Source organism: Globicephala melas, chromosome 16, assembly GCF_963455315.2.
Source record: "Globicephala melas chromosome 16, mGloMel1.2, whole genome shotgun sequence".
In the NCBI taxonomy this organism is placed as follows: Eukaryota; Metazoa; Chordata; class Mammalia; order Artiodactyla; family Delphinidae; genus Globicephala; species Globicephala melas.
In genome coordinates this window covers 76,994,426-77,102,576 of record NC_083329.1, presented here as the reverse complement: position 1 = coordinate 77,102,576, position 108,151 = coordinate 76,994,426, and the positions used below count along the sequence as shown (strand labels likewise).

Below are 108,151 nucleotides of genomic sequence, written 5' to 3'. Positions count from 1 at the left end.
AGATTAGGATTAACTCAAAAGAAAGTTGTTTCCTAAACCACTGACATTTTTTCCCCCGCTAGCAGTTACAGCAGTTTTTATGAGGTTGCTGGTATATAGTCAGCCTGACCGTCAAATGTAAACGCTAAACTTGCAAAATTACTATAGAGACTTACTCATCACTTCTGATTCAGTCAGCGCTAGTCACACCTAGCTCGTCTCGTCAGATTTAGCAGATAAATGTCAGGTTTATCAAAAGATGTACTCAAGGGCTCCCCTGGTGGCGCAGTGGTTGAGAGTCCGCCTGCCGATGCAGGGGACACAGGTTCATGCCGCGGTCCGGGAGGCTCCCACATGCCGCGGAGCGGCTGGTCCCGTGAGCCATGGCCGCTGAGCCTGCGTGTCCGGAGCCTGTGCTCCGCAACGGGAGAGGCCACAACGGTGAGAGGCCCGCGTACTGCAAAAAAAAAAAAAAAAAAAAAAAGAACCAGTTCCTAACATCCCCGACTTGAAATCCAGAAAATGATGAAAATTTTCTCATGGAAACACTGTTGGTGATCAGACTCTGTAGAATGGACAGTTCTGTGCTTCACAAATTCCTGGATTAACAGCTTTTTGTGGACTGACTTGGGGACACTAGTCCCTACTGGCACTGCTTCTGTGGGACATGTTTCCAAAATTCCAAACTTCAGATTTCAGTTTCAAAACTGACTTTAGGCAGAATTTATCCTCATAGATTTCTTGAACATGGCTCTTGTTCATAAGTGTCAGCTGAACTTATCTTTGAGTTGGATCAAAAACGTTAAGACACAGAATTCAGGTGGATTAGCTATGGGGAGAGCTAAGCGTGCTCCTTATCTTTTTTTTTTTTTTTTGGCTACATTGGGTCTTCGTTGCGGTGCGCGGGCTTCTCATTGCGGTGGCTTCTCTTGCTGCAGAGCACGGGCCCTAGGGCATGTGGGCTTCAGCAGTTGCAGCGTGTGGGCTCAGTAGTTGTGGCTCGCGGGCTCTAGAGTGCAGGCTTAGTAGTTGTGGCGCATGGGCTTAGTTGCTCCGCAGCATGTGGGATCTTCCCGGACCAAGGATTGAACCCATGTCGCCTGCAATGGCAGGTGGATTCTTAACCACTGCGCCACCAGGGAAGTTCTGTCCTTTATATCAGGAATTACAGGAAAACTGAGACCACAGAACACCACCCACTCATCTCTCCATTTGGCGGCATTAGTTTGAAAGCCCTGATGGCTAATAATTTCCATCACTGGCTATGAAAGCTTAAATTTCTATTGTAATTGCATAGGGGACGTGCCAGGGTAGAAGGGATTTTTTTTTAATATGGGATTTGATAAAAATATGTTGTTTTAATTTCACTCTACCATTATTTGCTCATATTGACATCTGTATCTGTTGGCATTTACCTTATGAAAAGTTTTAATTATTAAGAGTATGATATTAGCAGAGAGAGATTTAACCAAACATTGTTTTTAATTAAAGTTCATTCGGATTCTAGACCTTGACCAAATGGAGGATGACTTTTATTTGTGTTACATACAGAAATACCAAAAGTAAATCTCAGCTAAAGTAGTACTATAATTCAATTGTGAAATAACCCAAAATAACTTTGTTTAAAGTTAATTTTTAACAAATAAATATTATAAAAGCATAAATATGCTGATATTGGGTTGGCCAAAAAGTGCCTTTAGTTTTTAAGTAAAAATAAAGGACACATTTTTCATTTTCACCAAAAACTTTATTGAACAACGTATTCACCCTTTTGTTTTACTACCTTCTGCCACTTTTTAGGCAACTTCATAATTCCATCTTCCCCAAACTTTTTATCTTTTTGAGCAAAGAACTGTTCCAGGTGCCTTTTACAGTCTTCCAGGGGATTGAAGTTTTTTCCATTAAGAGAATTTTGTAAAGACCTAAATAAATGGGGCTTCCCTGGTGGCGCAGTGGTTAAGAATCCGCCTGCCATTGCAGGGGACACCGGTTTGATCCTTGGTCCGGGAAGATCCCACATGCCGCGGAGCAACTAAGCCTGTGCGCCACAACTACTGAGCCTGCACTCTAGAGCCCGCGAGCCACAACTACTGAGCCCACATGCTGCAACTACTGAAGCCCACATGTTCTAGGGCCCATGCTCCACAGCAAGAGAAGCCACCGCAATGAGAAGCCCATGCACCACAACAAAGAGTAGCCCCTGCTCACCGCAACTAAAGAAAGCCCACATGCAGCAATGAAGACCCAACGCAGCCAAAAATAAATAAATAACTATATGAATTAAAAAAAAAAAGACCTAAATAAATGGAAATCTGAAGGTGCAATGTCTGGTGAATACAGTGGATGAATCAGAACTTCCCAGCCAAGCTGGAACAGTTTTTTCCTGGTCATCAAAGAAACGTGGTCTTGCGTTATCCTGATGGAAGAGTATGCATTTTCTGTTGACTAATTCTGGACGCTTTTCGTCGAGTGCTGCTTTCATTTGGTCTAATTGGGAGCAGTACTTGTTGGAATTAATCATTTGGCTTTCCGGAAGGAGCTCAATCCCACCATATACACAACATCACCTTCTTTGGATGAAGACCGGCCTTTGGTGTGGTTGGTGGTGGTCATTTTGCTTGCCCCACGATCTCTTCCATTCCACATTGTTGTACAGTATCCACTTTTCATTGCCCGTCACAATTTGTTTTAAAAACGGAATGTTCTCATTACTTTAAGTAGAGAATCTCATGTGGAAATACAGTCAAGAAGGTTTTTTTCACTTATGTGGAACCCAAACATCAAAGCGATTGACATAACCGAGCTGGTGCAAATGATTTTCAGCGCTTGATTTGGTTTATTTTGAGTATGTCGGCTATCTCCCGCGTGGTATAATGTTGATTGTTCTCAATTAATGTCTCGATTTGATTGCAATCAACTTCAATTGGTCTACCTGACTGTGGAGCATCGTCCAGCGAGAAATCTCCAGCACGAAACTTCTCAAACCACTTTTGACATGTTCGATCAGTCACAGCACCTTTTCCCTACACTGCACAAATCTTTTTGTGCATTTCCATGCATTTTTACTTTTCTTGAAATAGTAAAGTATATGCTGAAAACGTTGCTTTTTTCCTTCCATCTTCAATATTAAAATGGCTACACAAAAATTCACCAATTTTGATAATTCTTTTTTAAATGCACGCTGCTATGACAGCTGTCACATACAATCTTAACAAAATTGTTTCGAATGAAGTTAAAGACAGCTAAGTGCTACTAGAGCCATCTTACGGAAAAAACCGAACGAACCTTTTGGCCAACCCAATACTTTACAAAGGCAAAAGTGGAAAGAAAGGAAATTATTTAAGTTCATTAATACTTAAGAGCTTTGGGCTTCCCTGGTGGCGCAGTGGTTAAGAATCCGCCTGCCAATGCAGGGGACACAGGTTTGAGCCCTGGTCCGGGAAGATCCCACATGCTGCAGAGCAACTAAGTCCGTGCGCTATAACTACTGAGCCTGCGCTCTAGAGCCTGCGAGCCACAACTACTGAGCTCACATGCCACAACTACTGAAGCCTGCACGTCTAGAGCCCGTGCTCCACAAGAGAAGCCACTGCAATGAGAAGCCTGCACACTGCAACAAAGAGTAGCCCCCACTTGCCACAACTAGAAAGCCCGCGCACAGCAACGAAGACCCAGTGCGGCGAAAAACAAATAAATTTATATTTAAAAAAATACTTAAGAGCTTTGCTTATTATACTCTCTGTAGGGATCCATGTTGAATTGACCACATTATAAACTAAACTGCTTCTGATGAGGTCCTTTTGCTATTAGAAGGATGAAATCTCTTTAGCTAAGTTCCGAGATACACTCTTTTAAACAAAACTCCCATCTGCAATGTTATGATGTTATGTGATGAGGCTCTATGTAATAAGCATTTTATTTGGTTGCAATAGAAAATTTCTACTTGCAAGGGAATGGAAAGCAAAGCTGTTTTAGACACCACACACCCCCAGGACATATACGCACAGAGGAAGACTCAAGTAGATGTAGACAAAAATAAAGCACAGGGCTTCCCTGGTGGCGCAGTGGTTGAGAATCCACCTGACGATGCAGGGGACACGGGTTCGTGCCTCGGTCCGGGAAGATCCCACATGCCGCGGAGCGGCTGGGCCCGTGAGCCATGGCCGCTGAGCCTGCGCCTCTGGAGCCTGTGCTCCGCAACGGGAGAGGCCACAACAGTGAGAGGCCCGCATACCGCAAAAATAAATACATAAATAAAGCACAGGGTTATTTAAAATTATAAGATTTAAAATTGTTAGGGCTTCAATTGTATGCCAGGATTGCCCATCAATATTTCAGATAACTTGTATGAACAAGTCTTCCATTTTTGTGACACTAAATAATTAGTAATATAGAGGAATTCCCTGGTGGTCCAGTTGTCAGGACTCCGTGCTTCCACTTCAGGGGCCCTGGGTTCAAGCCCTGGTTGGGGAACTAAGATCCTGCAAGCCACCTGGTGAGGCAAAAATGAAAAAAAAAAAAATAGTACAGGAAATACATGGTAATAGACAAAAGATGTTGCGCCTCTGTTTTTTTCTGAATAGTAGTTTTAATGTGGTGCTGCCCTCTGCTGGAGGATGAGATCTGTTCCCATCCTTTCAGGCTTGTTTAAGACCAGCCTAGAACCAACCTTCCATTGATTATTGGTTTTACGTTAGAACCCTTAGAAGTAGCCCCACTAAAAGATAGGAACAGTGCAGTTATTTTACAAATTGACAAATATTAGAAGTGGAATGGGACCTGCATGATTGAGATGAGGGTTCTATTCCCCTGAAGGTCCCCATCATAACAGTTCCTCACTCTGGGGATTCTTCCTAAACACTCAGAAGGACTTTTCTTCTGTGGAGATTTAAGATTAGCTGTCTGGGGATAGTTAGTCTCTTTGGCTTTCAATTTAATGATGCTCCGTCTTTAACATCATGAGAACAGTGGCTTCTATGCAAAAAGACAAAGGAATCGATCTCCCTCAGTTACAGCGAACTTCAACCAGAAGTACTAGACTTTCCTCTTCCTCTGTGATACATGATAGAAAAACACATTATTTTAAATACAGTCCTAATAACTGGTCTAGCAAATTTTCTTTCTTTTTTCAGATGAATGAATATGTTTCATTTAGTTTTGAGCCATGACTATCCTCCTTATAACATTTTTCCACATCTGCCCTCTCTGTTCTAGAATTTTCCTCTCCTTCAGGTCCATGTTTCTGCTCTGTTGCTTGTTTTAGGGCCATTTCCTCACTCCTTGAATCAGATTTCTTCTGTATGCCTGTGGCCTTCTCTCTCCCAGCTACGGGCTGACATCAGCTTCCTTTTTTCACTTAGACATGCAGAAACAATTTGTTGGATTGTCTATCGTATTTAGTGACACTTTGGCCCTAAGAACGTTGAAACCGTTTTCTGCCCTTGTAACTGAAACATACGGAGCTGCGTGCACCCAAGGAACTGACTGAGAACCAGTTTCCCTCTTTGTTCTATGATTTCCTTCCTGGGAATTCCGACTCCACCTACTGAACCATGTGCACTTGGGTATAAATGGATGAGAGGGTATGTCTTGCTTCCCTCATGTTTAGAGGGTCACGGCCGTGACGCTGATCCAAGTGCCGGGCGAGTGGGGGGCCACACCTGGGGGTCCAGATCACCCAGAGGAAGCCCCACAGCAGAGGAGGAGAGGCTGTTCTCTCTCTCCCCGTGGCGATGTTCGGCCGAGGATGCCTCCTGGAAATCACTCCACAGCTGAATCGAAGAGATCAAAGTAGTCAACGGTGCAACTCGAAATGAAACGATTGAGTTTATCCACCCTTTTGGAAACGTAGAGGGTAGCTTCTCAGGGCTTCCTGAGCTGAGCCATGCTCTCCTGTTTGATGTGACCGCCAGTGACCATTTTCCTTTGAGGCAGACCCTTGGAAGCTCCATGGGGGACACTTCTTCAGCTATGCTTTTGAACGACTGAATTTTTGTGATCCTTTCTATATCTTCGTGCTGTACTTTTTAAGCTGCCTTCATTTTGATGTCCTGCATGATTTTGTGTTTTCTTTATAAATAGAAATTATTTGAAACTGTAGTAATGGGTGCTACAAAATTAAATTGATGTCAACCATGTCTCTAATTGGTGCTTTTATGCAGATTCTAACACAGTTGTTGATTCATGTGTTCTCTTGGTCAGTCATCAGTCGGAAACCTAGTGACTTTCTAAAATGCGTCCCGGAGATGCAAAGATAAACAACACCTTCCTACCCTCCAGGAACCTTAGACGAGGGAGAGTCATCGTACACGATGAGAGATGTTCCTGGAGAAAATGCCACACCCGTCCAGGAATGGGCAGAACAAAGTGAGAATCACTGACGTAGAAAGAAAGACAAGTAAATAAGCAGTCTGACGAAGTGCTTCAGATGCCGTGATATCTATATGTGAAGGGCGGTTTCATGGTTACTTTCCGCCCCTCCTAACTTTATCTCTCTGGTCCAGGCTTGTCCTCTGAGCTGCCAGACACCCACAACTACTAGCTTCACATCTCCACGCATGCGGATGTTTCCCAGGTACCTCAAACCCAACCCGTCCTAAAGGGAACCCATGACTCTTCCGTCCAAACTTGTTCCTCACCGGAGTTCCCTGTCGTACCATCCACCTTGTTTCTAAGTCATCATCAAATCCCCCTCTCCATCCCTCTCTCTTCCACCTCCCAAATATCTCTTAAATCTCTTCCCTCCCTTCCATCGTCATGACCGTCCTCACCCAAGCAGCCACCCTTTCTCACCCGATGACGGTCTCCCAAGTGGCCTCCATACGGTGGACGGATCCTGTCATCCCCACATTAACGCCTTTGATGGGTTCCCATTGAACATTAAGTCCCAAATTGGCAGCGTGGCCTCCAAGGCCCTGTGACTTGCCTGTGTGGCATGTCGTCGTGCTCCACTCGCCCACAGCTCCTGATGCTTCAGCCACACTGAACCGTGAGGTCCCCTTCCCACCCAAGACTTCACTGCGAGCTGCCTCATCTGCCCCGTCCACACCCTGGCCACACTCAGACCTGGACACACCAGCCTTCCCTAGCTCAGCCACCTCAGCCCCCAGGTCTCACGTCAACACCACTTTCTCAGGGAAAGGGCACCTGACTTCCAGACTTGGTTGCCTTCCTATTATTCACCCCGTAGCACTCATCCCAACAGTAATAACTTGATTACTGATCTCACCCCTGCCCGACTGCACACCCCAGAGGACAAGGGTATTGTTCGCTGTTCACTCTGTCTCATCAGCACCCTCTGATCCAGAAGCAATTGGAAATATGCTGAAATAATGAAATGGAACTAATGAATTAATACTCTAAAAAAGCAAGAACTTCTTTTTTTTCTACAATATCGTGGTCCTTGAGGAGGAAAAATGCTTATAAATATAAATACAAAATGAGGGCGTTTACATACCAAACCATGAATGCTTCTCGGACATGGGGAGCTTTTATTTTAATGAGGTTCAACCTGTTTCATTCATTTTCTGGGCTTCAAAGATCAAAGCAAAAATGTTCCAGGGTTAGATGGTAGTGAATCTTGCACAACGTTGTGAATATACTAAAAAGCACCTGAATTGTACACCTTAAAATGCTTAACGGGGTGAATTTTATGTTATGTGAATTGTATCCCAATTGGGGAAAAAAAAAACCCCACAAAAAAACACATAAAAAATAACCAAAGCAAGGGAGGGAGACGCAAGAGGGAAGAGATATGGGGGTATATATATGTATGTATAGCTGATTCACTTTGTTATAAAGCAGAAACTAACACACCATTGTAAAGCAATTATACTCCAATAAAAACGTTAAAAAAAAAAAACCAAAGCTGCTCCCACAGGGGAGAGTAAGGCAGAAAGAGCAGCTCCCAGCTCAGAGCCAGGCGTCTGTGGCTGAGGGGAGTGGGGTGAAGGTGGAGGGCTAAGTGAGGAAGAGGCTGGTCTTGAAGCCCGTGAGGACTTCTCAGTGAGTCCAACCAAACAATGCGCCTTCCGTCTCCTTGGTGACAGCTATGATGATGAGAGCGCTCTGGACCCCTGCTGTCCTCTGGGGAGCTGAAGATCCCGCTCCTCAGACAGTCTGTGGAGCTAGGGACCCTGCTCCAAATACCACCATCCATCTAACCTCTTTGCCCTGCCGCCCTCTCCCGGGACAGCACAGACCAAAACACCGAAGAGGCCAAAGTGATCAGGGCAGTAGCTGTTGGACTGGGCCGAGTTACAGAAAATCGTCATACGTTTGCTGTGGACTCAGTAAATAACAACATGGGAGAACCAACCGGACCAGGTAGATGAAGAGAAAGAAATGGCAAAAATTGGTTCTTCCTCTACATGTATGTCTCTGAGACAAGCCAGATCAAAAAAAGGGTCATTTTTCTGGAGTGACCGATTCGGACAGATTTTCCCTCTTTTAGATGCTTTGTTTCTAGTTTTAATGTTAAAAAGACATTAATAGAGGACTTCCCTGGCGGTCCAGTGGTTAAGACTCCAAGCTTCCACTGCAGGGGGTGCGGGTTCGATCCCTGGTGGGGGAACTGAGACCCTGTGTGTGGTGTGGCCAAAAAAATAAAAAAGACACTAATAGAAGAAATCACATTAGTTCGGTCAACAGACATTTACTGAGCGTTTACTGTGGTCAGGCCCTCAGCTCACTTCTGAGAATGTAATGACAGCTCTTGGCAGTCCCCAGCCTCAAGGGACCAACAAGTCCAGGAATGAAGACAGACAAGAAGACAGGCAGCTGTCCTGTTAGGAAGCTGAAGGTTGTCTTTTATACCTAGAATAGAGAATTTCTAGTTGTTTCAGTCAGTTTCTTTTTGGAGAAACAAATGGTAAGTTCCATCAAGGGAATTTAATAAAGGAACTAATTACAAGAGTTAAAGGAAACCAGTGAGGAGCTAACAGATGTAGGCATCTTTAGGTCTAAAGGAGGAGGGTGAGGAAGAGGTCAGTGGGAACATGGCTTGGTAGCTCATTTCTGTTTTTTGGGGGGTTTTTTGGCCATGCCACGTGGCTTGCAGGATCTTAGGCCCCAACGAGGGATCGAACCCGCGCCTTCCACAGTGAAAGCGCAGAGTCCTAACCACTGGATTGCCAGGGAATTCCCTGGTAGCTCATTTCTTTCTAGCACTGATTATCTGGTTGTAACACAGTTTATTTAACCACTCACCTACTGAGGGACATCTTGTTTGCTTCCAAGCTTTGGCAGTTATAAGTACAGTTATATTATACTGCTGTATAAACATTTATGTGCAGCTTTTTGTGTAGACATAAGTTTTCAGCCTCTTTGAGCAAATACCAGGAAGTGCAATTGCTGGATCATATGGTAAGACTTTAGTTTTGTAAGAAACTTCCCAGCTGTCTTCCAAAGAGGCTCTACCATTTTGCATTCCCACCAGCAATATATGAGCATTCCTGTTGCTCCACACCCTCACCAGCATTTGGTGGTGTTAGTGTTCCAGATTTTGGCCGTTCTAATAGGTATGTAGTGTTATTTCATTGTTGTTTTAATTTGCTTTGTCCTGATGACACATGATGTAGTGCATCTTTTCGTACGCTTATTTGCCATCTGCATGTCCTCTTCTGTGAGGTATTTGCTCAAGTCTTTTGCCTGTTTCAAAATCAGGTTGTTCATTTTCTTATTGTTGAGTTTTAATAGTTCCTTGTATATTTTGGTGTCTATTGAGGTCTTTGATCCATTTTTAAATTGGGTAGTTTTTTGTTGTTAAGCTTTAAAAGTTCTTTATATATTAATATTTTGGACAATAGTCTTTTATCAGAGGTATCCTTTGCCAACAATTTTTTCTCCCAGTCTAGGGCTTATCCTCTCATTCTCTTGACACTGTCTTTTGCAAGAAGAAGTCCTTAATTTTATTGAAGTCCAGATTATCAATTATTTATTTCATGAATCGTGTCTTTGGTGTATCTAAAAAGGCATCACCATACCCAAGGTCATCTAGGTTTTCTCCAGTATTATCTTCTAGGAGTTTTATCAAAGTTTTGCATTTAACATTTAGGTCTAAGATCCATTTTGAGCTATTTTTTGTGAAGGGCATAAGGTTTGTATTTAGATTCATTTTTTTACATGTGGATGTCCAATTGTTCCAGCACCATTTGCTGAAAACACTATCTTTACTCCACTTTATTCCCTTTGCTCTTTTGTCAAAGACCAGTTGACTGTATTTATATGGCTCTATTTCTGGGCTCTCTATTCTGTTCCATTGATCTATTTGTCTATTCTTTCACCAATACCATGGTATTCTTGATAACTGTAGCTTGAAGTCTTGAATTTGGGTAGTGTCAGTCCTTCAATTTTGTTCTCTCCTTCAATATTGTGTTGGCTATTCTGGGTCTTTTATCTCTCCATATAAACTTTAGAATCAGTTTGTCAATATCCATAAAATAGCTTGCTGGAATTTTGATTGGGATTGCATTGAATCTATAGATCAAGTAGAGAAAAACTGACATCTTGATAATATTGTCTTCCTTTCCGTAAACATGGAATATCTCTCCATTTATTTAGTTCTTTGATTTCATTCACCAGAGTTTTGTAGTTTTCCTCATATATATTTTGTTAGATTTATACCTAAGTATTTCATTTTCGGGAGTGCTAATATAAATGATATTGTGGTTTTAATTTCAAATTCCACGTGTTCATTGTTAGTATATTAGAAAGCAATAACTTTTGTACATTAATCTTACATCTGCAGCCTTGAAATAATCACTTATTAGTTCCAGGAAATTTTTTTGCCAGTTCTTTCAAATTTTCCACATAGATGATCATGTCATCTGTGAACAAAGACAGTTTTATGTCTTCCTTCCAAACCTGTATACCTTTTGTGTGTGTGTGTGTGGTACGCGGGCCTCTCACCGTTGTGGCCTCTCCCGTTGCGGAGCACAGGCTTCGGACGCGCAGGCTCAGCAGCCATGGCTCACGGGCCCAGCCGCTCTGCGGCATGTGGGATCTTCCCGGACCGGGGCACGAACCCGTGTCCCCTGCATCGGCAGGCGGACTCCCAACCACTGCGCCACCAGGGAAGCCCCGCCGTATACCTTTTATTTCCCTTTCTTTCCTCATTGTGTAAGCAAGGACTTCCAGAACAATGTTAAAGGGAAGGTTACATAGTTTTTCAAAATTCCATTAGAGGTTATGTGAGCAGAAGTGTTTAAAGAGCACTTACCTGAACTAGTGTATCGTCGAGCTAGGATTAAGTTCCTTGTCTCTCTCAACGCCAAAGCTCAAGATCTTACACATAAAGATCTATATCATCTCCAGGTATCTCATGGTTTGCTGTTTTTCCTGCTTCTCCCATCTCCAAATAAACAAAAGTACTAACATGCCTCACCTCACACAACCCTAAGGTTTAACCAGTTGGCTGTTTAACCTGGAAACCATTGTTATTAAAACAAACCATTTTATTAAAATAAACAACTCTACTTATGGCTCAAGTACAAAAGATTATAAAATTTACCCTCACTTTCCTAAAGTTCCTTGCACTTTAAAAGTGCAATATTATAGCTAAATTATAGAAGAAAAATGAATATAACTACTAAGGTGGGAGGAGATTTTGAGTGATTGTTGCCCTTTCTGCATGGCCCGTAAGCCCAGCTAACTTGAGCAAGGCCGTGGCTGGACCGTGTGACACCTTTGTACAAGTTAGAAAAAGGTGGTCTACACCCTACCACTATTCCTTTGCACCTGAAGATGGAGCACTTTATCGGTTTGGTGAGTAAAGTAGAAACTGGGTTTCAGCTACCATGTCTTCCTTCAGCTAATTGCCCTTGTGCATTTTATGAACATATGCAATGACTCTGTGACTTTGCATTATGCTCCAGCCAGCCAAGAAAAGAATGGAGAAAAGCAGCTGCTCTTCTGGGTAATTACCTTGACTACTTCCCAATTTGCTCCCAACCTTTGGGCATTCATTATTCCCACACTTCTGTTCCTGCATTGAAGCTTCCATATCTCCTCGTGGTCCCTATTTGAATTCCCCTAGATTTCCTTCCTGGCTTCTTGACTTTGACTTTCCATGTGTTTCCTGGTCCTGTTTACTCCTTTGGTTTTTCTGTTCCTCTCTCATCTCCGGTGAGAGGTTTCTCAGTACAGCTTCTCAGGCCTCACCTCCAATACCCCTTTCCCATCAGAGTAGCCTGGATCTTCTTCTATAGTAGAGTAGGGACAGAGAATTTGAATGAATTCTCAAAAAGTGCTTGGAGTCATATCTAGCAAAATTACATAGCATTTAACCTTTGACATAAAAATGCCACTTCTAGGAATCCCACAGAGGCAGTGTGGCAAATATACAAGGACATGTACACAAAGTTATGTGCTGAAGCATTACTTATGATAGATAAACAATCCAAATGTCCACAGGTTAAGTAAACTATGGTATGTTGACACCATGGAGTAATATGAAGCTATGAAAAGAAATGAGGAATGTCTCTGTAGTATACTAGTGCAGAGAGATCTTCAAGCTATATGTGAAGTAAAAGCCAAATGCAAAACTATTCATGGAGTGCCACCTCTTGTCTAAGGGGCGAAAATGAATAGAGATAGAGGTAACCATCGAGCTATGCTACCTGTAGAAAGAGGGAGGGAACAGCATGGAGAGGACAGGGGTGGAAGTTAGATTTCCTTGAATGTATCTTGTCTGTAAATTTGGCTTTGAAACCATGTACTATATTTCACAAAATTATAAACCAAAATGAAATAAATGAAAAGCAAGGCCCAGGAGCTGAAAGCAAGATGAAACCAATGAGTCTAATGGTGTATTGAGATGGTGGCTTCCTCACAGAGATACATTATTTCAAATTACTTTTTTAAAAAAATTGTGTTTAACACATAACATAAAATTTACCATCTTAACCATCTTTAAGTGTAAGGTTCAGTAGTATTAAGTACATTCATACTATTGTGCACCAGATCTCCAGAACTTTCAAAACTGAAACTCTCTACCCATTAAACAACTTCCCATTTCCTCTTTCCCCCAGCCAGTGGCAACTACCATTCTACTGTCTGTTTCTGTGAATTTGATTACTTTAGATGCCTCATATGAGTAGAATCACACAGTATTTGTCTTTTCGTGACTGGGTTATTTCACTTAGCATAATATCCTCAAGATTCATCCGTGTTGTAGCATGTGACAGAATTTCCTCCCTTTTTTAAGGTTGAATATATGACATTTGGTTTACCTTCATCTGTCAATGGGCATTTGGGTTGCTTCCACCTCTGGCTATTGTGGATAATGCTGCTATGAACATGGGTATGAAAATATCTCTTTGAGATCCTGCTTTTAGTTCTTCTGGACATATACCCAGAGGTGAGATTGCTGGATCATAGGGTAATTCTATTTTTAAGTTTTTGTTTTTGCGGTACGCGGGCCTCTCACTGTTGTGGCCTCTCCCACTGCGGAGCACAGGCTCTGGACGCGCAGGCTCGGCGGCCATGGCCCACAGGCCTAGCCGCTCCACGGCATGTGGGATCTTCCCGGACTGGGGCACGAACCCGTGTCCCCTGCATCGGCAGGCGGACTCTCAACCACTGCGCCACCAGGGAAGCCCTATTTTTAAGTTTTTGAGGAAACTTCATACTGGTTTTCATAGCGGGTGCACAACTTTGTATTCCCAACAGTGCAAAAGAATTATGATTTTCCACATCCTTGCCAACACTTATTATTATTTTTTGATAACAGCCATCCTAATGAGTGTGAGGTGTATCTCGTGGTTTTGGTTTGCATTTCTCTAATTACTAGTGATGTTGAGCACCTTTTCTTATGCTTGTTGGTCATTTGTATATCATCTTTGGAGAAATGTCTATTAAAGTCCTATGCACATTTTTGAATTGGGTTATTTGTCTTTTTGCCGTTGAGTTGTAGGGGTTCTTTATATATTCTGGATATTAACCCCTTATCAGGTATATAATTTACAAATATTTTCTCACATTCCACAAGTTGCCTTTTCACTCTGTTGGTTGTGTCCTTTATGCACAGAATTTTTAGGTTTGATGTAGTCCTATTTGTCTATTTTTAAATTTATTATCGATGCTTTTGGTGTCATATTTAAGAAATCATGGCCAAAATCCAATGTCATGAGGTTTTCTGCCTATTTTCTTCCAGGAATTTTATAGTTTTAGGTTTTTGTTTATTTCTTCAATCCATTTTGAGTTAATTTTTGTATATGGTATGGTAAGGATCCAAATTCATTCTTTTGCATGTGGACATCCAATTTTCCCAGTGTCGTTCGTTGAAGAGACTGTGTTTCCCCCGTTGAGTGGTCTTGGCACCCTTGTTGAAGATCATTTGACCATATACACGAAGGTTCATTTCAAGGTTCTCTATTCTGTTCTGTTGGTCTGTGTGTCTGTCTTTATGCCCGTACTACCCTGTTTTGCTTACTAACTTTGTAATATGTTTTGAAATTGGGAAGCGTGAGGCCTCCAACTTTTATGTTCTTTTATGTTCAAGGCTGTTTTGGTTTTTCAGGTTCCCTTAAGATTTCATATAACTTTTTGGATTCTTTTTTTCCATTTCTGAAAAAATGCTGTTGGGATTTTGATAATGATTGCAGTGAATCTATAGATCACTTTGGGTAGTATTGTCAAATTACTTTAAAACACAAAAATTTGATTATATATATCTTATGAGATATAGCCTCAGGAGAGAAAAAGATGGCAAATAAACCTTAGTTTGGTTATGTAATCATATTGTTATGATAATATTTATCTTTTTATCCTGAAACTACTATATATGACAGGATAAAGCAAATAAGTAATTTTGTTAGAAACTAAGATTTTCATAAGAAAAATGAGGTATAAATATAAAATAAAAAAGCTAAATGAAAACATTGTAATCCTAAATTGAGTGAAATCAGTATAAACTCAGATATTAAAAACAAAAATCAAAAAACTTTTTTCCTAGCTCTATCCATTGAGGAAGTCTAGAAACCAACCCAGTTGCCATGAACACTCCTTTCCAAAATTGTAGTCTCTCTATACCATTTCCCACTAAAACTTTCCTTGGAGAAACTGCTAAGTCCAAGTTTGGCAGGAAATGAAAATGATATCTTGGGATATTTTGTCATACCAGGAAGCAAGGAAACTAAGGTTACTATGTTGTGTCAAAAGAAGACAGATGTCAGCTCAAAGGGGTCCCGTTTGGTTATAGATGGGATAATTTAAGTATCAGGAAAAAAAGAAACACATCAAATATATTAATATTCATGAATTCATAATGACATTTTAAAAAACCAACTCATTGGTTACCTTTTGTGGAGGCTAGGAAAGCAGCTTATTATTAAGAAAACTCTTAAGTAAAGGGAAGGAATCAAGCTTTTGGCCTGCCTTTCTGGCATAAACTTCACCTTGGGGTCACCAAATAGGAAACAATATTTCCTTATAGAAGAACTCTAACTCATAAATGCAGGAAGAATGTTGGAATTGATGTATCACCACTTTTCAATTTTTAGTGAAATAATGGCTCTAGGCAGTGAACATGAATAGCAGCTGCTAAAACCATTTGATCAAAAACTGATGGGAACTTTGTAACAGATAAATGGATCAGCTGAGAACAGCGGAAACCACTGACCAGTCTTGATATCATACAAAGAAAAACAACCAGTGTTGCGTAGTTGCAGTGTCATCGCCAGTGAGGTTTATCCAAGGAGTGATTATTGCTAATAGAAAAAGAACCAGACCTTCAGTTTCTCCTGTTGACTTGCGATTGGAAATACATACCACCTATGAAGTCTTCTGGCCAAAAAAACTGAACCTGGGTCTTATTAACCTTACAGTCTAACAACCAGTTTTGAAGTTTTATAGATTAAATGAAGTCTGAGATTTACTTCAAAGTGGGCCGGGGTGGGGAGACAGTAGGTGAGGAGTAGATGAACCAAGATAGGGCATGTTGATAAGATATGTCCATTTTGGAGCTGGACCGTGAGTGGATGGGAATTCATCACACTATCTCTTATGTGTATGTTTTGAAATTTCCAAAATAAAAAATTAAGTATTTGGACTTAATAACATTTTTCTGTTTGGAAAAACCACCTGGATTTCTTACTTGCTTCAACCTGTCACAGAAATTCTTCCCTTGAGGTTTCGCTTGTCAGTTTATTTTATAATGAGCTGTGTAAATACAAGCTGGAAGGAGATTAGCTATGTGCATGGCGGGTTGGTTAAATATTGAGAGAGCGAGGCTGAGGGAGGCCTTTTAATGGTTTTATGAGTTGCAGCAACTTTGCAGGAACAAAGATCACAATGAACATTAACAGTTACTAACAGCACTCTTTTGCACTTCTAAAAATCCATATATGTGATTACTGAATGTCTAACTCCTACTGGATTTAAGCTCCAGGAAAGCTATATTTTTTACCTGTCGTGTCTCTAGAGCCTAACACGTTGCCCAATTTATATATATATATAAACTTCTAAAGGATTCTATTTTGTTTTGACTTTTAGATAATTTCAGATATATTTTCATGTCAAATAACAATACAACATTTTCTAGTTAACATACCATAATGTGCCAAGCCATTCAAGAAAAGTATTTTAAAAATGGGACAGCATCTCATTCTTTGAGCCACTGGGATAAATAAATTAATCCACACTACTCTGAAGATTTCTCCCATCTCCAAGATTCTTTTATTTTATGACAGAGCCATAGTTCTAGAAGCTTGTTTCTCACACCTGAAAAGACTAGATTTGGGACATGATCCTGTAGAACGTAAGAGGTAAGCCTGATCAGTCTGAACACAGGGTGTCTGGAGGGTGAGAAAAGAGTTTGAGTCCTTATAGGTGATACTAGTATTGGTGTGTGGGAGACATTAGTTCAAAGCATGACGATTCAAAGAGGAAATGAGTCCACTGAGAATGGGGAAGATAGAGGAGGAAGATGACGCCAACCATGAAAACTTCCCTGGGAAGTAGACATACGCATGAGTGCTGTGATTTTGTAAAGAATGCACTCCTAAAGACTGCATGATTTAAAACCTGCATAGTTCAAGACTAATTTTTCCATGGGAATAAATGGAACAGAGTATGTGTTCTCAGAGTTCATAAGTCTATAACTTTTGTGGCAAATTTTTACTTTAATATCGCTTTTATTTATCATTATTATTGCTAAAGGTTCTAGAGTTCTGGCTCCTAAGTTCATAGTGAAAAAGAAGTAATTATTTAAAGTTCTTTACAATGTTTTATCACATCTAACTTGTATTTCAGACTTATTGATTTGGGAGCATATTTTCCCATCAATGGCACCACCATTTAATGAATGGAAGGCCAACATTTTAAAAAATTACTATTATTATAATAACAAAAATAACACAGCAACACAACAATAAGCAAAATCACTACCAGAGGTGTTTCCTAGCTTGAAACAACATAGTTCACATTGTTGACAAAATATGGCAGGAATTTGTTTAGTCAACTAATCCTGCCAAGTAGCAAGTGTATATACAGTTTCAATTCGTAAGTCTAAAATCATGTGATTTGTTTTTTACTAGTTTTTTGAAAATTGGGGCAATATATATTACTTCACATTTTAATTTTTTTAATTGAAGTATAGTTGATTTACAATGTGTTAGTTTCAGATTTACATCAAAGTGATTTGTTGTTATATATATATATTCTTTTTCATATTCTTTTCCATTGTAGGTTACTACAGAATATTGAATATAGTTCCCTGTACTATACAGTAGCTCCTTGTTGTATATCTATTTTATATATAGTAGTGTGTGTATATTTAATATTTTTATATCACACTATTTCTAAATTTGTACTTTGTGAATGTGGCTTCTTGGGTAAGGAAAGAGGACAATAAAGATAGATGGAGGGGCTTCCCTGGTGGCGCAGTGGTTGGGAGTCCGCCTGCCGATGCAGGGGACATGGGTTCGTGCCCCGGTCCGGGAGGATCCCACATGCCGCGGAGCAGCTGGGCCCGTGAGCCATGGCCGCTGAGCCTGCGCGTCCGGAGCCTGTGCTCCTCAACGGGAGAGGCCACGACAGTGAGAGGCCCAGGTACCAAAAAAAAAAAAGATAGATGGAAAAGAAATTGATCCAACCAGAAATGATCCCTTCATCTCTGGAAGTCTAAGGCAATTATCTACAAATAATTAGTAACATCTCGTCTTGCAAACATTTTAGTGAGTTATAAACAATATTTTTTTAAAATGAAAAATTAGAGGGCTTCCCTGGTGGCGCAGTGGTTGGGAGTCCGCCTGCCGATGCAGGGGACACGGGTTCGTGCCCCGGTCCGGGAGGATCCTGCGTGCCGCGGAGCGCCTGGGCCCGTGAGCCGTGGCCGGCTGGGCCTGCGCGTCCGGAGCCTGTGCTCCGCGGCAGGAGAGGCCACAGCAGTGAGACGTCCGAGTACCGCAAAAAAAAAAAAAAAAAAAAAAAATGCTTCATGCATAACAAGAGTATCGTTTTGTGAAATTTTTGTTTCCATGATTTTAAGTACATATGTAACAAGTCACAATGTAAATGTATTTATTTTTAGTTTTAGTTTTTTGGCCGCACCGCATGGCTTGTGGGATATTAGTTCCCTGACCAGGGATCAAACCTGGGCCCTTGCGGTGAAAGCACGGAGTCCTAACCACTGGACTAAATTTAGGACTAAACCACTGGACTAAATACATTTAGGTTCCCTAAATGTATTTATTTCTTATTGTGGTTTACTTGATAAAAGTCTAAAAGGCACCACTGTAGTATCTTCTCTTTTAAAAAACAAACAAAAACAAAACAAGACAATCAAAATATTCCCTTACCCCACTGCTTCCCTAGCCTCTGCACTTCTTTGCTCCTCTTCACAGCGACATTCCTTGAGATATTTATAGTCATTAGTCCCACTACTACTTTACCTCACGTCTCAACGCACTTCAGAGTCAGTCCCCAATGACCTCCATGTTGCTAAATCTATTGGTTATTTCTGTGTTCCTTGACCTCTTAACACCACAACTGGTTGTTCTACTCTCTTGAAACACTTCCTTTCTTTGGTTGCTAAGACACATTTTCAGCAGGTCTCCATGGTCGCCTCTTCCCAGCCTCTTTTATTGTTTTGTTTTGTTTTTTAATCTCCCTAGGGCTCTGTCCTAGGTCAACTCCTCCATCTATCTACTCGCCCAGGTGACCTCATCCAATTCCATGACTTCATGTCATATAATTTCCCCCTCTTTTATTATGCTTAGCCATGCTGGTGGCCTCTCTGTGCCTGAACACACTAAATGTATTCTCAAGAGCCTTAGAGAATTTGCATTAGCTGTTCCCTCAGCTGAGAATGCTCTCCCCCAAGATCTTCATGTAGCTGCCTCCTTTCTTTTCTTTTCTTTTTTTAAATTGAAGTATGGTTGATTTACAATGTTGTGTTAGTTTCAGGTGTACAGCAAAGTGATTCATATACGTATCCTTTTTCAGATTCTTTTCCATTATAGGTTATTATAAGATGTTCAATATAGTTCCCTGTGCTATACAGTAGGACCTTGTTGTTTATCTATTTTATATATAGTACTGTGTATCTGTTAATCCCAAACTCCTAATTTATCCCTCCCCCCTTTTCCCCTTTGGTAACCATAAATTTTTTTTCTATGTCTGTGAGTCTGTTTCTGTTTTGTAAATAAGTTCATTTGTATTATTTTTGTTAGATTCCACATAGAAGTGATATATTTGTCTTTCTCTGACTTACTTCACTTAGTATGATAATCTCTAGGTCCATCCATATTGCTGCAAATGGCATTATTTCCTTCTTTTTTATGGCTGAGTAATCCATTGTATATATGAACCAGATCTTCTTTATCCATTCATCTGTCAGTGGACAGTTAGGTTGTCTCCATGTCTTGGCTATTGTAAATAGTGCTGCTATGAACTTTGGGGTGCATGTATCTTTTCAAATCAGAGTTTTTGTCTTTTCCAGATACATGCCCAGGAGTGAGATTGCTTGATCATATGGTAACTCTATTTTTAGTTTTTAAGAAACCTCCATACTGTTTTCCATAGTGGCTGCACCAATTCACATTGCCATCAACAGCGTAGGAGGGTTCCCTTTTCTCCATACCCTCTCCAGCATTTGTTACTCATGGACTTTTTGATGATGGCCATTCTGACTGGTGTGAGGTGATACCTCATTGTAGTTTTGATTTGCATTTCTCTTAGAGATGTTGAACATCTTTTCATGTGCCTGTTGGCCATCTGTATGTCTTCTTTAGAGAAATGTCTATTTCGGTCTTCTGCCCATTTTTTGATTGGGTTGTTGGGTTTTTTGTTTTTTTGATATTGAGCTGTTTATATATTTTGGAAATTAAGCCCTTGTCGGTGGCATTGTTTGCAAATATTTCTCCCACGCCATAAGCTGTCTTTTCCTTTTGGTTAGCTGTCTCCTTTCTTTCATTCACTACCAACTTAAACTTTACCTCTTTGGAGAAGTTTTCCTAGGCATGCAACTAATGTAGACACCCAAGTGCTCCCAATTATACATCATCCTATCTTTTTTTTTTTTTTTTTTTCAGTACGCGGGCCCCTCTCACTGTTGTGGCCTCTCCCGTTGCGGAGCACAGGCTCCAGACGCGCAGGCTCAGCGGCCATGGCTCACAGGCCCAGCTGCTCCGCGGCATGTGGGATCCTCCCAGACCGGGGCACGAACCCGTGTCCCCTGCATCGGCAGGCGGACTCTCAACTACTGCGCCACCAGGGAAGCGCCATCATCCTATCTTATTAATCTTCTCCGGAATGTATCACCATCTGTGTCCCCCACTGGATTAAGCACGATTGAAACAAGAACAGTCAAAACTCTCTGTCCGGGCTTCCCTGGTGGCGTAGTGGTTGAGAGTCCGCCTGCTGATGCAGGGGACGCAGGTTCGTGCCCCGGTCCGGGAAGATCCCACGTGCCGCGGAGCGGCTGGGCGTGTGAGCCATGGCCGCTGAGCCTGCGCGAATGGAGCCTGTGCTCTGCAACGGGAGAGGCCACAACAGTGAGAGGCCCGCGTACCGCAAAGAAACAAACAAACAAAAAAACTCCCTGTCCTCATGGAGTTTGTAGTCTGGTGGATGAAGTAATATAAAATAAAAAGGTAAATAATGTAGCATATTAGAATGTGGTAAATGCTAGAGAGAAATAAAGCAAGAAAGAGTGATAGGGATTGTGTGTGTGTGTGTGTGTGTTTTGGGAGGGTGTTTGTAATTTTAAATACGGTGGTCAGGAAGGGCCTCACTAAGAATCGACATTACTCACTGTCATTACTCAATTTTAAGGAGGTAAAGGAAACATCACATGCAAAAGTTCTGAGCTGGGAGTGTGACAGGCAGGCGGTAAGAACACCACAAAGGCCAGTACGGTTGTTACAGAACAAGGGAGGAGGAATGTAGTAGGAAATGAAGTCAGAGCGTGTGGAGGTGGAGGCGGGTCATGAAGTGTAAGGACTTGGATCTTTACTCAAAGAACGAGCAAAAGCTAGTGGAAGGTTTGAGCAAAGTAACATTGTTTAGGCTGTGTTTCCCCATGATCTCTCTGACTGTTGTGTTGAGAACAGACTGCAGGGGGAAGGGTAAAAGCAGGGAGATCTGGGCTTCCCTGGTGGCGCAGTGGTTGGGAGTCCGCCTGCCGATGCAGGGGACACGGGTTCGTGCCCTGGTCCGGGAAGATCCCACATGCCGCGGAGCGGCTGGGCCCGTGAGCCATGGCCGCTGAACCTGCGCGTCTGGAGCCTGTGCTCCGCGATGGGAGGGGCCACAGCAATAAGAGGCCCGCGTACCACAAAAAAAAAAAGCAGGGAAATCAATGAAGAGGCTATTGTAATAATCCAAGGAAGAGGAGTGGGACTTCCGTATATTTATATCGCTTCTCTGCGTCTAGAGGGCCCGGCTCGGTACGGCAAATGTTACAAAGCCCTTTGTATACTTATCACTGTGCCTTGTCATGGCGGACATCGAGTACATACTTGTTGATTCTGAAAGATATAAAAAACATACGGAGCTCATTGAACAAAACCGGACCAACGAAGGGGTTTTTCTAAGATAAATTCTCTGGATGTGTGGATCTTTTAATCCAGAATTACTGCACCAATACAGGATTTCTGGCCCTTTTGCACAGTCCTATTTATACCTAAATTCTACTTACCAAAGAAGTGGAGCATTGATGTGTATTTATTTCAGCTTACTTTGTATGGGGGAGGTAACCAACCCAGGCAAAGTTGTGAAGACATTCAGTTGCTCCTCACTTTATCAATAACCTATCATTTCAACCTAATATTTACAGAATGTCTACTTCATGCAAAGCATTACACTAGGCATTGGGGAATATTCACGACATCCTCTTCTCAATTTAAATTCGAGTTGGATAGATAAAACAACACACAGAAAGGTAAGTACAAATCCCAGGCAGTGTATGTTAAGGGTTAAATACAGCTATTGAAGTTGGATCCCAAAGAGTGAAGCAAACTTGGAAAATGAATAGGAGAGCAAAGTAATAGGGAATCAGAATGTGAGTTCGATGGTATTGGGTGTGTAATGAATTTCTCAATTTAAATAAAAAATAATAAAACCCAAAGCTACAGAGGAGAAAGCCCAGAGTAGGGACACCAAAACATGTCTCTCAAAGGAAACGTGGATAAAAATCAAGTAGAGACAAGTAGGAAGATAAGAACTTTGTGATCCCTAACAGAAAACAAACTGTACCAGCTGTTCAAGGTAGCTTACATAACTTTATTTGTATTTCTCGCTGACGTTTTTTACAGCCAACAGGTCAAACTGGCAGTCATTATGGGCACTTGCCTGAAAAGTTGGTTATTTCTGAACATCTACCGTGCTCAGAATTGTGCTCTATACTGCTGACATTTCCCTCGGGGTAGTATATAACTTAGAAAACAACAACACACAAAATTGGCAGATAAGCTGCAGTGGCTGAAGTCCAAGTTAGACTCACTAGATAGGGGCTCCGGGCTGGACTCAGTCCAGCGATACTGAACCCATTTCCCCCCGCATTTTATTTACACCCAAAGGTGTGGCAAACAAAACACCGGGATGCCTCCAAGTCAGCTTCTCTTTTATTGCACTGTATGTACTATTTGGACTCTAACCCATGGCAGACAAGGAAGCAGACCTTGAGAAACAGCTGGCACTGACCCCGCTGAGCCGGGCGACCAGGGAAGGTCACAGACGGCCCCTCTGGCCGCGTGGGCCCCTCTCGGCCATCACCGGATCGAGGCGGGGCCTGTGCGAAGTCCACACCGGCCCTGGAGGCCGGGGACACGCGGGCCGAGGGAGCAGAAGGTCTCTCCTTCTCTCTTCCCCATTTCCCGGCCCCCCAACCCCGGCGGCGGGGCAGAGGCGGCCAGATCCACCCGGGAATTTTGGAAGCACACACTCTGCCCCCTCCCTCTCTGCTCGTCTCGCAGCAAGCCACTGGCGGTCCGAGTCCCCGAGGCCGTGCAGGGCGCCCCGCCGGGGGAGCGGCCAGCAGCGGACCAGCCACTAGCCCAGCGGAGCCGCCAGCGCGCCCCGCACGCAGACGCAAGGCCGACGGCGACGCCAGGGGCGCGCGAACCAGAAAATGGCGGCGGACTGACTCCTCTCGCTTCCCGTTCTCGCCCACGCACGCCCGGCCGGGAACCCGGACAACGCGCCGCGGCCGCAGAACAGCCTCCTACGCCGAGCGCTACGCCAGTCCCGGGGTGAGTCGGCTGGCGGTCGCGGCGGTGGGCTCGTCGGCCGAGGAGGGGATGCGGTGTTTCTGGCCCCGTGTCAGAGTCAGACGGGCGGGACCGGCTCCGGTAACCCTGTCGCGCGGGTCTTCACCGCGGAGGGTCGGGCTGGGCGGCTGGCAGTGCCCTGCGCGCTGCGACCCGGGAACGAGGGATGGTCGGGAGTCGCAGCCCTCGGGCAAACCGGCGCTGTCCCCGGAGGAAGCCCCGCTGTCGACCACCGCCTCGTCCGGTGCTGTCTTGGCTCGTGCGACCTCCTCGCCCGGGAGCGAGCGCCGCCTTCGCGCAGTGGAATCCGGGGACGTTTCTTTCTTGGTGTTTTAAATGACGGGTTCTTTAAATTTAATGACAGACCTCCGTGGCCCTCCCGGGCTCTGAACATCCTCTTTTGAGATGCAGAGTCATTTACTGCAGTGTGAAACGGTAGGAAACGTTTGTCCTCAGAATTGCAACAGCATCGTGATGGCTTCTTGGGAAGCGAACGAAGAGTTAATAACACCAGGACCCATGCCTGTGGATGTTTCTGGGAATGATTGGTTTCACGCGGGCCTGTGGCTTAAATTGGGTCACTCTCTACTAACGATGTAAATTATGAATGTGGCTGTGGCATCTCTGTATCCTTTGTTTTTGCTCTTGTTGATGCTTCCCGAGTTTGATGGAGCAAAAGTTTTGAGGTTTTGACTAATGTGTAAGTTAATAGATGGGGTTACATTTATAAACCAAGAGGGTTGCAGGGTTTTTGTTTTCCCAGCTTTATTGGGGTATATGTGACAAATAGAAATTGTATACATTTAGAGCATAAAACTTGATGTTTTGATTACACCCACTTATTTTCTTAATAGATCTTAGATCAGACATTAGGGGGACCAAAAATAAAATTAGGCAGACCAGGCTGAGTACTCTGATTAGGGTGTCACAAGCTGAAGTTCAGGTGTTATCCAGTTTGGGCTCTATTCTCTGGGGAAGAATCAACTTCCGGGATACTTTAGTTTGTTTTCCAGGTTTGTTTCCTTCTTGCAGTTTCCGTGTATGCCCACCCGCACTCCATCGAAATGCCACCAAGAATGTGTTGAATCCTTCTCAAGCTTCAAATCTCTGATTTCTTCTGCTACTGCATCTCTCAGGCTTCTTTGTTTATTAAGCGCTCATGTAATTACATTGGGCCCACCAGTTAATCCAGGACAATCGCCCTATCTTGACATCAGCTGATGTTAATTACACCTGCAAAATCCCTCTTGTGAGCCCATCTGACATTGTTCAAAATAGAGTAATGCCTGTCAAAGGCCACTATCATGTCTCTTTGAGACACCCAAGGACTGAAAAATTACTGAAGACAAAAAGTTACAGATTCTCAGAAGAACCACATCCTATAGAAACACAGCAAGCCAGAATACAACTGTGGGCCAAAATAGATGTGAACCCACCCGCTCTTTCCTGCACTTTGCCCTTTGAAACCCGTTAAAAGACTCAGACCGCCACCCTTCAGGGCCGATGCCACTCTATGTGTCTGGCCCCTTTCCTCCCTTGGAAAGTGAATAAAAACTTTCTTTTCTTCCCTTGTTAATACTTCTGTGAATTCTTTCACAACCTGCATCTGCTCAGCTAACACCTCTTGCTGTAACTTAACCACTCAGTTTATGTTACATCCAGGGTTGGAGATGCAGTTTTTTCTTAATAGAGAAAAAGTAATACATGTGATCAGTGCGTATTGCCCTTTGGTATAATGACAGAATCGGAGGAAGTAAAATGTAGGAAGCTTGAGTTTCATTTCTCTTTTGGTTCTGCTTAGTCTTCAAGTCTTCCCTGGAGCTGTTATATGTAGTACTGATGGGTACTTTTACCTTTAAAGCTTTTATCTTTTTTTTAGCCACATGGAAGTTAATATTTGAGGCATTGGATTTTTTTTTCCTTTTGACTTGTTTAATTTGGAGGAGGAAGAGCAATCCCTTCTACTAATAACAATAGATAAAACTTATAAAGCACGTACTATTCCATTGCTTTATTAATTCATTTAATCTGCAGAACAAACCTGTGAGGTGAATACTGTTATTCTCATTATACAGATGAGAAAAGTTAAATGAATATCTCAGATAGCTGTACAGGAGTATTTGCTATTATTTGATATAGTATTTTTTTTTTTTTTTTTGGTGGTACACGGGCCTATCACTGTTGTGGCCTCTCCCGTTGCGGAGCGAAAGCTCTGGACTCACAGGCTCAGTGGCCATGACTTACGGGCCCAGCCGCTCTGCGGCATGTGGGATTTTCCCGGACCGGGGCACGAACCTGTGTCCCCTGCATCGGCAGGCGGACTCTCAACCACTGCGCCACCAGGGAAGCCCTGATATAGTATTTTAATAACAAATTTTTGTTTCTGTGTTTTTTGGCTGTGCCGCCTGGCTTGCGGGATCCCTGTACCCCGACCAGGGATTGAACACAGACCACAGCAGTGAAACCACTAGGCCACCAGGGAACTCGCAGTAATAAGTATTTTTAATAAATTTTCCAAATTAGAAGTTTTCTAATGATGTAGTTTTAAAATCAATATTTCCTGTACTCATAATCCAAAATTATTTAGTAAAGTACATTAGATAAGAACTGGAGTCAGATCTTTGTTATAGCATCCTGTTATTTGGTAAATATCAGTAAAATAATTTATGTACTTAAAAATAGTTATAAGAAGGGGCTTCCCTGGTGGCGCAGTGGTTGAGAGTCCGCCTGCCGATGCAGGGGACACGGGTTCGTGCTCCGGTCCGGGAAGATCCCGCATGCCGCGGAGCGGCTGGGCCCGTGAGCCATGGCCGCTGAGCCTGCGCGTCCGGAGCCTGTGCTCCGCAACGGGAGAGGCCACAACAGTAAGAGGCCCGCGTACCGCAAAAAAAAAAAAAAAAAAATAGTTATAAGAAAAATGGTGCTTATTTTCCTTTCCCTCTATTTTGATTTTACACAGGTCAGGTGCCTCAGTTTCAATCTGGGAATTCTTTAAATGAAACTTGTTTAAACTCTTAGACCATACCCAAAAGAGAGACCCCAGTCAACAGTAAGGTGGAAAAGAATGATGTCCTTAAACAGTCTACAGAATGTCGTCTGTAACCCGGTAAGTAATTTCTATAAAACCACTTTTTGCCTATGCCAGGGTTGAGAGCAAGTCCAACTGGATAGTAATTATCCACTGCTGGGGGATAGGGGCAGAAGTAAAATTCAGTAAACATAAAGCACCTGCTATGTGGTGGGACTGCAGTGGGCCCTGACTGAAAACCAGATCCAGCCCTTGGAGCTCCACAGATGTTTAAGTTCCCTAGTCAGCCCTCCTCGGTACCCAAGGTTCTGCATCTGAGGATTCAGCCAACCGCCCATCAGGTGGTGTGTGTTTATTGAAAAAAATCTGAGTATAAGTGGATGCAAACCTGCACAGTTCAAACCTGTGTTGTTCAAGGGTCAACTGTATAAGACGATAAGACGTGTTATGAACGGAGAACTTGGGAGGACAGTGGAGGGAAGGCTCAGACCATCCTAAGACATAATTTTCAGGGGAAAGTGGATTTCTTTGTCTACACATTTTAATTTTCTTTTTAAATTAGACCTGTTCACGAGAAGTTAATTTCTCAGCTTTTCCCTCTGCCTTTCAAATCCTGCTTGGTAGTTGAGCAGGGGAATGTCAAAAGCCAGTGGTGAGATGGAGAATGAGGAAAACTAATGGTCACGTCCCAGCCTCAGGCTGGTCCAGGAACCCCTGAATATAATTGCTGGAAATTTCAGTATACGTCCTGGGAAGTAATGAACTTGTTCAGTTTCATGTGGTGTGAGAATCTTTAGAAATGTCTAGTTTCCATGTGTCTGAAGCTGAATCCTGAATTTAGGTCTGAGACAAAGTTGCTGCCATTTTTTGTTTTTTCTTGTAAACCCTTTATAGGAGATTCTTGGTAAGGCTTCAAGTAAGGCTTTAAACCAGTCTTATTAGTGTAAGTGGATTCAATTTTTTGTTATTTACTTGTAGCTGTAGCTCTTTCTTTCCCCCCTAAGGTTTACTGTCATTGTGCAGGAATGAGGTTTAGAAGAAATAGCCTTCAATCGTAGTATGTTTAAAAAGGAAGACTTGATGAATTTGAAGTCAGCTAGACATTTAAAATAATTTTGGGCATCTTAAGAGTTAAAAACATCTCAAAGTTGTAGACTGACTTTCTGCGAAGATTTAAAAAAAAAAAAACAACGCTGCCTGCCAAGGGGGACTGAAGTAATGTTGGTGCAAGCCAGGAGGCTTGGATGGTCGGGTTAATGCCCTTCAGCTCTGCCCTTCATCACAGAGATGTCTTATTTGAATGTTATTTAGAAAATAATTTTATAGCTTAAAATTCCTGCATGTCTTGGTATTAGAGTGTAATGATGATTCCTGTAATTTCTGGGGTTAGCACCCTCGACTACAGAGTTGAAACAAAAATCAGCTGACGTTTCATTTCCTGAGGACAGGGGCCTGCAGAAGTAGTGCTGCTTTCGAGCAGCAGCTGCATTCAGGGCTCCCGGTGGCCTTGTGCTGTTCTGAGGATAGGTCGTGATAACTTTCCAAAGTAAATATTTCGTTGCATTCTGGTTACTTTGTTAGTGATCAGTTCAACAACAGGGAAGTGTTTATTGAGTTTCTGCTATACTCTTTATTAAGCCTTGTGAAGACAGGAAACTGCCATCTTTCTGTTTTTATTTCTTAATGTTTCCAAAGTTTTGGTCCACATTTATTGCCTCTTATACCGTAAAATGTTAAATTTTAGTTCGTATAACCCTGCATACTATTCATTAATATCAGTAAAAAACTTAGCTTTAGGGCACTTTTTTATTTTGAGAGCATGAAGTACAGAATGTGTCAATGATAAAGCTGAAGCCTCTTGCAAAATGATTTTTTAAATGAAATGCATAAAATCTTTTTGAATAACATAGTATGCTCTATTTACTTGTGTGATGTCGAAAGTGTAACTATTTTTTTAAAAAAGTGTAACTATTGTAACAATATATTCCAAAAACAAGCTGGATTACTTTGAGGATGTTGAATAGCATTCACAATGACTTTGTTTTAGTTTGGTTTGGGGCAGCTGCCAACCAGGTAAAACAGTGTTATTAAAATTAATTCAATAAAAATGACTTAAAATATATTTTAAAAATTGTGGTAGACAAATTCTGTCCATATAGATATATATATATTTTTTTGTGGTACGCGGGCCTCTCACTGTTGTGGCCTCTCCTGTTGCGGAGCACAGGCTCCGGACACGCAGGCTCAGCGGCCATGGCTCATGGGCCCAGCCGCTCCGCGGCATGTGGGATCCTCCCAGACCGGGGCATGAACCCATGTCCCCTGCATCGGCAGGCAGACTCTCAACCACTGCGCCACCAGGGAAGCCCTCTGTCCATATTAACTCTTGGAAAAGATAAATTGTATAACTGGCCTGTGTAATTTTTTCCTACTTAGTATATTTCATTGACTAGTTCAGTTGATAGAATTCCAAGACTTAAAAAAGTCCGGCTCACTTTTCTTTTCCTTTTTTTAAAAAAATTAATTTATTTTATTTTATTTTTGGCTGCGTTGGGTCTTTGTTGCTGCACGTGGGCTTTCTCCAGTTGTGGCAAGCGAGGGCTACTCTTCGTTGCAGAGCACGGGCTTCTCATTGTGGTGGCTTCTCTTGTTGAGGAGCACGGGCTCTAGGTGCATGGGCTTCAGTAGTTGTGACACGTGGGCTCAGTAGTTGTGGCTCATGGGCTCTAGAGCACAGGCTCAGTAGTTGTGGTGCACAGGGTTAGTTGCTCCGCGGCATGTGGGATCTTCCTGGACCAGGGCTCGAACCTGTGTCCCCTGCATTGGCAGGTGGATTCTTAACCACTGCACCACCAGAGGAGCCCGGCTCAGTTTTCTTTCCGCTCAAATTGAGTGAATAATTTGGAAGACGGTATCTTCATACCAGAAATGCTCTCAGTGAAATCTCTTGTTTGGCAACTCAATATCTGCTTAAGTATTTTATTATTGCTGTTTATAGAGTTAAAACGTGATTAAGTGTTAGTTGAGAAGTTATTTAGAAATTAAACCGATTGGTTGTCACTCCTAATTAACAAAACACTTATTAACATTAATCCCACCTGGCCCTGAAAAGCTCATCTGTTCCAATTTCCTTCAGAACCTTACTTCCACACTGATCCTTTTTTCCTTAGTATTCTAAGTACTTCCGTTTCTACCTTGCAATTTAACCTTACAAAACAAAACAATAAAATCTTTTCTTTTTAACCTCTGAAGGTCCTTCCCCGTCTTTGTTCCCTTGTTCTTCTTTTGCTGACTTACCTTTTTTGTTTTTTTAATATTTTATTTATTTTTTATTTTTAATTTTGGCTGTGTTGGGTCTTAGTTGCAGCACGCGGGATCTTTCGTTGTGGTGCGCGGGCTTCTCTCTAGTTGTGACTAGAGTTGTGTGGGTTTTCTCTCTCTAGTTGTGGGGCGCAGGCTCCAGAGCGTGTGGGCCTTGTAGTTTGTGGCACTCGGGCTTAGTTGCCCCACGGCACGTGGGACCTTAGCTCCCCCACCAGGGATCGAACCCGCGTGCCCTGCCTCAGGAGCCGGATTCTTTACCACTGGACCACCAGGGAAGTCCCTGACCTCCATCTTGAGAGAGTCGATTTCTGCTGCCTTAATTTCCTCACCATGGCTCTGCCCTCTGATTTTTTTTTTCTGAATCCTAATTCTTTTTTTTTATTCTAATTTTATATTGGAGTACGGTTGATTTACAATGTTCTTTTAGTTTTAGGTATACAGCACAGTGAATGAGTTTTACATATACACATATCTATTCTTTTTCAGATTCTTTTCCCACATAGGTTATTACAGAATATTGAGTAGAGTTCCCTGTGCTCTACAGTAGGTCCTTGTTGATTATCTATTTTATATATAATAGTGTGTATCTATTAATCCCAAGCGCCTAATTTATCCCTCCCTGCCCTCTGATTTTTTACTCTCTTAATTTCTTTATCAATCTTGTCTTCAGTGTCTGTCTTTATTTCTCTGATGTCTTTACTGACCAGAATATGAATACAGTTTGCATACAGTCTGCGTACAGTTCTGCCCTCTCACCCAGGGTGAATCTCCAGCCCTCTTAGATGCCCTGCCAGCCCTTGAAGACTGTGAGTTCAAAATGAAACTCCCATCGTCCTTCCCAAACCAGCTTCCGTTTTGTGGTTTTCCATTTCGCTCAGTGTCCTTCCACGCTGTCAGGCCCCTAACAGTTTGAAGATAATCTGTCTTTAAAATTTTAAATTCATTGATGTCATCAAACTCAGTGGCTTTTCCTTTTTTATTATTATTTTAAAAGTATAAAGAAAATATGTGTAAATCATTTTTAAAAATTCAAGCAGTATTTAAGGGTTTCATTAAAACATGAATTTTGGGCTTCCCTGGTGGCGCAGTGGTTAAGAATCCGCCTGCCAATGCAGGGGACACGGGTTCAAGCCCTGGTCTGGGAAGATCCCACATGCTGCGGAGCAGCTAAGCCCATACGCCACAACTACTGAGCCTGTGCTCTAGAGCCCGTGTGCCACAGCTACTGAAGCCCATGTGCCTAGAGCCCGTGCTCTGCAACAAGAGAAGCCATCGCAATGAGAAGACCGTGCACTGCAACTAAGAGTAGCCCCAGCTCACTGCAACTAGAGAAAGCCCGTGCACAGCAACAAAAGACGCAACACAGCCTAAATAAATAAATAAATAATAAAATAAATAAATTTATTTAAAAAAAAAAACATGAATTTTCCTTCTACCTGGTGCTCAGTTGCCCTCCCTAAAGGCAATCATTTCCTCCCAGATTTTTGTATATCCTTCCTGAGAATATGTGTGTTGTGTGTGCATGTGTTGCGTGTGTCACCTTTTGTATACCCTGTTTCTTTACATGCATGTATCATACCATATAAACTGCTATACCTTGCTTTTTTCATTTAACACATTTTGCAGATACCAGCATGTTTAGAGTTTACTCACTTATTTTTAATGGCTGCATAATTTGTCCACTGTATGGAGGTACTGTAGCTTATTTAACCAGTCCCCTGTTAAAGAGCTATTTCCTTTCATGATTGTATCCAGTGCTGTGCTGTACATCCTTGTAGATGCATCTTTCTGCACATGTGCTAGTATTTTACAGGATAAATCTGTAGCAGTGGAATCACTGGATCAGAGGGTATGATATCCATTTTAGTATCATTTGGGGGGCAGCCGGGGGGATCTTCCTTATTTTTCCATGTTAAAGACATTGACAGTCCTCCCGTTTTTGAAATCAACTTCCTTGATACACCTGCCCTCTCTGATAGATCCTTCTCTCTTCTTTCTCTTCTCACCCCCTGCATCGAGGTCTCCCACACACCCTCAGTTTTGATGATCCACCAGCATAGAGTCATACCCATGGCTGTGATATATCCCAGTGAAAGGACGTAAAGCAAAATCACAAAGGGAAAAGGCACATGGGGCGAAGTGCAGGGGGAAACAGCGCAGGATTTCAAGGGTATTCGGCCAGTGGAGTCACACACGATGGGCTTAATCTCCCAGCAACTAGTTGTGACAGCACGTGTGAAATGTTCTTTACCAGGGAAGCTCATTAGGGACTCACTGCCCAGGGTTTTTATTGAGGGCTTGATGCGTAGATAGCGTCTGCCTAGCACATACCCAAACTCCAGACTCTAAACAGGAAAGCAGGTTTTTAGCATAAACCATAGTGTTTGCACAAACAGTTTAGGTGGGTAACCCACCCTTCTCACCTAGGGTGGTGGGTGCTCCCTCCAAATCCAAGTTCCTAGACAGCAGCTGTGGGCCAGCCTTGGACGGAGGCCTTTCAAAGATAGCAGCCAGGTGTGCTGTGTTAACTCTTTCTGCACACCCCCTAATCTGACAGCCTTTGAGGCTTTGCTCCTGACTTTTCCTCTCTCTCAGTTTATCTAGTAGCTCTCATTGTACTTAGTAATCATCTCTACTCTGACTTCTGAGTCTTGGCCATTCACTTAATGTTGGTCCTGAGTGTTCCGCTCCTTTCAGTATGTTCCCTCTTAGATGTCCTGCCAGCCCTTTACACTAAAAGTATTCCAAGCCAAACTCAGCATCTTCCCTCTGAAATCTTTCTTCCCCAGTGTTACCATTGTAGGTGGTGGCCCGGGATAGACAGCTTCCTTTGAAATAGCTCGTGTTTATCTCCTGCCTCCCCTTCCCCCTCAGTGTCTGCCGCCATCAGCCTGGATTATGTCCTTATCTCCTTGTGCTAGGCTTCCCGGAAGGAGTCAGTCTCACAAATAATCCCCTGCCCTCCAGTGAATTTTACCCCCACTGGATTGTTGTTCCCAACCCCCGCTTTCCTTATGTCCTTCCAAAATCTGACCCTAACTCTGTCTGTCTTTAATTGCTCCCTTACTATTTACTGGCTCCCAGATACGTTTTGTCTTTTCCTGCCTCTCTGCTTTTGTAAACGGACATTTCTACCTGAACTGGCTTCCTTCTCCTCTCTGCCTAACCATATTCTTCCCAGCTCAAATCATACCTCGTTATAAACTTTGGCCACCTCAGTTATTATTTTTTATACATTTTTCTGAAGCATTTATTCGACACTTACTGCCCCATTTCTGTGGATGTTGAATTGGTCAGGGTTTGTGGTTGTAAACATGGAAGCCAACCCCTAATTTAAGCAGAAAAGAAATTTATTAAGTGATATCTATCAGCAGGCAGGACTGAAGAACCAGGCTTGTCAACTACAGCATCACAGACAACAGCCAAAATCAGGCTGCAGGGCTGTTCTAAGAGACGTCTGTCGCCACCACTGAACAAACGTGGTACTTCTTGCACTGGCGACACCACCGGTGCCACTGCTGCCTCTGACCCTAGATGTAGCTGCTGCCCCCTGGCCAGAGTGAATACTGCATGATTCTGGCTGCTGCTTGTCACGAGTCCTAACTCAGAGTCTGAGCTGGGGGTACTGATGGACAGATTTTCATCGTATGCTCTCGCCACAGTTCAGATGAGGTCTCATGTTTATAAGGTAGAGGATTTTCCACCTGTGGAAGGAGATTCCAATTTGAACCGCTAAACAGTGTCACATTTCCTCTCTAATCTTTCCATAGGTATCTGACTTCTTCCCAACTGTATCAGCTCCTCCCGGATGGACGGGACTCATACTTCTTTCCAGCTGCAGGCTACCTTAACATGACCCTGGTGTAGAGCAGACATTTAATGAATGACATAAAAAAGGCAAAGCAATATGAATCAGCTAGGATGTTTGGGCAGGTAACACCAAACCTAACTAGGGCTTAAGCTTATGGTATTGTCTCTAGTGTGTTCAGATCTGTACTTTATTGTTTTACATCAATTATTTTTGAAACAACAAAGCCTCAAAGCTTGGAGTTGCCTAGAAAACCACCCTTCTCCCTTTCCTCAGGAGCAATGTTTGTGAGTAAGTGAGCGGGCTGTCGGGCATTTGTTTCCTTCACATGGTCCAAAAAAGTTGAGTATTGTTGATATAAGTTAGGGTACTTTCCTAAGTAGACAGCGTTAATATGGACAACTGAAACAGCAAATGGCCCAAGTTTGCAGCGCAGTTGTTTCTCAGACTGGAACAACTCATTAACAGTTGTAACAATCTATTAGCAGTGATGGGAATAGATGGTTGGTCTCAAAAAGCTCTTTGCACTTTGCTGTACAGCAGACATGGGGACAGCATTGTAAATCAACTATACTTAAATTAAAAAGAAAAACTCTCACCCTAAAGTTAAATATATAATAAAAAAAATCTGTGGTTATAAACATTATAAGTACTTATTATATAAATCTGGAAAATATACAACTATATGAAGAAGAAAATTAAAATGTCATCCCTCAAGAAAAGTGCTGTAATATTTTTGGCTTATCTCTTTTTTTTTAACATCTTTATGGAGTATAATTGCCTTACAATGGTGTTAGTTTCTGCTTTTTAACAAAGTGAATCAGCTATACATATGTTCCCATATCTCTTCCTTCTTGCGTCTCCCTCCCTCCCACCCTCCCTATCCCACCCCTCTAGGTGGTCACAAAGCACCGAGCTGATCTCCGTATGCTATGCGGCTGCCTCCCACTAGCTATTTATTTTACGTTTTGTAGTGTATATATGTCCATGACACTCTCTCACTTTGTCACAGCTTACCCTTCCCCCTCCCCATATCCTCAAGTCCATGCTCTAGTAGGTCTGTGTCTTTATTCCCGTCTTGCCCCTAGGTTCTTCATGACCTTTTTTTTTTTTTTCTTAGATTCCATATATATGTGTTACCATATGGTATTTGTTTTTCTCTTTCTGACTTACTTCACTCTGTATGACAGACTCTAGGTCCATCCACCTCACTACAAATAACTCAATTTCGTTTCCTTTTATGGCTGAGTAATATTCCATTGTATATATGTGCCACATCTTCTTTATCCATTCATCTCTTGATGGACACTTAGGTTGCTTCCATGTCCTGGCGATTGTAAATAGAGCTGCAGTGAACATTTTGGTACATGACTTTTTGAATTATAGTTTTCTCAGGCCCAGTAGTGGGATTGCTGGGTCGTATGGTAGTTCTATTTTTAGTTTTTTAAGGAACCTCCATACTGTTCTCCATAGTGGCTGTATCAATTTACATTCCCACCAACAGTGCAAGAGTGTTCCCTTTTCTGCACACCCTCTCCAGCATTTATTTTTTCTAGATTTTTTGATGATGGCCATTCTGACCAGTGTGAGATGATATCTCATTGTAGTTTTGATTTGCATTTCTCTAATGATTAATGATGTTGAGCATTCTTTCATGTGTTTGTTGGCAATCTGTATATCTTCTTTGGAGAAATGTCTGTTTAGGTCTTCTGCCCATTTTTGGATTGGGTTGTTTGTTTTTTTGATATTGAGCTGCATGAGCTGCTTGTAAATTTTGAAGATTAATCCTTTGTCAGTTGCTTCATTTGCAAATATTTTCTCCCATTCTGATGGCTCTTTTGGTCTTGTTTATGGTTTCCTTTGCTGTGCAAAAGCTTTTAAGTTTCATTAGGTCCCATTTGTTTATTTTTGTTTTTATTTCCATTTCTCTAGGAGGTGGGTCAAAAAGGATCTTGCTGTGATTTATATCATAGAGTGTTCTGCCTATGTTTTCCTCTAAGAGTTTGATAGTGTCTGGCCTTACATTTAGGTCTTTAATCCATTTTGAGTTTATTTTTGTGTATGGTGTTACAGAGTGTTCTAATCTCATACTTTTACATGTACCTGTCCGGTTTTCCCAGCATCACTTATTGAAGAGGCTGTCTTTTCTCCACCGTATATTCTTGCCTCCTTTATCAAAGATAAGGTGACCATATGTGCGTGGGTTTATCTCTGGGCTTTCTGTTCTGTTCCATTGATCTATATTTCTGTTTTTGTGCCAGTACCATACCGTCTTGATTACTGTAGCTTTGTAGTATAGTCTGAAGTCAGGGAGCCTGATTCCTCCAGCTCCATTTTTTGTTCTCCAGATTGCTTTGGCTATTCAGGGTCTTTTGTGTTTCCATACAAATGGTGAAATTTTTTGTTCCAGTTCTGTGAAAAATGCCACTGGTAGTTTGATAGGGATTGCATTAAATCTGTAGATTGCTTTGGGTAGTATAGTCATTTTCACAATGTTGATTCTTCCAATCCAAGAACATGGTATATCTCTGCATCTATTTGTATCACCTTTAATTTCTTTCATCAGTGTCTTATAATTTTCTGCATACAGGTCTTTTGTCTCCCTAGGTAGTTTTATTCCTAGATATTTTATTCTTTTTGTTGCAGTAGTAAATGGGAGTGTTTTCTTAATTTCACTTTCAGAGTTTTCATCATTCGTGTATAGGAATGCCAGAGATTTATGTGCATTAATTTTGAATCCTGCTACTTTACTGAATTCATTGATTAGCTCTAGTAGTTTTCTGGTAGCATCTTTAGGATTCTTTATGTATAGTATCATGTCATCTGCAAACAGTGACAGCTTTACTTTTTCTTTTCCAATTTGCATTCCTTTTATTTCTTTTTCTTCTCTGATTGCTGTGGCTAAAACTTCCAAAACTATGTTGAATAATAGTGGTGCGAGTGGGCGACCTTGTCTTGTTCCTGATCTTAGTGGAAATGGTTTCAGTTTTTCACCATTGAGGATGATGTTGGCTGTGGGTTTGTCATATATGGCCTTTATTATGTTGAGGAAAGTTCCCTCTGTGCCTACTTTCTGCAGGGTTTTTATCATAAATGGGTGTTGAATTTTGTCGAAAGCTTTCTCTGCATCTATTGAGATGATCATATGGTTTTTCTCCTTCAATTTGTTAATATGGTGTATCACATTGATTGATTTGCGTATATTGAAGAATCCTTGCATTCCTGGAATAAACCCCACTTGATCATGGTGTGTGATACTTTTAATGTACTGTTGGATTCTGTTTGCTAGTATTTTGTTGAGGATTTTTGCATCTATGTTCATCAGTGATACTGGCCTGCAGTTTTCTTTCTTTGTGACATCTTTGTCTGGTTTGGTATCAGGGTGATGGTGGCCTTGTAGAATGAGTTTGGGAGTGTTCCTCCCTCTGCTATATTTTGGAAGAGTTTGAGAAGGATAGGTGTTAGCTCTTCTCTAAATGGTTGATAGAATTCGCCTGTGAAGCCATCTGGTCCTGGGCTTTTGTTTGTTGGAAGATTTTTTTTTTTTTTTTTTTGCGGTATGCGGGCCTCTCACTGTTGTGGCCTCTCCTGTTGCGGAGCACAGGCTCCAGACGCGCAGGCTCAGTGGCCATGGCTCACGGGCCCAGCCGCTCTGCGGCACGTGGGATCTTCCCGGACCGGGGCACGAACCCGTGTTCCCTGCATCGGCAGGCTGACTCTCAACCACTGCACCACCAGGGAAGCCCATGTTTGTTGGAAGATTTTTAATCACAGTTTCAATTTCAGTGCTTGTGATTGGTCTGTTCATATTTTCTATTTCTTCCTGGTTCAGGCTCGGCAGGTTGTGCATTTCTAAGAATTTGTCCATTTCTTCCTGGTTGTATCCTACTGTCCATTTTATTGGCATACAGTTGCTTGTAGTAATCTCTCATGATCCTTTTCATTTCTGCAGTGTCAGTTGTTACTTCTTTTTCATTTCTAATTCTATTGATTTGAGTCTTCTCCCTTTTTTTCTTGATGAGTCTGGCTAATGGTTTATCAATTTTGTTTATCTTCTCAAAGAACCAGCTTTTAGTTTTATTGATCTTTGCTATCGTTTCCTTCATTTCTTTTTCATTTATTTCTGATCTGATCTTTATGATTTCTTTCCTTCTGCTAACTTTGGGAGTTTTTTTTTCTTCTTTCTCTAATTGCTTTAGATGCAAGGTTAGGTTGTTTATTTGAGATGTTTCCTGTTTCTTAAGGTAGGATTGTATCACTGTAAACTTCCCTCTTAGAAATGCTTTTGCTGCATCCCATAGGTTTTGGGTCGTCGTGTCTCCATTGTCATTTGTTTCTAGGTATTTTTTGATTTCCTCTTTGATTTCTTCAGTGATCACTTCGTTATTAAGTAGTGTATTGTTTAGCCTCCATGTGTTTGTATTTTTTACAGATCTTTTCCTGTAATTGATATCTAGTTTCATAGCGTTGTGTTCGGAAAAGATACTTGATATGATTTCAATTTTCTTAATTTTACCAGGGCTTGATTTGTGACCCAAGATAATGATCTATTGTGGAGAATGTTGCATCAGCACTTGAGAAGAATGTGTATTCTGTTGTTTTTGGATGGAATGTCCTATAAATATCAATTAAGTCCATCTTGTCTAATGTATCATTTAAAACTTGTGTTTCTTTATTTATTTTCATTTTGGATGATCTGTCCATTGGTGAAAGTGGGGTGTTAAAGTCCCCTACTATGATTGTGTTACTGTCGATTTCCCCTTTTATGGCTGTTAGTATTTGCTTTATGCATTGAGGTGCTCCTTTGTTGGGTGCATAAATATTTACAATTGTTATATCTTCTTCTTGGATCGATCCCTTGATCATTATGTAGTGTCCTTCTTTGTCTCTTCTAATAGTCTTTATTTTAAAGTCTATTTTGTCTGATACAAGAATTGCTACTCCGGCTTTCTTTTGATTTCCATTTGCATAGAATATCTTTTTCCATCCCCTCACTTTCAGTCTGTATGTGTCCCTAGGTCTGAAGTGGGTCTCTTGTAGACAGCATATATATGGGTCTTGTTTTTGTATCCATTCAGCCAGTCTGTGTCTTTTGGTGGGAGCATTTAATCCATTTACATTTAAGGTAATTATCGATATGTATGTTCCTGTTCCCATTTTCTAAATTGTTTTGGGTTCGTTATTGTAGGTCTTTTCCTTCTCTTGTGTTTCTTGCCTAGAGAAGTTCCTTTAGCATTTGTTGTAAAGCTGGTTTGGTGGTGCTGAACTCTCTCAGCTTTTGCTTGTCTGTAAAGGTTTTAATTTCTCCATCAAATCTGAATGAGATCCTTGCTGGGTAGAGTAATCTTGGTTGCAGGTTTTTCTCCTTCATCACTTTAAATATGTCCTGCCAGTCCCTTCTGGCTTACAGAGTTTCTGCTGAAAGATCAGCTGTTAACCTTATGGGGATTCCCTTATGAGTTATTTGTTGTTTTTCCCTTGCAGCTTTTAATATGTTTTCTTTGTATTTAATTTTTAACAGTTTGATTAATATGTGTCTTGGCGTATTTCTCCTTGGATTTATCCTGTATGGGACTCTCTGTGCTTCCTGGACTTGATTAACTATTTCCTTTTCCATATTAGGGAAGTTTTCAACTATAATCTCTTCAAATATTTTCTCAGTCCCTTTCTTTTTCTCTTCTTCTTCTGGGACCCCTATAATTTGAATGTTGGTGTGTTTAAGGTTGTCCCAGAGGTCTCTTGAGACTGTCCTCAGTTCTAATTCTTTTTTCTTTATTCTGCTCTGTGGTAGTTATTTCCACTATTTTATCTTCCAGGTCACTTATGCTTTCTTCTGCCTCAGTTATTCTGCTAGTGATCCCTTCTAGAGAATTTTTAATTTCATTTATTGTGTTGTTCATCATTGTTTGTTTGCTCTTTAGTTCTTCTAGGTCCTTGTTAAATGTTTCTTGTATTTTTTCTATTCTATTTCCAAGATTTTGGATCATCTTTACTGTCATTATTCTGAATTCTTTTTCAGGTAGACTGCCTATTTCCTCTTCATTTGTTTGGTCTGGTGGGTTTTTATCTTGCTCCTTCATCTGCTGTGTGTTTTTTTGTCTTCTCATTTTGCTTATCTTACTGTGTTTGGGGTCTCCTTTTCACAGGCTGCAGGTTCGTAGTTCCTGTTGTTTTTAGTGTCTGTCCCAAGTGGCTAAGGTTGGTTCAGTGGGTTGTGTAGGCTTCCTGGTGGAGGGGACTAGTGCCTGTGTTCTGGTGGATGAGGCTGGATGTTGTCTTTCTGGTGGGCAGGACCACGTCTGGTTTTGTGTTTTTGGGTGTCTGTGGCCTTATTATGATTTTAGGCAGCCTCTCTGCTAATGGGTGGGGTTGTGTTCCTGTCTTGCTAGTTGTTTGGCATAGGGTGTCCAGCACTGTAGCTTGCTGGTCGTTGAGTGAAGCTGGGTTTTGGCGTTGAGATGGAGATCTCTGGGAGATTTTCGCCGTTTGATACGACGTGGAGCTGGGAGGTCTCTTGTGGACCAGAGTCCTGAAGTTGGCTCTCCCACCTCAGAGGCACAGCACTGACTCCTGGCAGCAGCACCAAGAGCCTTTCATCCACACGGCTCAGAATAAAAGGGAGAAAAAATAGAAAGAAAGAGGATAAAATAAAATAAAGTTATTAAACTAAAAAATATTAAGAAAAAAAATTTTAAGTAAAAAACAAAAACAACAACAAAAAAATGGATGGATAGAATCCTAGCACAAATGGTGAAAGCAAAAGCTATACAGAGAAAATCTCACACAGAAGCATACACATACACACTCACAAAAAGAGGAAAAGGGGAAAAAATAATACATCTTTGCTCCCAAAGTCCATCTCCTCAGTTTGGGATGATTCATTGTCTATTCAGGTATTCCACAGATGCAGGGCACATCAGGTTGATTGTGGAGATTTAATCCGCTGCTCCTGAGGCTGCTAGGAGAAATTTCCCTTTCTCTTGTTTGTTCGCACAGCTCCAGGGGTTCAGCTTTGGATTTGGCCCCGCCTCTGCGTGTAGGTTGCCTGAGGGCGTTTGTTCTTCGCTCACACAGGACAGGGTTAAAGGAGCAGCTGCTTTGGGGGCTCTGGCTCACTCAGGCCAGGAGGAGGGAGGGGTGCGGATGTGGGGTGAGCCTGCGGTGGCAGAGGCCAGCGTGATGTTGCACCAGCCTGAGGCGCACCGTGCGTTCTCCCAGGGAAGTTGTCCCTGGATCCCGGGACCCTGGCAGTGGCGGGCTGCACAGGCTCCCCGGAGCGCAGGTGTGGAGAGTGACCTGTGCTCGCACACGGGCTTCTTGGTGGCGGCAGCAGCAGCCTTAGCGTCTCATGCCCGTCTCTGGGGTCCATGCTTTTAGCCGCGGCTCGCGCCCGTCTCTGGAGCTCCTTTAAGCAGCGCTCTGAATCCCCTCTCCTGGCGCACCAGGAAACAAAGAGGGAAGAAAAAGTCTCTTGCCCCTTCGGCATCTCCAGACCTTTTCCCGGACTCCCTCCCGGCTAGCTGTGGCGCACTAGCCCCCTTCGGGCTGTGTTCACGCAGCCAACCCCAGTCCTCTCCCTGGGATCTGACCTCCGAAGCCCGAGCCTCAGCTCCCAGCCCCCGCCCACCCCGGCGGGTGAGCAGACAAGCCTCTTGCACTGGTGAGTGCTGGTCAGCACTGATCCTGTGTGCGGGAATCTCTCTGCTTTGCCCTCCGCACCCATGTTGCTGCGCTCTCCTCCATGGCACCGACGCTTCCCCCCCTCCACCGCCCGCAGTCTCCGCCCCCGGAGGGGCTCCTAGTGTGTGGAAACCTTTCTTCCTTCACAGCTCCCTCCCACTGGTGCAGATCCTATCCCTATTCTTTTGTCTCTTTTTTCATTTTTCTTTTGCCCTCCCTGGGGAGTTTCTTACCTTTTGGGAGGTCTGAGGTCTTCTGCCAGCGTTAAGTAGGTGTTCTGTAGGAGTTGTTCCACATGTAGATGTATTTCTGATGTATCTGTGGGGAGGAAGGTAATCTCTGTGTCTTACTGTTCCGCCATCTTGAAGCTCCCTTTTGGCTTATTTCTTTACAGTGTTTTCTTTTTCCCTTTTAATATTTATTATTAACTTGGTTAAGACCGTACTGTATGGGGTTTTGTAGGCCACTTTCTCACTGATAATTATATCACTGACATTTTTGTGTTATTAAATAATCTGCATAAATACAAGTTGAACATATAAAAAAATCTCAAGTCACAAAAACTGTTCTCATTTTATTAAGAGATTTAGAAAATGGAACATGCTATTTATTCTTGGGCTGTGGCCAAGAGGAGTAATTGCTTCCACATTCTCTATACATGAAAACCATCCACTCTGAGGTGCAGCTGTAGCCATGCTCTATACATCTGTTATGCTTTTCGTTTTCTGGTCTGATAAGCTTGTTCATCTCCCCCATGCTGCTTTCAGCAGTTGCCGTGACACCAGGTGACAGCTGGATTTGGTGATTTCTTGTCTTATTGCTTAAGGCAGCAACGCTCCATTCAGCAGCGGCTTAGTTGCTGCTCCTTTGCACATGTGAGGCCTGCCAGAGCCCAGCTTCCGGGCTGGTGAGAGCTCCTTCATTCACCAAGTGATTATTGATCATCCCTTGACCTCTGTCCTGGGGGTGTAAAGGTGACGACCCAGTCCGGCCCCATGCAGCTCGCAGTGTAGGCATTTGTTTGCAAGTGAACAGAGTACAGAGTGCTGTGATTGACCCTCAGAGGGCGGCTAACTCAGTTGGCCCAGGGAGTCTGAGCAAGGCTCCACAGAGGAGATTGTGCTTGAGCTGAGATCTTCAGCCGATGAGCCACTGACTTACAACTACTTTTATACGGCCTCTCTTGTTTTCTTTCTTTCTTCTTGACAATCAGAGCTACCCTGGATCAATTTTAGCATAGATGTAACCCAGGTGAGCTTGGTGTAAGGTATGCTGGTGTCTGGCCTGCTTGGTGTGGTCAGAGGCTCCCAGGGGGAAGAGGGAGGTGGTTGTGGCGCAGGAGATGCATCCACATAGCCAGTGGCCCGGGAGGATGGCGGATCCCCTGGGGGAGGGTGGAGCATCGGGGGGAGGGGAGTGACAAGATCTGATCATGTCAGGCCCCAGACAAAGAGGCTGGCTTCCAGCTGATTGGGGGGAGGGGGAGACCCGAATCCTGTGTGGGACCACCAGTCGGGGCATGGAGGTGCTGTGTCGTGAGAGATCCACAGGCACCCACAGCATGTCCTTCAGATCAAGCAGTTCTCTGGTTCCTGGCAGTACCCTGTGGGGTGCAGCTTGGAAGCCCAGCAGGGAAGGCGAGGCATGCAATCCCAGTTGCAGCAGAGCGGCTGCATTTGGAGCACCCTCTGCAGGCAGTAAGTGCTTACCATTATCTCTGTCAGCACTGGCCTAGGGCCTGGCCTCTTCTGGATCCTGCTGTTGGGATCAGTGGAACTTTAGGAAGGACGGAGGGGTGGGGTGTGGCATGTCACAGAACCCCCAGCCACATAAAAAGTACTGGGAATAATATGTGTCTTTTCCTAAAGAACTCGGAGTGGTGTGCAGGTGTTGCGAGCCTCCTAGCCGTGTTGTTCCGGTGTAGCTGTTTGAATGGTGGGGAGGAAGGACCTGGAAAATGCTAGTGTCTGAGCAGACTTGTGTGCAGCCTTTTTTTTTTTTTTAAATTAATTTTTATTGGAGTATAGTTGCTTTACAATGTTGTGTTAGTTTCTGCTCTACAGCAAAGTGAATCAGATATATATATACATATATCCCCTCCTTTTTGGATTTCCTTCCCATTTAGGTCACCACAGAGCACTGACTAGAATTCCCTGTGCTATACAGTAGGTTCTCATTGGTTATCTATTTTATGCATAGTAGTGTATATGTGTCAATCCCCTCGTCCCAATTCATCCCACCCCCCCTTTCCCGCTGTTACCCATATGTCCTCTACGTCTGTGCCTCTATTTCTGCTTTGCAGATGAGTTCATCTGTATCGTTTTTCTAGATTCCACATATAAGCGATACTATACAACATTTGTTTTTCTCTTTCTGACTTACTTCACTCTGTATGACAGTCTCTAGGTCTAGCCACGTCTCTGCAAATGGCACAGTTTTGTTCCTTTTTATGGCTGAGTAATATTTATGTGCAGCCTTTAAGAATGTAGTCTTTTGATTCTGTAAATGAACATTTGTTAAAATTATTTTTTTCCTAGATAATCCCCTATGTTGGGACCATTTCTGAGCAGCTGGAGCCTGGAACTTTGATTGTACTACGTGGGCATGTTCCTAGTGACTCAGACAGGTAAAGTCATTCTGTTAGATGAGAAGAGAACAAGAATAAACTCGTTGTGATTGTGGGACAACAAAAAATCATGAGGGAGAGACCATTTGGATACTCGGAGGCCTGATTTTGCTTTCATAGCAGCCCCGGCCAAGGTGCTGAGGAAATTGGAATGAAAAACTGAAATACAGGTTATTTGGACTTTTTGTTGCTGTAAGTCTGATTGTAGTATAAAGAATTAGAGATACGGTTAATGAAGGGAACTGTGGTCAGATGACAGGGACACAGTCTAGTTACAGTGTAACATTCCCACACCATCTCTTAAGGCCTGTTCTGGGTGGTTTTATCTAATGCTTGCTTTGGGTAGAGTCTGGACGAGGCTGTATCAGCTAGAGTTGGGCTCGGCTCTGTGTGGTGGATGCCTGAACAACAGTGGTTTAAATAAGATGTGAACGTGACATCTAAAGGGGACAGTCTGGAGGGCTGAGGGCGCACGCCAGCAAGCTGTTGGAGGAGTGGGCCTCTTCACGCACTCACCCTGCCATGCCAGGGTGAGGTCCTCTTTCTCGTGGTTCCTGGAAGCTAGGACTCTGGTCCTCACGTTGTGTTTGGGTAGCTGCCTGGGACTGTGTGCTATTTGGGGGGAAGGGGTGGGGGGTGGACAGAAGGCAGATGCCAACTGACTTTAGAGACCGTTTCCAGGAATCTTCCTTGCACACTTCACTTCTACCCCATCGGCAGAGCTTGGGGCACCTGGGCGAATGCACCTGCGGGGAGACTGGGCAATGTGGGTGCTTGTGGTGGACCGCCACCAAAAGCATGTGAGTGAACAGAAGATCCGTCAGCTGTCACTCGGCCTGGGTTTCTGCGCTGCCGGGCCTGCGAGGCCGCCTTCCTCCCTGAGTCCTCACGCAGCCTGTGTTTCCTCCCCTCCTCAGGTTCCAGGTGGACTTACAGTGTGGCAGCAGCGTGAAACCTCGAGCGGACGTGGCCTTTCATTTCAATCCACGGTTCAGAAGGGCCAACTGCATTGTTTGCAACACTCTGAAAAATGAGAAGTGGGGCTGGGAAGAGATCACCTATGACATGCCTTTCAATAAAGAAAAATCTTTTGAGATCGTGATCATGGTGCTGAAAGACAAATTCCAGGCAGGTTTTGGAGAACAGGGGTTAGATCCTCATTCATGAGAATAAGCACGAGGGAAGCTTTTCACATGAGTGAACTCACCCTTGCGTGTCCTAAATCCAGAGGAAGAGTTTGCCTTTATCATGTTCCTCTAGAGGAGGGCCCGGCGGGGACCTTGCTGTGAGGCGGGCACAGCCAGCATCCCTGCCGGGGTCGCCATGCTGGCAGAGGGCGAGGCCAGCGCAGCGGGATTTTGTTAGATCGTTGCTCCTCGCAGGGCTGAGCTTCCTTCTGACCTGGCACAGCCTTACACTCAGGATGGGAAAGTAAACCCCAGGCAGCAGGACCCGCAGGGTGGGAGAGTCTGAACTGACAGATGGGATCCTGGCGTGGGAGTCGGGGTTTGTAAAGTTGCATCCTGCCGCAGCCTAGTCCCGTAGGATCTTGAGATTCTAGACCCAGAGGAGCTCATAGCAACCCCGCTGCGTGTCGTCAGTGCTCCCGCTGCTTCCTCGGGTGTGTGTGGTCCTGGAGGCGCCTCCACCTCCTGGCCCACGAGCCTGTGGAGGACTTGACGGCTCAGGTGGAGACTCCCCACCCGAGGTGCAGACCCCTCTGACTCTCAGAGCCTGCTCCCACCAGCACTTCTCCCCTAAACCTCCTCTCTCCCCTCATCCCTCCTCTGGCCATTGGAGTACTTGGGTCTGGATCGTTCTTTTTAATGCTTGTCCGTGCTCTTGAGCTTTGGTTTTTTTCCTGTGTTTCTTTTGCCCGCCAATGGGATTTTCAGCTCCTTGAGATCAGAGACTGTACTGTGTTCGGCGTGTCTTCCCGACACTCCTACAAGTACTGACATCTGGCGGGAGAGGGAGGCGCCCTGTGCACTGGTACCCGCTAAAATGCATTTATTAACTGTTTTATTCGTGGGGGGGACCTGTCTTCTGTGTTTGTCCAGGTGGCTGTCAATGGAAAACATACCCTGATCTACGCCCACAGGATCAGCCTAGAGAAGATCGACACCCTGGGCATTTATGGCAAAGTTATCATTCACTCCGTGGGTTTCAGCTTCAGCTCGGTCAGTCCCCTTCCATGGGGGGCGGCAGGGGGTCTTTGGTGATGTTTTCTTGAAAACTGTGTAAATATGTCCCTCGTTAGTGTGTTAATTTCTTGGAAGTAAATCTTTCAGACTAGTAGGATGCTAATCATTGACCAGGGCTTGCTTGTCTGTAGGATCTCAAATCTAGCATGGTTCCAACAAAAACCCAAACAGTAACAACAAAACAAACAGCCTTTACAGCTGGAGAGCGGCCGTTTCCCTGATGCAGGAGCGTAGTGGAGCAGTTCGCTAGGATTGTTTCCTAGAAGCGGGACGTCAAAGGGTACCTGCATTTTAAGTTAGGATTGAAATTGCTAACGTGCCCTCCAAAGAGAGTAAAACAAAGTAGTCTCAAGATCTGTATTCATTTGCTCACATTCTTCTTCTTTTTTTTTTTTTTTTTTTTGGCGGTACGCGGCTCTCTCACTGCTGTGACCTCTCCTGTTGCGGAGCACAGGCTCCGGACGTGCAGGCTCAGCAGCCATGGCTCACGGGCCCAGCCGCTCTGCGGCACGTGGGATCTTCCCAGACCGGGGCACGAACCCGTGTCCCCTGCATCGGCAGGCGGACTCTCAACCACTGCGCCACCAGGGAGGCCCCTGCTCACATTCTTCTTGACATTAGTTCTGATTTTAACATTTGCCAGCTTGACAGAGGGGAGAAGGTTGCTAATGTTCATGCATTTTTGGATAATTTTCTGTCATATTTTCATGTTTAATACCATTTATAATTTTTGTTGATATGTCAAGCAGGTTATATTTAGAATTCTGATGGATGTTAAATATTAATCTGAACTTTTCTTCAGGATTTAAGAAGTAGCCAAGCATCTACTCTGGAATGGACAAAGATAAGTGAAGAAAATGTAAATATTAAATCTCTTAATCAACCACCAGTTTAAAAATGTTTTTTTAGTTGCCATGTAAATTAGGTGGCAGGCAGGCTGAGTTTTAAAAAAACTATGTTTTTAATATGAAAACTTATATTTTTAGTAATTAACAGGCTGGAAGTAATCGTTCGAAAATTGAGGCATATACTTCAGGGTGCCAGGTGCTATAAGTTTTGCTGTTTAGACTCTCAGTGGATCTGACCACTACCCACCAATCTTCTGTACAAAGAACTCTCTGAACTGCTGAATAGGCCTATCCGGAGGTGTTTATAAATAGTGAGCACAGCCAGTGCATGGGCAAACGAACTTCCACGTGTATCTTCTCCCCCTGTGGAAACAACTGCAGTTCAGACATTTTTTGCTGTTATTAGTGTGGAGAAAGTGAGGCCTTACTGATCTCAGCACGTTCCTAGACAGACTAGAATCTCAGCATTTGGGGAGCACCCTGGCAAGAACAAGGAAAATGTGTTTGAAGCCCACATGTGGCCTTCGGGAAAGGCTCAGCTTGTGGCGGAGGCTATAGGATTCAGATGAACAGGACAGTCAGTCTGTTCCCAGCCTGAGTGGCACTCTGCAGCTCCAAAGCACTTGGTCAGGAAGCACTGGCCACCTGCATGTCCCCCCACCGGAGTGGAGCAGGCACTACCGGCCCAGGCTCTGGGTGGTACAGCCAGTAAGATCCAACTGCTCATGTTATAAAACGTGTTTCTTCCCTGTCAGTCATCTGTATTTTGTCTTTCTCTTCCAATAGGTACAGAAGTCTGGCATGTCACAGTTTGTAAGTATTTTTGCTATAACCTGTGGAACCTTTTATAAGATTGCCCAGGAAATGAATAGTTGAAGCCTTGGAAGACAGGTTCATTCATTCCATACCTTATTGCAGAACTGTTTCCCTACAGCCTAGTAATAGAGGAGACATTTCTAAAATCGTCCCCAGAAGTGTCTACACCAAGAGCAAAGGTTCGCCAGCCAATCACACTTTGACTTGCTCCAAAATACTACCTACCGACTGTTTGTCAAAGGTTTGAAGAGCCAAAATTTTCTTAATTCTGTCTAACAAGTATTTAATGTTAGTTAGCTGATATGCGTAACTGCTACCCTCAGTACAAGCCCAAAGCAGCCACTCTGTGTTTGCACTGGTGTCCTGGACGGCTATCAGTCAACCGGACATCAGGTCCCTGAGCCGTTAGTGTGTTTCTGTAGCTCCCCCTACCTCAGCTGCTTCCCCTCCGGGCTGAAGGCAGTGCACGCTTCAGGCCAGCCGAGGTGACTTTCTCAGAGGGCATTTCACTCAGGCAGAGGATGTCAGGTCCCTCCCCACATCCATTCATTTCATTGTCTGAAAAATGGAGTGTTTGCTGTGAGCCAGGGACCCACCTGGGACCAAGGCAGACTTGGTCTGTCCCTTCATGGGGTTCATGGCCTTTAAACATTTCCCAGTGTCTTCTGGCAGTTTTCCCTCAAGATCCCTTTTTGCAGGCTTCCTGATGCTAACTGGGATTTCTTTGCAGACTCTGCCATTCGTAGCGAGGTTGAACTCCTCAATGGGCCCTGGACGGACTGTTGTCATAAAAGGAGAAGTAAATACAAACGCCAAAGGGTCAGTATCAGTAAGTGGCCGTAATAACGCGGCTGCTGCTGCGTGTCTCTTACAGCTGTAACCCTGTCAACAATCTCGTGAGGTGTAAGTTGGGCTAATGTCATAAGCTTCATTTGAAAAGTGAGACTGTTAAAGCCAGATGAAGTTAGACTGCTGACAACTGGCAGCTGGCGGCACCTCGGCTTTTTGTGGCCAGACAGGAGGGTGGCATTTTTGTCCACGAGGCCCACCCTTGTAGAACTGCAGGGCAGCTCTGTGAGAGCAGATCACTTTTATTAGGGCTTGTTCCCCTTGCCATGGGTCTTATAAGATTCCTGCTTTTAGAACCTTTTCCAGAGGTGTTCAGAGTTCTGCAAGCTTGAAATGAGAGCTATTTCCTAGCAAGTAGTACACTTTGAAGAACAGGGCATTGTAAATGCTGAGACTTCCTGCTTGGAAGGACCCTGTTCTTGCAGCAGACGTGATCCTTTGGGTCGCTTGCTCTAACCGTTTAATTTCTTCCTGTAGCCTTAAATGTGGATTTTAAAGCTTTTCATATTTTTATTTTGCAAATAACATACTTATACCAACGGTGTGCTGACTCGGAATTTTAAATTTCACCTTCATCGGCATTCTGGGTCCTTGTGTGTACATGTTTTGTGTAATCATTCTGATTGTTAAAATTGCAGAAACTCGACTCCTCTCTTCTACTTGGCTAATAGTGTTTTAAAATTCTCTCAAAAGCTTTGCTGTTGATCTACTATCAGGAAAATCCAGGGATATTGCTCTCCACCTGAACCCACGCCTGAATGTTAAAGCATTTGTAAGAAATTCTTTTCTTCAGGAGTCCTGGGGAGAAGAAGAGAGAAATATTACCTGTTTCCCTTTTAGTCCTGGGATGTACTTTGAGGTGAGATGATTATCTTTTTTGAAAATGGGACAGGAAAAAGAATCCTGCGAGCAGGGGTAAGATGCAAGATAAATGGTCCATTTAAATTGAGTCCAACTTAATATGTGGAGGTTGTGTGTGGTTTTTGTTTATTTGGAGATTGTATTTTGAATGCCGTCTTTTATAACGCAAATAATCAGCATAAATGGCCAAGCCAGTCGAGTGCCACGTTATTTGCATTGGAATTATCTGACATGTTTTCATAATGACAATTTCTGTGTAACCCCATATTAGTTAATAGGAATTTGAACAGGAACCTTGTCTCAGGGCGGGAGTAGCACGTTTAATCCTAAGTGAACGTGAGGACGTAGGAGCCATGAGACTGCCGGCACTATCCGTCGTCTCGGTGACACACAGCTTAGGTGGCAGTACTCTGTTCCAGGCGGTCCTGTTTGTATATATTCAAAGAAAGACATTTAGACTACCGGGACTTGAAGGCATGTAGTCCTGAGCCCCCAAAGGTGCGAATGTTCTAACACAGCCTCTCCCCAGATGTGCTTCCGGGGAGTCTCGCCACGTGGTGCTGCAGGGTTGGCTGGGTGCCCTCACCAGCTTACGTGGCTCACTGCTCACGTGGTCATTCAGGGTCACTGATTTCGGTCGTGGCTTCTCCAGCATTTTAAACTGTCACATGCTCTGGACGGTTGGAGCTCGCAAGACTCCTCAGAGTTGTTAGAAGTGTGAACATCAGGCTGAACAGAAGGTGGTGATTTGGCATTAATATTTATCCGTAAATTCCTGTCTAATGCAGTGCCCTGGTTTGGGGAGTGATAGACAGGAGCGAGCTCATCACAGGTTCCCTGGAAGTGGTGGGTACTCGTTTGGAATTCAGAAGGAGGTGGGGGTGTGAAGGTAATCTGGGTTTTACAGATTTCGGGGATGATACGGACAAGTCGCTGGAGGTCGGAAGGGCGGCACAGGGGTTGCTGACTAGGCGGCAGTCAGGGTGTGAAGGGTGACGTGGGTTCACTGGAGGGAGAGGTGGCTGCTCCGGCAGGAAGCTGATCCTTGTGGTTGGTGACTGGAAACTCGTGACCTGTTTTCTGGCCTATTTGAGCCCCAAGTTTGCGACTACTGTATCAAAATAAAAGAGGAAAATAACACATTCTCTTAAATAATCTTTTCCTTTTGTTAGTTTTCTACTTCAGCAAGAGTAGTTGTCCTCGTGTGGGATCACTGTTGTCAGTTTTTTTGTAGTGATAGCTTTAAACTCCTGCCTTTTTAATAGGCTTTCATTGAGATTCTCAGATCTTTCCATTAAAGCCATTGCTTTGCTTTTAAACAGTATCTTCTGTTCCATGGCATTTCAGACTCACTTGTTAGTTCCAGCTGGAATCATTTAAAAACTATCTTTCGGTTTTGTAATGTCATCTGTGAGCTCTTTATCAAATTAATGTTCTTAGGAGCTGTTCAGGTGGTTGAGGGATCTTGGTGTTCCATGTTTGCATGTATGTACTTTGTTTTGCAACAGTGTGTCCACTAGGCTTCCTGCCATTTCTCTTCCATTTGTAACATAAGGTGCTGGCTCTGCACTTGCTCTGACTTAGTCTAGAGAACTCTTTTCCCACTGCATCCGTCTAATGCCAGTTTGTTTTCCCTTCTGAGCATAAGGCTGTGTGTTTTGTGTTCTCTTGAGATTTTGTTAAATGTCCATCACCAAAGGTCCCTTCCACCTGGTTGAAACTGGGATTTCCACCATTGTTGTGGGCATATAATCCCCAGTTATGGCTATTTTCCCCAGTTCTCTGTATAGCCCTGCGCCTTCATCTGTGTCAGCTATTGCTGTTATCCATGGAATTTCCCCCTCTTCCTAATCTCCCCCAGCAGCCATTTCCACTAGTCCTAGCAAAAGAAAAAAGACACTCCGTTGGCTGCTTTGCAGATCCAGATTTTGTGCCTCAGTCTGGCCTCCGGGGATGGAGGCGGGGAGTGCCGGGGAGAGCACAGTGTGGGCTCACCCAACTGGCCTCTGCAGTGTGGGTGGGAAACGAATGGCAGTCAGTGGCCAGACTGGCACGGGGAGCATGGTAGCAGAAGCAAGAGGTTTAGGTGTGCGAGCCATTTAAAAGGATCGCAGTTAACGCTGAAGGGCTAACACCAGTGAGGACTCTGAACTGAATCTCTTCCAAAACTCAGAGGTTCATAGAACACTGAGCTTTGAAGAGCTTTGGAGAAACAGACAAGAGGTGCTGAGCTAGGATGCGAATCAGGGTCACCAAGCAGCTCTGCAATCCCTGGCAAGTGACCTAAACTTCTGAGATTTCATATTGTCCGAGTTGCCCAAGACCCTAGAGTTTGAGGCAGCAAAGTGAGGATCCAAGCCCCTTGGTACCAGCCTGTGACTGGGAACCAGCTCTTCTGTGAACGAGTGTCACGGTCAGCCACTTTCTCCTTCCCAAGTGTCGGCGAGGAGGGCGGCTTGCCACTTCCCCAGGAGCACAGGGCAGGAGAGGGCGCGTGCTGAGGACAGGAAGCCAGCAGGCCCTGGGGACAGTGTGAGGGTCCAGGCACATGAGAGCCACTTCCTGGAGTGGGACAAGGCAGAAAGTGCCACTACAGATACACGTTAGTCAGATCCTGGAAACTGCAGCAGGGAGTCGGCGCTGGCAGGCTGGGAGAGGAAACCAAATGGTTTACTTGACACGCCTGTTCGTGTGCAGGAAACAAACTCTTAAGCCCAGGGGCACCACTAATGTTGTGTATACTTTCCTTCCAGATGATAATTTATTGTGATGTTAGAGAATTCAAGGTTGCAGTAAACGGTGTACACAGCCTGGAGTACAGACACAGATTTAAAGACCTGAGTCATATCGACACGCTGGAAATCGATGGCGATATCCACTTACTGGAAGTAAGGAGCTGGTAGCTGACAGGTGTGCTACAAAAACTGAAATACAGGTGACTTCTGTAACACTGGCCTTGTTAAAATGCATCTTACTCTCATGATACAGTTTATATATATTGTTAAAATGAGCTGTAAGTCCTACTGGGTGTCCTCAGTCCATGTCACGCAGTGAGACTTTGTCAAGCAAAAAGTGAGGACATTTGAGGCAACAGCAGCTTATAGCCATTATTATAACAGGCCTTTCTGCTCTCTCTCCTGTACCCTGGCCGCCTCTTTTTTAAACCTACTTCACATTCAACAAGTGTTTATTAAGAGCCTGCTGTAACACAGTAGCCACCCTGCATGGAGCGCTTGTCTTTTGCCAGCACTGTGCTGGGAGCTGGGAGGGCACAGTGAGGCACGTACGTTCCCTGTTCTGTTCAGCTCAGAACCTTCCGTGCTTTGCCACTGTGCCGTTGTTTCTCCTCCACGCACTACATAAACTCACCAGGCACTTAAAAGAATTATTCTGTTAGATCACCTGAGGACACTATAGGCGACACCACTCTTCCTGCAGTGCTGCCTTTCATACCCAGTGTTTGATCGTATCCTGTAATTGAGAGGATTGATGTTGACCTACATCTGGCAATTTTCTTTAGCATAATATTTATATCTTCTAGCTGTAAGCATTACCAAATAATTATCATTATGAGATCGGAACACAGCACAAGATAGAGGCAAAAAACAAAGCAAAACGAACAAAACCAAATGGTACTGAAATTAACTTGATGTCAATCTCCAGGCCACTGATCTTCTGTACCAGTAAATGGTTATTTTAGAATATTGGAATTTAGGGTGAGTCAGAGGTCTCCTCTGAAAGTTTAAGGTAGACGAGAGATGGATTCAATTTGTAAAATGTTTGTGGGTAACAAAGCAATGTCAAGATTAGACTTAATGATTGATTATAGAACAGGCCCTATCAGAAAGTAAAATACACCAGCAGAGACCAGTGAAGTAGAGAGAGGCCGTGTGTGCCTGTTGCTTGTCTGCACGCAGACCAGCACTGCCTCTCCTCTTCTAAGACGACCCCGTCATCGTTAGTGACTGAGATCAAAACGCTGTTCTCCCTTCAGTGATTAAAATCAAACCTGTATCAGCAAGTTAAACTGTTGTTGCATTTCTGTATTTTTTTCTGTTATTCTTTGAAGAGAGTTGGCAGAAGTTCTTTGTAGAATTCTTACAGGTCAGATCTTGTCACAGGGAATTTCAGAGCCTTGGGAGTGGGGAGGTAAAAAGCTAGATCAGTCAGATCATTTTATATTAAATCGCTGGGCTGAATTCTGCCAGGATTTGGGAATATTTTCATAACAGCTTTTGGTTAGGTATTATTTGTATCCCTATAGTGGAAAAAATACTGTTACCAGTCTTACTTTTAAAAAGTACTCAGTGTAGCACTTAATTCTTTTCCACCTTGTCATATTAATTTATTATGCCCAGTCTTGCCAAGCTAAAACAAACAAAAAAACACTGGTGGAGGAGAGGATGTTGGGAAAGCTGTAGAAGGCAAGAAGGGTCTAGTATCCCCCAAGGTTTTTTTTTCCTCCAGAAAAGAACATCAGAGGGCCTGGCAGATGGTGGAAACGGTGGACCACTTAGGAAAAAAGAAAAGCCCACTTACCTTGTTTCCTGTAAGTCTTAAACATAGTTCATTTTCATTTTATGTGGATGATACTAAGAAGGCTGACCATTTCTTTGATAGAATAAATATAAAATCTTAAGATTTTTTTTTGAAAAGAAGCCATTAGCATTTATTAATGAATCCTGTTGAGATGTTTCATAAAGAGAAATATGTGTTCCTAGCAAACTCCGTCTCCAGGCTGCAAATCAGCCTTTGCTTGTCACGATTCCACACTAAGTTTCTGTATTAAATTAGATCAAGGGCTTTCAGACTTGATTTGAACACCTATGCAACAGTGCTTAGAGGCCTTACATTTTAAAAAGGCATAAATAAATAAAATGCCTTAAACAAAATAAAGGCAGATTTGTTTACTTTTATTTGCACCCTCACTTTGCAGCTTCACCATGACATTGTATAGAGATTGGAGAACTTCAAAGCTTTGAAAAAAAATCTGTTGTTTACTTTTTTCCTCATAAAAGTAATCCTTGGTTAACCACCGATAGAAATGTGAGCATTTCTAACCCTGAAGGGGCTCCCTCTTACCACCTGGTGTTTCTGAGCCCTCGTTATTTGTGGGAGCAGTGAGGTGTGGCTGTTTTATAAACAGCCTACTGCTTCCACCCCCTGCCCCCCAAAAGACTGAAGGATAAAGGAGAGACGATCATATTCCAGAGCAGAAAATGCATCCCACAACTACTCCCCTCCATGAGCACACGCAAAAATTAAGACTGAAGTGTCATCTACCCAAAATGAAAAGTAAAAGTCCAAATGGCTTTACAGTTGAAAGCATTCTTGTTGGGTGCTGAATAACTCTCATTTTCTTGAAGTAAAGAGCTGCTTTGAGTGAAATCTCTGACACCGATGCTACGTACAAAAGACAGTCCTTTACCAGGAAAGTTAAGGCTTTACAGTCTAAATGGGGGTTAGCTTTGGGTGCTAAAATTAATCATGTATGTAATGGTAATAACATCACTCAGAAAAGACCATCATCGACGGTCTTAATTAAACAAACAGCAGTCTGTATAAAAATACCATGTATCATTTACTCTTTTTCTATATTCTGTACAACTGGCAGGAGAGGCTTATGTGGTAGCACAAACCAGGTGGGAATTTTGTAAAGAAGTCCAAGTAGGTGTTAGCGGCACCAAAAGTAATATGGTCCTAAACACCCAAGATAAAAATATGAGAAGTCAGTCTGACCCCTGAACAGCATGAAATACCAGAGATCAGGGCTTTAGAAGTAGCTCTGGAGCGGCTCTCCCAGGATCGTTTCCAGCCGCTGAACAGTCTTCTGGCACTGATGCTCCACCTCTTCACATTCATCTAAAAACAAAATCAAAATGAGTCAGTCTTCCTGCCTCAGTTCTCAGAGCCTGGTTCCTCACATCTCGCATTCGCTGGCCGTCAGTCAGAAGAGAGAAATGAAGCACAGTCCTGAGGCGGAAGCCATCCTGGAAACCCCTCCTCTGCCTTCCTCTTTCCTGCCTTCATTCCCTTCTTTCGGTCTAGGACTGGGGAAGCAGAATAAGACAGACCCCAAAAGAGTGGTGCACAAACGAAAATTCCAGATGCCTAGCGATGCCACTCTTAGTAGTTCACACAGCCCCTCTCCAGGAGGGAGGAAACAAAGGTGCAGGCACCTGGTTTTGGATCAGCAGTGAATCGCTAACGTGAAGGCATCTGTCTACTCGCCTCCACCACCCCGCTAATAAGCTGCACTGTTATTTCTTGGGCTGCGTGGTGGCACAGTGCTCGTTCTGCCGTCGGTCCAGAACTGCGCAAACCTGGACTTAAACCCCAGTTCCACCTGTCACACATTTTTATCAGCTAGATTACTTAATCTCTTAAAGCCTCTAGTTTTTTCCTTTATAAAAGGGGGATAACGGCATATGCCTTGTGAGGATTAACGACATCATCCACGTAGAGCACAGAGTAAGTGCTGGTCATTAACAGGCAGCCACCCCATTGCAGCCTTAGTGGCACTGGATGTTTTGGTATAATAACCCTATATCTGTGGACCAAAACATTCAATCACAGACATGCATGAGGTTAAAGAAAAACAGTATCATAGTCTGCACCGTCAGCAAAAAAACACAAAAGTAAAGATAGTGAGATTATGCTATAAACAAATCTCAAATGACAATGAGGCAGCCCGTGCACCCCACTCAAACCAGGAGCTCAGCCTCTGCACAGAGGGCTGGAGACACGAGCTCATCACAGGCTATCCAAATGTGCATTCTCATTGGGCACATTCCCACAGAAGTTCACTCTAATTATTTCTTAATAGTTTGGGAATTACCTTCCATCAATTCAGCTAAGAAAGGAATGGATTCTGGTAACAAGACGATATAATTCTCTCTTAGTTTTTCAGCCAGTGCCAGCACCGTAATCAGAGCAGCAAATCGAACCTGAAAGGGATAAAAAAGGTGAAGAATAATTAAAAAAAAAAACAAAAAACTAGTATTCTTGTATTACTTTATGATCTAACTTGAGATCAGCTCCGAATTTTAAACTGTTAGCCTCACGTGAGTTTATTTCACTTTCTGGCCAACTTTCATCTTGGAATACCAGTTTGTTTAACAATTCGGGATCCATCTATAATATGGGCAACCTTATATATCAGTGCTTTTCAATCTGTGTTCTAGAATTACAAGCCTTTCATGTGAATGTCTTTTTATAACATTTTTCTTAAAACAAACCAGTAAAAATGCCACCTGCAAATTCAAGTGTGTCATCAAATGTGACTGCACTGGAGCCGCCAGCTGGCCTGGCCGCTGGTGATGCTGACCTGGCAGGACCGCGTCCCCGGCCACTGCAGGCAGGACTCCCGTCCTCAGGACCCTGACTGGGGTCACAGTGTGGTTGTGTGAGGGGCCAGGCGCCGGCTCTGGCCACACCCTCACCTCAGCCTGACTAAAAAACACACTCATTGTGTCATAAATGTCCTAGTTTTGGAACTTAAAAGATTGGAGTGTTGCTCACGACTTGTCTCTGACAAGGAATGCAACCAGTTGTTTGTTTTGTTAGTGATTCACTTTGAAACAAAAGCTATGTTAGTCTTCTTTCTGGTTTTGGGTAATTCTGGTAAAGAATATTTGGATAGAGCAAAGTGAGTTGTTGAAAAAACGTTTGTTACTGCCTATGTTCAATCAGGATTTTCTTGATATTGTACTATCAAAACAACATATTACAAAACAACAAATTTAATGCTGCAACTTTGTTAAGATCCTACAATTTAAAATTTGGGGGTTCCCATCCATACATCTGTGAAGAAGAATTAGCATAATAAGAAAAATACACTTTGTTAATTACATTTTACTTCCAAGACCTTTCAAGCCAATGTAGAAAAAGAAAACTTTGGGCACTGTGATCCTTTCATGTGTAAGAAGGAAACTGAACTAGAAAAAATTAAAGTAATAAAAACATTAATCTGAAAAATAATAAGTAAATAAAATAAAATTTGGGGGTTCATCGAAACAGCCTCATTGTTTTCATTACTTCCTAATAAATGCTGTGAATTTCAACTAATAAATTTATTAACAAAATTCTGCTTCAGTCTGTTTTATCCCCTGAGGTTCTAGTGTGATAATTAGCTTGAGGAATGGCGATTCATTGCTAGAACAGTTTGAAAACTTCCAAACTTCCGCTCATTCCCCCCCCCCCACGTTAATGGGCATCAACCGCTAGCCCTTACCGTGCGTTACTCCACCAAGTCCTATGCCTGAGATCGATACACAACAGGGACTCTGCTCTAACTCAAAGGAATGTTCTGTAGACAAAGCATGCTGTCTCTGGGAGCACACTGACATTTAAATGGTGCATAAGAAACATGAGGAATTCAAGTCTTTTCAATATTTAAAAGTGTAAAGTATTTTAGTGCTCGTGCCTAGCACACCATGGGGGTGGGGGAGGACTGCCATTATTTGTAAATGGCCTGTAAGAGAAAACCAAGTTTCCCAGGCTCAACCTTCTGCCTGACACAGCCAAACCCTGGTGCTAGAAGACACGCAGCAGTGCAGACCGGTGAGGCCCCAGGGAGAGCGCACAGCATCCCTGCTGGCCCTGCGGCTCCTAACCTTGGGTGAGGAGTCCCTCATCTTCAGCAGGATCTGGTAGTTCAGTGGTTTCCAAAGCGAGTCGTCTGCCATGGCCACTGCGAATTGTGCAAGGCACGGGATCAGGTGCTTCGTCACCCGTTCCTGGAACGTCTCTTCTCCTCCAAGCCTGTTTTCCAGCTGTTAACAGTGAGACAAGGACTGAGCAACGGGTCTCACTGCTGTTTGAGAAAATACTCAATGTATATAGTACTTTACTACCCTTCCTGGTATCAGCAGGCTCAAAAACCAAGGTGCTGTTTAGTCTCAAAAACCAGGTACTAACTAACACACCATTGTAAAGCAATTATACCCCAATAAAGATGTTAAAAAAAAAAAAAAAAAAAAAACCAGGTACTATTTGCTCTCAAGAGAAAGAGAGCAAATTTACTACCTTATAAGAACTCAAATGGAATCACAGCCCTTAGCATCATCCCTTTCCCCCTGCAGAACCTCTGAGAGGAGGGCAGCCAGACCCTGACACATTCTCAATGAACCCAGTTTTTAAGAATTAAAAACTTAATACACCTTACATCATATCTCTTATTTGAAAAAATTTAAAGTAAAACTCGGTAAATGCCACTACAAAGATAAGTTATTAATATATCCATGAAAAATGAGAAATCAATTTTGAAATAAAAATTTCATGAAAAGGAAAAAAAACACCAGCAAACTGTGGTTCTGGTTGATATAAACCCCGCAGGCATGTAACACTGATGGCTTCCTTATCTTTTAACAAAAGATGATTCCACTGGTTACCTGATCCACCAGGGGCATCATCAAGGCTTCTGCTCTCTCTCTACTTAGAAAATGCTGGGTGTCAAAGAGGAAGATTTTATATAAACAGTTCAGAATAAACTGCAGTAGCAAGCAGCACTTTTCAGGGTCACTTTCAGAGTCAAAAAACGCTTCATCTGTAGATAGGGGCGAGAAACAAATGGAAACAAAAATAACAAAAAACTGAATTTCACAATTTGATCTCCAGTGTTTAACTTCAAATCGCTATTAACAGATAACCAGAAGGTTATTTCTAAAATGATCTAGAAATCACAATCAGGATGAAGGCAGAGCACAAATTAAATGGACGGTCTCTCGGGGTAGTGATCTGTTCTTTCAGAGTTGTTAAGATTTTTGGTTATTAAGGGCTTCCCTGGTGGCGCAGTGGTTGAGAGTCCACCTGCCGATGCGGGGGACGCAGGTTCGTGCCCCGGTCTGGGAGGATCCCACATGCCGCGGAGCGGCTGGGCCCGTGAGCCATGGCCGCTGAGCCTGCGCGTCCGGAGCCTGTGCTCCGCAACGGGAGAGGCCACAACAGTGAGAGGCCCGCGTACCGCAAAAAAAAAAAAAGATTCTTGGTTATTAAGATTGCTTAGTTTGGCAAGTGGACTGCTTATTAGCATTAAAAAATAAACCAATCTTAATGTTTTAGAGTTACTTCCAATAACACAGGACTGCCCATTTATTCTTCCTCCCAAGTGAGTCAGTTAATAACATTAACTGCTAAAGGAAAAGTGCTACAACACTTCAGTGTCTGACAACTGACTATAAAGAATTCACCTTCCTTACACTTACTGCATCTCGCTAAGGTGCACAGAGCAAGGGCACCAGCTGACCTGGAGTCAGCTACCTACCTGTTTTGGAGATGTTCACCTGGTTCAAGGTGTCAGCGAAAGGCTTCACTAAGTGGCCAGCAAACAGGGTAAAAAGCCCTTTCAGTTTTTCAGCAATGCAATCTGCCAAGTTGTAAAATGTCAACAGTCTGTCCTTTGGGGCGTCCTCTGTTTTAGCCCAATCAAACAGCTAAAAGACAAAGTAGCATTAGTTTCTTCTTCAGATCTTATAACTGATACGTGAGTAAAAGGAGAAGTAGAGGAAAAGAGCTCACCTTGAAGAACAGGGGTCTGAATGTGACCTCAGAAAGTTTTACAACCATGGCCATGAGACAGTCAATGATGTAATTTTCCGTTTTTCCAATTTCCTCCAGATCATTCTGAAAACAGAAAAGCTGATTTGTTAGCCAGAGTAGTGACATCTAGCCCTAACTTTGACAAAGTACAACAGATCTGAGTCAGGTGAGAAGTTTAGGACGGGGGGTCGGGGGCGGGGAACATGCCTACCTCAGAGTGCTGGGCGCGGAAGTCCAGGGCCTCCAGGAAGAACGTGGTGAGCTGGGGCTGGTGGGAGGCGAGCTCCTCCTTCCTCATCACCCCGATGTGCTCGCACAAGATGCTCATAAATGGGCCCATGAGATTCTGAAAACACAGTCAAGAGACATGCCAACTGTTAATATTCCTCTAGTTCATTAATGCATTTATAATGGAATTAAACCACCATATTCTTTTTTAAGTGAAAATCTAAACATTTCAGTACCACATCTCCCTCCTCCAAAGTCTAATAATACCCAGTACGGTCTAACCTTCCAATTCTTCTCAATCTGCTTGTATGTCTTGTTGATGGCTGGCAGTAAGACTCGGGGTGACAGCGTGGTAGCCAGGGTCTTTTTAAGGGACATGAGATGGACATTAGCCTGGGAGGCAGGAGCTATTTCACTAGTGACTTTCTCCAAGTGAATCACCTGTAGGAATATAACAACAACGATCAAGGCCACCACGGGTCCTCGCCGGGAGCATCTGTCTACACACTTACAGAAAGTCCTGGTAAGGATGGAAAAGCCAGTCCAAACGCTGGTGACTGGGAAAGCTCAGTGCACTCAGCATCAACACAGGATTCCTTTTAATGCCAACCCCGAATGTTAAAATAAAATAAATAAAAATAAATATTTATTTGTAGTATTTAACATAAATTAAATAGATAAAAATGGACAGATGCCTCTTTCGAAGAGGGAGTCAGGGATGCAGGCAGATGATGGAAGGCAGGACACAGAGCTCTCAGAACGACCATCTTAGTGAACAGGAATCCGGGGCCCGTGAGGTGAGACAGTCACGTTCTCCTTTGCTGAAGAATCTAGAAAGCTCCTCAGATGCAGAGGTCCCTTTCTATAAGAAGTCTACCTTCAAGGCCTGGCTGGAGAGTATGTGAATTGGTTAAGTCATCTGCATCACGGCACTTAAGGCTCCTAACCTCATAAACGGCCAGGGATCAATGCAACAGCATGGGGCGGGGCGGGAGGCCACTCTCGGGCATTTGCATTCAGTTGGAAATGCCATTAGCCCGCCATCGCCTTAGGGTGGTGAAGAACTAAGTGGGCATGCCTGTTTCTACAAGAAGCTCTACCAGACCAAGGCCAAGGAGCTCACGGGGGGGAAAGCAATGAAATACATCCTGCAAAGTCAAAAAAGAGAAGAGCCTCATGACAGAGTGACACCCATACCAACGTCACGACTAAACAGGAGGGATGATGGCAGTGAAAAAAGGGACACATTCACTAAAAACAAGCACCTCTTCTCAGAAATAAGAATCTTCCTGCCAAACGAAAGACATCAAGCACAAATAAAACGATCAAATCTGTAAGCTTTCCCCTTCCCCCCCGTGGTCACCAGCTCACCTGCAACAAGACATCTTCCAGGTAGGGGCTGATGAAGTGCGGCAGGGTCCCAGCCACCTTCTGCAGGGCCACCAGGGCACTGAGCAGGTAGACCTCGCCCGAGGCCAGGTCGCGGGCGCGCCTCATGGTTGTCAGTAATGGCGGCATCAGGCTGGAAAGAAAGGGCACAAGTTTCTTTGAGGAGAATGGAGCAGAAGTCACTCTGAAAAAATCCAAATAACCGTGTCCGTTACATCTCTGACGTCCCACAAAACGTCTACACGGTTTACGTGACCGAGAGCGAGAGCTCTCCCAGTGCCCACAGTACTGACACAACATCACAAATAACACCACCACCTTGCAGTTTAACACTTGCTGTGTGTCGGGCAAAAAAGCCCTGCACGCACTGCCCCACGGGCATCCTGTGAGGTTGGTGCTGCCTCGATTTGTAGACGGCAAAGCTCTAACAGGCTGCGTAACCCTGGCCAGCTGGCGAGGCTGCACGCTGGCAAACACCAGAGCCGACGAGAGAGCCAGCACCTGGCAGCTGTGGCCCAACCGGCTGGGCCCCTCTACGAAGCAGTGTTGTCACCTACTGCTTCCGAGGAACGCTGGTCAAAGGGGAGCAAAAACTGGGGGACAATACACATCAGGTAAACGAGAATGTTATTATTTTCCGGTTTGAAGAAAAGGTCACTTCTCTAACAAATCTAACTTTATGAAACTTCTACTGACACTCGGGAAAAAATCACTAAGGTTTTACTTTCCAGCTGATACCAGAAACCTCGTGCGGTGGTCTTGTGTCCGGTCCCCTCGACATACCTGGGGAGCTGAGGGATGGCCAGGGCTTCCAGCGTGGAGACCACCTCGGCCACACACAGCAGGGCACCCCCCAGGACGTTCTTCTCCTCCTTTGTTCCTAGAGCAATCAGCCTCACGGCAGTGTTCAGCACAGGGACAAAAGGCTCTGGATTTTCTGCACCAAAATTCTTGCATAAAAGCTTTAAGGTGTATAAAGCTGTCTGTCTGTTGATTGGTTGTTCTTCTAATGTCTTTCTTTTATGCTTCACCATGGCCACAAGGACTGGGACCAGTTCCAGGAAGTGGTAAACCTGAAAAAGACAGCCCACCGTCCCACATAACTAAAGCTACAAACAAAATGCTAGTCCTTTTCTCCAGTTTTACTGCTTGAGACTCTGCCTAAATGGAGGTCAGACCAAGACGTCCTGCGCCACACGATTAAACACAAGCGACCTTTTCTCCATCTGCTTTATTTACTGATAAATGGACGCATGTGCTTGTGACCGATTCTGTATTTATATAAAGCACCCTACCCGTGTGGAGTGAAAGAGGATTAGAATCGTGCTAAAGTTAAGGCAACATATGGTCCATATTAAGCAAGAATACTGCTAGGGTGCAATTCCACTCTTAAGAGCTCTTATAACACGTATATACGTGGCTCCTATCAAAATTAGCATCACATTTTAAACACACACGCATCACAGCATTGTATTTGGATAATAATACACTTATTTAAATTGTACCGCTGGAGAAACTTCAAGCAGTTAAATGCAGCTCTGATAAAGCAAAGAATGGGAAATGGGTCTGTAGCACAGTCTTCACTTACAATTTTCTTCTTCCAGGAGGTTTTCTGCTGTAATTTGTTGTTCAAAAGATCCAAAGCTTTCCGGCGAACAGAAGGCAGTGGGTTCTCCAGCAGCCCTCTGATCACAGGGATGAAGGTTTCTGTGGGCAGCAAGGCATTGACCTACACAGCAGTTTTACATTTAACAAAAAAGGAAAATAAAAAATACAAAAGGGAAGATGACTCATTTAAGACAGACTTCCATTCGCTGCACACCTTCTAGGTGCGAGGCATTTTCACCACTATCTAGTTGTTAGACTAACCTTTTAGGGAGGCATTACTAACCACATTTATCAAACAACAACAAAAGGATGCTCACACTAAGTGAACTGCTCAATGCCGTGGAGCTAAGCAATTCAGCTAGACCTTAAACAGTGGTCTTGGCCAGTGACTTTACTGATGAACTAGAAACTCCACTGAATAGGTATCTTTTATTCCACTTGAATAAAGCGAACATTATACAGCGGGACATGAATCAATATTTAAAGCATCATATTTATTGAGGCACATGTTCTCATAATTGGTAGGGAAACAACTGTTTTCCAGATAAAATGATCTCCAGTCATCAAGAGATTCTTTTCCAAGAAAAATCTGGGCTGCCTTCTGTTAAGCCATTGCTAAGTTTACTCTTAAAGTAAAACTTTCTGTTAAATAACTTTACGGTGACATAGAACAGCAACAAAACACAGAAGACAGGGAGAAATAAACACCCACCTTGTCCAGCATGTCGTACGCTTTGCTGAGGAGTGCTCGCCAAAACTTCCCGGTGAGCTTGTCTGCGTTTCTTTCCATGGACTGTGCTACAGCATTAATGTAGCCAAGAACCATTTCTAGCAACCTGAAACACAGGACACTCATAATAGAGTCTTGTGTACTATTCTTCCAGCTTTTTGATTAAAAGTTTGAAATTATTTCCAAATACGAATTTTAAAAAGTAACATACCTCTGTTCAAGGCCTGTCAACACCTGAGGACCGCCACTTTCAACTACCTAATTTTTAAAGAAGGCATCATTAGAACAATAAGACAGCCGATGATGAAAAATCATTTGAAGTGCAATGAAACATCAGAGACCGACCAACTCACTCCCCAGTGTTTTCTGACATTACAATTTAATCAGGTCCAGATCACCCCGTCATACTGTAATAACTCCATTTCCCTTAATTTAATTAGTCTTTTCACTTATTTTGATTACATTCTATAGATATTCAAACTATCTGTAAAGTACTACAAAGATTCAGAAAAATACAGCAAACGATTAACACCTATTAGTTTTCTAAAGTGCTAATCTTTCGTTAGCCCATATCTAATTTTAAGATATTAAACTTAAGGACACAGCTGTAGTCCCCTCTGTATCGTTCCCTAATCCCAATCTCCTTCCACCCCAAGCCCCACAAACTGGAATCTGTGGCTGAATGTTATCAAAGAGTACGTATCAGCCGGCAACATGCTTTCTTGATTATATTAGATTTTTGAGATCTATCTATGGTAACTTATGTTGTTCTAGTTCATTTGTTTTAACTGCACACAGTATTCCTCTCCATGTACCAGGACTTATTTATTCATTCACCTCTCTTGGTAGATATTTAGTTTTATGGCCCTTTTCCCCCCCCTTTAGTAACAGTGCTAAAAAAGAACCTTTCTCCTTGAGCATCTAGGCAAGTTTTCATAGAGAAAGGAAACTGCTAGATAGCAGGGGTGAGCATCTTCACTTTGAATGGACACTGCCCCGCACTTTCTGAAGTGGCTGTACCAACTCCTGCTACCCACCACTGTACAAAAATGACCGTGTCCCCCCAGCCTTGCCACTTCTTGTATTAACAACTTTAAACTTCCTGCCAGTTTGATAACATCGTGGTATCCTCTATAATCTGAATTTTCCTTCTTACTAGGGAGGTTGTTTTTGTCACATTGGCCATTTGTGATTCCTCTTCAATGAATTCATATTCTTTGCCAGTTGTCCTAACAGAAACGGATACTTCTTGATTTATAAACAGCAATACCCTTCTTTTAGTCTGTGGCTTTCTTTTCATTGTTTATGGTGGCTTTTGGTTCAAGTTCTTAAGAAATTCTTTTCCACTCTCCAGGTACAACGATGTTTTCCCTTGGTTTTCTTCTCAAAGTGCTAAGTAATTCTTTTCACACTGAAGTTTTTAATCCACCTAAAACTGTCTTTTGTTTATATGTAAGATCAGTCTTTCTTCCTCCCACTTGGAAAACAGACCGTGCCAGCTCTAGTTTTTGGAACTTTTTCTCGCCCCACTGCCATGTGGTGCTACCAGCCATGGAGCACGTTTCTTACATCGCATGGGTGTGTCCGCCTGATGTCCAGTCACACTGACCCGCCTGCGAGCTTGGGAAGCACCGCCGTCCTCGGCAAGCCTGCTGGACACAGAGCAATGTCTACGCTGATCACTCTCTAGTCCAATCACACTGACCCGCCCGCGTGCTTGGGAAGCACCGCCGTCCTCGGCAAGCCTGCTGGACACAGAGCAATGTCTACGCTGATCACTCTCAAGTGAGCTTGCTGAGCTAATTACCAGTTCTACAAGTTCATCAAGTCTCTTTTTTTCTGATTCTTACACTTCATTTCTTTTGCTGAGTAGGAATAGTGACAGAGGGCACTTTTGTTCCAGACTTTAACAGGCACATGTTAATGTCTCATCATGAAGTGTGCTGTAAACCACAGGCTTCTCTGACAGATGTCTTTATCAGGCTGAGGAGTTCTGTCCATCTCACAGTGGTGAGGATTATTTTTCTGAAATCACGAATAAACGCTGGATTCACTAAATTCTTTCTCTAAATATTTCAATGATCATAGGTTTCCCCCCGGATCTGTTCATGCATTATAACAGAAACAGAATACAGATATTTGAATGCTCAGCCATTCTTACGTTCCTGGTCATGACCCTGGATCCTCCTTTCTGTTTCTTTATTTCTTCATTTTGTTTCTGTATTTCCTTCTTTCTAATTTAAAGTTTAGCACACAAACAGAAAGGTGCACGAACCATGTGTGTAGAGCTCACTATATTTGGGTAAAGAAACAGCATGTTATCAGCACCTCAGAATCCTTCCGCTACTTGACCCTGCCCTTTCCTCCTTCCCAAAGAGAGACACTGTTGTTACGTCTAAAACCACAGGTGTGCTTTGCCTGTTTCTGAACTTCATACAACCGGAATCACAGGATGCATTCCTGTGCGTCTGCCTTCTCTCCTTCGATGTTATGCTGATGAGTCACCAGATAGCTGTGTGTCACTGAGGTTCACCCACGTCCAGCTATGACGAGACGCTCTGTCCACTCCATGATGATGGACACTTGGGTTGTGGCCAGTTCTGGGCACCATGAACAATGCTACCACGAACATTCTTGTCGATGTCTTTTGGTGCACATGTTCACACACTTCTGCGGGTATATACTACTGGAGAACAGAACTGCTGAGCCACAGGGTTTACGTATATACAGTCTTAGTAGATCGTGCCCAACGGGTGTTCATGTTGAGGTGAAGAGCACTACCTGTTTCTATTACAGGCATGCCTCACGTTTTCATGAGAGACTTGCCGAGCTGTTTTTACTAGCCTAAAACACAGTTCCTTCAGAAAAAGCAAACACATTGAAAGAACATCTCACCTTTCTGATAAAATTATTGGAGGCCAGGAGCTGAGACATGAAGGACACTGACAAAAATTTAAAATGCCGCAGTTGCTTGCTAGTGTGAGCATCTATGTTAAAAACCTGGAGCATTTCTTCTTGTGATTCGCTCTTGTAAGATACTGATATGGGAAGGGTTTCTGAAAAAGAGCAACAAAACAAGTGACCTCACTCATCTTCGACCTGATTCTTTGGTATATAGATACAGACATAATGAGCAGGGTAATTTGAATCTGAATTCAAATTTGAATCCCACATTCAAATGCATACAATTTTTAGAGAGAAATCTGTTACTCTGTTATACACATAATATACAATATGTATATTATTACACATATGCATGTGTATATATAATTTGTTATACCCAGTTTTTCCTCTTCTAAATAAGTGAAAGATAGGAGTATATTTACCAAGAAAGTACCCAAACAGCCCTGAGAATATAGAGTATGTAAGACAAAACCAACCAAACAAAAAATAAGGTAACTGAGACAAATAAAGAGAAGACAAAGATACTGCAAAAGGAGTCTGAACTGGCTTCATGCCCCATTTCCAAAGCTGAAGAGACATTTACTTTGATGGCCCACAACAGACTAAAGGAGGGTCATCCCTTGCCTTCAACATTTAACCCTAAAAGCTGCAGATGTCTGTCCTAAAACTCTGTAGAATCCCACATTCAAATGTATCAAATATGAAAGGGGTTGGGGTGCCATGGCTGGGGGTCCGTGGTGGGCCACTTAAAAACCACTGTCCTAGAGAGTGACTCAGAATGAAGGCTTCGTCCTCAGCACGTCACCACACACAGCTCACCAGCGCCTCCCAGCTCTGTCCCTCCCAAACCCAGCCAAGCAGGGCAGACAAGGTAAACGGCCGGTCACCCAGACAACAGTCCCTGCGGAGTCTTCAGACCCTTCTTTCTTATGTACCTCACTGTTCTCCAAAGGGCAGAGAACTAAGAACAGTCAACACGTCAGCCCTTTCTTAAGCCAACCTCATTGGTGCTGTAATTAGCGGAATTTTCTTCAAGACCCCTACGTGATAAAATTTTCATATTTAGTTACCACTGCTGTGGTACCTGCTTTATTTTTCTTCTTATAAAGGTCTTCACGGGAACTCCCTGGCGGGCCAGTGGTTAGGACTCCGCACTTTCACTGCCGTGTCCCAGGTTCAATCCTGGTTGGGGAACTAAGATCCCTCAAGCCACACGGCGAAGACAAAAAACAAAAAAAAAGCTTCACATTTTAAGGGGAAACTAAGATACAGCTAATAAGATGCTGCTAACTTGCTGTCACTTTACCATCAATTCATCCCAGACACTTGGAACACTCCACAGCCCACACAGAGGCACAGAGGTCTGAAAGTCAACATGTGAGGAACAGCAAGCAGAAACCCCACTTACTGTTTTCCATAAACATTTGAGAAGGTAACAACCGTATACTCGAATAAAAATTACTAACTTTAAAAAATCCTTCTAAGGACGCACCATGGGTTCTGAAGACAAGCTGCATTACCTTCTGCCTCTCTCAAGCTTCCAGATTAAACAGTAATTAACATCGGACTTAATGCCCACCTTCTTTTTCCTCTGGCAGCTTCATTAAGTACTCAAGGATATTCATCAAGCTTTGGATCTGATGCTGCACAGTAAATTCACAACAGACTGAAATCCAAAATTCAGTGTCTGCCTCTAAAACAGCATCCTGTGTAGAGGAGAGAAACAGGTCGTAAACTGTACCTCTCCAATTTATGTTACTTAGTAAGTACAAATAAGGGAAACGTTTTAAAAGTACTTCTTCGCACAGAAAGCCACTCCACGCTGTTCCTTATGGTCACGTGTATGACCAGAGGAATCAGGTACTGAGCTTCTTACATAAAAAAGCCAATTTATGAGAATTATGAGGCATAATTCCAGGATAAACTGCATTATGATATCTGGCAGAAATGAACATATTACTTTACTTGGAGTAGGCTCTAGATCTATTCCTGGATCCCACGTCTAAGAAGCCATTTAAAAACAGCCCTGGACGTGTAACTTCTGCCCTCATCTCTCTTCAAAACAGGGCTCTTCAAAACTGTCACCTGCATCTCACTGACTTCAGTGACACCGACCCTCCTCCCCTGCCCCCTAAAAGGCCTTCAACACCATGTTCAGGACACAGCTTAATTCCTGTACAGCTGTACTCTTTGGGGCGTAATTAAAATACACCCACCCAGCACGGCACCAGCCTAGTTTCTTAGAAAAGTCAAGTCGCCCTCAGGAGAAGCCCTGTTGCTCCTGGGGGTATTCAGTGCCCCAGGCTCTGGAAGCAATTTCAGAGAATGCTAGAAACACCTTTAAGAGCCCTTCTGAGCACACACCGTTAAGTAGTGCACACTAAGCACCACCAGCCCCACGTTTAAAGTGGAAAGTAACACAAAATCTGTGTGAAACACCCCCCGTTTTTTCTTGTCACCGCGCCCTACGCTCTGACCTTTTCTCCGAAGGCAGCCACCAGCACTGTTTTGGTGACATACTGTTCAAACAGCAGGAGGAGGAGAACCCAGAGGAATCTCTCTGCGCCCAGGGTGCCAACAAGCTGGACGAGGACAGGCAGGCGCCTGTGCTCGGGCACGTGGGGCAGCGCGTCTACAAACACGCTCATGATCTTGACCACGATGCCCTCCACGTTCCTCGTGACTTCTGCAGAGTCGCCACCATCAGACTGCAGGACAGCAAGCAGGGACACTGAGTAGAAGCAAATAACCCTCCGAGAGACAAGCTATAAGCAGACATGAAAAGGCCTTCAGATGTGCCCCCAAAAAGTTATCAAAGGAATTCTAATAATCAAAGACCAATCGGTAAGTATCCAAGGAGCATATATAGATTATGTCCTCGGCACTCTGTGGCCCTGAGGGGACTACAAAGTGCACGGCGTGAGCACTTCCCCAAAGGAGATGTATCATCTCCACGAGACACAATACACTTGTGAAAAGGTTAACAGGAGGCACTAGATGGCAGATGCCAAAGACGGGCCCTGAGAGCAAGGCTGCTCTCGGGCCGTCCTGCAAAAACCAAGCAGGATTTGAGTTGTGCCTCGAGAAGAACGGTTTAATCTGAAGAGCAGAGTGTGGCAAGGCCATCAGCTCCCTGCTGCTTTCAGAATAAAGTTCAAACCACCTGGTGTGGGTACTCAGAAGATAACAGCCTAATGGATGAAAGGATGAAGGAACAGACACCTGCACGAACGGCTAGCCCGGTGCCCCTACTTCCACCCCCTTCGGCTCTCCACGTCCCTCACACACACTGCGCACACCACCCCCAGGCCGGGACTGCCTGCCCTGTCAGGGGGCAAATCCTATCTCCTCTTCAGACCCATTCAAAGTCCACTTCTTAATAAAGTCTGTGTGGTCATCCTGGCCCACGTGGACCTTCCCCTATCCTGAACTCTTCAGTGTTTATCAAATACCACTGGCATATACCATATTAACGCATATCGTTATTTTCCTTTTTATATACGTCTCCTGTAGTGGCTAACTTGCTGGACAGAGAATACCAACCTTGTACCAAGATTAAAAGGAGGAGGTGCTGGATATGGTCATCGCTGAAATGGTCAATAGCATGAGGAAAGACAGTGACAACAGTGGGGGTAAACAGAAAACGCAAGCCGACAGCCATGCCCATTCATGTGCAAGGCTACTTTTTAGTTTCAAACTCTTCACTCCTTGCCGAGACTAGTCCGGCAGAGACCAGGTCTCACTCATCTCTTTGCGTACTGAGCTCTCAAGGGAATGCTTGGTAAATGTTTGTTGAATTGTATGTTAACACATTTGCTCTAAAACTTCCTATTTCATCGACCTACACAGGGGTCTTGTCAAACTGACGCAATGTCCTGAGATACACAGTAAATGTAAATGCACTTTGTCAGAGCAATGTTAAGGCACTTGTATAGTTATACTGGCAGTACAGCAGAACCAGCTCGGCATGTTTATAGGTATTTCCGCAAAAGACATTATTTCCAAGAGTACTCCTTAGCTTCACCACTTTAAAATTTAAGGGGCATAAATAACGGAGCATTTCAGAAAGGCTTTTCATGTCATGTATTTACCACTACTTGAATTTCATGCTATGTAAAATCTTAAAAATCAGAAAAATAACACCCATGATGGTGGAAAGACAGCTTACCTGCATAAGTGCTGGAATTACCATTTTCACTGTCTTGTTAATAACTTGAAAACTGTAAGTATCATCTAGACGCATCACATTGGCTCCCATAAATGTAAAAATAGACATGATGTTGTGTAGAACTTTATCCTGAAAGAAAACACATTTTTCCATATTTTCCATTTTAAGCACATCAAGTATCAAGATTCATTAAAATCAGCAATAAAAAGAAATAACTCAAATTAAAAATAGGCAAAGGATTCACAAAGACATTTCTCCACAAATAAACAAACGGTCAATAAGCACATGAAAAGATGATCAGTATCAATTATTAAGAAAATGCAAAATCCAAATCAGAAGACACCACTTCATACCCACTAGGATGACTATTATAAGACAATAACAGCTGTGAGGGAGTGGGGACATAGAAACTCAGACACTATTTGGTGGGTACAAAATGGTACAGACGCTCTGGCAAATAGTCTGACAGTTTCTCAGAAAGTTAAGTTGGCATATGACCCAGCAATTCCACTCCTATTGAAAATACTGAAAACATATTCACATAAAATCTCCTATACGAGTGTTCACAGCAGCGTAACTGTTAACAGCCAAAAAGTGGAAACAACTTAAATGTCTGTAAACTAATGATAAACAAAATATGGTATACACGTACAATGGTATATTATACAGCCGTAAAAAGAATACTGATTCAAGCTTCAAAACGGATGAACCTTGGAAACGTTACATGAAGTGCAAAACAGACACAAAAATGGCCACGTATTATAAGATTCCATTACAGGAAACGTCTAGGATAGGGAAGGTAGATCAGGGTTGCTGGTGGTAAAGCAAACAGGCAGTGAATGCTAATGCATACGGCGTTTCTTTCTGGGGTTGATGAAAACGTTTAGGAAGTACATAATGGTGATAAGTGTACAATTCTGTGAATGAAGTAAAACCACTGAATCGTATACTTTAAATGGGCGACATTTAACTATATATTCTTATGGCATACGAACTATATTTCAATGAAAACAAAAGAAAAATAGCAATGATTCTTAATTTTTTCTGGAATATCTACCCCTTTGAGATCTACTGACTCTACACCAAGGGGAAAAAAACCCATACACCTTAAATCTTGTATATGATTTTAGTAGATTAAGAGACCCGCTAAAGGTCATGGAGAACGAACTCCAGGTTACGTACATCTGACCTAAATCCCCTACATGAAAATACTTTCAATCTCTTCAAAATTTTTTAAATGACATATTTCTATAAGGAACACAATTTCTTTAACTGAGGTACTTTATAATCAAATTAATTTTAAGTCACTGGTTGAAAGCTGTGTGAGGATTACCTGAGGATTCACGGGATTTTTTCCAAATAACACTAATACCACCACTTATTGGATAGCTACATTGCACCTAGCACCGTGCTAAGTGCTAACAATAAATTATCCAATCCCGTTCTCACAACAATCCTACGAAGAAGGTTACTATTATTCTCCACTTCACAAAAAGGGGAACCAAAGCTTAGCAAGATCAACCAGCTTACGGTCTCAGCTATCAAAGCAGCAGGGCCAAGAGTCCCATCAGCGCTGTAAGACCCAGAATGTCCACTGAGTTCAGAACAGTGCAGGCCTACGCATTTCCACGGGAAAAGTATCTGCTTAAGTCTTAAATCATTAACACTTACAGGAAATATTCCAGCAACAGCACCCAAAAGTAAAAGGGCATGGTGATGGGTCTGAGGCATCTCGGAAACGCGGATGCACTGAACTATCAATTCCACGTTGAACTTCTCCTCATCAAGAACATCTACAGGGCGAGAAATAAAAAGTCTCTAAGTGGTAGGTACATTCATACTCAGAGTAGATAATCCTTCCCCCCTTTCCTTCCAACAAATTACACACCTTTTGGTATTTTGCCGCCATCTGGAGAGAGTTTTTGGCAGATGTTAAGCAAACAACTTAGAATTAACTGTTTGGTGTATTCCATACTTCCCTGCTCCGGTGGCAAAGGCTCTAAACACCTTCAGGATGCCCGGAAGAGAAATGATGGGAAATGAAAGAGTTGTACAATTTCAGTGCTGCATTAATGACCACTGTCCAGAACATATATTAAATAAACATTTAATTTAAAATAAAACATTAACATTAAACATTTAATGTTAATAAAATATTAACATTATTTAAACATCAAGTCTAGGGCTTCCCTGGTGGCGCAGTGGTTGAGAGTCCGCCTGCCGATGCAGGGGACACGGGTTCGTGCCCCGATCCGGGAAGATCCCACATGCCGTGGAGCAGCTAGGCCCGTGAGCCATGGCTGCTGAGCCTACACGTCCAGAGCCTGTGCTCTGCAACGGGAGAGGCCACAACAGTGAGAGGCCCGCAGACCGCAAAAAAAAAAACAGAACAAAATCAAGTCTAGAGCCTGCGCTCTAAAGCCCACAAGCCACAGCTACTGAGCCCGTATGCTACAACTACTGAAGCTCACGTGCCTAGAGCCCCTGCTAGACGCATCTACAGAAAGCCTGCGAGCAGCAACAAAGACCAAACGCAGCCAAAAATAAATAAATAAACTTATTAAAAAAACCAAAAAACATCAAGTCTATAAACATGATGTAAGATTTCTAACTCTGATTCTTCTAGTGCAGGCAGGTGCTTATGTCACATTACCTCTCCTCTCTATCACACCTTCCATCAACCTATTTTAAATCTCCTTAGAGGACAACCTTGGGAATTACTTTCTTTTTGGACGAGAGCACACATCCACGATGCAACGCATACACTATAGCTATCTAATAACGCACACCTAAAAAATACAGCGGGTGTCACACTATATCCTTAAATACAAGTAATGATGCCCCCGGGGACATGGTGTTGAAAGTGAGGAAGGAAAGTAGGCCGGAGAAAGCGCTCATTTATTACGTGATACAGGATGAAGGTTAGTTTCAGGCCCTGGCAACGGGTTCCTATAATCATTCTTTAAATCTTTCAACTATAGTATTCAACTTGCTCTATTTTACAGACTAGCTAAGCAAGAAGTGAATGTGAAAAGAGAATGTTAAATAAAATAAGATGGGCAAGAATTAGAATCTCATTCTCTCACAGATCAAAGGCAAGTGTCATTACCTTGACAGCAGGTTAAAAAGAGTCGGTATCAATATCTGAGGACTTTTGAGTTTCTTTTTGTGCTGCAGTAATTCTAGGATGAGGGTTGCTCTTTGCCAGTAAGAACTGCCAACTTCCTGAACAGATTCTAGATCTTGTGATTTTCTGGGAAACAGACAAGACAAAAAGTTAGCAGAGTAAACATTATCAACGCTAATAAGTAAAAATGACTGTATCCGATTATGCCCAATTGATGGGTATCAAAAAATCACAATGGTTCCAAAACATCCAAGGCCTAGGGGACAACAGTGTTCTCACTGCATTCATGACTCTTACTTCTGCTGCATTTTCTGCCTCCTTGTTTGCTGAATTGTGCCTAAGGACTTAGTTTTATCTGGTGGCTCCAGTTCTATTCTGACTTGTTCAGCATTAACGGAAATCTGGAATAGGAAGGAAGAATGGGTGATGACAGGATTCCATGGGTTAAAATTAGAGCAGTTTACGTTTATTCAAACAGATACAATGAACATGTTTCTGTCCACTTTGTCCCCCTACAACCCTACAGCCCAGTCCAATGCCCAAAGGCAAATATCACTGACAATTTCTTATGTATTGTTTGGGAAATTTTCCATATACCAACAGCTCTATAACGATTAAACACAGACAGACAAACAGACAGACACACACACACACACACACACTCACAGAGGAGCATATTATGTACACTGCTCTGTGCCTTAATTTGTTCCACTTAACTCATCTTAGAAATCTAAGTAATTATGTTAAAAATTCTGAAAACTGCAGAATCTGGATACTAAGACTTTACCACACTATTATCTATTTTTGTGAAAGTATTTTCCTAAAAAAGCACAACAAAACAAAACACTAAGTAACTAGGTGGTTATTCTGATCTATAGCTAGGTTTCAATATACATATAAACCAATGAGCAGATTCTCAATTCCATTCTATATGTCATTAAACAGCTATTTAAATCAAGCAGAATAATCCACGACCCAGCTGAACATGAAGCCACCACTCATTCCTGTTCTTGCATAAGAGGGAGATCCTCCCTAATATGAGTAAGATCCAAACTAACATACACCCTACGTGTTCAAAACTATAATTATTTCATACAATAAAAATAATGATGGGGCTTCCCTGGTGGCGCAGTTGAGAGTCCGCCTGCCGATGCTGGGGACACGGGTTCGTGCCCCGGTCCGGGAAGATCCCACATGCCGCGGAGCAGCTGGGCCCGTGAGCCATGGCCGCTGAGCTTGCGCGTCCGGAGCCCGTGCTCCGCAACGGGAAAGGCCACAACAGTGAGAGGCCCGTGTACCGCAAAAAATAATAATAATAAAATAATGATGAAGACTTATAACATTGATTTTGCACTTTCTCTATGACTTCCTTTTCCATGATTCTGGTTAATGGGAACATCTGACTTCCTAAAAGCATTATAAAATGGAGGAAACTTAAACATGGTATTACTTGGAAGAGAGTAAACGTCAATAAACAAATGGCAGGAAGTTTGCAACTTACCCCTTTAAAAACACTGCTAACAGTCTGAGCACAATGTGAGTTTTTACAGTTCACCAATAAATCAAACAATGTGCACAAAAGCTTCTGCTGAACCCTTTCATCCGAAATAGCTGCAAAAAATGGCTTCGTAATCTAGAGGCAGATAAAAGGGCAATTGAGATAAATGAACAAACTTCAATTCCAAACATGATCTTTCTATCATTCTCTTTTACAATGTGAAACTGGTCTCCATTTTGTCAGTTTAAATGACTCATGTACATCATTCAGTTTTGCAAAATGGGTCAAATATATCATATTCCTTTAAGGTATGCCCAGTCTATTTTCTTGAAGTAAGACATTACAGATCTTTGAAACCCTGAACATGTTTCAGTTTCTGACAGAAATCACTGACCTTTTCGAGGGCTGTAATCTGAATGGTTGGCATTCCTGTGCAAAGTTCCTTTGTTGTGTGCACAGCTTTTATAAATATATCTAGACTCTTCGGGTCCTTATGTAAAAGGGAAGCTGAATATTCATTATATTTTCCCAGAATGAGATGCAGAGCAATGACCTCATCTTTCAGGACAACTGTGGGCTCCTTCTGGATCTTTTCTAACAGTTGCTCAATCACAGGCAACAGCTGAGAAAGCACCATCTAAAGTTTGGAAAATTTATTAGTAAATAGTTATCTATATGGATACAAGTCTTTGCTAGCTGTACAAAGACATCCGAAGATATGCTGCAAGACTGGAAGCTTAGCCTGGAGAAAAAAAACCAATAAAATAATGGCCTCTTAAGACACAGGGATAGCTATTAATCCAACTAAGGCACCCAGGTCCCCTCTGACAGTTCAGTCTGTAACAGTCAAAAGCTCCAAACCCTTTAGAGATGACAAGAAAAATAATCTGTGAGCATCCTAACACTTTCTGAAAATAGGAAATACAAACTCAAGTTTTGGACTATAAAAATAAATTGTACTTTTTCTACACTACATTTCCAATGCTGTGTAATTAATATTAATTCAAATTATGTATCTGGAGTCTTTAATAACTCAACCAGGAGTCAGCAAATTACGGATTGCAGGCCAAGTCCAGAGGACCATCTGTTTTTGTCAATTTTGTTTACTGAAACACAGGCACGCTCATTTGTTTACATACTGTCTGAGGCTGCTTTCGCAATACAATGGCAGAACTAAGTGGCTGCAACACATTCTGTATGGCCCACAGAGCCTAAAATATTTACTACTTGGTTTTTTACAGACCAAGACTGTCAATTCCTTATTTATACCAGGCTGATAAAGGCCATCTGTTTGCTTACAACAAGACAATATAATCAAATGGCTTTTACTCCATTTGATTCCTCTTTTAGTTCAAGTTGCAGTCAGTCCAAGAATGGTAAGGTCCATGGGCGTTTTTGGAACACAAGGATGAGAAGCAGTTTTTCTGTACCAGCACAAACCACCACACAAACATGTGATTCACAACCTCTTTCTTTTGAATCACAGGCTTCCTTGACAACATAATGAAAGCTTTGGATTCTCCCCACAGAAAAAGGTACAGCCACATACATTTTAAAAATGAGTAAATGATTTTGGAATGTGCACAGACTTTTATGTTCAAATATATTATTTTGTGGAGGATTTTCACCTGAAGAACAAACAAAAACTGACAGTTTTTCAGCAGTGCATCGCCAGTGTTTTTCCCTGTGTAACTGTAAAATTCATTTAAAATCACATCAGTGATGAGACAGGGATAACACACAATTTTAAAATGGAAAGAAACTCACTAATATTTGCTTTTTGTATCCTGTATCTCTTTTCTCCACCTCAACTCTTCCCCCTCCCAAATTAATAAAATGTTCACATCTGAGTGTATACATGCAACTCTCACAAAGTCTTACGCACATGTGAGCAGTTACAATAATCTTTAGTAACATCACATGGATTGGACAGCCCACTTAAACTGCACATACCTCACTGCTGACGTCCTGAAGTACTTTCATCAAATCTTTTGCAATATAAGATGGGCAACTATATACACAATAAAGTAGGTTTTTCAAAGTTTCAGACAACTTCTGATGAGATTTCAGCTTCTTTTCTCTCTGTAGTTCCTCAAATAAAGTAGCCAAATCCTAGTATACAAAAAAAGAAAACCGGATTGGAAAAAAAAAAGTTACATGTACTACTTATGGAAGATTCTTTGCCAAATGATGCGACACTGCTCATGATTTTCAATACCCTTAACAGGAAAGGGTATCACTACCCATCAGGTAGCTTACTATCAAAAGCTAAACACCAGTAAAAAGATAGCAGAAATGAAACATGGCATTGCTATCTTCTTAAAATGGGGGAAGAAAGACGTGCAGACGTTGACATATCAATTTCTAAATTCAATGACTTAGTCAATAAAAATCCCTGCAGGGCTTCCCTGGTGGCGCGGTGGTTGAGAGTCCGCCTGCCGATGCAGGGGACACGGGTTCATGCCCCGGTCCGGGAAGATCCCACGTGCCGCGGAGTGGCTGGGCCCGTGAGCCATGGCCGCTGAGCCTGCGCGTCCGGAGCCTGTGCTCCGCAACGGGAGAGACCACAACAGTAAGAGGCCCACGTACCGCAAAAAAAAAAAAAAAAAATCCCTGCAAAGCAGAATGTCAAGAAAGGAGAAAAAGGTTCATGTGTCCACACGGGCATACACACTCTCAATCTTCTTTGCTACTGAGTTTACCTGAGCAACATAGGTGGCATCTGAGGTGATCTCCTCTGCTTTAGGAACCACATGATCTATGATCAGATGAAACTGGGATGCCACTCCGCTGAGGGCCTGGAGACAATGAATGGCAGCCCTACGTACTTCTTTTATGGGGCTTCCCAGATTAACGAGTAGAGATGTCACCACTAAAACCAAAGGGAAAAAAATTTAAGTAACAATTCAAAACATTGAAACAGTGTAAAACTTCAATAGTACCAAAGGGTGCATGATGCAAGTTTTCCTCTCAACTCCAGCTCCCTCTCTGAAGACCAGTCACTGTTTGTTTTCTATTCTAGAGAAGTGTTAGACATTTTCTGTTATATTCTTTTGAAAATACACAAATGAGACCACAGCATACATACCCTGTTCTGCACCAACTGCTATCACATCTCAATGTATACTGGAAAGGTTTTCCATGTAAGTACATACATATCTGCGTTAAGTATCCTTTTAAAACCGTACACAAATGCTCCACTGTATTTTACTTTACTGGTTACTGTATTTTACCTTACTGGTAAAAGTTTAGATTGTTTCTAGTCTTTTGGCATTAAAACTGCTGCAACAAACACCCTGTACATACATCCTTGCACAAGAGTGCAGAGGAAATAACCCATCTGTGCATGACACTTTGCAGATATTTTGTCCTGAATAGATGTTTGTTTTCACTTTCTTTTTGATGCGGAAATTTTATAGCTTTATAGAAGAATTTTTCTTCCAGTTTTACATGCTGCTTTGAAAGGTGCTCCCCACTCTAAAAGAGTTTTAAAAGTATCTACCTCTAGTATTCCATATTTTCTTCTAACACTAAAACTAAGTGTTTTTTAATGTGAAATCTTTAGTTCAGGTGAAATTTTTGTCTAAAGAATAAGGTTGGAGTCAAGCTTCTTTAATGTTTGCAAATGGCTAGCAGATGTCCTATGTAACAGTCAACCTAAGAACCCCACAGATCTGGGATATCAGCTTTGTCATTCACACATCTCATCAGTATCTGAAACGTATCTATTTTTGCCAACTATACTTCTAGAACCATGTTCAGTAAAAATGATGCACTTAACAGGAATGCTTCTGTTTCGCCAATTACGTGGCAAAAATACTAGCTTTTGATTTGAGAAGTATTTTCATCATGTTACTCCTACTCTGCTGTCACTTAATTAGGAGTAATTACTGATTTTTGTCTCATGCCTTTTCAGATCTTTGGACATGATTATATGGGTTTTCTCTAGCCAGTTATATAATAGAATACCTTGTTTTGAACCAACTTTGTATTTTGGAATGAACTCTGGGGAAATGTTTATTTTCTAAAATAATGTTGCTGGACCCAGCAAGTATTTTATTTAGAATTTTTGCATCATTATTAAATACAGCAATCGCCTTTTATCTGTAAGGATGTTGTGCTGGTTTTAGACGAAGAATCTGGAAGTTTTCCTTGGTTCTATGCCCTGCCCACTTCAATAACACTTAAATAACCGGCTTCAAGGACCTGGTAGAAATCAAGTGAATCAGGGTTTTTTGAAGAAAAGTCTCCAGGATAAAGAGACATCTAAAATCCTTTTATGGTAATTAGTTATTTAAGCTTTATTCCATACTACTTACTGGGGCAAATTTTGGTGATTTTTATCTTGCTGGAAATGATCCATTCTACATACACTACTTCTGGAATGCTAAGGAAGAGTGTGATAAGCTTTCATACTCTTCCAAGAAGGTCATATGAAAGCTGGAAATCCTTCCTGGTCTCCATGACATTAATTTATAAAGTAAAGCCAAATATGAACAGCTGAGAAGTTGAATTCATACAAAGGGCAGCATCAGGCCAAGGTATCTGTTTGCTAAAATTCCCAGTAGAGTGGGGCAGAGCTTTCAGAAAAAGCCAAATTCAAAAACAAAGTACTAACTACTATGGTTACTATGCTCAAGTAAGTAACTGGAACCCAAGGTGGGTTAAACTACATTATTTAAGCAATCAGCTGTTAAGTATGTCCTCCACTTAAAAGTCTATGTGACTTCATTCTCCCAACTAATTTTTTTCAGATTTGAAATAGCATATTTTACATAAAAGCTGAAAAAAATACTTGAGTTTTGCTTTTAAACATGTAGATAAACTTACTATATTGATAAGGCATAACAAACCAACAGCAGCCTCCAGCTTACAAACGTTAAACTCTTATTCATTTAGCAAAGACTTGCTCTATGCAAGCCTGAGCTGGAATACATATTTGCAAAGAAAGTGAAAAAACTGGTTAGATTCCCAAGCCACTGACAAAAAGTTAACTCATACAATTATATTAATATTGCAAACCCTTTTTCTTTTGCACAGCATAATATTTTCTTGTAAATATATGAAAACAAATACCAGCCAACACTTCCTAGACTCCTAAGGGAAAAGGTATGGCTAGAAGCTCACTGTGGATTCACAGTGGAGTGCTCTGAGGACAGGTGCAATGAGGAAGCAGCCCTCTGCTTGAGGCCCTGGGGGACTCTAGTGGTCCTTGAGCTTCCATGAAGAACAGAGTGCATCTCTCCTGTTTTCAGTGGAGTAACTGTGACATATCTAGGCAGCATAAATGCAAAAGTACTTCAGGAAGTGGGGAGGTGACAGAAGGCAAGACAGCAGGGGTAGAAAGGGAGCCCATCTTGCAGCAATACCAGAGGAAAAGTTAGGTCCTTTGGTCATGCTATGTACAAAGAGGCATATATTCCTCAAAAGCCACTGCCTTTGATGCCAAAGGATAGCACATTTCACACCTAATTAGAAAATCTAACTACTTATGACTTCGTTTTTTTGAAAACTCGTAAGTTTAACAGTAGATAACTATTTTAATAAACTATGGTATCTTCACACAAAATATTCTGCAGACATTTAAAAAATATATATAATTCTATATTTATTAATATAGAAAGATGCTTACAATGTATTCATTCAAAAAGTTTAAAAAATGCCCAGGACATATACCCTGAGAAAACCATAATTCAAAAAGAGTCATGTACCACAATGTTCACTGCAGCACTATTTACAATATCCAGGACATGGAAGCAACCTAAGTGTCCATCAACAGATGAACGGATAAAGAAGATATGGCACATATATATAATGGAATACTCAGCCATAAAAAGAAACAAAATTGAGTTATTTGTAGTGAGGTGGATGGACCCAGAGTCTGTCATACAGAGTGAAGTAAGTCAGAAAGAGAAAAACAAATACCGTATGCTAACACATATATATGGAATCTAAAAAACAAAAAGAAAAGGTTCTGATGAACCTAAGGGCAGGACAGGAATAAAGACACAGACGTAGAGAATGGACTTGAGAACACAGGGAGGGGGAAGGGCAAGCTGGGACGAAGCGAGAGAGTAGCCTGGACATATATACACTACCAAATGTAAAATAGATAGCTAGTGGGAAGCGGCTGCATAGCACAGGGAGATCAGCTCGGTGCTTTGCAACCACCTAGAGAGGTGGGATAAGGAGGGTGGGAGAGAGACGCAAGAGGGAGTGGATATGGGGATATATGTATACATATAGCTGATTCACTTTGCTTTACAGCAGAAACTAACACAACACTGTAAAGCAATTATAGTCCAATAAAGATGTTAAAAAAAAAAAAAGTCCAGGAAATTCACATCCGAAAAACCTGAATAAACCTTCTTAAAAGTAAATCCACCTTAAAAAGGGACTGCAATATTTCAGTAAGTAGTGGAGAAAAAATTACATTCGTGGGATTTTATTGTGTAAGTAAAACTTAAAATTGTATATCTATCTCACATATAACAAAATTTTGGTTACAACTGTAATTATGTGCTCTTTCAAGGAGCTAATAAAAGATAAATATTGAGAAATTGTTCTGGGGAAAATGTATGATCATTCACTTTGCTTTCATAGAAAATTTATAACAAGTGATTTGGGAATAAAAACCTTAATCAAGAGCATGTTCAAATTCTCCACAGGCCACTCTCATTCCTCTGATACTTAAATGATTCCATCATCCTCATCAACTTTCTCATCGTCAATCACTATAGGGTCTAATTCTGACAGATCCTCTCATTTGTCAATAGCTTTGCAAGTCAATCCACTTCTCAACAGCATATTTATCAACTTTATGAAATTCTGCATCTTTTGCAAAATTTACAATTTACTTTATAAAAACAGAAGTTTTATTTTTGGGTGTTTCATTAGTGAGCGTCCAACCTGATAAAATAGATACCTGATAAAAGAGATAAATCCAGGAGGGCTGCTTGAATGGAGACCAATTTAATAATTAATCAGTTGAATGCTGAATTGTATTATGATGGGTTTGGCTTCCCTAGACAGCCCAGTTACTATTCAAAAAATGAACAGATGGATATTAAAAACCCATGATTAACCACCTGCCATTTTTATTATCTGTTTTGGTGAGATTTTGCCACTGACGTTTAGAACTTAAAAGCAATACTCAGAAGTAACCAAAAACAGTCTACAAATACACAAAAATAGATACGCACACAAATACATACATACACAGACAGAAAGAGTATCCACCCACACTAATAAAAAAATAAAAAGAAATTCTCCAAACTACGACCTTCACACACCACACGTGGAGAAAGAATTACCATCTGGTCACGACAGAACGGAACGATGCTACTTGTAGTACCTGGAGAAGATGCGGATGCCAGCTGATGTTTACACTGAGCTTTCTGAGAAGAGAGCATTGCAAAGCCCACATAAAGAGCTTGAGTCTGCAGCACTGTTGTCACCCTGCAGTTAAGTGGATTTGAAAGGCTAGAACCATAGGTCCATAAAACAGAAAAGAACTTGAATAACTGGAAAACATCTTCTAGATGTACCTAAATTAAAAACAAAACACAGTGAAGTTTAATTTAATTTTTACTCACATAAGCTGGTTCCAAATCCTCTTTCCACTAGTGTACAATTACAGAAAACAATTTATCGCAACGTTTTGCTTTGTCTAGTCACTTAAAATTATTCTCTGCTTGGTACTTTAACCAACTGGGACGGGTGTGAAAGAATTCAGACGACTCGCTATAATTTTGCACTTGAACACATTTAACAACAATGGAAAGCATGAGGTTGCCAGGCAGAAAACCAAGACAAAAGTGATGTCGGGAAGCCTCACTAAGAAAGTACCGTGAGGGTGGAGTGAGCAGTGTCAACTGTGTCAAATGCTGTCGAGAGGGCAGGTAAGACAAGAGCAAAGAACTGACCACTGGGCGTGGCAGCACAGAGGTCACGGTGCCGTGATGAAATCTCTTCACCGAGCGACTGCATATCCTAAATCACCTCTCTGAACTGCAGTTTCTCATTGGTAATGACAGTAGTCAACCGAACATATCTGGCCATTGTGATTACTAAACACCTGAGCAGGCCTAACGCATGAGGAGGCCGGCAGCAATGTCAGTCTCCGTCCAACCTACCGACAGGTGTCACGAATCAGCACTGCTTTACAGGGTCTGCATCCATCACCACACGCTCGTCTAAAAGTCTACTTTCATGTTCATTAAAAACTGTCATAACTCAAAGAATCTACAACATATTCTTCAAGGGGAGAGTCTGCCTGAAAAAGGTGAGCTAGTACCTTCATGAAAAGTTTCATCAGAACCCGAAAATGGACGGTGTCAGCACCACTGAGAACCAGCTCGAAGAGCCCAATGAGCAAGCACAAGTAGTCTCTGCTGTCTTCTTTCAGCTGCTCAGGGTTCCACCAGGTATCGTCTACGGGGACGTTAAGAGAAGGAGAAACGGTGCATAAACTTATGCAAATACACCGCTGAGAACTTCTCATTCAAGACAAAGAACAAGTTGTGGAATCAATAACTCAGTTTTCCACAGTATCACATTCAAAGGATTCACAGCTTGTCCTACCTTTAGGAAAAGATTTAGGAGCCTTTAGTGCATGAATAAAATTTTTCAGTGAAAACACGAGTAAAACTGAGTCCTCCACAGCAATCCTCTGGGCAGTCTTGAGCTGTTCTACATAATGTGCCCACAGCTCCAATGGTATCCCTCTGTCCATCATCAGCTCAAAATTCCATTCTGAGGGGATCTCCTGAAATGTTAAAGGAAGCAAAAATAGCACAAGTTTAAAGGGGTTCTGAACATGGGTTATACAGATGGACTGCAATGGCTATATGACTGGGTAATTTGCAAAATCTTGTCTATATGTGTATTTGGGTGGGGAGAGGAATAATAGTTTTAATCAGATTTTTAAAGAGATCTAACCATCACTAGTCACAAGACACAAATAAGTTCATCATGGCTTCATTTTATCTATGTTTTCTTAAAACATCATCCCTAAAAACAAATGTTATTCATGTAATTTATCCTTGTCAAATAAAGGGTAGGCACGTTTCTAAACAGAAAAATAAGGTACTGGATTTCCAAGAGATCCTTAAGGGGACTTTTCTCATTTCATACTTTTCCTGCTTATCTGAAGAAGGTACATGGTCAAATCCCCAAACTTGCAGATGATTCTAAACAAGAAGCAAAACGTTAAGGTGTTTAGATGTTACACTACAAGCGCCAAAAGGAAGCATGAGAAATGGTGCAGGAAAACAACAAACGAGACTCCATGTAGGTGAGCGCAGAATAATAACTTGGTAGTAAAATAACCCAAAGCCAGACTTTTAAGATAATATCTCTAGTGAGGGATTTCATTGGCTCAAAGTGCTGCTACGGCCGAAAAGATGCTCGGGTCTCTCAGAAAGGGCATCAAATATAAAACCACCTGTTATCTACGTGTGTATAAAACACTCGATTTGTCCACACTTTACCACTGAGAACAAACACAGTCCGGGTCACCACACTTTCAAAAAATAAAGAAAGAAGTTAAGAAGGGCTCATCTGGGTATGTGGGTGTGTACGTATGTATTTATTTGCCACGCTACGTGGCTTGCAGGATCTTAGTTCCCCGACCAGAGATCAAACCTGGGCCCTGGCAGTAAAAGAGTGCCGAGTCCTAACCCCTGGACTGCCAGGGAATTCCCTGGGCTATTTTTTAAAATATGAAGATTCAGTCTCTTAAAGTTTACATAAATTTAGCTATAATGGCTATGACCAGAACTTATAAAATCCTGAGAGTATAAGTGAACGTTAAAAAGATGGGATTTGTTGAGCATCTCCTACAACAAGGAACCCTCTGAAGTCTGGAAAACAAATAAAAACAAGACACTATTAAATACAAGACACTATTCCATGGCAGGTATTAAAAGAAATAATCTATAACCCCAAGGTGTGGTGTTTCGTAAAAATATCAACAACTGAAACATGTTCCTTAGTAAGACTGTCAAAGATAATAGTATGCTGGCAAAATCCAAATTAAAATAATACAAAAGATCTATTCTAGTAAACAACAGAATGAAACAATACTTTATTCAAGCACTAATATATCTAGTGAATTCCTCACCACTAGACGTAGTTAAGTATAGCTTGGATACTTACCCAATAAAGATGATACAGGGGAGAGTCAACTATCAGACACAAACACCACAAACGCGAAATTCCATGATTCAATTAAATTTCTTGCAAAAGGAAGACAGCACCTAATCCACTATCTACTGCTACCCAAGGCTGACTCACATCTCACCCCTAGAATCCAAAGACTCAGCATCTCAGCCCCCGATTTTCAGTTCTGCTGCGATTAACAGGCCAGGCAGTCACTTTTCTAACATTCAACTTTCCAGAGAGTTTGCACTCCTTACCACTGTAGTAATGACACTTTCGAGCTTCTTTATTTTTTTCTGCAACAAATTGAAGACTCTTGTCGCAAATGGAAAATGAGTTTCTTTTAAAGACGAACAGCAGGAGACAAGTACAGCCATGATCACGTGAAAAGTCACTTTCTGCTTCAGGCTAAAGGACTCCTTTTCTCCAACACTTATTAAATCCTCCACCTTGAAAAATAGACAGACTCCATGAATGGTAGCTCTTGGTTTGCATAAAAACTATTTTTTCTACCTCTGGTATCTAGGTATCATGTATTTCATATTTAGAGTGAGATGATATATATAAAACCTTAAAGAAGTAGTAAGCATTGATTTCTGGGTAACCATAAAAATAAATAATTTCAGAAATTATAACAAACACAACTGCACTTGCCAACTGGATGTTTTTATGCCTTTAAAAGATTTACTAAGGCAAAAGAAAATTTCTCCTCTTTTAGATATTTTGCTATTTTAACAAAAAATATGACTTTCATATTTTAAATGAGAGGAAAAAAGGTTAAAAAGTAGACATTATATTCCTACTGTCCAATATACAACCAGGATGAAATAAATTACATAAAATGTTAAGGATTTCAAACAATCTGCAAAATATACTAAACACTATGTTTTTAAAACAAAACAAAGTACTCAAGAATGGAAAAGTTATTTTAAAATAACTAGAAGAATCTAGTAAAGCAATCACTGAGGATCCAATAAGATTATGAGAAGGAAACCCAGGGGGTTGACTTCGACAACATACCTACCATCTTTAACATTGAAGAGGGATCCCCTGAATTTATATTGTCAGCCAGCAACTCAATCATCTTCTGATTTGCTACACCAATTAGTTCTCCTGACTTTGTGCTTTTAATCACATTTTCAAGAGCTGTTTAAAAAAGAAAAAGGAATTGAACACCAGAGGGCCCTTATGTTACTAACACTCACCTAAATATCATGTCAAGTAATGAATTTAGGCAAAAGTTTTACAACTTTCCTACGAAGGTTTGCTTTTTATTTTTCTTTTCATAAAATTACGAATTCTTCAGTGGGTCAGTGTCCTTTTCACTGTATACTTTCCATATTAGCAAAAATTTTAAAATATCTTGCTGGCATGTAACACAATGAACAATTTCAAATAACAATCACTGCCAATTTTTAATTATGGTTATCTTTTTTTAAAGTGTCACCTGTTCACTTTTTCTAAAAAGCAACTGAATTTCTTACCTTCTTTCCAGCCTCTTAATAAAGGATGCAGAGAGCAAATTCCTGATTTTGATAAATATATAGCCATTTTCATCTCAGCAGATTCCATATCATCATTGTTGATGACCATAAATGGCAGCAGGTGCACCACCACCTGATTCGACAACTGATCATTTTCACTCAGTATCTCTGCTTTAATTAGTATGTCTGCTGCTATCTCAAGCACATTGTACCTAAAAGATACATAAACACATTTGGTTGAGACACATTAGAGACTTCAGTTCAGCAAAAAGTCATCGTTACATTTTTCCAGCTCAACTGACACCATCCTAGTCTCTTTACCAAACACATTATTGAGAAACATCAAGATAACACTTAAAATCCATGCTAACAAAGGAGTTGTTTGGGACATTAATTTTAAACCAACTCTGTCAAATCTTTCTTTTTGAGAAATCATTAGGTTAACTATAACATAAAACGTATCACACTATACATCTCAACTCCACTAGAAAGCAGAGATTCACTCATCAGTTCAAAAAATATTATCTGAACACATACTATATGCTAAGAACTAAATAGGACACAAAAATCTGTAAGACATGCTCTCATCCTCTAAGGAGCTTAGTCACTTTTCCATGCAAAAAGCTTAGGTGCCAAAAATGAAATAACAAAAGCTCATCAAAACATTACAGAAGGTATCATGTGATTCTGAGCTTATTTTTTACTTAATATATTTGTAACTGTTTTAATTATAAAGTATAATATATTATCCTTGTAAAATAGAAATACATTATATGAAGTAAAAAATTAAAGCTCCTTCCCATCCTACTTCCCAGATCTCAGTATTATATCATACATTATACACTTCTTTTTCCATTTTATTAAGAAAAATTTCAAACATAGAGAATGTTACAACAAATCCATACAAACCCAAATAAAAGTGAACTTAATATAAGAATTTCAGGCACTTCCCTAGTGGCGCAGTGGTTAAGAATCCACCTGCCAATGCAGGGGACACGGGTTCAATCCCTGGTCCGGGAAGATCCCATGTGCCGTGAAGCAACTAAGCCCGTGCGCCACAGCTACTGAGCCTGCGCTCTAGAGCCCGCGAGCCACAACGAGTGAGTCCGTGCGCCCAGAGCCCGTGCTCCGCAACAAAACAAGCCACCGCAATGAGAAGCCCACTCGCTAAAACTAGAGAAAGCCTGCGCCCATCAACGAAGACCCAACGCAGGCAAATATAAATAAATAAATAAATATATTAAAAAGAAAAGAATTTCATTAATTTATTTGTATGAGGAGATACAAATACATACCATCCCTTATTTTTTGAAAGTTCTGCTCTTTGAAAGAGATTCAGGAGATTTGAAACTGTCACTTCTGAACTAAACCGTTGTTTGAAAATCTAGAGAGAAAAAAATACCCGTAAGTAAATTTTTGCTTGCTTCAAATATGGTGCTTGTTAAACGAACTTAAAAAAATTATGAATTATAAAGAATTTATCTCCCAAGAATTCCAGTATAATTTAAAAGTTCTATGAGAGCAATTTCGCAAAAGTGCCATTCAGGATCCAATTTCCCAGGATCCCTACGTGTTTACTACTGGTAAAAACTCACAAAGCACTTTTCCTTTTTAAAAGAACTTCCAAATATATAAAGTTGTATGACCTAATTACTCCCATGTGCTTTCCCCAACCAGGCTTAAGTCTGTGCGCTCAACAGAACAAATTTCCAGTGAAAGAATAATTTCCAAATACGCTGCTGCCTAGAGCAGAGATTCATGTGAGAAGGGTAAGTAAAAATTTACAAACAAAACATGCATATCAATGAACAACAAATTCACTCACCTCAAATGCACTTATAGCTGACAAGACAACATCTATGTTATCATCACCTAATCGGGTTAAAATAGCTTCTTTAATGAAAGACTCATCGATACTCTCCTGAGCAATAGAAAAAAATATTAATTTAGTTGTTGCTAAAACCTCTGAAGACTTTACATTAGAAAGAAAGTATGGTTTTGTGAAAAGCACTCCAAAATTCCAGTTAAGGAACACAGGTTCTGCTGCCCCAGATGCGAATTCAAAACTAAGCACACTTGCGTTGAACTAGGCAAACTCTAGAAGTCCTTTTTAGATGAATAATTGTTTGGTACAAACTCTTTCCAGTTTCCATTGAAAATATAATAAGATGTGCAATTAAAATACAATTCTGCATTAAAGAGTTCATCTTGTTAAAATGAGAACCTAGATTTTGGGAGAGCACAAACTAAAGAACCAGAATGTCTAAGTTTAAATCCCAGTTCCACCACTTACTAGCTGTGCGACCTTGAGCAAGTTACATAACCTTCCTAGGTCTCATTATTCTCATCTATAAAATAGGGCTAATAATAATACCTACCTCAAAGGGTTGTTACAGGATCAAATAATACATATCAATACTTAAAACAGTACTTTAGACATAATAAGCAGTGTTAAAAGTTAGCTTTTAATTTTCAAGGTTTTTACAAGGATGATAAGTGCTGATGACAGTGCAGTCTGCCCCCAAAAGTTCATATTTTTCTTTTAAGTAACAAAGAAAATAAAGCATAAAATCATTCACAATAACAGAAAAATAAGACTGCTAACCAAACTGAATATATCCCTACCTGTAGGTGGTGAAAAGAAAGAAAACAAGTAAATAATCCCACAGAAATAATTTATGTCGGAACATTGGGAGACAAAAAGTAAAATCCCTAAAATTCATAAAACTGAAGTCGAAGTTTAATGCCAAATGCCAAAATTTTCTCAAAAGCTAACAAGTAGCCAAATAGCTCAATCTGGAATTTGAGAACAGAACAGAACCTATGTCCAGACATTAACAGTGAAGGGAAAAGGAAATCAAAGCATGCAAAGACAGACATTAACTGCAATTACAATACTAAAGCCTGTAAGTTGAATGTATACACTGCCCTTCACTGAAAAAACTAACAAATCCAGAGGAGGACAGGGTAGGACGGGATTAAGAGTAAAAGCAGGAAGGCTAAGAATGGCTTCAAGAATATTAAGAGATTCCAGGAATCTCGCTTTTTATTCTAGGCGCTGAAATCTTCCTATTACAACAAAGAACAGTATTCACTGAGTTTAATTATCCAACAAATCAATGAGACAAACCTACCAGCAATCTATGAAAGAAACATAATTTGTACCAGATCAGAAATGAATCAAGTCAAGCAATATTTTTCAAATTTGAATACGTCTACCATTTTAAAAATTATGTATAACTCTTTAAAAATATAAGAGAACAAAAATATTTTAAAATTACCAATTGAAAAGTAAAAAAACTAAAGAAAAAACAGTAAAATTTAAAATTAAATAAACTTAACATGGTAATTACGATTAGCTGAAATTAAATTCTACTTGTAATATGAATCTGGTTTTAATGGTCATGACACAAGTTTAGAGTTCAGTGTGTTTGTACTACTATGTGCTATGGAGAAACTAAACTCTGGTAGCATTTTTATCTAGTCTAGAAATTTTCCAAATATGCAAACGGTAGTACATGAGATGATTTTAGATATTAACAGATGAACATTCTTATTTCAAACTGTATTACCTACAGTAAAATGTACATACAATTAGCACTTCAAACGCATGATTTTAAAAGCTATGAAAAAGACGAAGAGGATAAAGAAGTATAAACTACTAGGTATAAATTAAGTTACAAGGATATAATGCATAGCACAGGGAATATAGTCAAAATTTTGTATTTACTTTGTATGAAGTATATAATCTATAAAAATACTGAATTACTATGTTGTACACTTGAAATATAATATTGTAAATCAACCATAACTCAATTTAAAAAAAAGAAAGCTATGTGAAAAAATGAGTCCATTTAAAAGAAACTAAAGAAAAATTTAAAAAAATAATAACATCAGTGGTCAGCTAATACAGCAAAATATTTGCTTGAATGACTAAAGTTTGGAAAATACTGCTCTATTTGAATCACTGCAAAGTCTTTGTAAAATATCATTTTGTTCTAAAGGCTTTATTTACAAATTAAGTCAGCTTCTGTACTTACTATTAGGAGCCACCAAAATTTTAAAGCCAAATGCAACTGGCAGGTACCGAAATCATGAACAGGGCTCCAAAAGCTATCACGCTCCAAAAGCTATCACGCTATCACGCTCATGTTAAACTTAAGACCATCAAATTCAAATTTCAAAACTAAAAAATTCTCAGATAATTTATGACCCTCTGTAAATTAATCTATAAATCCCAGGTTGAAAAACTCTCAACTAAAGCTAACCTAATCATCTGCAACGTGGAAACATATACAGGTTAAAATGGTGGCTTCTGGCATGTATGGTCCTAAATCTTTGTCCAGTGAATGCCCATATTCTTTATTAGGCTTATCTCTATAATTAAACAGTATTGATTCTAGGTGGTAACTTCAATTTCTTATTCTAGAATTACACTGCTCATCATAAGGGTAAAAACATCACAAATGAAGGCTATCTGACACAAACCTTTGATGTTGTCATGACATTTTTCAGATGATTAACGGCCAGAAGTCTCACAGGAGCAAGTGGATGATTCAGACTGAGCATCAAGGAGGTATCAGAATCTGCTAAAAACTACAGGATTCAGCACAATTACCACATGATCTCGCCATTCAATATGAGCAGCACATGATCAAGAAGAACCAGAGAAAACCACCCCGAGCTGCCCAACTTATTCAGTAACAACCATCTAATTTCAGAAACCAAAAAGTACACCAAACTGAAAGTAAAAAGTAAAGCAAAAATCTTTGTCTCCAGAACATAGTATGAGTAACAGCAGATAAAAATTTGTTTTGTGAATGTTGCGATTTCATGTATACTTGTGTCTACATGTAAGTTTAAATTAGTGAAGTAATTCTATGAAGTAATTTTGTATTCGGCATATATCTGATTCCAAGGTGAAAAGCACCTAAGATAAATCACTGTATTAGTGCCTAAATGAAAATATAAATCAAAAAAATTGATCACTGAAGAGAATGCAATTCATCTAAATGATGTAACAGTGACACTCAAATTAGTGACTACTTTATTTATGTATTGATAATTAAACTACGAAGGAAGTCTATCAACATATGGTTTTGGAAATGAAATACCATGAAAGACGAAAGTCTAATTATGGAAGAGAAAAACCCAAACAATCATATTTCTCTTCCTAACATTTATTTTCAAGGCTAATTATAAGAACTACTTAAATGTCTAACTTCTAGTATAAAGACTTAGGGCGAATCACCAGAAAATTTCTGAAGTTCTAACATAATCATGAAACAAAATCCACTTCTCTTTTCCTAATCAATGACTTAAAAAGCCACACGTGGCTGGTGGGTTCTGCACTGGGAAGATAAGGGTACAGGAGAAAGATAAGGAACACTAGAAACTTATGTTAGGCCATCTTTTGGTGATTGCTGATGGGCATCATATACAAAATTTCCAAACGCTTTTCCAGAAATAAGTATCAGGTTCACAGTTATCTAAAACTCACTGTACCCTTCTCCAATTATTTAATTCCTGCCTCAGAGTCTTACTTCAGCTAACTAGGCAAACTGTATAAAATCTTCTCTCTCTATGAAACTTCCCAAACAAAAGTGAAGTAGCAAATTTCCTTCCAGAGCTTTTCAACTAACCACACAAATACCCGTAAGTGTCATAATTCCCCTGAAAAAAGTTACCTGATACTTTCCACCACTTGCAGAAAGAGAGATAAATTGGTGAAAAAGCTCCTGTTTTTTTAGGTCTGTAATTTCCTTTAGGCGTTCCTCTAATACGGCATCTAATGTTTTGGGATATCTGGGATGAAATTAAAGAGTTAGTTCATTATTCGTTATTAACCACACACACCATATATGTATAAAAAATATATGTAATTTTTTAAATTACTGAGATTGAGACTTAAATTTTTGACAAATGGAACATATAAAACTAAATGATATTGATCAAGTTTGTTACTATGACTCTTTCAACAACAGAAAGTCTATATAAAAAAAATTATACTCTCCATAGTCCCCACACAACCCCTATTTTCCCTTATATTTCAAATATATTTAAATCCTATAACTGTCCCTTCCTGAAAAGGAGAACAGTATCTTTACAATTCATTCACCATATTAAGTTGTGACCTGTGAATCATCTCTTTATAAAACAAGACGTACACATTAAGAAGGGCACAAACACACACACAACTCACCTGCTTTCTACAAGTCTGATAAGTGGAAGAAACTGCTCATTAAGCAAAGATACTTTATTAGAATCGATTTCTTCCTGTGAGCTGTAGGAAATATACTCCTCAAAAAGAAGGCTGCAGAACAAAACAAATAACGCAGACATGACAGTTACTATTTATTGAATACCTACTACGTTCTAGGTACTTTAGAAATATTCTGTCAGACATCTACAAGATAGAAATTAGACTCACTTTACAGATACAAAAACGCAGACTAAGAAGTCTTATAATTTGCCTGAGGTCAAACAAGAACAGCAACAAGAGGCAATACTCAGTGAGCCCTACTGAGCCATAAAAAGTAGAGCAGGTTTTCCACCCCTGTCTGAGTCCAGAGCCAAGCTCTCAACAGTACTTTGCATATTTAACCTCACTGAATTCACAAGCCAACTACGGGAGCAAGAGACACAAATGACACGCCCACCAGATAGGTACCTGCCCAACGGCAAACCGAGATCCACGCAGCCTGACTGTCAGAACTTACTATTCTACTAGCCGGAGGCGGTAAGATTTAAACCTACATCTGACCACCATGACTACATTCTTTTCAATGCATCGAGTTGCCCTTCAAATAAGAAAAGAAAACAGGAGGCTGAACTATCTTTACTTCATGCCAACCCTCAATATTAAGTTTCTAATGGATATTTACTGATTACCAACTGTGATGTATTGTTTCAGGCATTTTGGTCCACTTAGTACTAGGAAATTTTAAACCACCACAAATTACATGTAGTATAACCCAAATTTAGTTTCACTATTAACTTTCCATGACCACATATAAGCACTAAAGACAAACAAGAGAAATTACATTTTCTGTTGCCACAATTATTGGACTAAGTACTTATAATTAGATGAAATGGCATGGACAAAGCAAGAAATACATTATAAAGGGATACTGGAAAACTGTTAGCCAACCCTCAAAAGTATACTAAGCCACAAAAATACAAATCAAAAGCATGTCAAAAGTAACAGCTTACCTAGCCAACAAATGGTCTAAGTTGTTCTTCAGGTATATATTTGTAAGTATGGCTTCTAAGAGTCTCCTATAGATTTGACCATCCATCTCTTCAGTTTCTTCCCCTAAGCATATACAACAAATTAAAACTGATTGGGGAAAACTTTTCCCACATGTGTATGCTATTAAGTTTTTTTACAGCAGAAAATCTTTCTACAGGAATAACTTTAAAACATATATATATAACGACATCCAGCTTTTTACCTATTTTCAAAAGTGTACTTCACCTGTTTAGTCATTTATATCTTTTCAAACCACTTTTGTATACATTACCCTCACTTATCCTTTACCTGAAATTCTCTACATTTTTTAAAAACAAGTACTATCCATCGTAAAGCAATTATACTCCAATAAAGATGTAAAAATAAATAAATAAAAATATAAAAAACAAGTACTATCTTGCCTCTCTCGTGAATGAAACAGAAGTCCAAAGAATATAGTCTTTCCCCAGGCCACACTACAAGCGGTGAAGCTGGGATCTGAATCTACATCTCAATAAACTATCCTGAATACAGGCTAAACTTCATCTCAAAGCCTCCTTACCGAACCAAGAGCTGTCATCTTCCATTCCACATTTATGAATGAACGTGAGCCCTGGCTTCATTACTCATCACCATCAGAACAGGAAAAGTACACTTTCATTCGTGCTAGTCATGTTTCTGAAACTCACGTTTAAACTGAGATGGAGTTAAGCAAATCTTATTTTCCAATAAATGGATATAACTTTAGAAATGACTTTCTTAGTCTTTCTTAGTCCAGTAGCAACAGGACCAAGTATTTCTTCCTTGTCTTTCTATATTTATTGAAGGGTGAAACACGTATAATGCAAATAATCACCTTCTAATTAACTTTCGAGCTTTTTTAAAATTTGAATTTTTCATGCATGAGATTTTCTTGATCTTGTATTTTCAATGACTCAAGGGAGAAAAACTGTTTTGGCAACTGGATATTTATTGTAAATGAATCACTAAAGTTCATTAAATACCTAAACGAGAAGGGAAAGTTGTACTGAGTAGTGTTCTGTTTTAAAATAATTCCAGTCTTTTTCATGTAGAGACTGTGTGAGAACACATATTAAAAAAAAAAAAAAACTGAGCATATTACTCATTTAACAAGGATTTCCTTTAAACCTGCTCCCCACCTCAAACATTTCTCTATTCATAAAAACAGATACATTACACAAAAAAAATTAGCAGAAACTCTAAATATCTTAAAGATATTAACAAGGATATGGTTCCTATTTTAAGAGAATCGCATCTGAGAAAGGAAGTTTCTGGACACAACGTGTAAAACCACATACCTGTAACATGATTAACAATGGAGACAACCAGATGGGGAAGCATGTAACGCAGAAGAGGACTGATGTCATATGTTTCAGAAATCCCGTGAAGTAGTGTAATAAGATCAGGAACAGTACATAAGTGAGGAAATGGCCTTTGAAGAAGCAAGACATAAGATGTTGACTTCACAAGTTAGACAATGAATGGCAATTTTTAAAAATAGTGTAAAATTTATCTTATGAAAAAAAACTATTCAAAATAACTCCATTCACTTGTAATTATTATCATTGCCAATTCAATTATACGTACTTTTTCCCCAGGCTCTCTGGCTTCTGTCTCTGCAGGAGCACTATCAAGCACCCCAATCCATCCTTGATCAGAGAGGGAATTCTGGTCAGTGTTTTGATGATCTGTGAAGCCAAGGAATTGACGAAGGTATCTTCCATGGTCACTTTCACCGAAATCTGACATATTATCATGTATGTTGCCGCTCTGTAATCTGGTAAAGATGATTTCAATCCCTAAATATATTTTAAAATATAAGGGAAAAATGACAAACTGTGTTATTGTATCCTACTTAAAATGTTACTTTACTTTGACAAATTGGAAACGTCATAAATTAGAGATTAATACAACCTAACACACACTGAGAGTCAACGCTCCTCGGAAGTGAAAAATCAAGATGTTGGCCCCTTTTCCTGAGGGGACATGGAAATGAGACAAGTCTCTTGAATGACAGAAGGGATCTCAGAAGGTCTCCCAACTCAAACCTCCACAACACATCCTAAGAGGAGCCAAGGAGTCTTCTTTTATATGAAAACATCCACCTGTGTAAGGGAGACTTCAATCAGGAACAAAACAGTGCCTAATTAAAGACAATAATTCTGGGACACTGGTGGGAAGCAAAGCAGTTCCTCCATCGGGAATCTGGGACGGTGGGACGCAAAGAGGTACTTGGGGAGAAGAAACACTGAGAAGCAGAAGTCAATGCAAACGGAATGGTAAGAGAGCCTCTGCCCTGAAGAGATTTTCTAATCCGTTCTCTTTCCGCTGAGGTAACATGACTACTAAGAAAACAGATCTGGGAGAAGATGGCAGGGCCAAACAGCCAACATTCATCCCTAAGGAGCCCTAAGATCCCACTCTGGTAAGTTTTTAAGAAGTCATATTTTTTACCTATAAATTAAATCTCATTAACCACCTGAAATAAATTGTCAATGTGAAAACACTGATGTCTACGTGAAATTTTCAAAAGCAAGAAAATTCCTTCAGGTACAAAAAAATCTACTTTACACATGAGCAGGGCCAACCTTTTGAACATATGGGAACAGCTTGGCGACTATATTGTCGGATAAGTCCTCGGCGGTCACCAGAGCAGACACGATGGTAGAAGCATAGAAAGTTAAGAGCACCCTCAACTGAGCTGAGCTCCCAGGATACTCAGCAAAAACCTGGAAAAAACCACAAACCACACACAGTTTTAAGAGTGAAAGGCCAATCAGATGAAAGTATAAAAATATTTACAGCTCTCCTCAACTACTTCAGGCTGACACTTTAATTTTACCATATGTAACATTACATAAACACATCTAACAGTTCAATGAAATATGCCAAGAATGAACAACCTTCCTGACATTTTTAGACCGTGTCTTTGTTTAAACAGTCACTGTAAATAGAATCTGGCCAGGAAGAGAATAATTTATTTTTGTAGAAAAACAGCTTTGCTGATGAAAGACTGATCACTGCTCATGCTCCAAAACAGCAGATCCTTTAAAAAAAGGGCACTTCTTCAAAGTCCCACCATTTTAGAGAAGGTCTTCATTTGTTTTCTGTATGAAGAGGAAGCAACCTGCTAATGGAATTATATATTCATGAAACAATTTACTACTCACCTTCACGGATTTTGTCACCAGACTACAAATGAAATCCATGAATCCGAGATCTTTGTAGCAGTGGGTAACCAAAGTTCCCTTAGCTAAGGGCACTCCAGATTGCTATTACAGACAGAAAGGACCAGCTATTACTTAAGACATTCATCAACTCATCATTATTTTTAAAGTACCTACCAAAGTAACAGCTTCAAACTGCTGCAGTTCATAAATACGAAATATAGTCTTTCCTTATCGCTGTTGGTAAAGATGAAATTAACACATAAAATTGTGCAAACTTTAGAAATTCAAGAGAAGGCCAAGCAATGAGTGTGGATGTACTCAGTGAAAAACGCTTACTTATCACGTGTTGCATTTTGATATGTATTTATCTAAATTGGATTCTCTAGATTCTTAGTAACTCTACTGGTTAAATTTGGTTTTTGAGCCAATGTGCTATGGTTCTGTCACTGCTTCACAATAACACTAGTAATAGAAACAGAGAGGAGCACGGTCAACTTATACTGCTCTTCCCACTGCCTAGCACTGTGCATGGCATGTATTAGTGCTCAATAAATTTTGAATAAATCAATGAAAAAATAATTTGAAGTGAACTTTAATAGGTAAGGGGGGTTTGGATACCTGAAACAAGTGTGCCTAGAGAACAGCAGGGTCTGTATGTAGACTAGGGGAAAAATAATTTTGATGTTATTAGCAGAGTGAACGTCGAGTAGTTGGATTAAGAAGCTTTATTTTAGGTTGGCCTTCTCTTCTTGAACATTCTTTAAGTTCAAGTGCTTTACATTCAAACACTTAAATTTTTCTTCTAATTAAAAATTCCCATTCCCTTTCTTTTTACTAATTCTGACCATGGACCTCCTGTCATCACCCATCAAGTTAACTCATTCCACAGGCCCAGCCTATTAACCTACTTTCATCCCCATTTGCCCTCCTGCTGGCCGGAATCGCCGTGCTCAACATTCAGTAAAACTCTTGCTAACAACATACATCTACTTTCCTCTACTATAGATGCAAACAAAGTGATAATGGCAAGTCAGTTGTTTTACTACAAAATCATGCTATCTGATCTCAGCCAGAGCTATCCTGTAAGACAACCATCCTATTATTCATCTATAAATTAATTTTCTACCATCTTCTTCACAACTTTAATAATTTCCAAAGTCCTTCAAGTTATCCTTACCCCTTTAATTTTTGTAAGTATTTTATGCATTTCTTCACCTCTAACTTGTTTTAAGCTTCTCAGTTCCAAAATTTAAAATGCCAGACAGCACGGTATAGTGGAAAGACAAGCTTTATAATCAGATCTGGATTCAAATCCCAACTCTGCCACTTTAGAGTTACATGAACTTTGGCAAGTAACTTAATTCTCTGAACCTGTCCTCATCTGTAAAAACAGAATTTTGTGAGAATCCAAGATAATACAAATTGCCTATCCTGATATCAGGTACTAAATGAAAGCCAGCTATTATTCATAACAGTTTCAACTGGAAGTTAGGAAATACAAGTGATGGAGGTAATACTTGGTCTACTCTCAGGAGCACCAAAGACTTAATTTTTTCCAAATTATACCTTTAATGAAGGTTTGCAATGATTATAGATACATGTCATTCAACAATCATACCTTAATTGGCAATAACCAGAACCACTTGTGCTTTGAATTATTAATTTTTAGAAGCTGTATAACCCGCACAAATATTCTTGTCTCGTGGTATGGGAGAACACAGGCAATGAGGCTATCCTGATTATAAAGATGGATGTGGAACCTGGGGGAAAAAAGCAAACACTTCTAACTGACACAAAACTTACAAGCGTGATGTCCTTACATGTCCAAACGGTGTATCAATGAGCTAAACCCACTTAAAGCAACCATACAACTATAAGCAAGGTACAGCTCGCTTAAAGCATAGGCATGAAAGTACTCAACAGGGTTTGCCAATTCTCATGCAGTAGCATTTTAAAATATTCACTATCAAAATTGACATCCATTCACTGTCTCTCAACTTTTTTTCAAATCCATTATTACATTAACGTGACTTTGGGATCATTGCAGTCAAACCAACAGAAAACCGAACTGGTCAAGTAGGCAGCAACACTCAGCTTCTCTCCATGCTCCAAAGTTCACCTTCCACAGCTTAGTTTCCTCACCTCACCTAACTATCATAATCCTAAAACCAGAAGACTAATTATAAAGAAAATCATATTATCTTCTCTGAATAAAACAAAAAGATCAAATTACAACCATATTTAATTTGTACATGAACTTTACAAAACTTGGTATTGGTCACGCCACCCTAATAACGTAAAACAGATTTATTAACTCTGTCAGATCCATTACATCCTGTCTAGTCTTTAAGATCTAGCTCAAATGCATTCTTTTTCAAGATGCTTTTCTTAATTCTCCCAGCCAGGTGATCCCTCTTACATCTGTCTAAACTCTCCTATCCTTTCACCTGTACCTTTCTTACAGCACCACACCCCTTGCCTTTTATTAGTTCTATAATATGGCTTTAGTACTAGCCAAGACATCACTTTCTCCATGAAGCTTTCCTCAACTACTTCAGGCAGCACCACATGCCCCAAACTTTGTATACACCCTTATAGTGGCATTTCTTTCAAAATAGTAAGAAAGGGCAGCCTATTCATCCTTGTATTGAACTTACTGTTTGCTAAATAAATAAGTTACCTGAATTAATAAATGCAAAACCAAATGCAAAAAGTACTCCTTACAGTAACGATCTATTTGCGGTAAATTAAATGCTAGAAGACAGAGGGAAATAGTACAGGTTTGATTCTTTTTTTTTGTCTGATGAATCTAATGATACGATAATGAGAAGACCCAGGTTACACTTATGTTTTCTCAATGATTCACTGGCTTCCCTTACCCCCATGCCTCTAATTAATGAAGTGGAAGCCTTTCTACTTTTAAAACATACATAGGAGAAAAAATTAAAATGTGTCAACTATGATGTAATACCAATGTAATACAAATAAATGAGAAAATAAACTGAATAAACTTACTGAGACAATTTCCAAAGTAAAGATCAGACCTTGGAAACAAAATTTGCATCTCTGCTTACCAGTCATGTGACTCAGCCAACTTAACTCTGCTACACCTGTCTTTTCAACTGTAAAATGGGGATAAGAGAAGCATCTCCCCACAGGAATGTCGTGAGCGCTGAGATAATGCACACAAAGTGCTTACCAGAAGGCCTGGTGTACAAATGTTCAATACATATTAGCTATTATTGTTTTTCTTAAGTTATGGTATTTTAGAGAATACTCTTACCCTCTTCCCAAACCTTTTTTTTTGTTGTTATTTTGGCAAGAAGTTTAATAACACTCTTTGCCCCAAACATGCAGTAACAATTTGTAACGGCAAACTGACACAAGCCCCTCAGAACTAATGAGGCTATTTACTCAAGATCTTCAGTAGTTCTACTTCTTAGTATCAACAGAAATGAGTTCAACAGTAGAAGGGCATGCTTACCTCACCCAATACAAATTGTGTTAATCTCAATACACCTGATTTTTCAACTTTAAACTTTAAATTTAAAAAAATCAATGTTATTAGCCCATAATTATTTCCGTAATTCCATTTGCTACCTGTGGATCAACCACTCCAGACACTTCTGTGCCGGCTTCAGCAGGAAGTAAGGAGATAGGTGGATAAGAAATAATGAAATGTTTTCATCCAGCTGTTTGTTCACTGCCTTGGTCTGAACGCTCCGCTCCAAGGTTTTTGCTAGCTGGCTGAACAACGGTGCTTCAAAACGCTCAAAGGAAGGATCGATACCAAGCAGCTCTTCCAGGCCAGTGCATCCTAGGAAAAGGCCACTTTATTTAACAATTCTTTGTGAGCAAACTCATCTCACCCCTCTTTTACAGTGTTATTTTCGCCTAAAACTCTCTGAATTCTTTTAGCATATATAATCTGTAATACAGTCCCAAACATAGATTTCTAGTTTCCAACATAGAGAATAAATTTCATCTCACCAACTAGGAGAACAGAAAGTACCTTCTGGCAGGGGGCCTTTTTTCTTTTTTCAATACAATACAATTTCAATACAATAATTAGGCCAGTCCTAGGAAGGCTCCTCCCCAACCCTCCAGCCACAGCCTCCCGCCCCTTTTGACTGTTCCTCCTTTCTACAGCTTAGACGACCCCCCAACCTTGTTTATCACCTGTGACATTCAGATGCCGCTGCCTATATACATTTCACGTATCTAGCGCATGGCTTTTTGTTATTCTCTTTCCCCTTAACAACGTAAATGAGGTTAGCAAGTTAGAAACCGGGTCAGAAAAGAAAACAAGAAAATACACCAACATCCTGGAAACACACGCTTCCCAGAGCTTTCCTAAGTTAAAGGGTAGCTCACCAATGGCAAAGGCGGTGTCCCTGTCGATGGTGGCCGCTTCCTTGGGGTCAAACAACAAAGAGGCAACTTCATCTCTAGATAAGAGGCTGGGATCACTTTGAGGGAGGGCGAGTCGTTGGAGCTGCTGAGCTAAGGACGTCATCTTTCAGGCCAGCGGATTTCTAAACACACAGGCTAAGAAACATAACCCCGTGAGAAGCCTCTACAAAATTAAGAAGGTGGCTTAACAGTAAGCAGCAAATGTCTCACGTACAAGCAACTTTCCTCCGTACTCAACGCGGTCGCGGGCACATCACCTGCTGCCCAGGGACTCGCGGACGCCGGAGGTGCAAACACTAAAGCAACAGCGTTAACAGCTAATTACAGCCCCGGGGGCCGCGCCGAACGTTTCTCAACCCCGACTCCGCGGAGACTCGAAAACCCGCGGGCACCTTACGTTCCCCTGTATACCACTCCGACCCACAGCTCCTGCTCACCCGGAGCTCGACTTCGGGCAGGACTCAGAGCCCAACGAATCTTCTCAGCAGCTCCCACGTGGTACCAATAAGTCCAGCTCTCGCCCGGAAATGTGGACCACTCCTCGGGCGAACTTCCGGTTTCAGGCACTACGGCAAGTGAAGAGGTACAAGCTTGCCGGAATGAAAAAAAGGCGACTCCGCCCCCAGGCAGTGAAGCCCCGCCCCTCCGCCGCGCGGGACTTCAGGCTCAGGATCTGCGGTCCGCCAGCTGGGAGCTAGTGGTCCGTTTTTGGCTTGTGGCTGGAAGTTTCAGTTTCTGGGCGGGTCTTTTGTGTGCTTTAAGGTTCTGTAGCCGGAATCATTCATTCAACATATACGTATCCAGCTTTTACTAGGTACCAGCAGCATCGCGCAGTGATGTCACAGCCCGGGTTCGTATACCCACGCTAACGCCTTTGGGCGGTGTGAGCTACACCGAATTCTCATCTCTCTGTTTCTTACCTCCTCTATAAAACGAAAAGAAGCTACGAATTTCAGGCGATGAGCTACTGATTGCGGTGCGAGCCGCTCCGCACATTCTGGACACACCCGTCTAGGGGCTTGGGGGCCATCCCTTCCTCCACTTTGCATTCTTGGAGGCCACGCATTGTTTTTTGTTTGTTGGTTGGTTGTTTAAACTAAGCCTGGTGAGAAGTAATTTACAAATGAAATCACACACTTCAGTTTAGCAATTCGATGAGTTTTAACAAAAGAATAAGCAGGTAACACTATCTCCCCATTCAAGACATAGAAAGTTTCCATCGCCCCTAAAAAGTTCCCTCTTGCCCCTTTGCTGTGATGCCCACCCCACTGCCGGCCTCAGATAACCATTGGTCTTCTTGGTGTCACTATAGATTGGTGTTCCTGACGAGTGTCCCATATGGATATACAACAATCTGTTCCCAAAGCAGCAGTATGTGCCCAAGTGGAGTGAACTGGCCTCTCCAAGAAGCTGCACAGGACACAGGAGTGAAATTGGATATCCCACCTATCTTTTTTGGATGCATTCGTTTCTCTTAGGATGTGGAGCTCTTCGATGCCAGGGTGTCAGTATTCCTCCCTGGAGACTGTTGGAAACAGAGTTACAGTTTGGGGGGCTCACTTCTATACTCCGTGCCGATCTCTCCCTTTTGTGAACACAATCTTCTGTTGTGCTTTGCTTTAACAGCAACTAAAACAACCAAAAAAATCTTTTCAGTTATTTCTACAGAGTTAATAATCTCCTTTTGCATGGGGTGTTGATTGCCTTGTAGTGTGGTTTTTCAAGTTCTGGTGGTATCTCTTTCATCCTTAACAACATATCTCTCAAAGGAATTTTTTTTTTCTTTACAAAAGCAGTCAGTTTGGGGAGAAGTGAAAGTAGTGAGAAATGAAAATCAGGCCTATTTTTATCCACAAAGACATATTTGGTTTTTTGCCTAAAAAAAAAATCCTCATATTTTTAAAAGCTTCATCAAAGTGAAAATAAATGGAAAGTTACCGCAAGTATTTGGTTCAACCATTTTTATGTCAGTTCCAATGGTGGATGGTACCATGTGAATTTTACTTTAGAAGCAAACTAGCAGGGCTTCCCTGGTGGCACAGTGGTTAAGAATCCGCCTGCCAATGCAGGGGACACGGGCCCGAGCCCTGGTCAGGGAAGATCCCGTGTGCCACGGAGCAAATGAGCCCGTGCGTCACAACTACTGAGCCTGCGCTCTAGAGCCCACGAGCCACAACTTCTGAACCCACGTTCCACAACTACTGAAGCCCGCATGCCTAGAGCCCGTGCTCTGCAACAAGAGAAGCCACCGCAATGAGAAGCCCACGCACAGCGACAAAGACCCAACACAGCCAAAAATAAATAAATATATATTTTTAAAAAGAAGTAAACTAGCAAAGTAAAAAGAACAAGTCAGAGATCCATAAACGTAATATTCATTTCAAAAAGCTTTGATTTAAAAAAATATGCTGTGATCTTGAGTTGCATCTTTTTCTCCAGAATTTCTCTAGAATTCTCATCTAATTTCTCCAGAATTTAAAAAGAATTCTTTTGATATATTCCTAATTGTTTTCTGATTATTACCACCTCAGTTTTTGTGATTATAAGCCTGTCTCCTGGTTTGATTATTCAGCCGAGGACCAGAGCAAGTGTCCTTTCTCAGTTGTTATTTGAATTTAAAATATTGGTTATAGATCATCTGTAGCTCTGCAATTCCTCCTATCTTATAATCCTTTTAATGCCTTGTGCCATTTTACATTCATTAAATCCAAAATTTTAGCCGTAGTGATACATATTTCTTTTTTTTTCTTTTTTTTCTTTTTTTGCGGTACGCGGGCCTCTTGTGGCTTCTCCCGTTGCAGAGCACAGGCTCCGGACGCACATGGTCAGCGGCCATGGCTCACGGGCCCAGCCGTTCCGCGGCATGTGGGATCTTCCCGGACCAGGGCACGAACCCGCGTCCCCTGCATCGGCAGGCGAACTCTCAACCACTGCGCCACCAGGGAAGCCCATGATACATATTTCTTGATGCAAGTGTAAACATTGTTTTCAGAGACGGTATTTTAACCATGCATTCTTACATCTTATGAGGGATGTCATATGGCAGAGTGATGATTCTACTCCTTATTTCAATCACTCTTCATAGCAAGGACTCTACCCCCAAAAAGCAAATTCATAAGTGATTTGAATGAATGAGTTCTTTTTAAAAGGATTTTTATAAAGGACTTTTAAAAAGCCCTTCCTCACTCCACTCCCCTTTAATCCAGAGCACGGCTACTTTGATTCATTCCATGTGTACTTTATACCAGGCTAGGCATATGGTGGTGAACAAGACAGGTAAGTTCTCTACTCTTGTGGAGCTTACATCCCACCAGGAAGACACAGATAAAAGGCAAACAGATAAATCGGAAAACCATCAGGCAATGTAATAAGGGGTCTGATGACAATAATACAAAGCCATATGATAGGGGTCACAGAGGGAGGGCATCATTAGTCTGAGTGGTTGGAGAAGTACCCTCTGAGGAGGGAACATTTATGCTAAGACCTGAGTGACAATTCTTGATAAAGTGGAGATATCTCAGCTAGGGTTGATCTTGACATTTACTCCAATCACAAGAGGGCTAATTTCTGCCCATCAAATACACCATGCTTGTATTTTCCTCATGTCACTTACAGCTACCTGAAATGATCTGATTTGTTTGCATATCTATTTATTTCTCGTATCCCCTCACTAGAGTACTGTCTCCATATAGGCTGGCATGGAGCCTGCCCCTATGATATTGGAGCCAGGGCAAGGATACAGAGGGGCACACACCTGTCAGTCTAAATACTTAAGAGTTATAAATCAACCTCACACACTGTTACCTCGGATATGTTATAACCTCCAATTTTTTTTTTATAACCTCCAATTTTGACAAGTAAACAATTATAAAGATAACATGAAAATGTTTTCATACGGCCGAAAGACAGCGAAATACAAAAGATGGCAGCATTTAATTACCATTGTAACTGTCTGGGTACAATATTGATTGGCTGATGATTGTGGATGAGTAATAAAGATATGTAGAGCTAATACATATCCTATATATTTAGCCCATAAAATTTTGCCTTCATTTCAGCAAAATTACCAATTATGTTGTTTAATCCAGACTTGTATTATTTGTGTTCTATTGGCAAAAATGATAAAAGAGATTTAAAAATAAAATTTAATTACATTCAAAGTGTACAAAATTTGAATATATTTTCATAAAATATAAATTATGTAAAAATAAATACATTATTTTTCAAGAGAATTATCTTCAAGAACGCAAAAGTACAGATTATAATGAGAACGTTTTAAATAAAATTAAGTTAAAGTTTTTTTTTAATTTTTTGGAAAATTTTATAACCTTATTTCAATAAAATATTTTCATAAAAAATTATTCACAAGTTTATTAATCCATGTCCTTCTAGTTGCCAGTGTAAAGAATCAGTATCACCCTTCATTCATGTTATATCTATATCTACCTATTTTTAAATGTAAGAGTCCTATGAATTGTTTAATGTGGTTAAAGGATCCTCAGCTACCACATCCAATTTTTGAGAACATGTAGTACAGTAATTCCTGAGTACCTCCAGAACCATAAATTGGAAAACAAAAGGAAACAAGATGGGCTTCCCTGGTGGCGCAGTGGTTGAGAGTCCACCTGCCGATGCAGGGGACAGAGATTCGTACCCCGGTCTGGGAAGATCCCACATGATGCGGAGCGGCTGGGCCCATGAGCCATGGCCGCTGAGCCTGCGCGTCCAGAGCCTGTGCTCCGCAACAGGAGAGGCCACAGCAGTGAGAGGCCCGCGTACCGCAAAAAAAAAAGGAAACAAGAAACTACATGTTTGGAACTACTTAGGAATAATACTTTACTATGCAAAAATCTAATGTGTACATGCAGTCTGAAAGGAAGATTGTGACAAGTTCATCAATTTATCCTTTCTCTTATCTAAGCACTTCCAGATTCAAATCTTCCCCCTACTCTGAAGCAGTGTCCAGAAACAGTACAATCCACAAACCAGAACATTCAAACAGGCTTTTTTCTTTTATTTGAGGACGCAGGTTAAGAGACCTGTTTCCCTGAAATTTAAATACAAAAATCAGAGACTGGAGATTCAGAGTTATAGGATGTGCAGACCTAAGTGGCAGTTTTTGAGGGACAGGCTTCCACATTAAAAAAAAAATTATTTCTTATGTATTTGTGATATCCACGTTCAGACCTTATGCTGGTCCAAGGATGGTGTTGAAGACAGGGCTTCCTCAAGTTTATGGCTGAATCCATGCTACACAGTAAAGTGCATGGTGTATGGTTGACAATAAATATTTATGAGCTGAACAAATGAATGAATGAATGTAAATGTGTGTAAGCTCTATCTGTATCTCCTTCCTGTTCAGGAAATATGTATCAGAATGCAAGTAAGAGTAGCATTGTTACAGGAATAACTTAGAATTATTCTAACTATAATAAAAGTAAATCATTCAGAAAATTCAAAATTGTATTTTTAGCAGATTATTTGCATCATATATTACAACTGATGGCATACTGTCTCCTTGAAAATGTATCTATTGATGACAAACCAAGTAAGATGTACCTAATTTGCACTGTAAATGCAGCATGTGAAATCTACATTTTAGTCAAGGGCCAACAAATACATGACTAGTTCAATGACTGAGAAGTTAAGAATTTGTTTCTTCATGTTGTGTCCCAAACAAAGTAATCTACATTATTATGAGGTTGAGCACTGTGGTCTTGCCACCCAAAATTGCAATGATTTTTCTGGT

General features: G+C 41.5%; 2 protein-coding genes across 8 annotated transcripts; one reads left to right on the top strand and one right to left on the bottom strand.

Annotated features, from left to right (window-relative positions):
- The first annotated feature begins 23,525 nt into the window (after window positions 1-23,525).
- LGALS8 (galectin 8) lies at window positions 23,526-57,818 on the top strand. Of its 5 annotated transcripts, XM_030839491.3 has the most exons (11): window positions 23,526-23,669; window positions 26,647-26,793; window positions 44,065-44,153; window positions 45,071-45,281; window positions 46,214-46,333; window positions 47,160-47,216; window positions 47,992-48,018; window positions 48,140-48,262; window positions 48,752-48,840; window positions 49,564-49,729; window positions 52,485-57,818. In XM_030839491.3, exons 2-11 carry the CDS (start codon window positions 26,752-26,754, stop codon window positions 52,632-52,634), a joined length of 1,074 nt encoding a protein of 357 aa, XP_030695351.1. In that variant the 5' UTR covers window positions 23,526-23,669; window positions 26,647-26,751; the 3' UTR covers window positions 52,635-57,818. The 5 variants fall into 5 exon arrangements, with proteins under 5 accessions (XP_030695351.1, XP_030695353.1, XP_060142832.1 ...); XM_030839493.3 differs by lacking the exon at window positions 48,140-48,262 and having other exon boundaries at window positions 52,485-57,817; XM_060286848.2 differs by lacking the exon at window positions 48,140-48,262 and having other exon boundaries at window positions 23,664-23,768; window positions 52,485-57,817.
- On the bottom strand, window positions 52,937-102,947 carry HEATR1 (HEAT repeat containing 1). Of its 3 annotated transcripts, XM_030839485.2 has the most exons (45): window positions 102,840-102,947; window positions 102,364-102,537; window positions 101,590-101,806; window positions 99,608-99,749; window positions 97,990-98,091; window positions 97,408-97,548; window positions 96,407-96,618; window positions 96,118-96,251; window positions 94,780-94,882; window positions 93,770-93,880; window positions 93,255-93,372; window positions 92,056-92,163; window positions 89,393-89,488; window positions 88,863-88,951; window positions 87,568-87,779; window positions 87,108-87,229; window positions 86,341-86,532; window positions 84,506-84,689; window positions 84,219-84,355; window positions 83,277-83,469; window positions 78,625-78,794; window positions 77,876-78,034; window positions 76,317-76,559; window positions 75,926-76,057; window positions 74,722-74,825; window positions 74,407-74,550; window positions 73,186-73,304; window positions 72,969-73,090; window positions 71,298-71,426; window positions 69,607-69,837; window positions 68,709-68,835; window positions 67,121-67,281; window positions 64,437-64,483; window positions 64,208-64,331; window positions 63,476-63,616; window positions 62,671-62,960; window positions 61,870-62,020; window positions 60,781-60,939; window positions 60,482-60,616; window positions 60,250-60,354; window positions 59,996-60,164; window positions 59,124-59,278; window positions 58,347-58,505; window positions 56,570-56,678; window positions 52,937-55,593 (listed from the first exon to the last, which is right to left on the bottom strand). In XM_030839485.2, exons 2-45 carry the CDS (start codon window positions 102,503-102,505, stop codon window positions 55,505-55,507), a joined length of 6,429 nt encoding a protein of 2,142 aa, XP_030695345.1. In that variant the 5' UTR covers window positions 102,506-102,537; window positions 102,840-102,947; the 3' UTR covers window positions 52,937-55,504. The 3 variants fall into 3 exon arrangements, with proteins under 3 accessions (XP_030695345.1, XP_060142829.1, XP_030695347.1); XM_060286846.1 differs by lacking the exons at window positions 99,608-99,749; window positions 102,364-102,537; window positions 102,840-102,947 and having other exon boundaries at window positions 52,938-55,593; window positions 101,590-101,678; XM_030839487.2 differs by lacking the exons at window positions 97,408-97,548; window positions 97,990-98,091; window positions 99,608-99,749; ... (1 more) ...; window positions 102,364-102,537; window positions 102,840-102,947 and adding an exon at window positions 96,734-96,874 and having other exon boundaries at window positions 52,938-55,593.
- Window positions 102,948-108,151: the final 5,204 nt, after the last annotated feature.

Excerpts from the sequence above, each read along its gene's own strand:
- LGALS8 (XM_030839491.3), top strand. The coding sequence starts at position 26,752 with ATGATGTCCTTAAACAGTCTACAGAATGTCGTCTGTAACCCG. Across the intron at positions 26,794-44,064 it reads AGAATGTCGTCTGTAACCCG|ATAATCCCCTATGTTGGGAC; the intron begins GTAAGTAATTTC and ends TTTTTTTCCTAG. Across the intron at positions 46,334-47,159 it reads TGGGTTTCAGCTTCAGCTCG|GATTTAAGAAGTAGCCAAGC; the intron begins GTCAGTCCCCTT and ends ACTTTTCTTCAG.
- HEATR1 (XM_030839485.2), bottom strand. The coding sequence starts at position 102,505 with ATGACGTCCTTAGCTCAGCAGCTCCAACGACTCGCCCTCCCTCAAAGT. Across the intron at positions 89,489-92,055 it reads ATGTCATGACAACATCAAAG|GAGAGTATCGATGAGTCTTT; the intron begins GTTTGTGTCAGA and ends TCTATTGCTCAG. Across the intron at positions 68,836-69,606 it reads TGGCTGCCTTCGGAGAAAAG|GATGCTGTTTTAGAGGCAGA; the intron begins GTCAGAGCGTAG and ends TCCTCTACACAG.